Below are 144179 nucleotides of genomic sequence, written 5' to 3'. Positions count from 1 at the left end.
CACCAAAAAAATCCTTCCAGAAGAATCAACACCTACAAAGCTAGGCAACCTAGACAGTCATTTAGAGATTCGACATCCAGAAAGCACTTAATCAGTGACATAGGCATCAGGGTCATGATAGCTGCTGCTAATCCATAACTCATTCAGGATTGTCAACTGGAAAGCTCTCCATATCTGTTTTTGACCCTAGATAATCTCCCACCATATAATGAAGATGCTGCTGATGGGTTGTGGAAGCTGAGAGCCCTGGGCGCCCGAGGACTAACTAAAAAAATTTGGACTGACTGACTGACTGACTGACTGACTGAGGTGGCCCTCTATCAATGCAAATGGCCTTAACAGCCCATACAAAAGGTCTCAACTGTGGTGAGAAGTCATCACCCAAAAAATCAGATATACTATGCGTCCAAGAAATGCACTTTATGCAAGACAAAGCTCCCTCATGTCAGCACCACCTTTACCCCCACACTTATTTTGCACATGCTACCAAAAAAAAATTAGGGGTGTCATAATTGCTATATGTAAATCCCTGTCTTTCCAGCTCTGTCACTTGGAAGCTGACCCATGTGACAGATACCTAATCCTAGACGCCCTCTTTGACAACATGCCATATGTTATAACTAACATATACAAAATCATACTCCAGAATTGACCTTTTCCTGATAAACAAAAGTACCCTGCAAGCCATTTCCCAAGCAGATATAGGCCTAATAACATTGCGTTTTGTGCAGAACCATCTGCTTTACCACGCAAGCATTGTGTGGCCCCTGAGGTACCACCAAAACATCTACAGGTGCAATGTTAGATGTGCAGTGCCTGAGTTAGAACCCTGTCACAAATGTCCTACATGGGACTATAAGCAAATCAAAACAAACATTTTTATTGCACTGATCGCTGTATTAAATGTCAATGGTCCCAAAAATGTGTCAAAATTGTCCACTGTGTCTGCCATAATGTCGCAGTCACAATAAAAATCGCAGATCGCCGCAATTACTAGTAAAAAAATAATAAAAATGCTATAAATCTATCCCCTATTTTGTAGACGCTACAACTTTTGCACAAACCAATCAATATACGCTTATTGCATTTTTTTTTTAACAAAAATATGTAGAAGAATACATATCGGTCTAAACTGAGAAAAAATTAGTTTTTTTTTTTTTAAATGGGGATATTTATTATACCAAAAAGTACAAAATATTATGTTTTTTTCAACATTGTCGCTTATTTTGTTTACAGCGCAAAAAATAGAAAAATGCAGAGATGATCAAATACCACCAAAAGAAAGCTCTATTTGTGGGAAAAAAGGACGTCAATTTCGCTTGGGTACAACGTCGCACGACCTCACAATTGTCAGTTAAAGCGACGCAGTGCCGAATCGCAAAAAGTGCTCTGGTCAGGAAGGGGGTGAACACTTCCGGGGCTGAAGTAGTTAATGACAATATGGAAAGTTGTTTTTGAGATAGAACTCTGGAAGGAAATAACTATATAAGAAAATAGGCAGTATCTATGGTAGTAATGTGGTGGATTTTTTATTTATTTTTTTATTACATGGGATTGGGATTTCAATGTGCACATTTTACAATTTTTTATGTGTTTTTTTGTGTTGTATAAAATAAAAACTTAATTAAAACTATTTGATTGAAAGAAAAAAAAAATTCAACAATACACACTATACTAGCAACCAGACGGTTGCAGGTGCTAATTATTACAATGTGTATTGCACTCACACAACCACACGGACTCCTGTCATTGTTGCACAATAACCATAACAATATGGTACAATAATACAAAAGCACTTGCATTTAAGTTCAGACAACAAGGAGTCATGGCAAAGTTTGAATGCCTGTAATGTACAGTCTTTTGACTGGTGTACAGAAGTAGCATTTAGTTATAAAACAACATTTCTATTCACCCTATAACGTCTTCTATATAACCCACAAGCTGTTAACTTTTCTTTTCAATCTACCATTTTTCTATAACCTCAAAATAAGCTGGCCATCCATGGATCGAAATTCCTTGACCCGGCCGCAATTCACTCTATGGACAAGCAGATTGTACCAAAGTCGATCCATTGATTGACTTGGGTACAACCTGACTGTTGACTTTTTTTACATGTGATTACTGCAGGTGGCTATAGCCGCTAGCAGTAATCATTGGGATTGATTTACTAAAACTGTAGAGTGCAAAATCTGGTGCAGCTGTGGATGGTATCCAATTAGCTTCTAACTTCAGCTTGTTCAACTTAGCTCTGCCAAAAAACCTGGATGCCGATTTGTTTGGTATGCAGTCCTGCACCAGCTTTTGCACTCTCCGGTTTTAGTAAATCAACCCCATTGTGTTTTAACGGCCAGGAGGGCCACACAGGAGCGTGATGGGAGGCATACCCCATCAACAACACTGTCACCTGTGGTGAAAGGAATGAAAATCAAATCATCTATGTGCTGTAATAATAATGCTTCAATTTCTTGTCATTAGTTACAAGTTCTGTGGGTGTTCTTCACAATACACAACAGTTATTTTTATACTTTCTTTTTATGATTATTCTCTAACTGAATTCACACACCCTTCAAAATTAATTCAAATGAGAATATTTTTCCAACCACCTTCTTCAAATTTGTGACCAGCTTTGATTAACAATTTATTGGTTGCCAGCATCAACAAAAATTGAACAAATGTTCTGAAATTGATCACCCAAACCATTGTATACCAGCCATTACCAGTAGAGAGGAGCTTGGTTGTCCTCTGAATTCATACCTATCGGAGCCTAGGCTTTACACTATTTTCTAATCCAACGAGCTGCAGACATGGTCATTTCTGGCCCTGAAGCAAACATATAACAAATGCATGGGAAACTGGTGATGGACATGTGCCTGACGATGGGGTGTGTCTATATAAGGGCACTGATGTCAACAAAATCCAGCCCTTTGTTACCGTATATACTCGTGTATAAGTCAAATTTTTCAGCCCCTTTTTTGGGGTTGAAAGTGCCTCCTTCGACTTATACACGAGTCACCGCCGTCTGCCTACATGATCAGCGTGTCATGCAGGCAGACGGTGGCCAGCGTGTGCTGCATAGACTCGGCAGCGGCTCTCACTGTTCAAAAGCCGCGCCTCCTCGTCTGTGATAGGCAGTCAGTGTACAGCCTATCACAGACATTCTCTCATCCTTGTCCGTGGTATGAGGATGAGAGAATGTCCATGATAGGCTGACTGCTGGGAAATGGAGTTTTTTGGACGAAGAGGAGGCGCGGCTTTTGAACAGTGAATGGCCGCCGAATACTACACGATGATCAGTGCAGAGCGGCGCACGGAGGATGCACAGGACACAGGTAGGATTCACACACACACACACACACACACACACACACACACAGACACATGCACACAGGTACATATACACATATACAGGACACAGGTACATATACACATGCACATATACACAGGTACATGACATAGGTACATATACACATGACACATGCACATATACACAGGACACATGACACATATGGACAGGACACATGATACATGTACAAGACACAGGGAGGGATACAGCTGCAGATGGGCATTGTTGACCCTCTTTTTCCACTTGCAGTAGCTGCTGCATTTCTCACCCTCGTCTTATACTCGGGTCAATAAGTTTTTCCCATTTTTTTGTTGTAAATTAGGGCCTCGACTTACACTCGAGTATATACGGTAAGTATGTTATGGGAAATAGAGATTGAAGGACAACCAAGATCATCTCTACTGGTAATAGCTGGTATATACTGTATGTGTAGATTTTTAATAAAAAAACGATCAGTTGTGGAACGTTCCTTCCATTCTCAATTACTTGATGTTGGCAACCAACTTGGATGTGTAGTTAGTGTGTATCCCAGGGTTTCGTCATCCTCATCCAGTCAAGAATTGAGAAAATGCAAGCGAATAAATGCTAAAAATAAAAGGTATTTGCTACGCAATGAAATTACTTGTGTCACTGGTTGAGCAGAGTCTGATAGGGAACTGAGACACTAGTTCCCCATTAGGTACAACATTGACAGTGCATGGCATTGGGCTGATTTGAAAGGCACTATAGGACAGAATAGAGGCTGTGGATCTGCCCACTGCAGTATGAAAAAGATCAATAAACATAAACAAAACAAAGTTCAATAAAGCAAAAATACATAGCCAAAAAAATCCCTGCTGGTAAGTATTATAACCCCCATACGTGAAAACAAAAACGGTAAATATACAAAGCAAGATAAATATATATGCTTATGTGTCTTACCCCAGATATGGCTGGAATCAAAATCAAATACAGTAAAAATAAAAATAATTGCTGTCGATTTAACATGGGAGAAACTAGGATGACCGGAAGATCAAGGAGTGCTTAGGATGGTAACTGGGAGCATTGGAGCAACATAAGCCCGAAAAGAAAAAGGGGAAAAACAATTACCTAAATATGTCCCTTTAAAATACTGCATATATGCACATAGAGAAGCCATTATCTTACTGTGCATAAATATATATATCCGGGACTTACCAATATGGTATAGTATTAGTAAGGTAGCATAGGAAAATGTGTGTCTTTTCAATGTTTATGCCACTTTTAGTAGTAAATGTCAAAATTAAAAATGATGTAATGACTGTAATTGTTGATAGGTTTAAGATTAAGAAATCGTTTAATAATTTTAGTCCTTGAGATGATAGTCGTCGTAAGTAGAATGGCATGAATTGATAAATCGCAGTGTATGGGTGAAATTATGCCTCAAAGATGGTTTAGGCATGGACTATGTGCAAAATTTGTGTTGAATAATCATTCAAACAAGACTTTGTCTTTTGCCTTTTCGATCGTCGTCGTCGCCGCCGCTCGCTCGGAAAAGAGAATAATTGGGTTATCGCTTCTCGGCCTTTTGGCTAAGATCAAGTGTAGTATCTGTTCTTATCAGTTTAATATCTGATACGTCCCCTATCTGGGGACCATATATTAAATGGATTTTTAGAACAGGGAGATGGAAGAAGAGCTTGCTCTGTCCACTCCACGCATCGACCTGGTATTGCAGTACCTCCAGGACCGGTGCACCCCTCTCTTATGCAGTTTCAAAAAACAGATTGAACAACAACACAAATCTTCCTTTTGCTTGCTCAATGGCAATGTTGCTTTTTTTTGGAGGGCTCACCACAAGCTGTTAATTCTTGCAATAATAAACTTGCATTTAACCCCTGTGTGTATTGGTGTTTTTGCTTCGTGTCAGTTTCTTGGCCTATTTCTCTCTCCCCCCTCCCTCCTTGCGCTCCATATTTTTGGGGTCAGGAAGAAGCAGCAGGTAAAGTGGCAGTTGCAAGAAGCCAAACCTAGCAAGTCAGTAAGTAGACACATTTCGACAAGACAGCTACAGTGTGCTTTATTACACTCCATATTTTTGGTCAGGAAGCAGCAGGTTCAATGGCAGCTGCAAGCTTACTCGATTTCTGGCCACTCGCCTTATAGTCAAATCAAAATCAGCATTCAGATTGTTACCACATCCTCATCCTCACTCTGTACCTTGTTTTGCTCTCTCTCTATATATATTTTATATATATATATATATATATATATACATACATACATACATATATATATATATATATATATATATATATATGTATTTTGTTTAAACACTTGCTTACTGGGCACTTAAACCCCCCTCTTGCACAGACAAATTTTCTCACACTTTGAATGACAATGGCATGGTCCTGCAGAGCTGTAACCAAATGACATTTTTATCATTTCTTTTCACACGTAGAGCTTTCTTTTTATAGTATTTAATCACTGCTGGGTTTTTTATTTTTTGCTGAAAAAAAAAAAATAAAAAATTACAGTTTCAAAGTTTGTTATAAAATTTTGAAAACAGGTAATTTTTCTCCTTCATTCGTGGGCATTGATAGGCTGCACTGATGTCCAATGATATGCTGCACTGATAGGCTGCACTTATGGGCACTGATAAGGTGACACTGATGGGCACAGAGGTGGCTCTAATAGGCAGCACTGATCGGTGGCACTGATTGGTGGGCATTCATAGGTGGCACTGTTGGGCAAAGTTAGGTGGAACTGTGGGCACTAGCAGGTGGCACTGGTGGGCAAAGTTAGGTGGAACTGTGGGCACTAGCAGGTGGCACTGGTGGGCACAGATAAAGCAGACGCGGCTCTCTATGTGAAGGACCAATGTCCCTCTGACAGAAGCCAGTGATTGGCTTTTTTTCTCTCGCGCTAACAGCGTGAGGGAAAAAAAAAAGATTACCAATCTTCTGTTTACATCACGTGATCAGCTGTCATTGGCTGACATCTGATCATGCGTTAGGGGCTGGGATCGGCTCCTTACTCCAATCTTTGATAAGCCGAGTCTCAGACACGGTGATCACAGAGCGCACCGCGTGTGCCCCACAGGGGGCGTGCAGGCAGCTCATGCATGGGAGGACGTCATATGACAGCCTCCCAGCAATTAAGGCCCACGCTGTAGCCGTCATTTGACTATAGCGTGTCTGGGAGGAGGTTAAGATTTATGAATATTCACTTTAGGTCACCTAGAATATGCATGCTAAAAAGTTCATATATAATATGGTGTGTAAATTTTCCTCCTACGTGATATATAAATAAAACATGTTTACTGATTTTTTATTTTTTGGCCATTATGTTATTCATGAATCATGATATTATATTAGCTGTCCCCTCTTTTTCACACTTCTGGTCCATGTCCCTCCTTTGTGTGTATGTGGAAACCACCCTCTTGGTGTTCTGTCTGGACGTATCAGTGGACACCGTGCCATGATGGGCGGCCCTAGGAGAACTTGCCTTAATATAAAACTGCATCCTTGTCTGTTTGACATGTGGTGGCGGTTTTCCCACCAGACGGATACACGGAGGCCATCCTGAGATTTAGTCCATAGAAGTGAGTAAATCTTTTTTTTCTTTTTTCCATCTTTCCAATGAGAGTACTACGATTTAAATTATTTCTTAGTACATATTTTTACATCCACACTATTATATATTTATCAGATATTTTGCCATGTTTGGCATGTCATTTTTTTTGGGGGGCTGGTACCTAGTTTTCACAGGTACCCAGCTCCCACTTCCTCTCCTGGCACCACGGCGCTGGAAGGAAGTACACCTCTCCTACACTTTTTGTAGCTGCTGACTTTTAAATGGGTGGAACTCAGCTTTAAGCTTTGATCCTTCTCCCTGATATCCGATTGTGCCCCTATCTTCCTACAGTCCTTCACTCTTGTATTCCTCCATCGTCTGATCTTTCCCGTCAGCCCAGTCTATATATCTTCCCTGTTCTCTGCCTCACAGACACAGCCACACTCAGAGCTGATCAAATATATTCAGTTCCTACAGCTGTCTTATCTTCTCCCATATGGGCATATAGTGGGCGCAGCTGTGGGCAGCCAAAAGCAGCATAGCCAGCTGCCCACAGTTAGGGTGCCAACACCAGGAACCTGAAAACTAGTGAAGAACTAGCCTGGGTGAGGACAGCCCTGGATTCCTGGACAGGTAATTGTTCGGTTATCAAAAGTCAGCAGCTACAGAATTTGTTGCTGCGGACTTCGAATAATTTTTTTTCAGAGTGGAGAATGGCTTTAATGTGTCCCATCACCTACAGTTCAGATCTAGAAATACTATAAGAAAGGGAAAACCCCCACTGTGCCAACATCCGAAGTTAGTATAGAAGGATTGAATAAGTTTGTAAAAAACTAATCAAAAAAAGGTGGACTTTGTAGGCATATCATGAGGCGGTAAGTTCTAAAAATAATATACTCTTTTTTACAAAATCATTAAAAACTTATGACAAAACAGACTATACCCTATAGCTTGACAAGGTCAACAGATACCCAAACAGTCATGGAGGTATAGATCTTTGGAAATGTATATGAAACAGGGTCCGTAACAAATAAAACAATGTATGTATGTATTAGATGGTTAGGTCCATGAACTCCTCCATGCTTCAACGCGTTTTGCAATTTAATAGCTTACTCAGGACATATTGGGTAGGTGCTGATACAAACTTAAAAATATACAGAAAAAAGGAAAAATGAGTATCCATAGTATTGTGTTTTTAAGTATGCAGCATTAAACAATATTACTTCTAGATTTGCATCTTTGGAAAAACAGACTATGTAAAGGTAATCCAGTAAGAAGGGAGTTGCAGTAGTCGAGGCGAGATATGACCATGACCAGGGAGTGAATTAAGAGCTTTGTTGTGTCATTGGTTAGAAAACAATGAGACTGAAAACAACATACAAAAGCACCACATATATGCTTGCCTGATGGGCAATGCAGCCAGGTATAGAGTCAAATCACATATAACACAATAGGAATCAAGATTAATCCTTCCAGCAGATCGACTTTTGAATTTAAAGATGTATATGTTTTTAATTTTGTATCAGCACCTACCCAGCATGTCCTGAGGAAGCTATCAAATTGCGAAACGCGTTGACAAGCAAGCATGTAGGAGTTCATGGACCTAACCGTCTAATACATACATACATTGTTTTCTTTGTTATGGATCCTGTTTCATATACATTTCCAAAGATCCGTCTCCAAAATACACCCCTTTCTAACCAATGACACAACAAAGCTCTTAATTCACTCCCTGGTCATCTCTCGACTCGACTACTACAATTCCCTTCTTACTGGATTAGCTTCACATAGTCTATCACCCCTGTTTTTAACGCAAACTGTTAGGCAGGTTAATTTGGTTGGTCACAGGCTGGTTGGCAAGTTGAGTTTGGAAATTCTTTGGTTTTATTTTACATGTGTTTGTCCTTCCAGTGCTCCTTGCTGTGAAGACCAGTTATAGGTGGGGCAGTGACTTTTTTTGTATTGTTGACATATTGGTCAGGCAACGCACTGACACCTTTGCTGCCATTGTGCTGGGTGTTCAGTGTGCTCCTGCGCCTTTAAGGAGGGTTGGGCTCCCTCCAGTCATCTGCCCTTCATCTATCCATTAGAATACATGTGCTCCCACTGTGGAGACTCTTCAAAGTTAGAGTTAGGGTCTGCAGGATACAGGGTGCCTTGCCGTGGCCTGCAGCTTATGCATGTATTTGCAAATGTGTGCAACTAAACCCTTGTTTTTAACGCAAACTGTTATGCAGGTTAATTTGGTTGGTCACAGGCTGGTTGGCAAGTTGAGCTTGGAAATTCTTTGGTTTTATTTTACATGCGTTTGCCCTTCCAGTGCTCCTTGCTGTGAAGACCAGTTATAGGTGGGGGCAGTGACCTTTTTTTGTAACATAGTCTATCACCCCTTCAATCCATCATGAATGCTGTTGCCAGACTCATCCACCCTACCAATCGCTCTGTCTCTGCTACTCCTCACTGTCAATCCCTCCACTGGCTTCAGCTCACCTAACAAATTAAAAAAATACTAACTACTTACAAAGCCATCCACAACTTAGCCCCCAGCTACATTACTAGCCTAGTCTCTAAACACCGACCTACTCATTCTCTTCGTTCCTCTCAAGACCTTCTGCTCTCTAGCTCCCTCATCACCTCCTCCCATGCTTGCCTCTAGGACTTTTCCAGTGCCTCTCAAATCCTATGGAACACCTTACCCCAATCTGTCCGATTATCTCCTACTCTATTAGCTTTTAGATGATCCCTGAAAACCCTTCTCTTCAGAGAAGCCTACCCTACTCACACCTAACAACTGTATTGTCATTTTCTCCATCAGCTCATCCCCCACAGTTATTACCTTTTGTTCCACTTGACCCTCCCTTCTAGATTATATGCTCTAGCGAGCAGGGCCCTCTGATCCCTCTCTATTGATTTTTATTGTACGTGTACTGTCTGCCCTCATGTTGTAAAGCGCTGCACAAACTGTTGACGCTATATAAATCCTGTATAATAATAATCCATACCTCCATGACTGTTTTATAGGGTATCTGTTGACCTTGTCAAGCTATACGGTGTTGTCTTTTTTGTCATAGGTTTTTAATGATTTTGTAATAAAGAGTATATATTTTTTTAGAACTTACCGCTTCATGATATGCCTACAAAGTCTGCCCTTTTTTTTATATCCTTTTTCTACATACTTATTCAATCCACATATAGCAATATTATAAGATTCCTAATTGAATGCCACTGCTAGCCCAAATGCTTTTACTCTTCCAGGTCTGTCCCATTCCCTTACCTAGAAAAACCTTTAGGGTTTGTTCACACCACTCGTGGTGCAGAAATACATGCAAACGCATGCATTTTCCTTGCACTGCAAGGAAACACACTACCCTCTGCAGATGTGCCCAGCTGCCACAATACCATGTGGTTAGGTGCAACAAAATTAAAAAAAATAATGCACTCCCACGTGTTAGGCAGCCCGTTGAAATTAATGGACTGTCAAAAAAATATGTTGTAAAAAATGCCACATTCACACAGGTGCTCTGGCCCTTACAGCAACATGAAAGAGTGGGTTCTTCCTGTGGCTGGATCCATCTATTACACTATGGGGACACAGCAGCTGTATGAACACAGCCACAGGATTTAATCTAATAGGTGTGCAGGTGTGGGTGAGTGGTCATAAATGCACACTGTCTGTGTTCAGGGCAGTACACCTGCACCCACATGCTTGTCAAATTAGGACCTATGGCTGTGTGCCCATAGCATAACATGGGCTGCCTGCACACAGCTCCAGGTGGCTCAAGCCACATAAACCACCAATTGACACTGTACAAGCCACAGCACCCATGTGAATGAGCCCCAATACCTCATTCACATAGTGCTTTATTCACTCAATACTGTTTTATCTGTTAGATTTAGCAGGAATTCTGTATGTTGTGTTGTGTCCGCTAATAATGATTTTAGTGTATTATTAGCAAAAATATCATTTTGAGGTTTTCGGGGGGGGGGGGGGGGGGCAGGGTGGCACGGGGGGGCCCTGTCAGGTAGGCTGTATGGGGCCCCATGATATCTAACAATGGCCCTGGATACCATACTGTAATTATCGGGATGACTTAATATTTGTAACTGTACACAAGCTTAATGGATTCATTCACATATGAGATTATATCATGTGTATTGATTTTATCAAATATTTTAATGGAAATAAATGGTTTTGTAAATTTTAATTGTGTTAATATTTATGCACCTAAAAAATCCTATTCTACTTGTACAATGTTTACTATAGTAATTAGCCCTGTGTTAGACATTTTATTGCATGCAATGTATGCCTCTTGGTCTTAATTACCCTAAGGTCCAGAGTGTGACAAAACTTGGATGCTTTTACCACTTTACGATTTTCTAATCCACATTCCCTAAGTGGGAAGTGCTAATAACCTTTGTAGATGTTTATTGTTAACAGACATTGAGATAAGCAAACTATGACATACTGCATTGTTCCATTCCAGACCTCCTGTTGAGGCATTTAGTTAGAGATTTACAGCTTTAAAAGATTCCTGTTTACTAGAATATGTGGTCGAACCTAAACACTTTCAATTTGTATGCAATCAGGCAGGCTCCTGCACTACATAGTTGAATGTAAATCTAAAGGAAATGGTATAATAAAATTGTATAATGTATGGCAAGCTTTAGTTATCTGCTAAATAATGATATTGCTGTTAAATAGAACAGGGTTTCCATACCCTTATAGGAATGTTCACTCAAGTTAATGGGCTAGGGAGATGTACAGTATCTCACAAACACACCTCGCATTTTTGAAAATATTTTATTATATCTTTTCATGTGACAACACTGAAGAAATTACACTTTGCTACAATGTAGAAGTAATGAGTGTACAGCTTGTATAACAGTGTACATTTGCTGTCCCCTCAAAATAACTCAACACACAGCCATTAATGTCTAAACTGCTTCCAACAAAAGTGAGTACACCCCTAATTGAAAATGTCCAAACTGGGCCCAAAGTGTCAATATTTAGTGTAGCTACCACTATTTTCCAGCACTGCCTTAACCCTCTCGGGCATGGAGTTCAACAGAGCTTCACAGGTTTCCACTGGAGTCTTTTTCCACTCCTCCATGACGACATCAAGGAGCTGGTGGATGTTAGAGACCTTCCGCTCCTCCACCTTCCATTTGAGGATGCCCCACAGATGCTACATAGGGATTAAGTCTGGAGACATGTATGGCCAGTCCATCCCCTTTACCCTCAGCTTCTTTAGCAAGGCAGTGTTCATCTTGGGTGTGTTTGGGGTCATGTTTGAATACTGCCCTGCTGCCCAGTCTCCAAAGGGAGGGGATCATGCTCTGCTCCAGTATGTCACAGTACATGTTGGCATTCATGTTTCCCTGAATGAACTGTAGCTCCCCAGTGTCGGCAGCACTCATGCAGCCCCAGACCATGACACTCCCACCACCATGCTTGACTGTAAGCAAGACACACTTGTCTTTGTACTCCTCAGCTGGTTACCACCACACATGCTTGACACCATCTGAACCAAATAAGTTTATCTTGGTCATATCAGATCACAGGACATGGTTCCAGTAAACCATGTCCTTAGTCTGCTTGTCTTCAGCAAACTGTTTGCGGGCTTTCTTGTGCATCATCTTTAGAAGAGGCTTCCTTCTGTGATGACAGCCATGCAGACCAATTTGATGCAGTGTGCAGCGTATGGTCTGAGCACTGACAGGCTGACCCCCCATCCCTTCAACCTCTGCAGCAATGCTGGCAGCACTCATATGTCTATTTCCAAAGACAATGTCTGGATATAACTCTGAGCACGTGCACTCAACTTCTTTGGTCAACCATGGCGAGGCCTGTTCTGAGTGGAACCTGTCCTGTTAAATTGCTGTATGGTCTTGGTCACCGTGCTGCAGCTCAGTTTCAGAGTCTTGGAAATCTTCTTATAGCCTAGGGCATCTTTATGTAGAGCAACAATTCTTTTTTTTTTCAGATCCTCAGAGAGTTCTTTGCCATGAGGTACCATGTTAAACTTCCAGTGACCAGTATGAGAGCGATATCAAATTTAACGCACCTGCTCCCCATTTAAGCCCATTGTTTTGCACATTACTGGTTATCATTGGACTATATAGGCACAATCAGGGCCGCTGATAGAAATCATGGGGCCCCGTACAGCCTACCTGACGGGGCCCCCTTCAGCCCCACCCCTGGTCCCTCCCCTATACACAGAGGCTAGGGTATACAAAGAGGCTAGGGCATACATAAAGGCTAAATTGTGGGCGTGGCCAATTTAAAAAATATGCGCCACACGGAGGTGGAAAATGGACGTTGTTTAAATTCCGCTTAATTATTGGGCATGGCTTAAATGGGTATGGTTAGAGTTTAAGATAACTGTGTGTAGGATGCAGATGATACGGTGTTCAAAACTGCACTGTCCAATTTGTCACAGTCAAACAGTTCTACATGAAGAAGAAGATGCCATTTATGTCAGCTAAGCCCACTTTAAAAAAAAAAAAAACATTTTTTCTAAACTTTTAATGAGAAGTAATATTATGTCTAAGGGCCGGTTCACACTATGCCTGCTTCTGAATTGCGAAGGAATCTGCTGTGGATTCCTCTACAATTCAACCTGCATGCAAAACACACTGCTTTTGTGATCTGCAATAAAAGTGGACACCTCAAACGCAGGTCGCAAATGTAGTGTGTTTGCCCCTCACCTACCAGCCTTGGATCACCATGTGATCTGGTTGCAGTGCATGTTTAAAAGTAGTGCATACACTCATTATGTGCATTGCAATATTAGCCTATTCAAAATGAATGAGCTTGAAATTGCACTGCACAGACCCGCATGTGAATTGCACAGGAACGCACAGTGCGTTCCTGTGTGATTCAGCTCCAGGCATGGTGTGATCCAGTGATCTAAAAATTTAGATAGAAGTAATAAAAAGTGAGGTTTGCTGACATTGATGGCATCTCCTTTTTCACGTAGCACTTCTGTGAGAAATTGGGCAGTGCAGTTTAAAACCCAATTTCTCACAGTCAGGACAGCTCTGCTACATGAAAAAGCAGACATTAGACTTTACATTGCAGTTAATGTGACTGGGCTAACCTGCAGTCCCCCGAGAATCAAGATCCACTGCCACCATAATGCAGCTCATGTGGCACACCAGAAGATTCTGTGAGCGATCATCCTTAAAGACGGCCACACCCCCTCCCGCCCACTCAAACAACAGTATCTCACAGTCAGGCTCTGCCTCTCTGCCTCTGAGACTTTAGCCCGGAATGAGTGCTCATTGAGAGCAGCTGAACAGCTGCTGAGGGAGGAGCGGAGGAGGGGGAGTTGGAGAAAGTCTTTTTTTTTTTTTTATGCTTATTGCTCGGGCCCCCCTGGTGGCCGGGCCCGGTACAACAGGGCCGGTTGTACTGGCTTATCAGCAGCCCTGGGCACAATACCCATTTATCAGTTATTGGTGACTTGGTTTCATTTTGTAGTTTATATTAGGCAGGCTGGTGTGCAGTAGTTTTCCACTTTTTTATCTATATAATTTTTTTACCATTTATTGTAATTTAATTAATTTTCAATATTTGTATAGTAGTATTATATTATTAGCGCTCCCCACCAATCTTTCTCTCTAAGGGAGGGGTCAAGACTGATACAAAAAAAAATGTCATTACCGACTTATGAATTTCACACACAAGTTTTTGGGGTGTTTAGTTTGCTTTATCATCACAGGTGGAACGGTTTACTTATTGACCCTGGAGACTGGATGACATTGTCCCAGCATTGCTCATTCTTCCTCTTCAAAATCTTGGTTAAATAAAATAACCTTAATTTGAAACTTCCATTGGACATCCTGGTTGGAGGTACCTGTATAAGACATTCTTAAACCTCTAGTTAGATCTATCAAAAGTATTAGTTGACCAAACTGTACAAATAAATGCTTCTGTCCCAGAAAATAAATACATACATACCTACTTACCCAATATTACTGTTTTGTCAGAAGATGTCAAGTGGTAACATCTCAGAGGTATGAAGATCTGAAGAGTCATCCAGTAGTAAACTCATCATAATGGTGGTTTTGCTGTTCATGATTCCTCTCCAAGTTCCTTTTTACATTCACACTAGCAGACAAGCAAAGAGCCAGTGAAGCTCCATCTGTGAACAAACAAAAATGGAAACGTCTGAGAGCACAGATTACCCCATCAATAAACAATTGATAATGCCCTTTGTTAATTGGTTATGCCCTATTTGGACTAACACCTCATTAGTCTGGACACTGCCCCCCTTAATCCTCTTGTATTTTATTGCATTATAACTGTATTTTCTCCCTTTTGTATTGTAAAGAGCTGCGTAAACTGTTGGTGCTATATAAATCCTGTATAATAATAATAACCACTCCTGACATTTCCAAAACTGCCTCCAATTCCTAACTACATCTCCTAACGTCCCAGGCCTAACACAGCCCTGCCTCAAAAGGATAACATTCTATTCTATAGAATTTTTATGGTGCTGTATTGATAAAACCAAGCACAACTACAATTTGTATTATGTAATCTGTATAATGCTTGATTTTTTTTTACTCTGTTTTCTCCTTTTCAGATTCTAACTGTATGTTGGAACAAATTATTATTTTCTAATGAACAAGTACATTCTATTATATTTGGGCTAAGCAAATAGCTTATGTTAATCATATCTTATATAATCATTATTTATCCTGAGCTAACTGTTTAAATGAGCCATATTTATGCTCCATATAGTCAACTTTTAACCCCTTACGTTTAGGAACGCTAATCTGCAAGAGATTGTTTCTTGCTAAATTTTCATAAACAAAACAATTTGCAACAGGAAGGATAGACACCATAGCACAGCTAATTATTAAAGATCAACTATAGTGCAATACTTATACTCACTCCTTCTCAGCTTCTGGTCTCATTACAGCATCCTGGTTTTGGTTGTGATACATTCTCTCTGTCCACCTGCAAGGCCAAAGCGGATTTAAGCCAGCCAAGCCTGGAGCCTCATGCTTGCGATATTGAGCTTGTTATACATGCTTCAAGCTCCCTTTTTGTCTGCCATGCTCTGCTAGATTGGATACCCTTGTTGACGACCTTGGAACAGATATCGCCTATTCTCTAAACTCTGCTTGCCCTTTGACTTCAGGTTTTGACCCTGACTATGCAGAACCTTGCCTGCCTGCCAACCGCATGTACCTGTTTGATTTGCTCAGTGCGCACATGCCCTGGCATGGTAGCCGGGCACAAAAGGTGTATATGCCCTGGGGCAACCAAGTACCGGTAAGCCTGCTTGCCTTATGTAAAAGGGGGCTGATATAGATGACGAACACAGAAGCCAGCTATAGTGTCTGACCACCTGCATTAGGGGTAAGCATGACATTATCACAAGCCTTTAAACAAGAAATGTTTTTCTATAAAGATGGACTTTATTGTAGACCTCCCTCCTTCAAATGGGCACATGGCCATCTGGGTGGTAGTGGACCACTTTGGCATGTGGAATGAAATGAGGCATTTTACTAAACTCCCCTCCTCGAAACCCCTGGCTTCCTTGTTTGTCCAAGAAATACCTAGGCTCCATGGGGTGCCCCAGAACATAGTCTCTGACAGGGGTACAAGATTTGTTTCCATGTTCTGTGACCCCTTGGGAACCAGCCTCTCTTTTTTGTCTGCCTATCATCCTCCAATGAATGGGCTAACAGAGAGGACAAGCCAATCCCTGGAAACCTATGTTTACTGTTTTGTCTTTGATAAGCAAGTGGAAAAGATTTATAAATGAACACGGATGAAAAAGATTGTCCCATAGTTTCAAAGTAAAAATTCTATAAAAGAGAAAAAGGAACAGGGCAAAATTATAGCATACATATATAAACGCATATAACACCCAAAAAAAGGCATACCCAGCAGCACACACATACTGGAGTCAAGCCTGCTGGTGTCATACACATGGCCATTGGTTTAAAAATGTTCACAACAAATTACATAAACAGATGTTAAAGGATGGCTTACCATAGGCTAAGTGCAGGCGTGTAGCCAAAACCAAGTATGGCTAATAAGTGTCACCACCAGAGAGAGGTGATAGACACACAACAGTAGATGCTTATCTACATAGGCGAAATGAGTGAACTGATGTCAATATAAATTGTTGTAACAATAACCAGCAAGGTCCAATGGTAGAAAAAAGAGTGTTTGACTCAAATAGCCAATCATCTAAAAGCCAGGGGAAGATAAAAAGGGAGCAACAGAGTACTGATAATAACACCAGCATGGTAAAAAAAAATAATATATATATATATATATATATATATATATATATATATATATATATATATATATATATAAATAATTCTACTCCAAAATAGATGAACTCAGCATTGGCCATTACTCTTACCTTTAAGGACAAAAGCTGTGGTGAATAATACAAGACGAGCAACCGCCGTGTGTGGTCAAGTGAAGGTATACTAGCCCGACTGACTGAGCCAAAAAGCAGCCCCATATATATGGGCACCAAACCGGAAGTGCGTCACCGGAAACCGGAGTGCGCAACCACAAACCAGAAATACGCATCCACAAATCTTTAACTGGAAGTGCAGAGCCGGAAACCGGAAGTGCATAACCGAAAATGCACCACCCGGTCAGGCCACAGGCTATAGTGCATGTGCCAAAAAACGGTGCAAACGCGGCGATAGATGGACAATGCAACGGCAGCAGAAGCGGATCAAAAAGGGTGAATGGACACCCGAGAGACTGGCTAGTCACCACGCACCTGGTCAAAAAAGAGAGACAAGGTGCGCGGCACTGGGTGGCCACACAAGGGAGGGAGGGCAAAAAGGCCTCAATGCCTCCCCAGGTCACAAGAATGGGAGAAAAACATGTTGAACCAAAACAAAGCGACAATCATAAAAAATACAGTATAAAAGGGGAAAGTAACACGAGCGTCCCCTAAAACAATTAATGTACATAACAAATTCACATAAATTCATAACCCTAAGTTCGGAACAAAGACATACATTGCAATGGGTTGCAATAAATTGTTAATATTAGATCTTTTTGAATGTAGGTTTTTTTAAAGAGATTATTACTGGACCAACAAGATGGTAGAAAGTAGTCAAAGAAGTGGCTTCCGCATTGTGGATGATGGCGTGCTCAAAATAGTTTGGTAAAAACTGTAGTTAAATGATTGAATAAATCAAATACTGTAAAATACTGTAGAAGTAAACAATAATAAAAATAATAAAGTAAGATGAAATATGAGCAAACCAGCATAACCCCAAAACGGGAGCCAACAAACATCAATTAGAACACGGCATACATCTATAGGAAGGGTTTGTAGGATTGGGTCTCATTCAATCCTGGAGGGTAAATAGCAGAGAGGCGTTCAATTCAGAGGTTTCCTGCTGGAGAATGAATGAATTTATCCCACTTTCCCCCTCTTGTATTTTTGGGGACGACGGCCAGAACAAAGAACAAGACAAGGGATGTGTCGAACCTATGGTAAAGGTCCAAATGTTGACTAACTGCCATTACCCGAGTAGTACACATGGTCATTTATCCTCTGCCTCAATTGTCTGGCCGTCTTCCCCACATAGAAGGCCCCGCATCTACAGTCCACGAGATAAACCAAGACCTGTGTAGCACACGTTGTGGTAAATTTAGTGTTGAAAGTTTCACCATTCGGAAGTATGAATCTCCTGCCCGGTAATACCAAGGGCAAAACGTATATCTACCACATTTTGAAACACCTTGAAGTAGTTGTGAGGGGCACGCATTGCCCCCAGTGTAATGTCTAGAGACAAGTCTATCACAAAATGATTTGGCTCTCCTGAAAGTTATTTCAGGGTATTGGACGATATATTTGTTCAAAATTGGGTCTTTTTGAAGAAGATGCCAGTGGGTGGCCATAACATTTCTAAGTTCAGCATGGTGAGATGAAAAACTTGTGTTAAACTTAACTGTAGGTTTAACAGTGGGAATTTTAGATTTGAATAAAAGCTCATTGCACGTAACATGTAGAGCAATTCTCTGAACACAACTTAACCTCTCCACGTATACAAACCACCATTGGATCTATATCACTCTACGTACTTCAAAACTTTGTGCTTGTTACATGTGATATATATGTGTATTAGAGGTGGTATGAGTCCTTGAGGTCACTCAATTATGTTTTTTTTAATGTGTTTGTATACAATGGTTTTATCTTTATCCTATTAAAAACTTTCAATTTGTTACCTAATATACACGTGAGCCTATAAAGTCCATGTTTCTACTCTAATTCTTTCCAAACATACACTGACCTACTTGACAGCACATCAGCACACGTCAGGCATCAGGTGGCCTCTGATCTCTGAATGAATGAATGAATGAGTAACTTGTATAGTGCTACATATGCAAACTAAATCGCCTCAAGGCGCTTTGCCACCAGTGTCCATCTGGGTCTTCAGAAGAGATGGGTCTTGAGCTTCTTCCTGAAGGCCAGATTTTTTTTTTCCAAGTGGATGTCCAGAGCTTTCCATAGTCAAGGTCCTTGGACTGCGAACCTTTGTTCGCCTTTTGATTTATAAAGGATCTCTCTTGACACTCCTGCAGCTCAGCCTTACCTGTAGTGTGCGAGTGCGCCCATCCCATTCATGACCACTCAGACAGCCCTGCAGGCACCAGGCAGCCAGAGCCAGGTTAGGAGAGCCGCTCATCCATTTACACAGAGTGAGCAGGGATCTCCCAGTGCCTGGCACGGCCGCAGTGTCATTTACGTCTCCCTGGACCCGGTGGTGCCTATGATTAAAGTCACACGTCCCGCGGTCCCGGCATTCGACCAGTGTGACATCCACCATAGGAGCCGGGTCCAGGAAGCGTGACTTTTGTACGTCATTTGTCTGCGCTGGGTCGATCCCCACTCTCTGTGTAAACGGCTCGGGGCTAATAATTATTTTACAGATTTAGAGACCCGGGGCTTTCGGGGGCCCACTTGGGGCAATAGCCCCATCAGCCCCCCCCATCCTGACACCACTGATTGCGTATAAGTCCTGGGGCAACAGAGTACCAGTATATGCTTTATATGAAAGGGGACTGCTATAGGTGAAGAACACAGAAGCCAGCTAGTAGTGTCTGACCACCTGCTTTAGGGGTAAGCATGACAACTATACACTATAGTCAAATATAATGTGTTGAGTTTTTGGCAAATAAATTTGTTAAATGATAATATCCTTAGACTGGTATATTTTAAACTCTGAGAATATATATATATATTTTAGTTAAAAATGTCATTAAGTTGAATACACAACTGAATGCCAATGTCATCTCAACGACAATTCTTGGGAGAGCATCTGGACATAACAGGGATAAGGTTGCATCTTGCTTGTGTATGAAGAGGCAAGGTTTTCACACCAGACCTCCATTATTGACTTTGACATTTATGAGTCATGCTGTCAGCAGTCCTCTAATCTTTTGTCAATAGAGATTCCTCAATGAAGAAATTAACAGTACAATCGCCTCCCCCTTCCCTGGGTGAAAAATGTGCATTTATTTTTCTTTTCAATGGAAACCTGCAAAGCTTTAAATCTGCGATCAATGGATTGCAGGTGCAACATCAGACTCCTGATAACTCTTTATCCATCTCTCTGCCTGTACCTCTGTAGCTGCCGAAAGTGTTAGGCAGGCCATACATATCTCATTTTTTCCCCCATCCAGCCATCAGGATGAATGAATGAAAGAAAGAAAAAAAAAAAAAAAAAAAAGGATGCAATTCCCCATCCACACATTTGGTGTGGATGGGGGAACATTCCCCCTGTGCTATTGTATATTGCAGGTGGTAAGCCTTCCTCACTGGCAGAATACAATATTCAGTGTTGCTGGCTACAACTGATGGCAATGATCATATAGGAAAAACATAACAGGCTGGCTGTACAAAAGTTGGTGAATAGATTGACTTGTGTACAACCAGCTAGCCCTTACATGGATCAAAATTTGGTCAGTTCAGCAAGGAACGTAGATCCATGTATGGCAGGCTTTAAAGGGCTCTTTATTAAAAAAAAAATGTAAAAAAATGTCCCCTATATAGATCCATCATCAATAATGATGCCTTCCACAATGCAGGACCCGGAAAAACAAAAAACAAAACATTCCGCACTCGAAGGCAGACCGCCGAATGTCTCCTCCTGACAGTTTTTAAATAGGTAAGGGGCGGGACCACCTGGTCATGTCACCTAGTGGCCCCACCCCCTTGTGACATCATTGAACGGTGCATGCTGGGTCGGGAACATCACCAGGTGGCCCCGCCCCTTACCTATTTAATAAATGTCAGACCAGACGGCGGAGGAGGCATACGGCAGTCTGCCTTGGACGAGTGCAGAGCGTTTATTTTTTTTTTCGGGTCCAGCGGGCGTCATGATTGATGATGGATCTACATTGGGGGACATTGTTTTTTATTTTTTTAATAAAGCACTTGTCAAAATCCAGTGTAGTATTTTTATTTATTTTTACAGTTTTTTTGATGAATGAGTAGGGGTACAATACTAGGGGTACCCCATGCTCAGTCACATGGAGGCAGGATCTGGGGGTCCCCTTGTTGTCCAATAAGCCCACTGCCCACGCACCCCCACAACCCCCACCCAGGGTTGTCCGGAAGAGGCCCTTGTCCCAATCAATATGGGGACAAGGTGCTTTGGGTGGGGGGGTATACCCCCTTGCCTGAAAAAACCCACCCCTCATGTTAAGGGCATGTGGCCTGGTATGGTTCAGGAGGAGGGACGCTTGCTTGTTCCCTCCTTTCCTGGCCTGCCAGGCTGAATGCTCGGATAAGGGTCTGGTATGCATTTTGGGGGCAACCCTATGACTTAAATGTTGGTGTTAGCTACTCCTTAAAATCCATACCAGACCCAAAAAGCCTAGTATTGACTGGGGGGGGGTCTCCACGCAGTTCTTTTTGTTGTATTGCCAGGAAGATATTTTTTGCTTTCAGCTGGGAAAGCCCGCTGACAGCTGATGAATCATTTGTTGTTAAGGTCGCGGTGACCGGCTGCTTGGCCGGCTCCTTAACAACATATTGACTGTGCGCTCGACAGGCGAACATCCCGACAAACGCACAGGAAATTCGGGTGAACTTTTGCTCGGCCCAAACAGTTCGGCCAACACTATTTAAAAATATGTTTTATAGAAGCGGCTGATTTCAATTTAACATATGATAATATATGTCACAACACCTTTTAAAGTAATTTTAGGTGACCCAATTGCTGGTCTATTTAAATTAATTCAATCCATGCATCCAATCAGATGCAGCAGTCATACAGGTAATCTGAAAGCTGGCAGGGTTGGCTGTAAAAATACAATAGTGTAGTGAGAGATTCATCCATCAGCACTGTATAGCATAGATGGAGGAACAATCAATTTACCTATTCCCAAGGCTGAATGGGAAAACATCAGTGTTGAGCTAGCTTATGCTGGTCATTGATTAAAGTGTAAATTCACCTGTTCAGAAAAAAAATTAAAAAAGGGTACACTTTACAGTCGCCAAATCTGACAGGCGATCTCACCTTTCATCGCAACATGCTGCAATATATAGCATTATGGTTTATGAACAGCCTCCTCCGGGTGTATTGTAAACTTTAGGCAGGCAGTTTGGGCAATGTAAAGCTGCGATCAGTCGATTGAATGAGCATGAACATATAAACATTTGTCTCTTACGCTAGGTTCATCATACCTATACGTTTTTTAGTGCATTTTGCAGAACACACTACAGTCCATTTAACATGGTTTCCTATAGTACACATTCAAATCTATGCATTTTTCAGCTGCTGTATTATTGGAAAGGGCAATGGATTTTTTTTCTGCATCAGATTGTGTGTTGCCTGTAATAGTCTTCAATGGACCCGGACCAAAAATGCAAGTGTTGCGTTTTTTATGCATTTTGCATTTTTTTTAGTTTTTGTCACCATAACAAACTGTGAATTGCCAGTTGTTAAAGTAGAGGTAAGCTGAAAAAAAAATATTAAAAGCCAGCAGCTCCAAATACTGCAGCTGCTGACTTTTAATATATGGACACTTACCTGTCCAGGGAGCCCGCGATGTCGGCAGCCAAAGCCGATCCGTCCGTCGGCTCTCGGCTGCTGCCGCCGCCATCCTCGGTAAGGAAATAAGGAAGCGAAGTCCTGCGGCTTCACTTCCTGGTTCCCTACTGCGCATGCGCGAGTCGCGATGCGCATCCTCTCAGGTCCCTGCTGTGTTCTGTGTCTCACAGAATACAGCGGGGGTGGACGGGGTAGGCGCCGGAAGTGGCATAGGTCACCGCAAGTGCCGTGGTGATCTATGCCAGGAAGTGGGAGCAAATACCTGTATTAGACAGGTATCTGCTCCCTCCTCCCCCCTGAAAGGTGCCAAATGTGACACCAGAGGGGGGAGGAATCCAAAAAGTGGAAGTTCAATTTTTGGGTGGAACTCCACTTTAAGGAGCGGGCAAAAACGGATGAGTCAGTCAAAAATAAGAAAGAATTGCTGGCAGAAAAAAAGAAAAAAGATTGGTGTGGGGTTCCCCCAAAATCCATACCAGACCCTTATCTGAGCATGCAGCCTGGCAGGCCAGGAAAGGGGGGGGGCAAGTGAGCACCCCACCTCCTGAGCTATACCAGGCCACATACCCTCAACATGAGGGGGTGCTTTGGGGCAGGGGGGCTTTGCCCCCCATAGCACTTTGTCCCTATGTTAATGGGGACAAGGGCCCCTTCCCCACAACCCTGGTTGGTGGTTGTGGTGGTCTGAGAGCAGGGGGCTTATCAGAGTCTGGAACCCCCCTTTAATAAGGGGGTCCCCAGATCTTGCCCTCCCCCCATGAGAATGAGTATGGGGTACATAATCATACCACTTTTAAAAAATTTACGAGTAAACAAAATAACAAAAAACTAAAAAAACTATCAATTTCTAAATTAGTTTTTAGTGCTGTGTATTGCTTCTCAGATTAGATTTCCCCCATTGTTACATTTTAGATGTCGTTCTAAAATATAACAATGGGGGAAAACGTAGACCCAATTTGAAAAGTATTAAACAGCACTGAAAACTACTTTAGAAATGGATAAGTTTCCAAAATGTTGTTCTAAGAACAAATCTGTTTCACTTTTTGGCCGCATTCACTGCACGACATGGCTTTTATTAACACGTGTTTGTCAAGCAAAAGCATAGGGAAGCCCATTCACTTTAATGGGCTCCCCTACGGTTAAAAGCGGCAAAGTAGCCCAAGTACCTTTTTTGCTACTGAGCCAAGTGCATTTTACATTCTGCATTTTCCCACAACACAGGACTGCTACTCGCGTTTGGGGTGGCACCACAAATGCATCATACGTTTTAAGTTTGTTTTCAGGACGCCCAGTTGTGAATGCTGCCTTAGATAACTACATGTTAAATCTCGGACCAGTAAATGTTATATGTTACAGACAGATTAGACACAATGACAGAGTCAATGATCAAGCGAAACTGTTGCATGACTCTGAATTCTCAGCCTAAGCGACTATTTTTGGATCTTCCTCTTACTTCAGCACAACAACCAATGACAATATGCAGCGCAGCCACCAGCATACTAGCAAGGAACTCAATAAAGTGGCTTTAAACCTGAGACATGAAATATAAACAAAACATATGCCTCTATAGTGTGCACGTGTCGCAATCCAAATCACTAAAGCTGGATACGCACTATACAATGTCCTGTAGATTTTTTCCTTCAGGATTTACCAAACCATATAATACGAGGTCAGACCTTAAGAGTTTCAATTTGTAGGCAATCAGGCAGGCCCTTGCACTACATGGTTTTGGTAAATCTAAAGGAAATCAGACAACAAAAGTTGTTTAGTGTGTATAGGGTCTTAAGCCTCAAACACACGATCAGATTGTTGGCCAACTAAACCGTGGACTTTTGTCCGAAGGGCATTGGCCCAAACTTGTCTTGCATACACACGGCCACACAATTGTTGGCCAACAAATACAAACGTAGTGACGTACTACGTTGTTTTTCAGCTCTTTAGCGCCACCCTTTGGGCTCCTTCTGCTAATTTTATGTTAGTAGAAGTTTGGTGAGTGTTGATTCGCACTTTTCATTTTGTGCTTTTCAGTTTGTTTCTGAACGGCCGTTCGTAACCAGACATGTTGCGGAATCGGAGTAGAAAACGTGTTATTTACTATTGGACTTGGTGTTATTGCTTTGACATTATTTTTTGGTTGAATGATGATTTGATTTTGTATATTTTCTATATTTTTGGATGCAAAGAATGCACTTTTTGGTTAAGTTCTATTGGCAGATAGCATGTCTAATTTTATTTGTTTTCTTTTTTTAATGCACAATAAAAAAATTGTGGAGAATAATACTTTTACTATGTGTTTTACTTCAAATGATAGTTTGGGAGTAGGCAGTTACATTTAAAAAAAAATGCAATGTAAAATTGACAAGGGACACCAACATAGTTGTATCATTGATATTAAAAACTATGGGATAATGGTGTTGTGGTAACTTGCCCAAAAAAAAAAAAAAAAAAAAAAAAAGCATAATAATATTATTCTTGATATCACTAGAAAAAAAAAAGCCTCTGAAAATTTGTTTGAAATAACTCCATCAGTATCACCAGCAAAGCAGCTTCATTATTATCCCATGAAAGAAGAGAATGTGCGCTACATTTCGAGATTTCATAATTTGCCACGTCACAAATGTTAATTCTCCATTACGAACGCTAGTTTACAAGACCGACCGCTTCTGGCTCAACCTTGCTCCCGAGCATGTGTGTTTGTACTTTGGACTTTTGTCCGACGGACTTGTGTACACACGCTCAGAAAATCTGACAACACACATTTGTCCGCGGAAAATTTTAAAACCTGCTAGCCAACATTTGTCCGCGGGAAGTCTGACAACAATTGTCCGATGGAGCATACACACGGTCAGATTTTCTGCCAACAGCCTGTCATCGAACATTTCCCGTCGGAAAGTTCAATCGTGTGTGGCTTTAGTGTCATTTCTGTCTGGTACTTCATTCCTCTGCTATCAGCTGGAATCACTGACAAATTTTTCTGACACCAGGAGAAATAAGGCATCAGGGGAGGGACCTCCAGCTGACTGACAGACTCAGCTTTGTTCCTGTAAGTTGTGTGAAAGGGGGGGGGGGGTGTGCATCTATTCTCTCCAATCAGCTCTCAGAGCCCTCCTCACAGAGCTCTGCGGTGTGCAATTTCAGCTCTCTGTACCCTTTTTTCTGAGCTTCAAAACAACTGGACTTTGAAGGGATGTAGAGAAGCCAGCAGGTAGAGAGGTACAACTTATGTAGGAGGATATGTTTAATCTCTGTTTATCACATGAGGCCAGCCACTTCACTGGGTATATGTGAAGGTTTACAACCACTTTAGGGCTGCCCTGCATACACGTGGTGTGTGCTTACATGCATTGCGTCATGCTCAAAAAAGTAGGGTTTTTTTTTAGAATTGTCAGAATTGTTCCAGCTCTCTCTGTGAACTACAGAACATCTATGTATGCTTTGCAGGTATTCTGTAGTTTTACAATGCAATCTGTCTTAGGCCTCTTTCACACTGACGATCCGTTCAGATCCACCTGTCAGTTTTTTAGGCGGACCTGAACGGACCCTCCATAGATCTCTATGGAGCGTCGGATGTCAGCGGTGACATGTCCGCTGACATCCGACCCGGTCCGATCCGAAAAAGTGTAACAGAGGAAAAACCTACTTTTCCATCCGTTTTCAGATCGGATTGGGTGACAACGGACTCTACGGTCCGTCATCATCCGATCCCCCATAGGGGAGAGCGGCACTCTGACAGGTCTGTCGCTGCACAGTGTGCAGCGACGGACCTGTCATCTTCCTGCTCCGTTCACGGGGTGGATCATCATGGATCTGTCCCGTGTGAAAGAGCCCTTAGGGTGATAATGCAGCTTCTCCATAGATTTAGCAGAGTGAATACACATTGTCACTAGGGATGAGCTTCGAGATCGAGTCAAACTCATGTTCGACTCGAACATGGGCTGTTCGCAAGTTTGCAGAGCAGCGAACAATTTGGGGTGTTCGCGGCAAATTCAAATGCCGTGGAACACCCTTTAAAAGTCTATGGGAGAAATCAAAAGTGCTAATTTTAAAGGCTTATATGCATAGTATTGTCATAAAAAGTGTTTGGGGACCTGGGTCCTGCCCCAGGGGACATGGTTCAATGCAAAAAAAAGTTTTAAAAACGGCCGTTTTTTCGGGAGCAGTGATTTTAATAATGCTTAAAGTGAAACAATAAAAGTGTAATATCCCTTTAAATTTCGTACCTGGGGGGTGTCTATAGTATGCCTGTAAAGGGGCACGTTTCCCGTGTTTAGAACAGTCTGACAGCAAAATGACATTTAAAATTACTTGCGGCTATTAATGCATTGCCGGTCCGACAATACACATAGAAGTTCATTGATAAAAACGGCATGGGAATTCCCCACCGGGGAACCCCGAACCAAAATTAAAAAAAGAAATGACGAGGGGGTCCCCCTAAATTCCATACCAGGCCCTTCAGGTCTGGTATGGATATTAAGGGGAACCCCGGACAAAAAAAAAAAAAGACGTGGGGGGTCCCCCTAAATTCCATACCAGGCCCTTCAGGTCTGGTATGGATATTAAGGGGAACCCCGCGCCAAAATTAAAAAAAAAAAAAAAGGCGTGGGGTCCCCCCAAAAATCCATACCAGACCCTTATCCGAGCACGCAACCTGGCAAGCCGCAGGAGAAGAGGGGGGGACGAGAGAGCGCCCCCCCTCCTGAACTGTACCAGGCCACATGCCCTCAACATTGGGAGGGTGCTTTGGGGTAGCCCCCCAAAACACCTTGTCCCCATGTTGATGAGGACAAGGGCCTCATCCCACAACCCTGGCCAGTGGTTGTGGGGGTCTGCGGGCGGGGGGCTTATCGGAATCTGGAAGCCCCATTTAACAAGGGGACCCCCAGATCCCGGCCCTCCCCCCTGTGTGAAATGGTAAGGCCTACCATTTCACTAAAAAACTGTCAAAAATGTTAAAAATGACAAGAGACAGTTTTTGACAATTCCTTTATTTAAATGCTTCTTTCTTCTATCTTCCTTCATCTTCTTCTTCTTCTGGTTCTTCCTCCGGTGTTCTCGTCCCCGTGACGCCACAGGGAAGTCCCGTCAAATCACCGTGCGTCGGAGGGGGCGGGGTCACCGGGTTGCCCGCTCCCCCGTTATTTAAGAACTGTCAGAAGAGGAGAAGCGTCACACAGCGGGAGCCTCCCTCCATGCCAGCATGGATGCGGAGCGGCCCGAGAAGAAGATGAAGAGAAGAAGATGAAGAGAAGAGCGGGAGCCTCCCTCCATGCCATGGATGCGAAGCGGCCCGAGGAGAAGAAGGGAAGAAGACGCTGCGGAGGAGATGCCGGACGAGAACACCGGAGGAAGAACCAGAAGAAGAAGTAAATGAAGGAAGAAAGAAGAAGCAATAAAGAAATTGTCAAAAACTGTCTCTTGTCATTTTTAACATTTTAGACAGTTTTTTAGTGAAATGGTAGGGCCCTTACCATTTCACACAGGGGGGAGGGCCGGGATCTGGAAACGCATGGACTGGCAATGCATTAATAGCCGCAAGTAGTTTTAAATGACTTTTTTTCCTTTGAAATGTCATTTTGCTGTCAGACTGTTCTAAACACGGGAAACATGCGCCCCTTTACAGGCATACTATAGACACCCCCCAGGTATGAAATTTAAAGGGATATTACACTTTTAATGTTTCACTTTAAGCATTATTAAAATCACTGCTCCCCAAAAAAACACTGTTTTTAAAACTTTTTTTTGCATTGATCCATGTCCCCTGGGGTAGGACCCAGGTCCCCTAACACTTAACTTGCATATAAGCCTTTAAAATTAGCACTTTTGATTATTCATGTTCGTGTCCCATAGACTTTAACGGTGTTTGCGTGTTCGAACAAATTTTTTGGCTGTTCGCATGTTCTGGTGCGAACCGAACAGGGGGGTGTTCGGCTCATCCCTAGTTGTCACCCAATGGTTTGAGATGATAGAAAGGCAACAGTAACTCAAATAACCACTCGTTCCAACCAAGGTATGCAGAATACCATCTCTGAATGCACAACACATCGAACCTTGAAGCAGATGGTCTACAGCAGCAGAAGACCACACCGGGTTCCACTTCTGTCAGCTAAGAACAGGAAACGGAGACTACAATTGCAATTCGCACAGGCTCACCAAAATTGGACAATAGTATATTGGAAAAACGTTCCCTGGTCTGATGAGTCTTGATTTCAGCTATGACAATCAGATGGTAGGGTCAGAATTTGGCATAAACAACATAAAAGCGTGGATCCACCCTGCCTTGTATCAGTGGTTCAGGCTGGTGGTGTAATGGTGTGAGGAATATTTTCTTGGCACACTTTGGACCTCTTAGTACCAATTGAGCATCGTTCAAATGTCACAGCCTATCTGAGTATTGTTGCTGACCATGTCCATCCCTTTATGACTACAGTGTACCCATCTTCTGATGGCTCCTTCCAGCAAAATATTGCACCAGATCACAAAGCTCAAATCATCTCCCCACTGGTTTCTTGAACATGACAATGAGATCACTGTACTCCAATGGCCTCCAGTCACCAGATCTCAAGCCAATAGAGCACCTTTGGGATGTGGTGGAATGGGAGATTTGCATAATGGATGTGCAGCCGACAAATCTGCAGCAACTGCATGATGCTATCATGTCAAAAAATCTTATGAATGTTTCCAACCCCTTGTTGATTCCATGCCACGAAGAATTAAGGCAGTTCTGAATGCAAAAGGGGTCCAACCCGGTACGGGCAAGGTGTACCTAATAAAGTGGCCGGTGAGTGTATAAGCAATATATTTTAATAGGAACAGTTCAAACCTATGTGGTGAGCTGATGTGCACTGCCCTGTGCGTTAAAAAATAAATAAATGGAATTCTGAGCTAATCTTACAACTTTGCCATCCTAACACCTATACTATCTAACCTGTGGAATAAAAATGCATATACTAAACTATTTTCAGGCTGCTCTGGTCCTGGTCACACAGTGGATAACAGTGGCAGTGCATCCATTAAGGGCGCATGGGCGCCACCCCCTCTATGTAAAATGGATAATGTTGTATTAATCTATCCATGGCCGCTGTAGCCACCCCCTATTCAGGCATCCGGCGCCTGAATTACAGCAGCGGGGTGTTTTTTTTAAAGCACCTGATTAGAGCCATAGGCTCTAATATGCTTCAAAAAGGTGAACTGCGAGCACAGAGCATTGCGCTCGCAGTCCAGCCAGGTGTGTTAGCAAAGCAAATGGGGGGGGGCACAGTGGCTGCATATTATGGGCACAGTTGGCTGCATATGATAGGCACAGTTGGCTGCATTTGATGTTTTTGTTCAGTATTTTTTAGATTGTTTGTGCCCCCCCCAAAATTTTGAGCACCAGCAGCCACTGGGGTATAAGCACTGTCATGTGGTGATAAAAGCATGCCAGCACACCTGGTGTGTGTTGTGTGCACCCTAAAGTGTATCTACAATTAAATTCTTCAACTTAATGTTAAATGTGGTGGCTTAGTTCTTTTTTTTTATTCAACCCTGGGGTGACAACCTTTACCCACTCTACTAAATCTATGGTGGGACTGCATTGTCACTCTAGTACAGAAAGTATTGTAGAACTATAGAACACCTCCCTCTCTCTATACCTTCAAAGTATAGGGAAAAGATGTTCTCTAGTTCAGTGGTCATCAACCCTGTCCTCAGGACCCACTAACAGGCCAGGTTTTATGTATTACCTTAAGGAGATGCAGACTAGAATATTGCAATCACTGAGCAGCAAATGATATCCCCTGTGATGTATTTCAGTTATCTTGCAAACCTGGCCTGTTAGTGGGCCCTGAGGACAGGGTTGATGACCACTGCTCTAGTTCACAGAGAGAGCTGGAAACAATGCTTCGCATGTGAAAAACATAATTTTTTTCAGCTCTGTGCTGCTTATCTGCTCCAGCCTCTTTCAGCAACTTCCTATCTATATGCACTTGTTCCATTGGCTACACATCATTGCCATGGACTGGTTCCCTGACAGTAAGGATGCACCCAGGCAACAATAATTTTCTGAAGGCTGATAATAGCTGCCCATGTGTTTCTTTAATGGCCACACAGACTTCATTCTGAAAATGCTAGTTGCCTGGCTGCCAGTGTTTTCATACATGCCATACTCTTGGTATCAGAACAAGCATGCACATTAGAAAGTGAATCTTATTATTAATATAATCTTTATTATCATTCATTATAATGATTTATATTAATAACCATTTAAGGTTTTATGTGATTCTTTAAATTTTGCATGATAAATGTACAGTTGTTTGAATTTTCCATATTCACATATATTATTTTATACTTCTGTATACTGTGTATCATCTCACATGTAACCGCAACAGTTATTTTTAATATCAATAAAAAAAATAAATAGAATAAAGTGAATCTGAATTTCTGATCCGTATACACCTTCCAGTATGTTGTCTTAGACTGGCCATACATTATACAATTTTCTTATTAAATTTTCCTTTAGATTTACAAAAAACATAAATTGTGAGGTCAAACCTAAACACTTTCAATGTGTATGCAGTCAGGCAGGCTCTTTCACGACATAGTTGAAGGTAAATCTAAAGGAAGTTGAACAAGAAATTTGCATAGTGTATGGCCAGGCTTAGACCCCATACACACTATTAGATTTTCTGCAGATTTTTGTCTTCAGATTTACCAAAACCATATAATATGAGATCAAACCTTAAGAGTTTCAATGTGTATGCAATCAGTCAGGCCCTTGTACTACATGGTTTTGGTAAATCTGAAGACAAAAATCTGCAGAAAATCTAATAGTGTGTATGGGGTCTTAGAAAGCATTGCAGACTTTGGATCAGCATGACATGCAGGTAATTAGCATTTCCAGGAGAGGTGTACAGTTATCATGCTCTGAAAATACAGATTTCTATTGGAGGGCTCAACAAAACTGACAGCTTTGCAAAGATAGAAAAAAAACCTTTTTGTGCACCCATCTCCTATACAATCTGAAGCCATATAGAGGGTAACTATGTGCCTGCAGGCTGCCAATCACAGGCATGTTTTTCTAAAAAAAAAAACAAAAAAAAAACAAAAAAAAAACTTTTATATAAAAATAGTGTCTTATACTGTTCACAGGATAATGCTATTTCCTTACATAGCAAACCTTTAATTACCAAGTGTATCAATAAGAGATACATACCAAACTCAAGTAAAAACTTTGCTTCCTCTCTGGCTGGGAAACCTTTTGTGAAAGCCTGCACAACCCCAATCAGAGCTCATCAGTGACAGCTGTGTGAACACAGTACAGCCAGACGCCTGTGCATTAACCCCTCATTGTCTGAACACATTGCATACATACTAAACTGGAGAGAGAAGCTTCTGCAGGTAAATTGAGGGCTGCGTCAAACGTTTTTAGGACCTTTTCACACTAGCTGCATTATAAATGCTTTGCTTAGCATATGCGCTAATTTCCATTGTGACAGATGAAAGGGGCAGTATAATGAATTGGTTATTTTTTTTTTTGTATATTGAAGTGTGACAAATTTAACTTTTTTCGTGGTCTTTGCACAGCAGTGCATTGCATTGCACTGTAGTTCCTGCCAGGAACTGTGGAAAAATGCAGTAGGTCTGCATTTTTCCACAGTGCACAACGCACTCGCATTGTGGTGTGAATAAGTCATATATGCCCTGGCATTGATTTGGTGCAGACAAATGCCAGTCATCGCACACAGTGTTGATTAACACTTGGGCTAGGTTCACATCTATGCATATGCGGTTGATGCATTTTTGTAGCACATTTTCTGGTATATTTTGCAATTTTTCATATGCATTTTGATATGTTTTTACCACTTGCCTACTGGGCACTTTTACACTCTTCCTGCCCAGACCAATTTTCAGCTTTCAACACTGTCACACTTTGAATGACAATTGCGCGGTCATGCAACACTGTACCTATATGACATTTTTATAACTTTTATTCACACAAATAGAGTTTTCTTTTGGTGGTATTCAATCACCACTGGATTTTTTTATTTTTTTGCTAAACAAAAACAAACATTTTTCATAGTTTGTTATAAAATTTAGCAAACAGGTAATTTTTCTCCTTCACTTATGTGCACTAATGAGGTTGCACTGAGTGGCACTGATGAGGCAGCACTGATAGGTGACACTGATGGGCACTGCTAGGCAGCACTGAGAGGTGACACTGATGAGGAAGCACTGAGGGGCACTGATTGGCAGCACTGGTGGGCACTGTTGGGACTGCACTGATAATGAGGACACTGAGAATCAGTTCCCTCATTAACAGTGTAGATGTCCATTAAGGCTGGATTCACACATATGCATTTTTAGTGCTTTTTGCATTTTGCAGATTTGCACTACAGAACGTATTCCATAGGAAATCATGTTACATGGACTGTAGTGCAAATCTGCAAAATGCAAAAAGCACTAAAAATGCATAGCTGTGAATCCAGCCTTAGGCCTGGTTCCCACTAAGGATGAGCTTGGGCGTGTTCACACAGCCCACATGCAGAGCCCGCCAGGAAGTCGGCTCTGCGCTATGCTAATCACAGGCAGTGAGACATTGTCCCGATGCACGGCTGCAGAGATCGGGAAATGTCTCACTGCCTGTGATTAGCGCAGCGCAGTGCCAACTTGCTGGCGGGGCTCTGCACGTGGGCTATGCGAACACGCCGGAGCTCATCCTTAGTTCACACCTATGCAGGTTGCAGTTTGCACATTCCAGGTGCATTTTGTGTTTTTCAATGCACTTTTTTAATGCATTAAAGTCTATTGAACCAAAAAACTGAAAAAAGTCACTGCCACTTTCCATAAAATGCACAGATGTGAACGTGATCCATAGGAAACCGTGTTATAAGGAGTGTAGTTTTCACGTACCTTACAGCAGACCCAGAAATGATGAGGGTGGCCTCTTGCACAGTTCTGGTCCAAGCATCCCTGGTGGTGGGTACAGGGAGTGCGAGGGCAACGAAAAGGTGCAGGTGCCTGCAGGCAGGAGGCTGGAACTTGGAGATACAGGAACGTCTGACAGAATCAGAAGGCAAAACTGTAGTCAGGAACAGGCAGCAGTTGGCAACAGACTGGCAGCGGGGTACAGAATCAGAAGGCAGAGCCGTAATCATAAGTCCAAGCCAAGGTCAGTATTGCAGGTAGAGGCAGGTTCAGCAGGCAGGGGAAATCCAAGAGAATGGTCAGAAGATAGCCAGGTTTTCAGGAACAAGGTCAATCAGGCAGAGTAACAACAGGAACATAGGGACAAGCTGAAGACGATCCAGCACTGATGCTAGGCAGACTCTCTGTTTATATAAGGTGGCGTGTGCTAGGATTTGCAGCAGCGTACGTGCGTGCGCATGCACGTTAGCGCACACGCGCACGTTTGCATGGAGGTGCCATTGTGCGTGCCCACTCTGGATCTCATTTGTCTCTGGCTAAGGTTCCGTGCATGCACATTGGCATTAGCGGAACGAGGGTTGGCAGCTGCTGCACAGAGACGGGTGCTTGCTGTGTGAGTTCTCTGACAGTAGTGTGTTTCTGCAAAACTTAACACGCACTAAAAAATGCATAGGTGTGAACCAGGTCTTAACAGAAGCTGGTTATCGGCTCTCCTCTCCTCACACTGACAAAATGAGGAAAGGAGTGCCGGTAACCAGCTTCTTTTTACATCGTTATCAGCTGTCATTGGACACAGCTGATCACGTGGTAAAGGGCCTCTGTGAAAAATGAAAAACTCAAAGATAACAGAGCATGCCGAAGTGGGTGTATGGGCAGCTCGATCACAGGAGAACATCATATCATGGCCTCCCGGCAAAATAAGCCCACACCGTAGCCACCATTTGGCTATAGCGCGGGCACCGGGCAGGAAGTACTTAATGCCTCTTGCATTTTTTGGGAAGTGGTGTCTGCTCTCATGCAAGAAATTAAACCAAAAAAAAGCATGTACATGCATTTTTCATACAATTTGATTTGAATTCTATGCAGCCAAAAACTCACCATGCTGTATATAAAAAAATCCCTGCACCTTTCCAAAAACGGCATTGCAGGAAACCACATACTGTAGATGTGTACGGGACCCATAGGAAAAAAGGGTAAATGGATTGTAGTGCATTTCTGTGGATCTACAAACACAACAAACTGAACCTAGGGTCCAGTGCCACAGGGAAGTCCCTGTCAAGTCCCTGTGCGTCAGAGGGGGCGGGGTCACCGGGTGGCCCCGCCCCCCCTTATTTAAGAACCGTCAGAAGAGGAGAAGCATCACACAGCGGGAGCCTCCCTCCATGCCATCATGGATGCGGAGTGGCCCGAGGAGAAGAAGGGAAGAAGACGCTGACGCCGCGGAGGAAGTTGCCGGACGAGAACACCGGAGGAAGAACCAGAATAACCAGAAGAGCCAGAAGAAGAAGATGGAGGAAGAAACCAAAGGAAGATAGAAGATAGAAGAAAGAAGATAGAAGAAAGAAGATAGAAGATAGAAGAAAGAAGAATCATTTCAATAAAGGAATTGTCAAAAACTGTCTCTTGTCATTTTTAACATTTTTGACAGTTTTTTTGTGAAATGGTAGGGGTACTTTTGTACCCCCTTACCATTTCACACAGGGGGTAGGACCGGGATCTGGGGGTCCCCTTGTTAAAGGGGGCTTCCAGATTCCGATAAGCCCCCCGCCCGCAGACCCCCACAACCACTGGGCAAGGGTTGTGGGGATGAGGCCCTTGTCCCCATTAACATGGGGACAAGGTGTTTTGGGGGCTATCCCAAAGCACCCTCCCAATGTTCAGGGCATGTGGCCTGGTATGGTTCAGGAGGGGGGGCCGCTCTCTCACCCCCCCTCTTTTCCTGCGGCCTGCCAGGTTGCGTGCTCGGATAAGGGTCTGGTACGGATTTTTTGGGGGACCCTCACGCCATTTTTTTTAAAAATGTTGGCACGGGGTTCCCTTTAAAATCCATACCAGACCTTAAGGGTCTGGTATAGATTTTGAGGGGGACCCCATGCCATTTTTTAAAAAAATTTTGGCCGGGGTTCCCCCGTGGGGAATTCTTATGCCATTTTTATCAATGAACTTTTATGTGTATTGTCGGACCGGCAATTCAATAATAGCCGTGAGTAGTTTTAAATGACTTTTTTTCCTTTGAAATGTCATTTTGCTGTCAAACTGTTCTAAACACGGGAAACATGCGCCCCTTTACAGGCATACTATAGACACCCCCCAGGTATGAAATTTAAAGGAATATTACACTTTTATTGTTTCACTTTAAGCATTATTAAAATCACTGCTCCCGAAAAAATGGCCCTTTTTAAAACTTTTTTTTTGCATTGATCCTTGTCCTCTGGGGCAGGACCCAAGTCCCCAAACACTTTTTATGACAATACCATGCATATAAGCCTTTAAAATTAGCACTTTTGATTTCTCCCATGGACTTTTAAAGGGTGTTCTGTGGCTTTCGAATTTGCCACGAACACCCCAAATTGTTCGCTGTTCGGGGGAACTGGCGAACAACCGATGTTCGAGTCAAACATGAGTTCAACTTGAACTCGAAGCTCATCCCTAGTGGTCAGTGTAAATCGCTCTTTACATTGGTGGTTACTATGAATGCTCCTATTACATTGGTGGCCAGTGAAGAAACTCCTCTTTATATTGGCAATTGTTAAAAAAATACAAATCCCCCTTTCATTGGTGGCCAGTGTAGAAATCCCCCTTTACTGGCTGTTGATGTAAAATCCCCCATTACATTGGTTGTCAGTGTAAATTCTTCATAACATTGGTGATCAGTGTACATTTCCCTTTACATTGGTGGTAAGTTCAGAATTGCCCTTACACTGGTGGTCAGTGTAAATCCCCCTTTATATTGGTGGTCAGTGTAAATTCCCCCTAACATTGGTGGTCGGTGTGGAAATGTCACCTTACATTGGTTTTCAGTACAAATCTCCTCAACAATGTTTGTCAGTGCAAATTCCCCCTTACATGGAGGTCATTGTATATTCCCCCTTACACTGGTGGTTGGTGTAAATGCTCTAATTACATTGGTGTCAGTGTAGAAATCCCTCTTTTCTATTGGTGGGTGTAAAAAAATCCCCCATTACATGGTGGTCAGTGCAAATTCCCAATCACATTGATGGTCAGTGTAAATCCCCCCTCACATTGGCGATCATTGTAAACTCTGAATTACAGTGGTAGAATCACCCACTATATACATGCCAAAGATTTCCAGCTTTGCTCTACATGATTCAGAATTTGCCACAGTGTACTGCTTCCTAACAAATCCCATCCCCCCACCACTGTTACTGATCCCATCAACCCCCTAGCATTGCCACTAATCACACCCCCCAGCATTGTCACTGATCCCAGGAGTCCTAGGATATCTAGGAGTTTTCTGTCTATTGATGGTGTGCTGTAACCTTTAGCAACCAATTAGTGAGCAGTAATGCTGTGCACTAACCTCTTGCAACCAATCATTGAGTGGTAAGGATATGCAGTAACCTCTAGGAACCAATCCGTGAGCAGTAATAATGTGCAATGACCTCTAGCAATCAATTAGTGAGTGGTATAGATGTCCAGTAACCTCTTGCAATCAATCAGTGAACAGTATTGATGTACAGTAATCTCTAGCAACCAATCAACAAGCAGAAGTCATGTGCTGTAACCTCTAGAAAATAAACAGTGAGTCATAATGTGTGCTGTAACCTCTAGCAGCCAGTCAGTGAGTGGTAATGATACTCTGTAACCTCTGGCAACTAATAGCAATCGCTGCCTGATCTGATTCAGTAAACTGACTTTGAGTCTAGCTGCTATTTATTTTATGTTTCAAAGCATGTGGAGAGCGAAACTGGAAGAGGGGGCCCAAGAAAATGTTTGCCCAGGGTTCAGTCAATATTAAAGATGGTCCTGCATACACAGTTCGAATCTCGGCCTTTTCAAGAGGAATCGGCTGAGATTTGAACCGTTAAAGAGCAGGCTGAATGTACAATCAACTTGGATACAACCAGCCTGCTGGATTCTCTTGCAATTATTGCCAGTGGCTGCTATGCTTTCCCCGACCTTGTATGACCTGCCTTAATCTTGAAATTGAAAGGCTAGCAACATTGCTTTTTAGACTAATGCACATTTAACATATTAATGGATTCAAATAGCAGTGACCCAAAACATGCCACAACATGCCCTTGTTGATAGAAAGAACTTATTAACTACTTACCACCTGCGCTATAGCCGAAAGACGTCTACAGCGCGGGCCTTAATTGCCGGGAGGGCATCCATGGACGTCCTCCTGTGCATGAGCTTTCTGCCTGTCCCTGCGGGTTGTGCTTGGCGTGCTGTGTGATCAATAGACTCAGCTGATCGGAGTAAGGGGTCGATCCTGGCCCCTTACCACATGATCAGCTGTCAGCCAATGACAGCTGATTACGTGATGTAAACAGAAGATCGGTAATCAGTATTTTTTTCCCTCACTCTTTCGGCTTCTGTCAGAGGGACATTGGTCATTCACACAGAGCTGTGGCATGCCTCATCAGTGCCCACAGTGCCACCTACCAGTACCCACCATGCCTTCTACCAGTGCCCACAGTGCCACTTACCTTTACCCACCAGTGTCACCCATCAATGCCCAGTAGTGCTGCCAATCAATGCCCATCAGTTCCTCATAATCGGTGCCACCGATCAGTGCTGCTGTCAGTGTCACCTACCTGTGCCTACCAGTGCCCATCAGTGCCACCCATCAGTGCTCATCAGTTCCACCTATCAGTGCCCTTCAGTGCAACCTATCAGTGCTCTTCAGTGCCGCCCATTAGTGCCACCCATCAGCGCCACCTCTCAGGGCCACCTATTAGTGCCACTGCCGCCTCATCATTGCTTATCAGTGCCACGTATCAGTGCCCATTAGTGCCGCCTTATCAGTGCCTATCAGTGCTCATTAGGGCCACCTATCAGTGCCGCCTATCAGTGCCCATCAGTGTAGCCACAAAAATTATGGTACCTGTTTTAAAAATGTTATAACGAACTATGAAACTGTTTTTATTTTCAAAATTTTCGGTCTTTTTTTTCGTTTTTTTTTTAGCAATGAATAAAAAACCCAGCAGTGATTAAATGCCACCAAAAGAAAGCTCTATTTATGTGAAAAAAATGATAAAAATTTAATTTGGGTACAGTGTTGCATGACCGTGATCGTCATTTAAAGTGCGACAGCGTTGAAAGCTGAAAATTGGTTTAGGCAGGAAGAGGGTTTAAGTGCCCAGTAAGCAAGTGGTTAAACAAAAAGTATGGATGGGATTTTTTAGGCACTGTAACGATCTGGGGTGATTATGCTCAAGTGGTGTATGCGTTTTCAGGAACACCGGTCAGACCAGACTGTATTTTTTAAGGGCAAGGCAGCCCAGTTTTATTTAAACAGAACAAACTTCACAGAAAGTCTTCCCTCGCAGGGGGTTCCACCATCATAGTATAACAAAAAACTTCAGCCTCCCGGCTCACTCACTCTTACTAAGTCAAACTCCCTCCTGGAGCTTACTTGCTCAGCTGCGTGCTGCTTGGTCGCAGGCCACATCTGCCTCCTGCAGACATACACGCTCAGACTCCTAGAGACCGCCTGTCTCTCTTTCGTGGAGCCGTCTCCACCTGAAAGCCCTCCCGACTCCTACACCAGGCCACCTGCCTGTAGGGTGGAGCTGTTCCCAAGTGTGAGCCCTGAGCTCTCTTCTTGAGGGGAATATAAACCCAGCCCACAGGTGTGCAATCATCATGCCTGTCTTTGCAAATACCAGGCTGAAGATATTAATACACACTGTAATACACACCTGGGGTCGCCTCTCCACAGCACTCAGATGTAACACCAAAGATAAAATGACATTGGCTAATATTACAAATGTTAAAATCAAGGACAATAGTAACAAAACATGATCTGATAAAAAAGTTAAGTAGTGGGTGTGGCGCTGCTCTTTGGGATAATATGCATATATATAGAAATAAAAATAAACTCAATATATTCCTGTGTATTTGAAATTCATACTATATAAGTGTCAGGTGCTGTAAATCATATGTTAGTGTTAGGCTTCATACACACGGTACGAAAATCAGAAGGGAAAAGTCTGAAGACGAGCTGTCTGCGGATTTTCAAATCGTTAGTACGGTGTATTCGACAGATGATTTGGCTTTTACATCAAAAAAAAGCTGGATGTGCAGGCTATAACATTTTTTTCTGGTGTGAACTGAACATCTGATTTTCGGATGGTCAGTAGAGAAATCCCTCACACAAAAGTTGAAAATACAAACACGCGTGCTTGGAATCAAGGAACGACTGGGAAGAGTTTCTTCTTGTAAACTACTGTTTGTAAGCTAGAATTAACATTCAAGACGCGGAAATTGATGAAATGTCAAAATTCTTATCTTCTTTAATGGGATAATAATGAAGCTGTTTTGCATGTAGTTATGCCAAACGTATTGTAAAAGGCATTTGTTTTGTATGATCTGAAAATCGCGAATCAACGCTCACCAAAATTCTACTAGCATGAAATTAGCAAAAGGGGCCCAAAGGGTGTCGCTTGAGAAATGAACTTCCTCTTTATACTCTCATAGTACGTCACTACGTTCGTGTTTGTGAAACAACAATTTGCGGATAGTTAGTATGCTAGACAAAATCCTGCACACGCCCTTTTGACAAAAATCAGACGCTCAGTCATCCAACAATCAGACCGTGTATGAGGCTTTAGAAACACATTTTTCATTTGTATATATGCAACCGCTAAATATTACTAAAAAACAATCCATATAATAGAAGTTCATAACCATGTGCAAAAATATCCCCAAAATTGACAAATAAAAATATCCATTGATGTTTGATTAAAAAATAAAAAATAAAGTGACCAGTTCTCTTTAAAAAGTTAGCAATTCAGATACAAGTTCATAAACGTGTAGAAAAAATATACAATATATATCCTCATTATTGAAAAAATAAAAAGTCTATCAGTAACTGATAAAGTGACAGGTCCTCCTTAAAAGTGCTTCAGTAGCCATATATACTAAATTCATGCTATACTAAATTCATGCATTGTGCTGGTGCTCCAACTCATGCTCCCCCTCTCTTACCGCACTCACTAGAGAGATTTCCCCTCTGGGGGGGTAGAGAGCTTTCACAGCACACACTGGCAAAAACAGCAGACCTCAGATCCACAGTTGGTTTATTGCTCCTCTTTCTTTTAGCTTTTCTGAATCGGTTCACGTCAAAGCCCTCAGGTTGGTGCGTGACTCAAGACTTGCTGGGCATTTTGTGGTTTCTTAGGCGGAAGAACTGTTATCAAGTTTGTTTTGGTGGCTCCATCTCTTTACACAAAGCTTCTCTACTGCAATCCACTATTGCTGGTCGCCATTGATCTGATAAAAGCAAATTAACCACCAATATATATGAACTGTAAATAGCCAAAACTGCATATAGATTACAGAGTAAATCTGCATTTTGTTTCACAAAAGCAATCTTCATCAGGGTTAAGGAAAGGTGGTACATTCTGAAATATAAATAAATATACACCGGGTTTAACACAGGCTATTACACCAACATTATAGTGTACACTATTGGTAAATAATTACATAATCAATATTAGAGTAGGCATAGCCAACCAGCATGAGTTGCAATATCTCCAACAGTGGGAAGCACAAAGGATGCCAAACAAGCTCTTGGAGGTCTTGTTTGACATCATTTGTGCTTCCCATGGTTGGAGATGTTGTAGCTCATGCTGGTTGATGACACTGTAATGGACTCACCTGGGATAGAGGCTTTTGGAGGGGACTGAATGCTGGCCTCTTGCCTACTGATTATGGGCCCTGGATTTTAGGGAAATGGTGTTCTTTGTGAGCTGTATGCCTGGGGACCCTTGAGGTGGTGTTACTTTGGATTCAGGTCCATGTCCCCCCAAGACACACAGACTCTGGGAACCCTGTATATGTCATATTAGAAATAGTGACTGATTCATACTGTTGGGACACATACTGTTAGAAGATGCTGATGTCATCAACTCCAGCCACCTGTCTGTCTGTTGTCTGCTATAATGTAAATAAGTATAGAAGGGCTTATAATGCCCCATACACACGGCCGGACTTTGTTCGGACATTCCGACAACAAAATCCTAGGATTTTTTCCGACGGATGTTGGCTCAAACTTGTCTTGCATACACACGGTCACACAAAGTTGTCGGAAAATCCGATCCTTCTAAACGCGGTGACGTAAAACACGTACGTCGGGACTATAAACGGGGCAGTGGCCAATAGCTTTCATCTCTTTATTTATTCTGAGCATGCGTGGCACTTTGTCCGTCGGATTTGTGTACACACGATCGGAATTTCCGACAACGGATTTTGTTGTCGGAAAATTTTATATCCTGCTCTCAAACTTTGTGTGTCGGAAAATCCGATGGAAAATGTGTGATGGAGCCTACACACGGTCGGAATTTCCGACAACAAGGTCCTATCACACATTTTCCATCGGAAAATCCGACCGTGTGTACGGGGCATAAGAGTCTTTCACCCATTGTTGTTTGTGCTAATTAACCCTGCATTTGTATGAAGGAGTTCTGTGTTGATATTTATGATTTTGTGTATTGTATAGTCGGTGAGCTAGGAAACGTCAAGGCTGCCCTAAAAGGTCATATCTCTGAGTCACCTGTCTGGTTAAAGGATTTGTTAATTAGCTCATGTTAATTAGGTTTCTAGTTACAGTTCGTATTGTCATCCTGGTGTATATATTTATGTGAGAGCTCAAATAAAGGAGGCTATTCCTGATGTACTCCAAGACTGGTGTTGTCTGGTTCTTGGGTTATTATAGCCAGATCCATTGATCTCGTGTTCCAGGACTTAGGAAGCGATATACTGATGGAAGCACTCAAGCGGAGTGTGGGACGTTCCGTCACAGACACCTACTCTAATTTTGAATATTATTATTATTATTATACAGGATTTAGCGCCAACAGTTTGCACAGAATTTTACAACATGAGGGCAAACAGTTACAATATCACTCAATACAGGAGGAATCAGAGAATTTGTAATATATTTACCAATAGTGTATACTATAATGTTACTGTATTATCCAGTGTTAAATCTGATGTATATTGCTTGAGTGGTGGAAATGGGTAAAAGAGAAGACAAAGTCGTTCTTTATTAGGAAAGGGTGAAGAAAGCAAGAGAGGAGAATGAATGGTAGCAAAGGAGTTTGGATTACTTGGATGAATTGAAAAAAATAGGGAGAAAATGTGTATTACAAGATTGTGGAAGCAAAATAGAAAGTGAAGTTGTTTTTGGAGCAGAAAGATAGGACAATTTTAGCTTAAGCAAGAGTAGTTGTTAAAGAGTAGGGATGAGCCGAACACCCCCCCCGGTTCGTTTTGCACCAGAACATGTGAACAGGCAAAAAATTGTACGAACAAGTGAACACCATTAAAGTCTATGGGACACGAACATGAAGAATCAAAAGGGCTCATTTCAAAGGCTTATATGCAAGTTATTGCCATAAAAAGTGTATGGGGACCCAGGTCCTGCCCCAGGGGACATTATCAATGCAAAAAAAGTTTTAAAAACTGATGTTTTTTCAGGAGCAGTGATTTTAATAATGCTTAAAGTGAAACAATAAAAATGAAATATTCCTTTAAATATCATGCCTGGGGGGTGTCCTTAGTATGCCTGTAAAGTAGCGCATTTTTCCAGTGTTTAGAACAATACCACAGCAAAATGACATTTCTAAAGGAAAAAAAGGGAATTTAAAACTGATCGCGGCTGTATTGTATTGTCAGGTCCCGGCAATACAGATAAAAATCATTGAAAAAAACGGCATGAGTTCCCCCCAGTCCATTACCAGGCCCTTTGGGTCTGGTATGAATATTAAGGGGAACCCCTCACCAAAATGTAAAAAAAAATGCGTGGGGCCCCCCCAAAATCCATACCAGGCCATTCAGTTCTGATATGGATATTAAGGGGAACCCTGCGCCAAATTAAAAAAAATGGGGTAGGGTTCCCCCCAAAATCCATACCAGGTCCTTCAGGTCTGGTATGGATTTTAAGGGGAACCCTGCGCCAAAATAAAAAAAATGGCATAGGGGCCCCCCAAAATCCATACCAGACCTTTATCCGAGCATGCAACCTGGCAGGCCGCAAGAAAAGGGGGGTGAGAGAGTGCCTCCACTCCTGAACTGTACCAGGCTGCATGCCCTCAACATGAGGAGGATGCTTTGGGGTCACCCCCAAAGCACCCTTTTCCCATGTTGATGGGGACAAGGACCTCATCCCCACAACCCTTGCTCGGTGGTTGTGGGGGGTCTGCAGGTGGGGGGCTTATCGGAATCTGGAAGCCCCCTTCAATAAGGGGACCCCCAGACCCCTCTATGTGAATGTGTATCGCTTATATTGTACCCCTACTCATTTACCAAAAAAAGTACCAAAATGTTAAAAATGAAAAAAACCTGTTCTGCGATGTTCATTCATCTTCGATCACAGCGCCGACAAGCCAAGAAAAAAACAAAAATGCAACAACTCCGCCTCAATGGGAGGCTCCTGCTGACTGAATCCTCTTTGTGATGACAGCTGTTATATAGCTGAGGGCCGGGCCACCCGGTGACATAAACAGGTGACCCCGCCCCCTTCTGACTTCACGTAACATCAGAGGTCACTTTTACCATTTTGACACTTTTTTTGGTGAATGAGTAGGGGTACAATGTACCCGATACCCATTCACATGGGGGTTGGGATCTGGGGGTCGGGATCTGGGGGTCCCGTTCTTAAGGGGGCTTCCAGATTCCAATAAGCCCCCTGCCCACAGACCCCCACAACCAACAGTCAAGGGTTGTGGGGATGAGGCCCTTGTCCCCATGTTGAGGGTATGTGCCCTGGCACGGTTCAGGGGGGGCACTCTCTTGTCCCCTCCCCTTTTCCTGCGGCCTGCCAGGTTGCATGCTTGGATAAGGATCTGGTATGGATTTTGGGGGGACCCCTACACCCCATTTTTTTTCAATTTTGGCGCAGGGTTCCCCTTAAAATCCATACCAGACCTGAAGGGCTTGGCATGGATTTTGGGGGGACCCCACGCATTTTTTTTATTCCCCTTAATATTCTTACCAGACCCAAAGGGCCTGGTAATGGACTAGGGGAACCCATGCCGTTTTTTTCAATGATTTATATCTGTATTGCTGGGATCCGACAATACATTATAGCCATGAGCAGTTTCTTTTTTTCTTCTTTTTTCTTTTGTCACTTCAGCGAACTCTTGTGGGAAACTTAAGTCATCATTACAGTTCATTATTGTCCCAACTCTTTGTCACATCATAGTAGCTTTATCCAATGCACGTAAAAAGATTCATATGACAATTCTTGCTCAAAAAAAATATAATCTGTTAATACAAACTCTAGCATCAAGTCAACAACCTCCCGCCCCCCTCCTTCCCACCCCCCCACCTCTGCGTGCTCGCCCTTACTATGAGTCATCAAACTCGGTTATAGACCTATATTCTTAATTCCTCAGCATAGCTCCATGATCTTTTAAACTCTTTCCAACACTCCCACTTCGCTCTAAACCCCTCATTATTGTCTTCTAAGTTTACTCTCAGACATTCCATATTAAAGGTTTCCTCTACAGAGTCAATCCATTCCCATATTAATGGACTTTCCTCTTCTTGCCAATTATTGGGGATTAGTCTTTTAGCTGCATTTATCAAGTGCGGTGCCAGCGAGTCCTTATACTGCTTCACATCTCCCTCCACTCCGTGGAGCAGCACCACCCATGGATCTTCCACTATTTCTTTTTTGGTGAATTCTTTTATATAATATATAATCTTTTTCCAAAATGTTTTGATCTTGGGGCAATTCCACCATAAGTGAGCCATTGTCTCTACTTCCTTACATCCTCGCCAGCATTCCACGGATTTATGCTTTTGGTATTTACTGATTTTGTCAGGAGTTGAGTACCATCTAGTTAGACATTTATAGTTCATTTCAGCAGTTTTAGTATCAACTGATGAACTGTGAGTCAAGTTCAGTATTTTTCCTATAGTGGTCTTATCCCTTTGTGACCCCAAATCCTGTTTCCATTTTTTTATAAATGGCGGGATCTCCACCTCGCCCACCGTCAGCAAGAGTTTGTAAAGCCTAGATATCGTATTTCTTGTGTTGTTCGCGGTACACAACCGTTCCAACGGAGTCAACTCATCCCCTGATATAATTGGGTGAGGAAGACTCTTGATAAAATGATATAACTGGAGATACCACCACTCATCAATTGACCAAAGGTCCTTATTGTGTTTTAACTCTTGAAGTCGTATAATTTTTCCTTTTTTAATCTTGTCTCTTAACTGTGTCGTGTCTTTCTTTATCCAGTTTCCCCCTAATGTCTTTTCCCCTGGTGCAAAAAATTCATTATCTTTTAACGCAATTAGCGGGGAATTATAATTCCCATTAATGTGCTTATACATCGTGTCCCAAATTTTTAAAACATTCCGTGTGTGTGTGTTTACATCCAACGTTCTACAATGTGGTGGATTCCATATTATATTTCCCAATTGTGCCTTACTAAGTGTTTTTTCTAACTTAAGTCATCTTTTTTCATTTTTATCCCTAACCCATTCGACCATCCTTGACAACACAATCGCTTTGTAATAGTTTTGAATATCTGGTACAGCTAGCCCTCCTCTTTTATTTTCTTGTCTTAAAGTTGCAAAGGATACTCTCGGTTTTCTGTGTTTCCATATTGCGTTCATTATAATCCATTTTAACTTTCTTAGGTATGGTTGAGGTAGGGCCAATGGCAACATCTGGAACTTATAAGTAATCTTTGGTAATAGGGCCATCTTTATAATATTGATACGTCCTATCCATGATATAGGCCTGCCTATTATTCTATTACACTCGGTTCTTATTTCATCTAGTAATGGTATATAGTTTATTTTGTATACCTTCTTCAAAGTATTCACTAACTTTATTCCCAGGTATTTAAGTTCCTTCCTTCAGGAAAACCTGAATTCATTTTTCAGCAGTTGTTTTTCTGTCTTACATAAATTTATGTTAAGGATTTCTGACTTAGCTAGATTTGTTTTAAAGTTAGATATTTCTCCGAGCCGTGAGCAGTTTTAACCACTTCAGCCCTGGAAAGTTTTACCCCCTTCCTGACCAGAGCACTTTTTACAATTTACCCAAGTGTCGCTTTAACTGCTAATTGCGTGGTCATGCAATGCTGTACCCAAACTAAATTTGCGTCCTTTTTTTCCACAATTAGAGCTTTCTTTTGATGGTATTTAATCACCTCTACGGTTTTTATTTTTTTTAAATGGAAAAAGACCAAATAATTCGAAAAAATTATATTTTCTACTTTTTGTTATAAAAAATTTCCAATAAACTCAATTTTAGTCATACATTTAGGCCAAAATGTATTCAGCCACATGTCTTTGGTAAAAAAAGTCAATAAGCGTATATTTATTGGTTTGCGCAAAAGTTATAGCATCTACCAACTAGGGTACATTTTCTGGAATTTACACAGCTTTTAGTCTATGACTACCTATCTCATTTCTTGAGGTGCTAAAATGGCAGGGCAGTACAACCCCCCCCAAATGACCCCATTTTGGAAAGTAGACACCCCAAGCAAATTGCTGAGAGGCATGTTGAGCCCATTGAATATTTAATTTTTTTGTCCCAAGTGATTGAATAATGACAAAAAAAAAAATTTTACAAAAAGTTGTCACTAAATGATATATTGCTCACACATGCCATGGTTATATGTGGAATTGCACTCCAAAATACATTTTGCTGCTTCTCCTGAGTACGGGGATACCACATGTGTGGGACTTTTTGGGAGCCTAGCCGCGTACGAATCACCCGAAAACCAATCACCGCCTTAAGGATTTCTAAGGTCGTAAATTTTTGATTCCACTCCTCACTACCTATCACAGTTTTGAAGGCCATAAAATGCCAAGATGGCACAAACCCCCCCAAAAGACCCCATTTTGGAAAGTAGACACCCCAAGCTATTTGCTGAGAGGCATGTTGAGTCCATGGAATATTTTATATTTTGCAACAAGTTGTAGGAAAATGACAAACTTTTTTTTTTTTTTTTTTGCACAAAGTTGTCATTAAATGATATATTGCTCACACAGGCAATGGGCATATGTGGAATTGCACTCCAAAATACATTCTGCTGCTTTTCCTGAGTACAGGGATACCACATGTGTGGGACTTTTTGGGAGCCTAACCGCGTACAGGGCCCCGAAAACCAAGCACCGCCTTCAGGATTTCTAAGGTCGTAAATTTTTGATTTCACTCCTCACTACCGATCACAGTTTTGAAGGCTATGAACTGCCCAGATGGCTTAAACCCCCCCAAATGACCCCATTTTGGAAAGTAGACACCCCAAGCTATTTTCTGAGAGGCATGTTAAGTCCATGAAATATTTTATATTTTGCCACAAGTTGCGGGAAAATGACAAACATTTTTTTTTTTTTTGCACAAAGTTGTCACTAAATGATATATTGCTCAAACATGCCATGGGCATATGTGGAATTGCACTCCAAAATACATTCTGCTGCTTCTCCTGAGTATGGGGATACCACATGTGTGGGACTTTTTGGGAGCCTAGCCACGTACAGGGCCCCGAAAACCAATCACCGCCTTAAGGATTTCTAAGGGCGTAAATTTTTGATTTCACTCCTCACTACCTATCACAGTTTCGAAGGCCATAAAATGCCAAGATGGCACAAAACCCCCCAAATGACCCCATTTTGGAAAGTAGACACCCCAAGCTATTTGCTGAGAGGCATGGTGAGTATTTTGCAGCACTCATTTGTTTTTGAAAATGAAGAAATAAAAGAAAAATGTATTTTTTTTTCTTTTTTCAATTTTTAAAACTTTGTGACAAAAAGCGAGGTCTGCAAAATACTCACTGTACCTCTCAGCAAATAGCTTGGGGTATCTACTTTCCAAAATGGGGTCATTTGGGGGGGGGGGGTTGTGCCATAGTGAGGAGTGAAATCAAAAATTTACACCCTTAAAAACCCTAAAGGTGGTGCTTGGTTTTCGGGGTCCCAAACGCGGCTAGGCTCCCAAAAAGTCTCACACATGTGGTATCCCTGTATTCAGGAGAAGCAACAGAATGTATTTTGGGGTGTAAATTTCACATATGCCCATAGCATGTTTGAGCAATATATCATTTAGTGACAACCTTTTGTAAAATATTTTTTTTTTGTCATTATTCAATCACTTGGGACAAAAAAATAAATATTTAATGGGCTCAACATGCCTCTCAGCAATTTCCTTTGGGTGTCTACTTTCCAAAATGTGGTCATTTGGGGGGGGTTTGTAATGCATTGCCATTTTAGCACCTCAAGAAACGAGATAGGCAGTCATAGACTAAAAGCTGTGTAAATTCCAGAAAATGTACCCTAGTTTGTAGAAGCTATAACTTTTGCGCAAACCAATAAATTAATGCTTATTGACTTTTTTTACCAAAGACATGTGGCTGAATACATTTTGGCCTAAATGTATGACTAAAATTGAGTTTATTGGATTTTTTTATAACAAAAAGTAGAAAATATCATTTTTTTCAAAATTTTCGGTCTTTTTCTGTTTATAGTGCGAAAAATGAAAACCACAGACCCAAACAGTATATATTTTTTAAAAGCAAAGGACCTACAGATTAAAATGGTGGGTGTTTCTTTTTTTTTCACACAGTATTTGCAAAGCGATTTTTCAAACGCTTTTTTGGGAAAAAACACACTTTTTTAATTTTAATGCACTAAAACACACTATATTGCCCAAATGTTTGATGACATAAAAAAGATGATCTTAGGCTGAGTACATGGATACCAAACATGACATGCTTTAAAATTTCGCACAAACGTGCAGTGGCGACAAACTACATATATTTTTAAAAGCCTTTACAGGTTACCACTTTAGATTTACAGAGGTCTACTGCTAAAATTATTGCCCTCGATCTGACCTTCACGGTGATACCTCACATGCATGGTGCAATTCCTGTTTACATTTGACGCCAGACCGGCGCTTGCATTCGCCTTTGCGCGAGAGCGCGGGGGGGGGGCAGGGGTGCTTTTTTTTTTTTCTTTATTTTTTTTTTTGCTTTTTTATCTTATTTTTAAACTGTTCCTTTCATTTTTTTTTATCATTTTTATTGTTATCTCAGGGAATGTAAATATCCCCTATGATAGCAATTGGTAGTGACAGGTACTCTTTTTTGAAAAAGTTGGGGTCTATTAGACCCTAGATCTCTCCTCTGCCCTCAAAGCACCTGACCACACCAAGATCGGTGTGATAAAATGCTTTCCCAATTTCCCAATGGCGCTGTTTACATCCGGCGGAATCTAAGTCATGAAATGCTCGTAGCTTCCGGTTTCTTAGGCCATAGAGATGATTGGAGTCATTCTGGTCTCTGATCAGCTCTATGGTCATCTGACTGAATCACCGGCTGCATTCTCGGGTTCCCTGTTGGGACATGAGAGCCAGAGAAAAACATGGAAGACGGTGGTGGGGGGGACATTTCCTCCCACTGCTTGAAAAAGCAGTCTAGAGACTAATTAGCTGCTAGGATTGCTTTTACATGAAAGTTGACCATTGGCTGAAAAGAATCATACCAAGATGATACCTGAACCTGCAGACATCATTCTGATATAACCACTCAAAGTCCAGCAACATACCAGTACGTTGCTGGTCCTTGTTGGGCATATATTGTAATCTTTTTTTTTCATGCAGCCTGAGGGCTGAACAAAAAAAAGAGATTGATCGGTGGGTATGCCCACCATTAGAATGCCTCACTTCATCCACCCACTTCTAATGATGGGCATACATGCACCATTTATATATGCCAAAGCATGGGGGCAACCGCCCCAAAAGTTAGGAGCAAATTTGGCATATATGCTCTTTTTTAACTGTGGTGGTGAAATCATCTCCTACAGTACTGGAGTCACGGCTTTATGTATCATGGGAGCAAACGCTGTTGCTGTCAAGATAAATAAATCCGCGCCGCAACTGAATGGCGTACCTGCTAAGCAAATGATAGTTAACAATAAAACAAAATAACATTACAGTATAACAGTAAGACATACCATACCTGCAAAGCAAATACAAAAAAAATTGTAAAAAATAAAACATTTTTTAACGCAACCTGTGCCTAAAATATATATATGCCGAAGCATGGGGGCATCCACCCGCAAAAGGTAGGAGAAAATCGCTCCTCCGCCCCTGCTGCCTCCATGCTTCGTCATATATGCTCTTTTTTTAACTGTGGTGTTGAAATCACCTCCGACAGCGCTGGAGTCACGGCTTTATGTATCGTGGGAGCAAACTCTGTTGCTGTCAAGGTAAATAAATCCGCGCTGCAGCTGAATGGCGTACCTGAAAACAAAAAAATGGTTAACAATAAAACACAGTAACCAGTAAAGTATAAAAAAATGACATACCCGAAAAGCAAACATAATAAAACATAATAACAATAAAACATTGCAGAATAGAATACAGTAAAAAATAGCAGAACAATAGAGAGAGAATAGAGAGAGAGAAAGAACAATAAAACGACAACTATTTTTTTTTATTTTATATTTTTATTTTTGTGTATTTTTTATTTTTTACTTTTTTTTTACACTTTTATTTGTAACTGTAACTGTAACAGTTCGGTTCCAGATTCGGGTTTCTCAAAATGCGATGGCATCTTGGGAGACCCTGTGAAAGTGTGCCTAGTCTGTGCAATGCTGTACCCTACGCTAAAACTCAACTAGTGTATGGTAGCGCTCAAAACATTCACCAATGCAAAGACCAGGATTGTCAGAACAGGAGGGACAATAATAGCGGGTGTCCATGCTTTCTACAGACATAACATTTTCTTTGGGGGGGCTTGTTGGGTAGGGGTACTCGGGAGGACATAAGGAAAATGCCTTTCATGCAGCCAGCTTACTGCATTTGGATTGGGAAGGTAAGGTGGAGCACCATCTGGAAACAGAAGGGCTCTGACTATCTCTTCCTGGAATTTAATGAAGGATCCAGTCTGTCCTGAAGCTCTGTATAGCACATGAGTGTTCAGCAAAGCCAATTGAAATAAATATACAGACACATTTTTATACCAGCGTCTGGCCTTACAGGCAACCAGGTACGGCGCCAACAACTGGTCGTTGAAGTCCACTCCTCCCATATTTTGGTTATATTTGTGGACGCAGAGGGGTTTCTCCACAACACTAGTCGCCGTAGTAATTTGGACAGTTGTGTCTGCATGAAGGGAGGTAAGAACGAAAACATTATTAGTATCCCTCCACTTCATAGCGAGCAAGTTATTACACTTCAAGCAGGCTCTCTCCCCCAGTCTAAGACAGGAATCTACAAGCCGCTGGGGAAAGCTCCAGCGATTAGATCGCACAGTGCCACATGCTCCAATCTGATGATTAAACAAGTGACTAAAAAGTGTCACGCTCGTGTAATAATTGTCCACGTACAAGTGGTATCCCTTTCCGAATTAGGGTGACACCAAGTCCCACACAATCTTGCCAGAGCTTCCTATGTAGTCAGGGCAGTTTGTTGGCTCTACGTGACTATCTCTTCCCTCATAAACCATAAAACTACATGTATAGCCTGTGGCCCTGTCACAGAGCTTATACATCATGACCCTGTATCTGGCACGCTTGCTGGGAAAATACTGTTTGAATGACAAGCGGCGAGAAAACTTAATCAGGGACTCATCAACGCAGACAACTTGATGGGGAGTAAACAAGTCTGCAAAACGTTGGTTGAAGTGGTTTACAAGGGGCCAAATTTTGTAGAGCTGATCGTATCCAGGTTCTCCACGAAGACGACAGAGTTCATTGTTGTTGAAGTGCATGAACCGCAAAATCTGCTCATATCGTGCCCTGGCCATGGAAGCAGAGAACACGGGCATATGGTGAATTGGGTCAGTGGACCAATATGACCGCCACTCACTCTTTTTGGTTATGCCCATGAGGAGGGATAGGCCCAGAAAGATCTTAAATTCGGAAACCGTAATTGGTTTCCAATCTCTGGCAAGGGAGGACTGGGGATTAGTTGCGATGTATTGACCAGCATACAAATTGCTTTGGTCCACAATAGATCTATAGAGATCTTCGGTGAAAAACAGCGAATAAAAATCAAGTGACGTAAAATCAACTGTTTCCACCTGAATGCCGGGTTGGCCAGTGAATGGGGGAAGCACAGGTGCTGCAGAAGTGGTGGGTTCCCAATTAGGATTGGCGAATGCAGCAGGAAGGGCACTATGGGCTCGATGGGCCTGTCTTTGTCTTCTTGGTGGCAGCGGGACACTACTTGTGCTTGCCACCTCGCCAGCTTGAACTGCACTTATGGGACTCGCCACGTCACCAAGTGTTACTGCAGTGCTGGATGTATGACCATGGGGTACTAGGCCACTGGTGCTTGCCAGTTCACCAGGAGGAATAGAGGTGCTAGTACTTCTCTGCTCCATATGAGAGCCCTGCGGTTCTTGCACCTCAACAGCAGAAGAAGATTGGGGTCTGGTATGCATGACCTTGGCAGGGACCACAACTCCGTCGTCAGAGCTATCTGTCATGGAGCCACTGCTGTCTACAGGTTCGTATTCTGAGCCTGAATCTGACAGATGAGTGACTTCCTCTTCACTATCTGTCATGCTCAGAAACGTGTAGGCCTCTTCACTACTGTACCTTCGATTTGCCATTTTGGGTTCTAAATTTAGTGGTACAGTAGTGAGACCCACAGGTAAAAAAGCTCCTGACTGTTAGTGACTGTATCAAAACGCTACCAAAAAAACTGTTAGCGATCGCAGGAATCAGGCCTGACTCTGTGGATACTGCAGTTATGTGTTTAGTGTTTTGTAAGTGACAGTGATCGAGCGATACTGCACTTGGCTGGGCAGAGGGGCAAAATGCAGGTGCTAGCAGGTATCTGGGCTGATCCCGCTAACACTGCGGTTTTGGGAACCCTAAACTGCTGGGGACGCTAGTATAGATCTGATCAGATACTATACCACTAAGGGAGGTATATGCTGCGTGCGTGGGTGTTAGCGGTACTGGCACTAACCTGACACTGCCTGGGGTGACGCAGACCCTATCTGACCCTAAAACCTAAGTTATATCACCCACCGGGCGATCAGGGGGTTAAACCTTTATTAGGTAATAAACGACGGGTGCCCTGACACCCGTCGTTTATAAAAAAACAAACTAACTAACCAGCATCATCCGTAACAGTTATACGGTGATCACTGGTGAAAGGGTTAACTAGGGGGCAATCAGGGGGTTAAAACCTTTACTAGGTAGTATATGGGGGTACCTGACGCTAAAAGAACCTGATGCTGAACCTAAATACTTACCTGGCTAACTAGGGTCACCTGTGACACTAATACGGCGATCAGAAAAAAGATCGCTTAGCGACACTGGTGACAGGTGTTAACTGGGGGGTGATTAAGGGGTTAAACCTTTATTAGGGGGGTTAGGGGGTAACCCTAGACCTAAAGGGGCCTACCACTAACTGCCCTACCACTTATAACAGTCACAAATGACACCAATGCAGTAATCAGTAAAAAAAAATACTTCTATTGGTGTCACTGTGAGAGGGGGTGCAGGGGGGGCGATTGGGGGGTGATTGGGGGGTGAATAGTGTGCCTGCGTGTTCTACTGTAATGTGTAGTGTTGGTGCAATTACTTGATGTCTTCTCTCCTCGGAAGCCGGAACAAAAAGGCTTCACGAGGAGCGATGACATCACTTCCTCCACTTCTGTTTACAGTTCAGAAGCAGAGGAAGCTCCTCATTTGCCAGGAGCTATCGTGAGGGGGTGGCCATGGATCATTGACCTCCCCCTCAGCACGGATCGCTCCTGGAGCTAATCCGACTGCCTGAGGCACTGGGGGAGGGGCCGATCGGACCCCCCGCCCACGGGCAGGCAGGGATCGTACAGGTAAGCCCTTATGCCTGCCCGTGACATTTTGCCGACATACATCGGCGTGTGGCAGTCGTCGGTCAGCAACTGGTTAAATTACTTTTTTTCCTTTAGAAATTTTGCTGTGGTGCTTTTCTAAATACAGGAAAAATGCGCTACTTTACAGGCATACAAAGGACACCCCCCAAGGCACGATATTTAAAGGAATATTTCATTTTTATTGTTTCACTTTAAGCATTATTAAAATCACTGCTGCTGAAAAAACAGTTGTTTTTAAAACTTTTTTTTGCATTGATAATGTCCCCTGGGGCAGGACCCGGTTCCCCATACACTTTTATGACAATAACTTTTTCATGCTAGTGTCCCATAGACTTTAGTGGTGTTCCGTGGCTTTCGAATTGGCTGCGAACACCACATAATGTTCAACTCGAACATCGGGCTCATCCCTATTAAAGAGTTGGATGACAAATGTACCAAGTTTTTTTTCAAGAGTGTGTATGGTGGGAAGAGTGAATTGATAAGTGTGTTGGATGAGAATGATTGTGAGGTGAGTGGAAATGGTAAGGTAAAAAAGGGAAAGTGTTGAAGTTTTATACTAATTTATTTTCAGAGAAAGCGAGGGATGTGAGTGTGAAGAAGGATGTTGCCTGGGAGAATGATTTCTGAAAGTTTTGTGTGTTTGAGGGATGTATTGTGGGACTGCAAAGACAGAAAGCAAATGGCAGCTGTGTTGACTATTAATTTAGAAAAAACGTATCATCGGGTTCTGCATGGTTTTATGTTTAAGGTTTTGGAGAGAATGGGTGTGCCTGAGAAGATGATTGGATGTATACAGAGATTGTGAGCAAGGTGCAGATAAATGGTTGGTTGCCTGAGGGAGTGGATGTGAGGGGAGTTTGAGTCAAAAGGCGAAAACACAAAATAAATGTAATTTCTGGTCTTTAAGGACTTTATCTTTTCAGGGGAAGATTCTGATTATTAAGACAGTGATATTGACCATTTTGCTATTTTTGTATTACATTTTCCCTGCACAGGACAGGATATTGAGGAGGATCATTAGAATATGTTTCCAGTTCTTTTGGTCATTCAAAGCAGAAAAACTTAAAAGTGAGAAAGTAATGAAAGGAAAGTTGAATAGTGGTAAGGGAATGGTGTGTGTGGAGAGATTTTTGTCTCTAAAATATGTGAGCATGTGTGTCAAGTTATGTAAGAAAGAGAGTTTGACTGGCTGTATGGTAAGCTATGTTAGTGGTAAAGTGTTTTGCGAAAGTTGAAATGGTGTGATGTGGATCTAAGGAAGCCTGTTTGTTTTAGGGCACGTGTTTCTACACGAGGATAGAGAGGGGGTGGAAAAGTTTAATTTGAGTGGTGCAACGAGAGAGATGTGTTATGAGTGTAAAAAATGACTATGTGGATGGATGGGAAGGAGGAGATGGAAGGGATAGGGGGTTTGAATGTGGCTGAATGTGAGAAAGTGTGGAGGATGAAAGAACTGAATAATAAGCAGAAGGATATCACGTTGATGGGAGTACATAGATGTTTGCCAGTGAGCGTCTTTCAGAGGAGGCATGGAATGTGATAATACTGAGATGTGCCCAAGAGAGGGGTGTATGGGTTTGGAGAGTGTGGAGCATATTTTCTGGGGGTGCAGATTTGTGCAGATTTGCTAGGGTGGTATGGGAGAATTTAGTGATACTAAGTGAGGATTTGACTGGTTTGAAAAATTTGCGGTACTAGATGGTAATGTATTGGTTGTGGAAGTTGGGAAAGAAGGAGACAAGAGTTTTATGGATGTTAGTGAACTTTACGAAGGAGTGTTTGTGGGACGTGATGAACATTTTTTTTTCAAAAAGGAATGTTTGTGTGAGAGCGTGTGTGACCATGACCTGTGGGCGGTTGTATGGCTATGGGTACCATGATTGTTTAAAGATGGGGGTGGAAGAGGCTAATAAGATCTGGCTTTTTAAGTCCTGGAAGAGATGGACTTTATACGTTTTCTTCTGAATTTCTGTATTTTTTAGGATTTTTTGTTTATTCTTTGGCTTTATTATGTTTACTAAGATCATCATTTTTGATATGTCTTGTGTTTTTTGACACTATGGGGTAAATTTACTAAGACTAGTGAACTCAGTATCTGTTGCAGCTGTGCATGTTAGCCAATCAACTTCTAACTTCAGCAATTAAGCTTTGGCAATAAAACCTGAAAGCTGATTGGTCTACAGAGCTGCACCAGATTTTGCACTCACATTTTAGCAAATAACCCCCAATGTGAGTGTTTTCTTTGCTTTGCAATATGCAATTTTTCTTCTGTTTAACTGTATAATGAGAATTTTCTTCATTGCATTATGAAAACTAATGATGTTTTGATGATTCTTTTATTGTTGCTGACTCCTGCTTTTTTTTTCTTTTTAAGGTAGGACATTGGGATGTGGAGGGACAGGGGGAAATGGAAAATAGATAAAATAAAACAAAGTTTATTATGTGAGAGTAAAAGGCCAGAAATATTTTTCGGACATGCAGCACACATGTAAATGTTACTAGGCTACAATGATGAGAGAGTCTAGGAAGGTTTCATCATCCCAAAATATAAGAGTGTGGTTTTCCAGAGCAGCAATCCAGAAAAACTGAACTGTTTAGATGGAGAGTATTTACTATTTATTAGCTAAAATAAACTAAGATATTTTTGCTTTACTTTTGTTAATATGTATCAATTAGAAATTAGGTTACAACTGTTTTGCGTTGCCTTTTTATTGATTATACTGGTTACCACCTATATGTATACCTATCATAGCGATTTCATTATTTTCTGGTTCTTGTCTGTATTTATACACGTTCTTTTTTACTTATTACTAGTTATATTTATTTTCCTGAAGAAGTGCTGACACAAGCCCCAAACTATCTATCTATCTATCTATCTATCTATCTATCTATCTATCTATCTATCTATCTATCTATCTATCTATCTATCTATCTATCTATCTCTCCATCTCTCTATCTCTCTATCTCCAACAAAATAAATAGTCAAAAAATTGACAATCAATATTTGCAGAACTTTTATTTTTTTCCTTTTTTTTGGAAAGCAAAGGCACTTATACAATTCAAATTAAATCATGAATAAAATAAACACAATTATGAATGATCTTAGCCTAAATAGGTTTCTGTAGAAAAATACTGTATATACAATTATTAAACTCAATGATGCACTGAATCCAGTATTAAATTATGGTCACCACTAAAGGCTACTAAAAAAAAAAAACAAAAAAAAACTTACAATTGTACTCATGTAGTTTTATTGGATTTCATTAGCTGGTGGATTTGGTTCAGATACATTATTAATGCACATGGGAATTTTTCTGGCATTAGCCTCAAAGAATCCAATTGTGCTGCTGTTCTCACTGACATTGTCAGTTTGTTTGAATATTACAATGTAACACACCGGTAAAAGGTGGCATCCTATGATGCCAGAGATAGAAGAAAGAATGGCGACTATTTGTACCGCAGAGAGGTACATGCCCTTTGAGTTCTTATAGACGGGAATAAAAAGAATCCACACAAACATATAGACAAGCATGCTGAAGGTGATACTTCGGGCCTCGTTGTATTTCTCCGGTAGTTTCCTTCCCTTATAAGCAAGAAGGAAGCAAGTTAAGGCAAGCATCCCAATGTACCCTAACATGATACCAAAGGCCACGTAAGATCCTTCATCACAATACTTGATGATGAGCTGAGGTATGCTGTTATCAGTCATAGGAGAGGGGCTATTCAAAATGAGCCACACTAAACAAATAACAACCTGACTACCGGTTAATACAGCCATGACAATGATTGAGCGCTGGCGAGTAAAGTTACCTATTAGCTTGCCCTTTTTGGCTGACTCAAAAGCTATGAGGATCATGATAGATTTAATTAGAATGCAGCTGACAGCAAAGGTGAAGCTAATTCCATACAGGGGCTGTCTAATCTGGCAGACTACAGCATTTGGCTCTCCAATGAAAAGCCAAATGCTTGCTGAGCTAAATATTAAGGACACTATCAGAAGGTAGGCGTAATGACCGCCTGCTGCCTTAACAGAGGAATTGTTAGCATTTTTCACAAAGAGGATTCCTATCAATAGTAGGACTGCAATTCCAAATGAAGCAAAAGTAAGCAAAGTTACAGCAAATGGGTCCTTCCACTCCAGATATTGAACCTTCTTATTTTCACACCATGAGCTTCCATTTGATGACCACTGATGGGAGGGACACACAAAGCATTCAACCATGTCTGGAAAAATTGGTTATAAAAAATATATTTTTGTTATTATTTGCATGCATTTTGCAAATGAACATTCAGTGCATCAATTGGAACCTAAAGCAAAGATGACCATACTGTGCCTCCCCTTCCTGCTGGAGCTGAGATGGGTGGTGCTGGTGTGTTGGAATGTACAATAGCCGGACGATTGTAAATAGCAAACATTACAACTATTGTTCACCAGCCCTTAGGTTTACCAAGGTATGGTCAATGGAAAACTTTAAAACAGAAACACATGGGGGGCTAACTTAATCACTTGACCTCCTGAAGATGCATCCCCTTTATGACCAGGCCATTTTATGCGATACGGTACTGCATTACTTTAACTGACAATTGCACGGTAATGCAACACTGTATCCAAATATAATTGATGTCCTTTTTTCCCCACAAATAGAGCTTTCTTTTTGTGGTATTTAAACAAAAAAAGAGCGACAAATTTGAAAAAAAAAAACAATATTATTTACTTTCTGCTAAAAACATATCCAATTAAAAAAAAAATAGGCCAATATGCATTCTGCTACATATTTCTTGTAAAAAAAAAATCCCAATTAGAGTATATTGATTGGTTTACGCAAAAGTTATAGCGTCTACAAACCATGGGCTATTTTTATTTATTTATAATTGATTTATTTATTTTTTACTATTAATGGTGATGATCAGCGATTTATAGCCAGACTGCAATATTGTGGTACACATTCTGGCACTAACTGACACTTTAGACATTTTTTGGGGACCAGTGACACTAATACAGTGATCAGCGCTAAAAATAGGCACTGTCACTGTACTAATGACACTGGCTGGGAAGGGGTTAAACATCAGGGGCGATCAAAGGGTTAACTGTGTTCCTAGCCAGTGTTTTAGTGCACTGTGGTTTTTGCTTTTACTAGGGGAATAGATTAAATTTGCAGGGACACAAATTCCATCCCTTTCCTCCTGTCAGAATGACTGTATCTCATGATCTCATGATCGGCAGGTGCCGGCGGACCTCAAGTCTGTCATTTCCTGTTTGTGTGATTGGAAAACTGATATTCCCAGAAGTCTGCACTAAGATGCCTAAGTCATATTTTAGGCATCTCTGCAATAGAAATGTAAATTTTGATGAGATACTCCCCAAAGGTTAATCACATCTGCAGGGATGCCGACACTGCAGCTTTCCTCATTAGAACCCAGAAAGTGCATCAGCTGATTAATAATGAACCAGTCTGGTGAAATATAGAGCTATTTCTTCACAGAAACAAAAAGTGGTAATCTGCAACCTTTTAAATTCTTGCAGTGTACAGAGAGGTTTGTTTCTTTCTGTGTATGTATGTATGTATGTATGTGTGTATATATATATATATATATATATATATATACACAATATTACCAAAAGTATTGAGATGCCTGCCTTCAAACGCACATTAACTTTAATGGCATCTCAGTCCAGTCTTAGTCCATAGGGTTCGGTATTGTGTTTGCCCACCCTTTGCAGCTATAACAGCTTCAACTCCTCGGGAAGGCTGTCCACAAGGTTTAGGAGTGCGTCTATGGGAATGTTTGACCATTCTTCCGGAAGCACATTTGTGAGGTCAGGCACTGATGTGGACAAGAAGGCCTGGCTTGCAGTCTCCACTTTAATTCATCCCAAAGATGTTCTATCAGGCTGAGGTCTGGACTCTGTGCAGGCCAGTCAAGTTCCTCCATCCCAAACTGGATCATCCATGTCTTTATGGACCTTGCTTTGTGCAGTGGTGCACAGTCATGTTGGAACAGGAAGGGGCCATCGCCAAACTGTTCCCACAAAGTTGGGAGCATGAAATTGTCCAAAATGTCTTGGTGTACCGATGTCTTAAGATTTCCCTTTACTGGAACTAAGGGGTCAAGCCCACCCCCTGAAAAACAACCCCACTCCATAATCCCCTCTCCACCAAATGGTTTGGACCAGTGAAGTGAATCAAGTGAATCAAATACAAACCTCTATATTTAATATAATAAAAAATTTGGAAAATCAAGCACATAAGCAAGGTCAGCTAACACAATTTAACCACTTACTGACCAGCCGCCATCATTATACGGCGGCAGGTCGGCTCTCCTGCGCAAATCTCTATAGCTGTATGGCGGCTCGTGCAGGTGCAGTTGTGGGCGGGGTTGTGCTGGCGGCGGCACGCACTCGCACCCGCTGCACACTGCGTAGGCGTGCCTGCGGGTTGGTGGACTTGATGTTGCCTAGTACAGAGGCAGAACGGGAATCTGCCTTTGTAAACAAGGCGATGCCCCCTTCTGACAGGGGACAGTGATCTCTGTCATGTCTCAGTGAGCCCATCCCCCCCGTAGTGTTAGAACACACCTAGGGAACCCCTTGATCGCCCCCTAGTGTTAACCCCTTCCCTGCCAGTGTCATATAAAAATGTACTGATCAAGGTAATAATCTCACTGGTCCCCAAAAAGTGTAATTTGGGGTCAGATTTGTCTACCGCAATGTTGCAGTCCCGCTAAAAATTGCAGACCACCGCCATTACTAGTAAAAACAATCAAACAAATAAAAGTCCCTAAATCCTTCCCATAGTTTGTAGACGCGATGACTTTTGCACAAACCAACCAATATACGCCTATTGCGATTTAATTTATTTTTTTTACCAAAAAATATAGACGAATATATTTTGGCCTAAACTGATGAATACATTTGTTTGTTTTTTTATATATTTTTTTGGATATGAATTATAGCAAAAAGTAAAAAAAAAAGTTTTTTCTTCAAAATTGTTGCTCTTTGTTTGTTTATAGTGCAAAAAATAAAAACCGCAGAAGTGGTCAAATATCACCAAAAGAAAGCTCTGTTTGTGGGAAAAAAAAGACATCAATTTTATTTGGGCGCAATCGTCAGGTAAATCGACACAGTGCAGTATTGCAAAAAATGGCCTAGTCATTAAGGGGGCAAATCTTTCCGGTCTTTAAGTGGTTAAAGAGGAACACTGCAGTAAGTAATCATATACAGCTATTCATATTCCTGATTAACCTTAACTATGACATAATGATGTAAGTTACAACAATATGGGCCCTCTGATTCTTCTTGTATTGAATTGCATTGCAACGGTTTTATCTCCTTCCATTTTGTAAAGTGCTGTGCAAGCTGCTGCATAGTAAAATAGTAGGTAAGGCTGAAAAAAGACACTAGTCCATCCAGTTCAACCTGTGTGGGTGCATGTGTATCAGTGTCTATAATGTGTTCCCATATCCCTGTATGTTGTGTCCTTTAAGATGTACATCTAAAAGTCTTTTAACCACTTCAGCCCCGGAAGGATTTACCCCCTTCCTGACCAGAGCACTTTTTACAATTTGGCACTGCGTCGCTTTAACTGCTAATTGCGCGGTCATGCAATGCTGTAACCAAACGAAATTTGCGTCCTTTTCTTCCCACAAATAGAGCTTTCTTTTGGTGGTATTTGATCACCTCTGCCGTTTTTATTTTTTGCGCTATACACGGAAAAAGACCGAAAATTTTGAAAAAAAATGATATTTTCTACTTTTTGTTCTAAAAAAAATCCAATAAACTCAATTTTAGTCATACATTTAGGCCAAAATGTATTTGGCCACATGTCTTTGGTAAAAAAAATGTCAATAAGTGTATATTTATTGGTTTGCCAAAAGTTATAGCGCCTACAAACTAGGGTACATTTTCTGGAATTTACACAGCCTTTAATTTATGACTGCCTATGTCGTTTCTTGAGGTGCTAAAATGGCAGGGCAGTACAAAACCCCCACAAATGACCCCATTTTGGAAAGTAGACACCCCAAGGAAATTGCTGAGAGGCATGTTGAGCCCATTGAATATTCATTTTTTTTGTCCCAAGTGATTGAATAATGACAAAAAAAAAAAAATTACAAAAAGTTGTCACTAAATGATATATTGCTCACACAGGCCATGGGCATATGTGGAATTGCACCCCAAAATACATTTAGCTGCTTCTCCTGAGTATGGGGATACCACATGTGTGGGACTTTTTGGGAGCCTAGCCGCATACGGGGCCCCGAAAACCAATCACTGCCTTCAGGATTTCTAAGGGCGTACATTTTTGATTTTACTCCTCACTACCTATCACAGTTTTGAAGGCCATAAAATGCCCAGATGGCACAAACCCCCCCCAAATGACCCCATTTTGGAAAGTAGACACCCCAAGCTATTTGCTGAGAGGCATGTTGAGTCCATGGAATATTTTATATTTTAACACAAGTTGCGGGAAAGTGACAATTTATTTATTTATTTATTTTTTTTTTGCACAAAGTTGTCACTAAATGATATATTGCTCACACAGGTCATGGGCATATGTGGAATTGCACCCCAAAATACATTCTGCTGCTTCTCTTGAGTATGGGGATACCACATGTGTGAGACTTTTTAGGAGCCTAGCCGCGTACGGGACCCCGAAAACCAATCACCGCCTTCAGGATTTCTAAGGGTGTACATTTTTGATTTCACTCTTCACTGCCTATCACAGTTTTGGAGGTCATGGAATGCCCAGGTGGCACAACCCCCCCCAAATGACACCATTTTGGAAAGTAGACACCCCAAGCTATTTGCATGATGAGTATTTTGCAGCTCTCATTTGTTTTTGAAAATGAAGAAAGACAAAAAAAAAAATTTTTTTTTTTCTTTTTTTAATTTTCAAAACTTTGTGACAAAAAGTGAGGTCTGCAAAATACTCACTATACCGCTCAGCAAATAGCTTTGGGTGTCTACTTTTCAAAATGGGGTCATTTGGGGGGGTTTTGTGCCACCTGGGCATTCCATGGCCTCCGAGACTGTGATAGTCAGTGAAGAGTGAAATCAAAAATTTACGCCCTTAGAAAGCCTGAAGGCGGTGCTTGGTTTTCGGGGTCCCATACGCGGCTAGGCTCCCAAAAAGTCTCACACATGTGGTATCCCCGTACTCAGGAGAAGCAACAGAATGTATTTTGGGGTGTAATTTCACATATTCCCATGGCATGTTTGAGCAATATATCATTTAGTGACAACTTTGTGCAAAAAAAAAAAAAAAAAATTTGTCTCTTTCCCGCAACTTGTGTCACAATATAAAATATTCCATGGACTCGACATGCCTCTCAGCAAATAGCTTGGGGTGTCTACTTTCCAAAATGGGGTCATTTGGGGGGGGGGTTGAACTGTCCTGGCATTTTATGCACAACATTTAGAAGCTTATGTCACACATCACCCACTCTTCTAACCACTTGAAGACAAAGCCCTTTCTGACACTTTTTGATTACATGAAAAAATTATTTTTTTTTGCAAGAAAATTACTTTGAACCCCCACACATTATATATTTTTTTAAAGCAAATGCCCTACAGATTAAAATGGTGGGTGTTTAATTTTTTTTTTTCACACAGTATTTGAGCAGCGATTTTTCAAACGCATTTTTTGGGGAAAAAACACACTTTTTTACATTTTAATGCACTAAAACACACTATATTGCCCAAATGTTTGATGAAATAAAAAAGATGATCTTAGGCCGAGTACATGGATACCAAACATGACATGCTTTACAATTGCGCACAAACGTGCAGTGGCAACAAAATAAATACATTTTTAAAAGCCTTTAAAAGCCTTTACAGGTTACCACTTTAGATTTACAGAGGAGGTCTACTGCTAAAATTACTGCCCTCGATCTGACCGTCGTGGTGATACCTCACATGCATGGTGCAATTGCTGTTTACATTTGACGCCAGACCGACACTTGCGTTCGCCTTAGCGCGAGAGCAGGGGGGACAGGGGTGCTTTTTTTTTTTTTTTTTTTTTCTTTTTTTATTATTTTTTTGCTTTTTTATCTTATTTTAAAACTGTTCCTTTCATTTTTTTTTTTAATCATTTTTATTGTTATCTCAGGGAATGTAAATATTCCCTATGATAGCAATAGGTAGTGACAGGTACTCTTTTTTTGAAAAAATTGGGGTCTATTAGACCCTAGATTTCCCCTCTGCCCTCAAAGCATCTGACCACACCAAGATCGGTGTGATAAAATGCTTCCCCAATTTCCCAATGGCGCTGTTTACATCCGGCGAAATCTAAGTCATAAAATGCTTGTAGCTTCCGGTTTCTTAGGCCATAGAGATGTTTGGAGCCACTCTGGTCTCTGATCAGCTCTATGGTCAGCTGGCTGAATCACCGGCTGCATTCTCAGGTTCCCTGTTGAGACAGGAGAGCCAGAGAAAAACACGGAAGACGGTGGGGGGGGGCATTCTCTCCCACTGCTTGTAAAAGCAGTCTAGAGGCTAATTAGCTGCTAGGATTGCTTTTACATGAAAGCCGACCGCTGGCTGAAAAGAATGATACCAAGATGATACCTAAACCTGCAAGCATCATTTTGGTATAACCACTCAAAGTCGTGAATGGTGTACCTGAAGACAAAAAAATGGTTAACAATAAAGCACAGTAAACGGTAAAGTATAAAAAATTGCATACCTGAAAAGCAAACATGATAAAACATAATAACAATAAAACATTGCAGAATAGAATACAGTAAAAAAGAGCAGAACAATAGAGAGAATAGAGAGAGAACAATAAAACGACAACTATTATTTTTTATTTTATATTTTTGTTTGTGTTTTTTTTTTTTTTTTTACACTTTTTTTGTAACTGTAACTTTTATAACTGTAACCGGTTCCAGGTTCGGGTCTCTCAAAATGCGATGGCATCTTGGGAGACCCTGTGAAAGTGTGTCCTAGTCTGTGCAATGCTGTACCCTACGCTAATACTCAACTAGTGAATGGTAGCGTTCAAAACATTCACCAATGCAAAGACCAGGATTGACAGGAGGGACAATAATAGCGGGTGTCACGCCCATATCCGCGTTTGCTGCAGACACAACATCTTTTTTGGGGGGGTTCGTTGGGTAGGGGTACTCGGGAGGACATAAAAATGCCTCTCATGCAGCCGACTGCATTTGGTTGGGGATGTGAATGGGGGAAGTACGGGCGCTGCAGAAGTGGTGGGTTCCCAATTAGGATTGGCGAATGCAGCAGGAAGGGCATTATGGGCACGACGGGCCTGTGTTTGTCTTTTTGGTGGCAGCGGGACACTATTTGTGCTTGCCACCTCACCAGCTTGAACTGCACTTATGGGACTCGCCACGTCACCAAGTGTTACTGCAGTGCTGGTTTGATTACGACCGGGGTGTACTAGGCCGCTGGCGTTTGCCAGTTCACCAAAACGCTACCAAAAAAACTGTTAACGATCGCAGGGATCAGGCCTGACTCTGCGAACGCTGCAGTTATGTGTTTAGTGTTTTGTAAGTGACAGTGATCGATCGATACTGCACTTGGGTGGGCTGGGCTGGGCCGGGCGGAGGGGCAAAACGCAGGTGCTAGCAGGTGTCTGGGCTGATCCCACTAACACTGCGTTTTTGGGAACCCTAAACTGCTGGGGACGCCAGTATAGATCTGATCGGATCAGATATTGATCCTATCAGATACTATACCACTAAGGGAGGCGTATGCTGCGTGCGTGGGTGTTAGCGGTACTGGCGCTAATCTGACGCTGCCTGGGGCGACGCATATCACCGCCGGGCGATCAGGGGGCTAAACCTTTATTCGGTAATAAACGGCGGGTGCCCTGACACTATAAAAAATAAACGAACTAACCAGCGTCACCCGTAACGGTTATACGGTGATCAGTGGTGAAAGGGTTAACTAGGGGGCAATCAAGGAGTTAAAACATTTATTAGATAGTATATGGGGGTCCCTGTCGCTATAAAACTCTGACGGCGAACCTAAATATTTACGTCCCTAACTAGCGTCACCAGCGACACTAATACAGCGATCAGAAAAATTATCGCTTAGCGACACTGGTGACGGGGGGTGATCAAGGGGTTAAAACTTTATTAGGGGGGGTTAGGGGGGTATCCTAGACCTAAAGGGGGCCTAACACTCACTGCCCTAACACTGTAACTGTCACAAACTGACACCAATACAGTAATCAGAAAAAAAAAAAAAAACCTGCTTGGTGTCAGTTTGTGACGGGGGGGGGGTGATTGGGGAGGGATCGGGAGGCGATTGGGGGGGGGGATCGGGGTGTTTTGTGTGCCTGGCATGTTCTACTGTGTGTGTAGTGTGTTGGTGCACTCACATTACAGTCTTCTCTCCTCGGCCCGGAACGGAAAATACCGAGCCGAGGAGAGATGACATCATTTCCTCTGCCTCTGTGTACAATACAGAGGCAGGGAAATGATCCCATTGGCTGGGAGCGATCGCGAGGGGGGGGCCACGAATGGATGGCCTCCCCCTCACCACCGATCGCCAGGGGAGATTTGCCGACCGCCGCAGGCACCGGGGGGGGGTCCGATCGGACCCCCCACCCGCGGGCAGGCAAGGACGTACCTGTAAGTCCTTTTGCCTGCCCGTGCCATTCTGCCGACGTATATAGTCGTGCGGCGGTCGGCAAGTGGTTAAAGATATCCATACTCCCCGCAGCCACCACCAATTGTGGGAGAGAGTTCCATATCCTTATTGCCCTAACAATGAAGGACCCCCTACGCAGTTTAAAGTGGAGTTCCACAGAGAAAATAATTTTTACATTTTCACAGTCCTTTATGTGTATTAAAAAAGATTTGGAGTAAAACATTTTTTTTAACTCACCAGAAATGCCCTGTTGCTATGTGGTGGCTCCTAATCTTCCACTTCCGGGTCCACGGCGCTCGGCATCACGTCCTCCCTTGCCTGTGCTCCTGGGAAATGTGAGTCATCATTTCCCAGAAGTCAGTGGGCAGTACTGTGAAAAAAAATTGCGTTATTTCCCGACAGGAAATGATGCGATTTAAGGCGGATCTTCTTGGTTGCCATCACAAAGGGGTGGCACTTCCGACAAAGCCGCCTGTTGAGATGGCAACATGAGAAGTTTCCTGCGCCACTTACTGCACATGCGTGAGAACGGGTGGTGCATGCTGGTAATACAGCAGCACCATATCCCGGAAGTATATACTTGTGAGCTTCACCTGCCCACAACTAAGATGGGAATGCCCTAGCAGGAAATTTATAAGGTAACTTTTAGAATAAAATAGTAATAAAAGTGGCGCTTTTTTTCAAGACTAAACAATGTTAATTAAACATTTATATGATAGAAAGACATAGATTTAAAAAAAACAAAACATATATGTGGCTGGAACTCCGCTTCAAGGTTAAGCCGCTTCTTCTCCAGTCTCATTGTGTGGCCCCGTGTCCTTTTACAATCCCTAGTTTATTTCCAATGCTGGGATCCCCATTGAGATATTTGTAGATCGCTATCAAACCTCCTCTCAAGCGTCTTTTCTCCAGCGAGATTAAATGTAGTATTTGCAGCCGTTCCTCGTAATTGAGGTCCTCCAGTCCCCTTATTAGTTTTGTTGCCCTTCTTTAGACTCTCTCCAGCTCTAGCACATCTCTTTAGAGGACTGGTGATCAGAACTGGACTCAAAACTCCAGATGAGGCCTAACCAGAGTTTTATAAAGTGGCAGAATTATGGTTTTGTCCCTGGAGTTTATCCCCTTTTTTATGCATGCTAATATTCTGCCAGCTTTGGCAGATGCAGCTTGGCACTGCATGCTCTTGCGCAACCTGTCATCTATTAGCACCCCTAGATCCTTCTCCATCCTTGACTCCCCCAGCTGTATCCACCTAGTCAATATTTTACATTTATGTTTTTTGACCCCCAAGTGCATTACTTTACATTTCTCCACATTAAACCTCATTTGTCTGCCCACTCCTTTATTTTATTCAGGTCATTCTCCAAAATTTCCATGTCCCGATGAGAGTTTATTACTCTGCTTAACTTTGTGTCATTCGCAAAGAATGAGACTGAACTATTTATCCCATCCTCTATATCGTTTATGAATATGTTAAACAGAATTGGTCCCAAGACAGAACCTTGGGGTACCCCACTCACTACTCCAGACCAGTCTGAGTACATGTTATTTATCACTACCCTTTGGACCCGCCCCTGTAACCAGTTTTTTACCCAAGCACAAACCCTATGGTCTAAGCCTGCAGACCTTAGCTTGCAAATTAAGTGTTTATGGGGAACTGTATCAAATGTTTTTTCAAAGTCCAGATACACCACATCCACAGCCCTCCCCATATCTAGATAGTTGCTCACTTCCTCATAGAATGTTAGCAGATTCTGGGTGGTTAGCAGAATGTTAGCAGATTCTGGCAGACTCGTGGGTGTAAGCTATCTGGTCCCAATGATTTATTTGTGTTGAGCTTACTAAGTCTATCTTTGACTCCGGCCTCTGTTAGCCACGTCTTGTGTTGTGCCACTAACACTACAGTCGCTGTCAGTAAACCCTTCTTTTTCTTGCATAAAAACTGTGGAGAAGAAGGCATTTAGTACAGTTGCCTTCTTTGTGTTATCTGTAACCATCCTCCCATCCTCATCTTTTAAGTGTGCAATGTGCTCCGTTTTTGTCTTTTTACTGTTTACCACTTGCCAACCAGGCCAATTCTGACATTTCTCTCCTACATGTAAAAAATCATCAATATCATCAAAATCAATACAATGGCGGTCGTTGCATCTTTTTATCTTGCACAGTATTTGCGCAGCAATTTTTCAAACGCGTTTCTTTTGGAAAAAAAAAAACAGATTTGTGCTTAAAAAAAAAAACAGAACAGTAAAGTTAGCCCAATTTTTTTGCATAATGTGGAAGATGAAGTTACGCTGAGTAAATAGATACCCAACATGTCACGCTTCAAAATTGCACACCCTCGTGGAATGGCGCCAAACTTCAGGACTTAAAAATCCCCAAAGGCGATGCTTTACATTTTTTTACTGGGTACATGTTTTGAGTTACAGAGGAGGTATAGGGCTAGAATTATTGTTCTTGCTCTAACGTTTGTGGCGATACCTCACATGTGTGGTTTAAATGCCGGTTTCATATGTGGGCGGGACTTACGTATGCGTTCACTTCTGCGTGCGAGCACACGGGGACAGGGGCACTTTAATAAGATGATAAGACCCCACATCTCATCTCTAGGCTGGGAAGCCTAAAATAAAAAAATTTGTATGCAGAGGCCAGGCGTGATGTCATAACATCGCGCCCGGCCTCCGAACGATCATAGAGACCCCGGCATCCACCTGGTCCACCGGAAATCTCTATGGTCACCATTCAGGGCCGGCGGATCCTGTCTCCAACTCACCAATGGAAGCAGTGAGTCGGTAGAAGCACTGGAGGGCGGCGGGAGGGGGGAGTCCCCTCTCACCGCCCGTAAGAATGATCAAGTGGCAGAATAGCCACTATGATCATTCTTATGGTGTAGGGAATCGCCCGCTGAAAAAGCCAATATCTAAATGATGCCTTTAGCTGCAGGCATCATTCAGATATACCCCTGCCAAGTCAAGGACGTCATATGACGGCCGGTGGTGGGTAAGTGGTTAATATATCTAAAAAAAATTTTTGAGTTATTTTTACTTTCTTCTACTTTGTGTCTCTCGTAATCTTTTTTAGCCACATTGATTGTGATTTTACATTTTTTGTTGCATTCCTTGTAGTGATGGAATGCTGGTGTTGACCCATTCCCTTTTATATTTTTTAAAGCCCATACTTTTCTCCTTGATGAGGCTACTCACATTACAGTTTAACCACCCAGGTTTAATTTTTGCTCTTCTATATGTATTGCCCATTGGAATGCACTGCTTGATACTTTTATTTAATATGCTTTTAAAGCATTAGTCCCAATTAATGTCATGTAGCAATGACCGTAGTTCAGGAAAATTTGCTTCTTTTGAAATTTAGTGTTTTTGTACCAGCCATATGCCTTCTTTTCCAAGTCTTTTTCAAGTCCTTTATTAAAAAAAAAAAGTCCCGTGATGTCCATTCATCTTCGATCACAGTGTCCGACGGACCAAGAAAAAAAACCCCTCCGCCTCCATGGGAGGATCCCGCTGACTGCAGGCTTTCTGCATTGACAGCTGTTATATAGTTGAGGGCGGGGCCACCTAGTGATGTAAATGGGTAACCTCGCCCCCCTCTGACATTACGTAACACCACATGATGTCAGAAGGGGGGCGGGGTCACCCATTTAAATCATCGGGTGGCCCTGCCCTCAGCTATATTACAGCTGTCAATGCAGAAATCCTGCAGTCAGCGGGAGCCTCCCATGGAGGCTGTGATTTTTTTTCTCTCGTCCCGTCGGACGCTGAGATTGAAGATGAATGGACTTTTTTTTTTTAATAAAGGACTTGTCCCAAATTGTCTATTGTAATTTTTACATTTTTTTACACTTTTTTTGGTGAATGTGTAGAGGTACAATGTACCCGATACCAATTCACATGGGGGGCGGGATCTGGGGGTCCCCTTGTTAAAGGGGCTTCCAGATTCTGATAAGCCCCCTTCCCGCAGACCCCCACAATTACCAGTCAAGGGTTGTGGGGATGAGGCCCTTGTCCCCATCAACATGGGGACAAGGTGCTTTGGGGGACCCCAGATCACCCTCCCCATGTTGAAGGCATGTGGCCTGCCAGGTTGCATGCTCGGATAAGGGTATGTATTTATGGGGGACCCCCACGCCATTTTTTTAAAATTTTGGCATGGGGTTCCCCTTAAAATCATGGGGACCCCCATGCCATTAAAAAAAAAAAATTGGTGCAGGGTTCCCCTTAATATCTATTCCAGACCTGTGGGGCCTGGTATGGATTTTGGGGGGACCCCCACGCAATTTTTTTTTGCTGCAGGGTTCCCCTTAATATTCATATCAGACCCAAAGGGCCTGGTAATGGACTGGGGGGAACCCATGCTGTTTTTTTTAATGATTTTTATGTATATTGCCTGACAATATATTACAGCCGCGAGCAGTTTTAAATGACTTTTTTCCTTTAGAAATGTAATTTTCCTGTGGTACTGTTCTAAACACGGGAAAGATGCGCTACTTTACAGGCAGACTAAGGGAACCCCCCAAGGAATATTTCATTTTTACTGTTTTACTTTAAGCATTATTAAAATCACTGCTCCTGAAAAAAACGTCAGTTTTTAAAACTTTTTTTTGCATTGATACATGTCCCCTGGGACAGCACCCGGGTTACCAAACATGTTTTTAGGCAATAACTTGCATAAAAGCCTTATCCTAAATTAGCACTTTTGGTTCTTCATGTTAGTGTCCCATAGACTTTAACGAAATTCCGCGGCTTTCAAATTTGCTGCGAATGCCTTATTTTGTTCGCTGTATGGCGAACGGGCAAACACCCGACATCGGGCTCATCCCTACTCACAATACACAGGTACTCACAATACATAGGTACTCAAAACACATAGGTACTCACAACACACAGGTACTCACAATACTCAGTTACTCAGTTGGAGCTATATAAATCTTGTATAATAATAATAATAATAATAATAATAATAGTTGCATGCAGGCTCAAAGCTTCACTCATAAAATAACTCTTCAACCTGCAGATGCCACTATAGCCTGAAGGTGGAAAACGTGTCTCTTACTTAAAACTATAATTGTCAGATACAATTACAGTATTAAAACATTTAGAAAACAAAAATTATATATTTTTTTACATTTTGTGGATTTTCTGCTTCTCTCATTGTTAAAATAAACCGACCATTAAAATTATAGACTGATCATTTCTTTGTCAGTGGGCAAATGTACAAAATCAGAAGGGGATCAAATACTTTTTTCCCTCACTGTACATTTATATCCAGTGGTTATAGCCGATGCTGCAAAACTGGGCCTGTGCTTTAAGGCTTACCTGACCTATGATCGCAAAATGTCAAAAGGAATAGAAATGCATGTTTAAAACCTTGTTTTTTTGACTGAACATAATACATTTCTTTAAATATCTGCCCACAAGATGGCAAACGTATAAGTTCAGTGTGCCAGTGAGATCCCATTATACCTACCAGGCATGGGGGAGTAGGTGTTTTCTGCACATGCAATACATTCATAGCAGCAGCTGATAAATGAATGCTTCTTGAAAAACCCAGGCTTGCATGTTGCCGTACAGTTAGAAAAAGGGACCTGTAAATAAAATTCCATAATTAGAACCAAACAAATATAAAACCTGCAAATAAATTTCAGGTTTGCAGTTGCAGTTTGGCTTACTGTGACATATGTGTGAAAACTTAGCAGAGTGATGCAGGGTGATGGACTGTGTTAGCCAATGGCCAGAGCCAGAAAATATAGAAGTAACTTGGACTGGAATTATTTAATTGATAAGATTGCAACCCAAGGCAGCTCAGCTCTCACTACCAGGCAGGATGTAACAAGAAAAAAATCATTTCCTAATTTATACACATTAGGACAGGAAAATAAAGTTATTATCATTTTCGGTACAAACTCAGCAGGTGGACACACCCAGGAACTCAGCAAAAATACTCAACAATCTATTTTGGTTGGAATGAACTTTTTAAAACCTGACTCCAGCCAAAGCATAATTTTTACATTTGTACAGAACAGGGAAGGCTTACAACGTCTTTCAGGTTTTTACTTGTCATGTACCTGGGTGTATTGGAACCGGGATGTTCCTGGTCCCACAGCTGTAGTCTTACTTGTTGTGCCACAGAGAAGCTCTGAAGTAGTAGCTATGTTCTCTAAGTTTGATGCATTACCTTGGACTCACTAGCCCCACCTGCTGCCAGCTGTGGACAATCTACAATCAAAGCAGCCCATAAATAGCAGCACTTTCTATCTCTCAGTGCAGTTTGTTTGGACTAGCTTCCTGGGTGTTTTGACTGCTTTTTGACTCTGTATACCGTATTTGAACTTCTGCCTGAATCCCTGACTACTCTCTAGCCTGCTGATTTTGTACTTCACCGCCAGCTCGTGTATGACCTTTGCTTGCCTGACCAATCTCTGGATTTTGATCGTGTACTGCTTTGCCTGATCTGTTGCCATCCTGATCTGCCTGACTAAGTTTTTGCCTGAATCCTCAGCACACAAGCTCCACTTCGGACACTACCTATTACAGGTACCTTACATTACAAACAGGCCACAATGGCAGTGGACCCTGCTGAGATTGTTAAGGCAATTTCACGTCAGGGACAATTGATTGGAACTCATGAACAGCATCTTTCTTCCCTGGACACCAAGTTTGATGAACTTTGTACTATGTTTAAATCTTGCTTGTCTGGTCCTTCTGCAACGGTCCAGACTTCTGCTCCAATCCAACCCACCTCTTCTGTACCACCCAAGCTTCCCCTGCCTGAAAAATTTGGTGGTGATACTGAGGACTGCAGAGGCTTTTTAAATGTTTGCCGTATGCATTTCCGCAACAACCCTGGGACTTTTAAAACTTCGGCTGCAAAGTGACTTTTGTAATTTCCTTGTTAAAGGGGAAGGCCCTGGCCTGGGTCTCTCCTTACCTGGAAAGCAATGATCCTGTGCTGCTAGACGCTGACAAATTTCTGGCTTCTCTCCAGACTGTATTTGGCAAGCCAGATAGAGCTTCTGCAGCTGAGTACTGCACTTTTGGACATACAACAAGGTACCAGGTCTGTGGCACAATATGCTACTGAGTTCCGTACCCTGGCTGCTGAGACTAATTGGGACTCTAGGGCATTACGTGCAACCTTCCGAAAAGGTCTTACAGATCACATCAAGGATGAATTAGTCTATAAGGATTCCCCAGAAGACCTTGAGAAATTCATAGAGCTGTGTGTTCGACTGGATGTCCGGCATCATGAAAGGTGCCAACAGAGACTTAGAACTCGCAAGTTTCCTAGGCCAGTTTACCGTTTGGCCCCTAACTTCCAAGCACCACCTCAGCCAGAACTTGAAATCTCAGTTGAATTCCAGGCACCTGTGGAACCCTTCTCCACCTAACTGAGTCGGAGAAACAAAGGAGGCGTGCATTGGGCCTATGCCTGTACTGTGGACTTAAAGGACATTTGTTATCTGTCTGCCCTTCCCATCCAGTAAAAGGCAGGGTCTAACCAGTGTTGGAGGAGCTGGGTTAGACCTTACAGGTATATCCTCCAAGACCAAGATTACCATTCCCGCAATTATCCATTTACCCTCTAAACTTGTCTCCTGTGAGGCTTTTGTGGATTCTGGAGCCGCTGGCATATTCTTGGACTACACTTTTGCTAAAGAAAATAAAATTCCATTTGTTCCAAAGTCTAGACCTCTGAACATCACCACCCTAAAAAGACAACCTTTGGGAGATGGCATTGTAAAATTTGAGAAAATGGAGAACTAACCTCTTGGGGGTCGTTCTGTCATCTAAACTGTTTGTCTCAACCCAAAAGACTTTCTGGTTGTCTGTTGGCTTCCGTGGCCATCCCACCTACCTTGCCTCATGAATACCATGAGTTTGCAGATGTATTTTGCAAGCAAAAGGCAGAGGTTTTACCTCCACATCATTCTTTTGATTGCGCAATTTGATTCCTGGAGCACCTCTTCCCAAAGGAAGGACCTATCCCCTGTCTTTGCCTGAAGAAAAATCCATGGAGGAATACGTGAAAGACAACTTGGAAAGAGGTTTTATCCGACCCTCTTCTTCTCCAGTAAGGTCAGTTTTTTTCTTTGTTAAAAAAAAGATGGGGGTCTTCCACCATGCATTGATTATCGAGGGTTAAATCAAATCACTGTAAAAGACTCCTACCCTTTGCCTCTCATTCTTAAACTGTTTGGTGTACTTAAGGGAGCTATTATCTTCTCTAAGCTGGACCTATGAGGGGCTTATAATCTGATTCGAATTAAAGACAGGGATGAGTGGAAGACATGGCATTCAACAATCGTAATGGACATTTTGAATATCTGGTTATGCCATTTGGGTTGTGTAACGCCCCTGCTATCTTCCAACTTTTCATGAATGACATTCTTCACGCTTTCTGAAACAGTTTTGTGATTATATCTTTGGACGACATTTTAATCTTTTCCAAGACTCATCTCACATGTAAAGCAGGTATTACAACGACTGAGAGAAAATCATCTTTACGCGAAGATTGAGAAATGCAGTTTCCATCAAAGCCGTATTCCTTTCCTTGGATACATTATAAGTGCTGTTGGTTTCCAAATGAACCCTCAAAAACTTTCCGCTGTCTTATAGGGCGTACACACGGTCGGACTTTGTTCGGACATTCCGACAACAAAATCCTAGGATTTTTTCCGACGGATGTTGGCTCAAACTTGTTTTGCCTACACACGGTCGCACAAAGTTGTCGGAATTTCCGATCGCCAACAACGCGGTGACGTACACCACGTACGACGAGACTAGAAAAGGCCAGTTCAGAACCAAGCGCGGCACCCTTTGGGCTCCTTTTGCTAATCTCGTGTTAGTAAAAGTTTGGTGAGAGACGATTCGCGCTTTTTCAGACTCGTGGCTTTCAGATCGTTTTCTGCTGTTCAGTTTGTGCTTGTGGGTTTGTATCTGCTCTTCAGTGCGTGCAGTCAGTTCGTATCGGAGTTTTCTGTGTGATCTTGCCTGCTCGTTGCTGTTTTTCAGGTCGCTCTTCACAGGCCTTGCTGTTCTTCAGTGCGTTCTGTTACTTCGTTCTGAGCAGCCGACCGTTTTCTAGCCATGTTTCGTATGCGTACTCCCCGTAGAGTTCGTGCTGTGCGGGGGCTTGGTGTTGGGGTCCTGACCTTGACACAAGTCCAGTCCATGAACAGGGTGGGGAGGAGTTCATGGACCAAGAATTGGTTGCTTCAGCGTGACCAGTTCTCTCATATGCCTTTGCTCCGTGATATCCGTGAGAATAATCCTGATGATTTCAGGAACTTTCTCAGGATGACGGACCCCGTGTTTCACCGTTTGTTGGCTTTGCTGACCCCTTATATTAGCAGGCAGGATACCTGCATGAGGCAAGACATCACTCCGGAGCAGAGGTTGGTCGCTACCTTGCGGTATTTGGCCACAGGGAGAAGCCTGCAGGACCTCAAGTTCTCGACAGGCATCTCCCCCCAGGCTCTTCTTTGTGGACATTTACTGCTTGTGTTTGTTTTAGCTGACCCTGACAGAAATGTGTGGAGTGCAGAAAATGTCGTGATTGTGTAACCTTATACAAAGCACTGTTGGCTGTTATTTACTAAATGCAAAGACACTTTTCACTACAAGTGCACTTGCAACTACACTGAAACTGCACTTGTAGTGCAAAGTGGATTTCCCCTTAGGAAATAACCCCCATTTTCTCATAAAACAACAATTACATCACCCCAAAAGTGTTGTAGCGTTGAGACAATAATCCACACATTCTTGATGAACAATCTTTTTAATACCTGCACAATCACATGTGCATTTACCAAAGGTTTTTCTGACAAACCAACATGTTTGTTGTATAACAATTTTTGTGGTGTCATTATCCAAAATCAAAATGTGCATTTTATTGAAAACAGGCCTGTGTAAAACCCACAAGAAAGACACAAATCTTGATCTTACAAAGTTCACATTTGGTAGAACTGGAAGGCAATATCAGACATGAGTATTTAGGAACTGTGTTTGATATTGCGTTCAGATGGGGGGAAATCACCCCTGGAAAAGCCAAATTTGGAAGATGCACACAAATTTCACAATGTCAACATGTGCTATCTGCCATCAGGGGGGATCAAGGGACGTGTTTTGGGGGAGAAAGCCCTTCCTCACCGCTACTTTATTATTGAGGAAGGTGTTGCACCCCCAAAACGCGTCCATTGATCTCCCGTGATGGCAGATAGCACATGTTGGCACACTGTGTGCATCCTCCAAATTTGGCTTTGGGAAAAATCACAAAAACATTTAGCACATTGTAGCACACAAAAGAAGAAAGTGATTTGGAGGGGTTTTAAACTCGCCCCAAAACATCAATGATGTTTTTATATTTTGGAATAACATCATTGATGTTTTGCTTGATGTTTTCCAATTGTAAATTACACCCCATGATCTCCCCGATCACGATCTGGGCACTTTCGGATGTGAAAGGATCTGGATCCACAACCTCACGATCACCTAAAAAGAGAGGAAACCCAAAATAAATTAGGTTTCAAAAAAATGCCGCCATCCATCTCTTATCGGAGCCTGTGGTTGCAGACACTCACCTGTTGTGGTGACTACTTCCACCACGTCTTCTTCCTTCTGCTCATCTTGTGTTGGGGGGATTTCCCCTTCTTCCAGAGGGGGGGGGCTCTGGTCTCCTCGGATGAGGGGTGTCCTCCGAGTCTTTTCTCCCCTATGTAAAACAAAAATGGTATAATTAGCACACAGATATTTAATGTCAGAACTATAAAGATGAAACATTGCTTGGAAGTGGGGCACAATTGTCTATTTTAGCAGAGTTCCAAGATGTAGCTTTTTTAGTGCCCTTTGTCAAGCTGCAATACTTTACCTGTTTGGTAAAAGCTTCACAGATGTAGCCCCCCCTATAGTATACACTGGGGCACCTGTGTGGCCCCCCTAATAAAAATGGTGTTCTTGTGTCCCACACTAGTGCTCCAGTGTCCAGATGTGAAAGCAGCTGCTCAGTGTCCTCTCCTTACACACAATCTAGTTTGCATTTCATTCTAGTAACAAAGCCATCTACACAACCCAATTCTTTGAAGACAAGTATAGGGCGTCAAAATGGTGGCCAAATGCATATGGCCTAAACAATGTTATTTTATCGTCCGAAATAACAATGTGTGATCCGAACGAATAATGTGCCCATGAACATGAAAGTTGCCATTTTAAACTGTACAACAGTTCCTAAAAGCACATGGAGCAGCACGAACGTCATAAACATAAAGAATAGGAACACAGCACAACTACTTACTTTTTTGCAGCACTCTCCGGATCTTTCTGTACTGCTCATGTTCTCGTAATTTCAGGTCCGACCACCGCTTCCTGAGCTGATCTTTTGATAGTCGTACCCCGAATTTCCGGTGCAGACTCCTGACCACTTCCGCCATGATCTTGGCCTTTCGGACATTGGGGTTGGGGTAAGGCCCATACTTTCCATCATAGTCGGCCTTCTTCAGGATGTCCACCATCTCCAACATCTCCCCAAAGGACATATTTGAGTCCTTTAATCTCCTTCTGGATCGGGACGTTTCAGGCTCCAGCCTTTCCTCCTCCTCCTCCTCCTCGTTGCTACAATTAGCACGATCCTGCTGTCTATCCGCCATGTGCTCTTCCCCCACTGCGCCGAACGAAAAGGGGCGGGGAATAGACTAGAAAGAACGTCAGGGGCGGGCGGAGTTATACGCATGCGCAGTGTGTATAAATCGTAATGCGCGCGTCTTACGTACGATCTGTGAGCGGAGGAAGGAGCATCGGAGACGCCGATCGTGCTAACGAAGGTAGGATCTAAACTTGGGCCTATACTGCTTCGAAATGGAAGCCTATATTGTAACAAGATTAGGGGAGTTTGGCCTGACATTAGGCTTTGTCTTGTGTTGTGTCTTATAGAGAAAATGGATGGGTTCAACGACCACAATTTCCTGCCCCTGTTCATAGACAAGTACAGGGAGCTGCCCTGTCTGTGGCAAGTGAGACACCCCCACTATAATCACAAACAGAAGAGGCAGGCAGCGCTGGAGAAACTGCTGGAGTTGGTGAAGCCGGTGGTCCCCACAGCAACCATCCCTTATTTGAAAGCTAAAATTGGTGGCCTGAGGAGCACATATCTGAGGGAGCGCAAGAAGGTCACAGATTCCCAGAGGTCCAGAGCTGCAGCAGATGACGTTTATGTCCCCAGGCTGTGGTACTACGAGAGACTGCGATTTCTGTCAGACCACACTGAAGTTAGGGAATCCCTCTCCACTCTTCCTTCCACTCTTCCTTCCACCCCAGCTGAGGCTTCCGATGTCCAACCTGGGCCTTCCAGCCAGGAAGAAGTGGAGGAGCCCAGCTGGAGTCAGGTATAGCATTCTTCTACAGATTTCTGGGCAATAAAGAAATTATGTTTACTAGATGTCATTATTGATCACTAATTGCTGATTGAAAGTGCTTTACATATCAATACACAGTAGTAGGCACCCAAAATTGGGAAAAGAATGAAAACTGCTGGGCTCAGAAGGATAGTCTGTTATATTTGTTAACATTCAATTTGCAGCAGTCAGGAGGTGAAAATTGTGTGTGATTGATGAATAAAAAACTAAAACTATGTCCCTTTTTCATACACAGGAAGACCTCAGCCAGGAGGAGGTTGTGGAATGTGGCAGCCAGGAGGAGGCGGGGATTAGTGGCAGCCAGGAGGAGGCGGGGCTAAGTTGTAGCCAGGAGAAGCCTGGGACCAGTCGCAGCCTGACTGAGTCTCAGGTTCCTCCCCTCCGCCTTCCATACAAAAGGGCCAGGAAGGCCACTCCGAGTCCCGTGCAGGATTCAGCGTACAGGCTGATCCAGGAGGCTTCGGCGTCCCTCAGAGCCTTCCCCAGTCCTGAAGAGGCCTTTGCCTGCATGGCTGCCACAAAATTGCAGGGCATGCAGGAGGGCCAATGCAAGATCTCTGAGGACCTGATTTATAAAGTCCTACGTAAGGGGTTGAGTGGGGAACTGACACACAAGACGGATGTCATGGAGAGGGACAATCCTCCTCCTCCTCCTCCTGCTGCCACAACTAGACCACCACAGCCAAAGCCTGGAAGGAAGCGTGGAGGGAAGACCAAAGAGTGATGACCCTGGGTTCAGTCTGGTCTGACAGAATCTGCAGTCTCTCGTATGACCACAGCCTGGGGACACAGATGTCATCTGCTGCTTTCCGGATCTCTGGGACTTCTGGACCAGACTGCCCTCCCTTAGATAAGGACTCCTCAGGCCACAAATTTTGCTTTTAAATAATTGATGTGTGCCCTGGGGGTCCAAGGCTTCACCCACTTCTGCAGTTTCTCCAGCGTTGCCTCCCTCTTTGTTTAGTTGTGAGCCCTTAATAAAATTTTTTTAGGGAAATTCTACTCTCCTGTGTGTGTTTTCATCCAAAAAGGATAGTTTGTTGGTGAGGATTCAGGTACATTTCTAAAGTACAATGTGAAATTAACAAGGGACAACAACACCAAACAATCTCCTACAGATTAAATAGAACAACATATTGTTGTGGGAACTTGTCACCAAAAACACACACAAACATTTTCGGGAGTACAAATCAAAATCACAAAAAAAAAAAAAAAAAAAAGAGAAACACAAAAAAAGAATCTACATTAAAGTCCAAAAATAACAAAAAATTTTGTTGTCAGATGTGAGAAATCTAAATATATTGAGGGAATCCCGATAAATATAACGAAAGAAGTTTGTGAGAAGTGTGTGTGAATATGAGCATCAAAACGACTTAATTCTTGTCACATTATAAAGAAGAAGAGAGTGCGCTGTATTAAACCATTTTGAACATTGCAGCGTGACGAAAGTGCTGTATCCATTCCGAACGCTACGTTTACCAGAACGAGCTGTCCCGTGTCGGATTTTCTTCTGAGCATGCGTGGCACTTTGTGTGTCGGAACAGGCCACACACGGTCGGAATTGACGCGATCGGATTTTGTTGTCGGAAAATTTTATCTCCTGCTGTCCAACTTTGTGTGTTGGAAAATCCGATGGAAAATGTCCAATGGAGCCCACACACGGTCGGAATTTCCGACAACACGCTCCGATCGGACATTGTCCATCGGAAAATCCAACCGTGTGTACGGGGCATTACAATGGCCCAAACCGACCACTTTAACAGGGCTCCAAAGCTTTCCAGGATTCGCAAATTACTACAGACGCTTCATCAAAGGTTTTGCCTCCGTTGCGGCCCCCCTTACTGCTATGACTAAGAAAGGTACACATTGCAAGGTGTGGTAATCAGAAGCAGAATCGGCTTTCCAGCAATTAAAAGACATGTTCAGCAAGGCTCCAATTCTTCTGCATCCAAATCCGATCTCCAGTATATAGTTGAGGTTGATGCCTCTGAAATAGGAACAGGTGTGTGTTGTCCCAGAGACAGCCTAAGTCCGGTAGAATCCATCCAGTAGCGTTTTTTTCTAGAAAGTTTTCTCCAGCGGAGATGAATTATGACGTTGGGAATCGAGAACTACTGGCCATCAAATTGGCATTGTCTGAATGGCAATCTTCTGGAAGGGGCTCCCAAGCCTTTTTCTATCCTCACTGACCATAAAAACCTGCTATATCTTCAGACTGCAAGACGTTTGAACTCACGTCAGGCTCGATGGGCTCTGTTTTTCTCCCGTTTTAATTTTGTTCTTTCTTATGTTCCTGGGCATAAAAACAAGAAAGCCAATGCTCTTTCCAGACAGTTTGCTACCTCTGAAGAAGATCAACCTACCGAGCAGTATATAATCCCACCTCACAAATTTGTTGCACAGATCTCTACGGCTCTTTCCCAACAGTTATAAGAAACCCAGAATCGTGTTCCCCAAGGCTTGAAGATACCACCAGGTTGCCTGTTCAGAACCCCTAGCCTCAGAAAACCTGTACTCCTCTGGGCTCATGATGGTGTTTTATCCAGTCATCCTGGTGTCAGCATCACTCTTAAGACCTTGTAACGTCATGTCTGGTGGCTTCATATGAAAAGGGATGTTACTGACTATGTGGCTGCCTGTCCAACTTGTGCTGCTAATAAAGTACCTTGCACATTGCTTACTGGACTGTTACAAGCACTTGCAGCACCTCGCCATCCTTGGACCAATTTGACTATAGAATTTACTACAGACTTACCCAAGTCCTAGGGCATGACTGCTATATGGGTCATAGTGGATCGCTTTTCCAAAATGTCTCATTTTGTGCCGCTCTCGGGATTACCTACAGTGGAAGCACTGTCTAGCGTTCTTCCTTTCCCATATTGTGAGATATCATGGCATACCTACCAATGTCGTCTCAGACCGTGGATCCCAGTTTGTTTCCTGGAGAGCATTCTGCAAGAAACTGGGAGTAACGCTCTCCCTCTCTACCTCACATCACCCTCAAACAGATGGTCAAACCGAACGCATGAGCCAGACCCTAGAAACTTATCTTCGACATTATGTCAATGCCTTACACTCCAACTGGTCTGAGTATTTGCCTTTGGCTGAGTTTGCCATTAATTCCCATTGGCACAGTGTTCTTCATACCACATCATTCTACGCAGCCCTAGGCTATCACCCTCAGTCTTTTCCCCTACTTCAGCCTTCTTCTGGTGTACCAGCAGCAGATCTGCAGGTGAAAAATATTCTGCTACATTGGAAAAAGATTTGCTTATTACTACGGAAGTCAGCAGGCAAGTATGCGCTTTTCTCCAACTATCAAAGACGCCATATACCTCTATATGTGGTGGGGGACAGAGTTTGGCTACCAACCAAATACGTTAGACTGAAACAACCTTCTACCAAACTGGGCCCTCGATTCATCAGTCCTTACAGAATTATTGCTTGAGTCGGGCCATTCTTCTATCGGTTGAAATTGCCCTCCTCTCTCAGGATTCACCCTGTATTCCACGTTTCCCTCCTCAAAAACGCAATTTTCAATTGCTACTCCAGAACGCAACAGCTACCTCCTCCTGTTCTTGTTGATGGACAAAATGAGTTTGAAGTCTCTAAGATTCTTGAAGACAGGGTCGTGGCCTACGGTATCTGGTTCATTGGAAGGGATATCCCGTCACACACCGTTCCTGGGTCCCAGCCAAAGATTTGCATGCTCCTGCTCTTATTCGAGACTTTCATGCCTCCTTTCCCACTAAACCCCGCTAGGCCCCCAGAGGGGTTCACTGGGGAGGGGGCCCTGTCATGTTCCTGGGTGTATTTGAACCGGGATGTTCCTGGTCCCACAGCTGCATTCTCACTTGTTGTGCCACAGAGGAGCTTTGGAGTTATAGCTATGTTCTCTTAGTTTGATGCATTACCTTGGACCCACTAGCCCCACCTGCTGCCAGCTGTGGACAATCTACAATCAAAGCAGCCCATAAATAGCAGCACTTCCCATCTCTCATTGCCCATTTGTTTGCACTAGCTTCCTGGGTGTTTTGACTGCTTTTTGACTCTGTATACCGTATTTGAACTTCTGCCTGAATCCCTGACTACTCACTAGCCTGCTGATTTTGTACTTCACCGCCAACTCATGTATGACCTTTGCCTGTCTGACCAATCTCTGGATTTCGATTGTGTACCGCTTTGCCTGATCTGTTGCCGTCTTGATCTGCCTGACTAAGTTTTCGCCTGAATCCTCAGCACACAAGCTCCACTTCGGACACTACCTATCACAGGTACTTTACATTACTGTCACATGTGATTTTCCTACACTTGCTGTCTTGGTATTGAGCCATCCTAAAACATTTGTGTGCCCAGGGTGAACCTTTCATGGGTGAGCCATGAAAAGATGAAAACAAAAAATAATAATTTTAAGTAGTAACACAAAACTCAAACCAGTTTTAGGCTAGATTTGCACCTATGTGTTCTAGTAGTGCTATTCTTCTTTTAAAGCAGTAGTAAGGCCCGCTTGGTAATTTTTACCTAGAGGTAAGCCTGTCATAAGGCTTACCTCTAGGTAAAATGAATATCTCCTAAACAGTGCACTTTTAGGAGATATTCAATCTGCATTTATCTGCCAGTGACATCATTGCATTCATGCATTCCGCATGTGCCAGTGACATCACTGGTGCATGCATTTTGAAGGTACGGCATACCTTGCCGGAACTGAGGGCTCCCGTGCGAATGTGTGGAAGTAATGTCATTGTGGCTCCAGCCAATCACAAAGCTGGAGCATGTGAACCAGGAAGAAAGGCCGGGAAACATGTGAGCCCTCTCAGCGGTGACAGTACAGCACTGGAGGGGTTCATTCCAAGGTCAGTATTTCATAATGTGCTAGTATGCTATGCACATGCTATGCATACTAGTACACTATGCCATTGCCTTGCAGGGTTTTTTTTTTTTTCTTTTTACAACATCCGCGGTTTACAACCGCTTTAATGGAATCCCAACCTGCATGACAGCACACCACAACACATGGTAACACACTACCATGTGTTGTGGTGTGCTGTGCTGCAAAAATGGTACATGTACATGCATTTTGTTGTATTTGGCAGCTAAAGCAAAGAAAAGCATTGCTCAAATATCAAGCCAAGTGTCTTTTCATTGTTTACGATATGGTGCCAATCAGGTGAGCTGTCTCGTGAGTGGCCACCGTGCCCATGGTCCAGGTGAATTCTGGAAGTGCCAGCATCTGCACAATAGTGAGAAGACTCAGCACTGGGTCCCAGAAGAGTTAAGTGTGATAATGAACACCAAAGCATTCATATTGTACAGATCAGTAGTATGTAAGTTACAGCACAGTGTACAGCCTGGGGTGGTCCAATGTTTGTAATTAGGGATGAGCTTCGAGTTCGAGTCGAACTCATGTTCGACTCGAACATTGGCTGTTCGCAAGTTCACCGAACAGCGAACAATTTGGGGTGTTCGCGGCAAATTCGAATGCCGCGGAACACCCTTTAAAAGTCTATGGGAGAAATCAAAAGTGCTAATTTTAAAGGCTAATATGCAAGTTATTGTCATAAAAAGTGTTTGGGGACCTGGGTCCTGCCCCAGGGGACATGGATCAATGCAAAAAAAAGTTTTAAAAACGGCCGTTTTTTCAGGAGCAGTGATTTTAATAATGCTTAAAGTCAATCAATAAAAGTGTAATATCCCTTTAAATTTCGTACCTGGGGGGTGTCTATAGTGTGTCTGTAAAGGGGCGCATGTTTCCTGTGTTTAGAACAGTCTGACAGCAAAATGACATTTTGAAGGAAAAAACTCATTTAAAACTACCCGCGGCTATTGCATTGCCGACAATACACATAGAAGTTCATTTATAAAAACGGCATGGGAATTCCCCAAAGGGGAACCCCGAACCAAAATTAAAAAAAAAAAATGACGTGGGAGTCCCCCTAAATTCCATACCAGGCCCTTCAGGTCTGGTATGGATATTAAGGGGAACCCCGGCCAAAATTAAAAAAAAAAAATGACGTGGGGTTCCCCCTAAATTCCATACCAGACCCTTCAAAAAAAAACGGCGTGGGGTCCCCCCAAAAATCCATACCAGACCCTTATCCGAGCACGCAACCTGGCAGGCCGCAGGAAAAGAGGGGGGGACGAGAGTGCGGCCCCCCCTCCCTCCTGAACCGTACCAGGCCACATGCCCTCAACATTGGGAGGGTGCTTTGGGGTAGCCCCCCAAAACACCTTGTCCCCATGTTGATGAGGACAAGGGCCTCATCCCCACAACCCTGGCCGGTGGTTGTGGGGGTCTGCGGGCGGGGGGCTTATCGGAATCTGGAAGCCCCCTTTAACAAGGTGACCCCCAGATCTTCTTTTCTTCTCTTCTGTTCTTCTTCATTTTCTTCTCCGGGCCGCTCCGCAATCCATGCTGGCATGGAGGGAGGCTCCCGCTGTGTGACGGCGCTCCTCGTCTGACAGTTCTTAAATAACGGGGGGCGGGGCCACCCGGTGACCCCGCCCCCCTCTGACGCACGGTGACTTGACGGGACTTCCCTGTGGCATTCCCCGTGACGTCACAGGGAAGTCCCGTCAAGTCACCGTGCGTCAGAGGGGGGCGGGGTTCACCGGGTGGCCCCGCCCACCCGGTTATTTAAGAACTGTCAGACGAGGAGCGCCGTCACACAGCGGGAGCCTCCCTCCATGCCAGCATGGATTGCGGAGCGGCCCGGAGAAGAAAATGAAGAAGAACAGAAGAGAAGAAAAGAAGAAGAGAAGAGCGGGAGCCTCCCCCCTATGCCATGGGTGCGGAGCGGCCCGAGGAGAAGAAGATAGAAGACGCCGCGGAGGAGATGCTGAACGAGAACGCCGGAGGAAGAACCAGAAGAGCCAGAAGAACCAGAAGAACCAGAAGATGAAGGAAGATAGAAGAAAGAAGAAGCATTTAAATAAAGGAATTGTCAAAAACTGTCTCTTGTCATTTTTAACATTTTTGACACTTTTTTCGTGAAATGGTAGGGGTACTTATGTACCCCCTTACCATTTCACACAGGGGGGGGGCCGGGATCTGGGGGTCACCTTGTTAAAGGGGGCTTCCAGATTCCGATAAGCCCCCCGCCCGCAGACCCCCACAACCACCGGCCAGGGTTGTGGGGATGAGGCCCTTGTCCTCATCAACATGGGGACAAGGTGTTTTAAGGGGCTACCCCAAAGCACCCTCCCAATGTTGAGGGCATGTGGCCTGGTACGGTTCAGGAGGGAGGGGGGGCCGCACTCTCGTCCCCCCCTCTTTTCCTGCGGCCTGCCAGGTTGCGTGCTCGGATAAGGGTCTGGTATGGATTTTTGGGGGGACCCCACGCCGTTTTTTTTTTTTTTTTTGGCGCGGGGTTCCCCTTAAAATCCATACCAGACCTGAAGGGTCTGGTATGGAATTTAGGGGGAACCCCACGTCATTTTTTTTTTTAAATTTTGGCCGGGGTTCCCCTTAATATCCATACCAGACCTGAAGGGCCTGGTATGGAATTTAGGAGGACTCCCACGTCATATTTTTTTTTTAATTTTGGTTCGGGGTTCCCCTTTGGGGAATTCCCATGCCGTTTTTATCAATGAACTTCTATGTGTATTGTCGGCAATGCAATAGCCGCGGGTAGTTTTAAATGAGTTTTTTCCTTCAAAATGTAATTTTGCTGTCAGACTGTTCTAAACACAGGAAACATGCGCCCCTTTACAGGCATACTATAGACACCCCCCAGGTACGAAATTTAAAGGGATATTACACTTTTATTGTTTGACTTTAAGCATTATTAAAATCACTGCTCCTGAAAAAACGGCCGTTTTTAAAACTTTTTTTTGCATTGATCCATGTCCCCTGGGGCAGGACCCAGGTCCCCAAACACTTTTTATGACAATAACTTGCATATAAGCCTTTAAAATTAGCACTTTTGATTATTCATGTTCGTGTCCCATAGACTTTAACGGTGTTCGCATGTTCGAACGAACTTTTTTCCTGTTCGCATGTTCTGGTGCGAACCGAACAGGGGGGTGTTCGGCTCATCCCTATTTGTAATGTATATTGGACTGTACAGAATGAAGAATATATTATTCACAGTAGAGTGTAAAATGTGGGGGTTTCAGGAATATTTAATGTACAGCACAGAGGACAGATTGAGGAAGTGGGGAAACTATAATGCAAAACACATGTATAAAGAGGGTAATTCATAAATATGTAACATGCTGATTAATGTACAGAGTAGGGTAATGACAAGTATATAGCATAAAGCACAACATACAGAGCAGGACAGTCAGGAATTTATCGTTCACAGAACAGTGTACACAGTGGGTTGGTCAGGAGCATAGAACGTACTGCACAAAATACAGAGTTGAGTACTCAGGAGTATATAACATACAACAAATCATATAGCTCAGGGTGTTCAGTAGCATATAATGTACAACACAATGTGCAGATTGGGGTGAACAGAAGTACTGGATGTACTATACAGTTCAGTATAGAGTTTGAGTGTTATAAAAGATTGTTATTCTTTATTATACTTTATATGTAAACAGCTGGCACATGAACTTACATAGTTACATTACATAGTTACATAGTTAGTAAGGTTGAATAAAGACACCAGTCCATCGAGTTCAACCTGAGCGAGTGTGGGTGCGTGTCTACAATTATCCCAATTTTTTTATTTTTATTTTTTTATTTTAAGGTACCCATATAGCGCTGTGTCAGTTTTTACGCAGCGCTAAACACATATATCGCACACTCACATTTGTCCCTACCCTCAAGGAGCCCACAATCCAAGGTCCCTAACATTCATATACTGGGGCCAATTTTGGACAGAAGCCAATTAACCTCCCAGCATATCTTTGGAGTGTGGGAGGAAACCCACGCAGGTACAGGGAGAACATGCAAACTCCAGGGAGGTAGTGTCGTGGTTGGGATTTGAACCAGCGACCCTTACTGCTAGGCGAGAGTGCTACCCACTACACCACTGTGCTGCTTCCTTTAGGGCAAGCAGGATATTATTATCTATGCATTATGCACATGAACTACATCACATGCACAAAGATACATACCAGACTCTCATCAAAGATCTTTTAGATCTGTTATGCTGTGTACACACGAGCGGAATGTCCGACAGAAAAAGTCAGACGGAAGCTTTTCATCGTATATTCCGATCATGTGTAGGCCTTATCAGACTTTTTTTTTCAAAAATTCTGACAGACCTAGAAATGGAACATGTTCTAAATATTTCCGACGGAACCATTTCCTATCAGGAAAACCACTCGTCTGTATGCTGTTCCGATGGACCAAAAACGACGCATGCTCTGAAGCAAGTACGAGACGGAAGCTATTGGCTTCTGGCTATTGAACTTTCTTTTTCTACTCCCATTGTACGTGTTTTACGTCACGTCATTCTGGACGGTCGGACTTTGGTGTGATCGTGTGTATGCAAGACTGCTTGAGCGGAGTTCCGTCAGAGTTCCGTCAGAGACACCTTCAGAGTTTATTCTGATGGCAAAACCAGTCGTGTGTATAGGGCATTACAGAACACAGTGCAAAGAAATAAAAAATGGCTTGGTCCCTGTTACCCAAGTTCACATGTCAGGTCACCTGAGTCCAGGTAACAGATGCACACCGTTGGAGCCAGGAGTGCACCATTAAGGTAGTGGACCCTACGGCTGACTGCTGCGGATGGAACTCTGGGTGGTTCCCACTGGGAGCTAGAGCATAAGATTCCCCAGGGCGCGGAGTCTAAGTTCACCAGAGCCTCTAGTGGTGAGGATGGACTGCGCTGCAACTGACTCCAGGTTGCGCCCCCCCCAGGGTGTCCCAGCACATGCTCACGGTAGGCTACAGGAGGATAGAGAGGAAGCAGCAGCCCAGGACAACAAGGTATAGTAAGGAGATAAGCCAAAGGTCAGGGTGACTAGCAGGCAGGTATAGTCAAGAACACGCCAAGATCGGTAACAGAGACAGACGTAGAGCACACGGCAGACAGGAAACCAAACACACAATATTGCTCGGCAAGGCAGGCTTGGAGAACACGATGTTAAATAGTGGTTCCTGTTGAGGCTAGGGTGGAGCCACACTGAGGGAAGATTACTTAACCATGCAGGTGTGAGAGTGCAAGCCCTAACGCTGATACACAGACCAGGTAAGAGACAGACAGGGCATGAAAGTATTACTGCAGAGTCATGGCAGCATACCAGACCCTTAATCCAAACATACAGCCTAGCTGCTGCTTGTTCCTCCCACCTTCATTCCCCTCAACTCTCTAAATGCTCACCTTCAATCCATTCTACTCTCTCCATCCTCACCTCACCTTCTGTCCCCACACCACTCTCCATGCTCACCCCACCTTCAGTCACCATACAGCTCTCCATGCTCACTTCATCTTCAGTCCTCACACACCACTCTCCATGCTCGTAGTCACATTCAGTCTTACTTCTCTCTATGTTTACCCCACCCTCAGTCCACTCACCTCTCTTCGTGCTCATCCCACTTTCAGTCCTCTCACTTCTCTCCATGCTCACCCCACCTTCAGTCCGCTCAACTCTCTCCATTCTCTTCCCACCTTTAGTCCATTCACCTCTTTCCATCCTTGTTCCCACCTTTAATTACATCACCTCTCTTCATATTAACACCACCTTCAGTCCCCTCACATATCTCCATACTCACCGCACCTTCCACCTTCCACCTTCAGTACCCTTTCTCCATGGTCACCTCACCTTCAATCCCCTCACCTCTCTTCATGCTCCCACTACCTTCAGTCCTCTCTCCATGCTCACCATGTTAGATTGGATGGCAGATCTCTACTCTATTTAGACAGCAGGAGGAAGCAGCACATTGTGTATTCATAGAAGCCAGCACTCACAATGATACCCAGCCCCCTGGCCCCCATGTTGAACAGTGTATGAGATGTGCTGTGATTTCACACTAATGCCCCGTACACATGGTCGGATTTTCCCACGGAAAATGTTTGATGGGAGCTTGTTGTCAGAAAATCCGACCATGTGTAGGTTCCATAGGACATTTTCCATCGGAATTTCCGTCACACAAAATTTGAGATCTGGATCTCAAATTTTCTGACAAAATCCGTTGTCGTAAATCCCGATCGTGTGTACACAATTCCGACGCACAAAGTTCCACGCATGCTCGGAATCAAGCAGAAGAGCCGTACTGGCTATTAAACCTCATTTTTCTTGGCTCATCATACATGTTGGACGTCACCGCGTTCTTGACATTCAAAATTTCCGACAAGATTTGTGTGACCGTGTGTATGCAAGACAAGTTTGAGCCAACATCCGTCGGAAAAAATCCATGGATTTTGTTGTCGGAATGTCCGATCGTGTGTACGGGGCATAAGATGGGCTAAAACCGTCCATAGATGAAAATTGCTCGATTCCCCCATCAACACAGTGTTGATGGTGTGTCAGTGTCAGTGTTGATGGGGGAATCCCTCCCGTGGAGCCATTGTGTTCTCCTGGTGGGGGGCTGGGGGGAGCCGTCCCTGTCAGGAGAACACAGTGATTATTGCTAGTGGCTATATTAGCCGCTAGCAATAATCACATGTAACATTCGATAGGCTTGTTGTACCAAAGTTGATTGATCGATCTCTTTGGGTACATTCAGCCTGCCCATACATGGTTTAAATCTCGGCCAGTCCCTGCTGAACAGGCCGAGATCCGAACCATCTATGGTCTGGTTAAGTTGTGGAATATTTTACAGGGACTTAAGGATCTACTAGAGTAATTGGTTTGGGTCAGCTGTCCCTTTTGCCTATATTTTTAAAGGACAATTCATACAATATCTCTCTGACAATGGCAAAATGATTTATTAGCATGGGGTGGGATTAGGTTTTTATTGTTTCCTTTGTCTAGTTGTACCTGTGACACCTGCATTCTCTCATTTCTTTTCATGATGTCACCAGGGCAACAAGATTGAAAAAATCTCCCCAGTGAGGACCTCAACAGCAATAAAAACTTGAAATAGATTCTGACTTTTACCCATTCTTTCAAAAATTAAAATACAAGTTTTTGGTTGGAATTTAGCTTCAGGATAAACTTTCAGCCCAACTAAGAGGATTGTGATGACATCCCCTTAAGGGGCAGGTTCACGATGCTTTGCACTCACTTGATGTAATGTTGCTTAAAAGGAATTAAGCAGGAGAGAAATGGAAAGTTGGTTGGGATTGCAGCCAGAGATGCTTTTGTCACCTTCAGGGACATTATTATTTTTAATTTGCCCAAAGATGAACTCTACCTTGAATATTTTATCTCCTATCTTATATCATAACCATAGCCCTTGTCTAAAATTTTAAATCAGAAAAATGAATCTATTGCACAATACAACAGAGCTGGGATTAAATGAAACATGTATTATTTGTCATTTGTTTGTTAGCCTGTGTTACATACCGAGCCGTTGACATTGTTCCAGACAAGAATACTTTGGTTTATGCTTAGATTTTCATTGACTGTGTTGTACTGCCCGACAATAATCAATTTAACAGATTTATCCTTCAATTGCCAGTTATACAAAGTATAGCTGCGTAACACTTCCCCAAATGAATTAAAGTGGAATGAATCGCCATTGTAGGTAAAGTTGGTTTTCTTTAATTCTGCGAGGAGCTGTAAAATAAAAATGACAATGACCAGCCTTTTTTTTCAATAACATTGACAATAATTGTCTACTGCATTAGGTACACCTGATTTTTACTACAAATGGGAGAATCTGCCTTGATTTGCCAAGGGCTTAGTCAATCCTGTTTGAAATTCAGTAAACCTAAACTTATTGGTGAATCCCGTCATTAAAGTAAAACTAATGGCTAAACATATTTTTTTAAATTTTAGATAAAGTAAAGCCCCATACACACATAGGACAAATGTAGGCAGACATCGGCCGGTTAAAAAAAAAATCATCCTACATTCGCCTCGTGTGTTTGTTGGTCTTACTGACAGAAGCCAGCCATTTTGGCGGAGAATGCTGATCGGAGTGTTCTGGCGGAGGGTGTCCCACTGTCAGAACAGCTCAGCAAGGGAGATAGCTGCACTAACTTTGCATAGTTAGTACAGAGGTTTCAACCAGAGCTGTCAGATTTTTTTAAATGCAACCTGCTGAACCTGCTGGGTTGAATGAAAAAAAAAACTGATGGTGTGTACCGGGCTTAATGGAGGGTTTAACTTTATTTTCTGTATCACAATAGGAAGTGAGAAGAAATTCCCTGAAAGTGATTCACGGTTGTTTACAGGGTCACCAGGATAAGCTCCCCGTTTCCCCTCTGCTTCTGTTCTGGTCATAATTCAACATTTAGGATTTTCTTTCTCATTTTAGTCTCAGTGATAATTGTAAACAGGACAAATAGAGAGTATGACTGTCGCTAATGGGAGCCAAGATATGTGTGTGAGCCACTCAGGCTGTATAAGGAATCAGATCCTGTGCCCACCACTGTGAATGCTGGCCGGCTTCTGACGGATGTGCATGCTGGATAAACCAGCAGCCAACCGATTCCCAATCAGAGCTTTCAGTCAATGGCGGAGATCGCTGATCGGAGTGTTCTGGCGGGTGGGGCCAACCACCTGTCAGAACACAACAGCTCAACGGAGGAGATAGCTGGACTACCCTCGCATGGTAATATAGTGTCTGGAGCTGTCAGTTTTTTTTTCATGGCAACCCAAAAAACTGTTATGCCCCTTACACACGGTCTGTATTTCCATCAACAAATGTTCGATGTGAGCTTGTTTTTGGAAATTCCGACCATGTGTATGCTCCATCTGACATTTTCTGTCGGAATTTCCGACAACAAATGTTTGAGAGCTGGTTCTCAAATTTTCCGACAACAAAACTTGTTGTCGGAAATTCTGAGCTTGTGTACACAATTCCGATGCACAAAAGTCCACGCATGCTCGGAATCAAGCAGAAGAGCCGCACTGGCTATTGAACTTCATTTTTCTCGGCTCGTCGTACATGTTATACGTCGGCGCGTTCTTGACGTTCGGAATTTCCGACAAGATTTGTGTGACCGTGTGTATGCAAGACAAGTTTGATCCAACATCCGTCGCAAAAAAATCCACGGTTTTGTTGTCTGAATGTCCAATCGTCTGTACGCGGCATTAGTGTGTACCTGGCTTAGCTATTATTTAATAGGGATGGGGGGGGGTGTGCAATGAATGTGAGTGATATAATGAGATGGTTTGGGCACGCTCTTTGTCTTGTAGTTTTTAATTCTTTCAAACAATGCAGGGTTGCAAACAAAAGGCAAATGCAGAAAAGGATGTCAAGTAACACGTGAATGCTTTGCTTCAAGTATCTTAAACCTAAAAAAAATCTATCAACAAAAAATAAAAATAAAAATCAAACATTTCTAAAAGAAATGAAAACCCCAAAGTGCCACACCCAAAACAAGTGTCTGCGTGTTTTAAAGGTGCCTAACATGTGAGTGTGTACTCACTCAGGTTGAACTGGATGGACTGGTGTCTTTATTCAACCTTACTAACTATGTAACTATGTTACTAAACCCACAACAGTAAAATCAGTCTGTATATGCAGTAAAACATGCTTGATGTACTCACTGTGGAACCTAAGAGGTTAATCATCTGCATTGTGTAAAAAGGCTGTTTGATCCTGTATGCACAGATCCTCTCCTCCTTGCATTGTCTCCAAAACATGTCCGGATAAGACAGAGTAAATGGAGTCAGGCTGCACATGCACAATTTGGTGTGTATTGCTAGTCAACTCGAACATCGGCTGTTCGCCAGTTCGCTGAACAGCGAACAATTTGGGGTGTTTGCGGCAAATTCGAAAGCCGCAGAACACCCTTTAAAAGTCTATGGGAGAAATCAAAAGTGCTAATTTTAAAGGCTTATATGCAAGTTATTGTCATAAAAAGTGTTTTGGGACCTGGGACCTGCCCCAGGGCACATGGATCAATGCAAAAAAAGTTTTAAAAACGGCCGTTTTTTCAGGAGCAGTGATTTTAATAATGCTTAAAGTGAAACAATAAAAGTGTAAAATTCAAATTAAATTAAATATTAAATTTCGTACCTGGGGGATGTCTATAGTATGCCTGTAAAGTGGCGCATGTTTCCCATGTTTAGAACAGTCTGACAGCAAAATGACATTTCAAAGGAAAAAAAGTAATTTAAAACTACTCGCGGCTATTAATGAATTGCCGGTCCGACAATACACATAAAAGTTCATTGATAAAAACGATATGGGAATTCCCCACAGGGGAACACCGAGCCAAAATAAAAAAAAAAAATGGGGGCCCTTCAGGTCTGGTATGGATATTAAGGGGAACCCCGGCCAAAATTAAAAAAAAAAACGGCGTGGGGTCCCCCTCAAAATCTATACCAGACCCAACAATTCATTAATAGCCGCGAATAGTTTTAAATGACTTTTTTTCCTTTGACATGTCATTTTGCTGTCAGACTGTTCTAAACACGGGAAACATGCGCCCCTTTACAGGCATATTATAGACCCCCTCAGGTATGAAATTTAAAGGAATATCACACTTTTATTGTTTCACTTTAAGCATTATTAAAATCACTGCTCCCGAAAAAACGGCCATTTTTAAAACTTTATTTTGCATTGATCCATGTCCCCTGGGGCAGGACCCAGGTCCCCAAACACTTTTTATGACAATAACTTGCATATAAGCCTTTAAAATTAGCACTTTTGATTATTCATGTTGGTGTCCCATAGACTTTAACGGTGTTAGCGCGTTCAAACAAATTTTTTGCCTGTTCGCATGTTCTGGTACGAACCGAACAGGGGGGTGTTCGGCTCATCCCTAATTGCTAGAGAGTTTTTTTATTTTTTTGGGGAGAGTGCATGTGATCAGCAGAGGGCCAATCAGCACTGTCCAGACAGAGGATTAGGGGTCCAGCATGCTGATATGACAGCCAGTGCAGTATGAAAACTCCTCCTACAAGCTTTAACCAGGCACTGATAGAAGTCACAAGACTGCTATATACTGCTGATGAGAACATGTATTTAGCAGTTTATAGTTACTAAAATAATTGCCTTTCCATGTTCTGTGTACTAGGGGAGATCAGATACAGTGAATGCAGGGTCCTGGGTTTAGTAACACTTTAAGGTCACTGTAGCTATATTGTAGCACTTGCAACAACACAGTTGAATACTGTCTTTGATTCTTTTTTTTTGTACCTTTCTCCCCCTCTTTCACATTCCACAGGTCTATTATTTGCTCTTTATCTTATCAATGTTTTGCCTTTGTCTGCTTGTGTCCTTTCCTTCCCTTCTCAGAGATTGTTGCCTTGCTGATTTGTCTTCTTGGTGGATCTTTTGTAAGTCAGTACTGTTTGGACCTTAGAAGAAGCCCCCGGAGGAGCGGCTTAAGTTTGTTCAGTCCGTTATTCTGCCTCTCAACCCCAGTAACAGTCTCAGCTCCCTCTGGCACACCAGGCAATAGTGTAAGCGCCCATAACCAATGAGAAACACGCACATTATGATACAACATAGAAATTGTCTTTACTGCAATATTTCTGTGGAAATATAACAGACAGTAACAGACAGTAACAGTATATTTTCAAGTAATCAACTGGAGAGCAATAACTGAGATTAAAGCGGAGTTCCACCCAAAAATCTCTGGAACGACAGCCATGCAGACCAATTTGATGCAGTGTGCGGTGTATGGTCTGAGTACTGACAGGCTGACCCCCCTACCCCTTCAACCTCTGCAGCAATGCTGGCAGCACACATACGTCTATTTCCCAAACACAACCTCTGGATATGACGCTGAGCATGTTCACTCTTTGGTCGACCATGGTGAGGCCTGTTCTGAGTGGAACCTCTCCCGTTAAACTGCTGTATGGTCTTGGCCACCGTGCTGCAGCTCAGTTTCAGGGTCTTGGCAATATTCTTATAGCCTAGGCCATAATTATTTTTTTCCAATCCTGAGAGAGTTATTTGCCATGAGGTGCCATGTTGGGGGAGGGAAAATGGCTAATTGCGCCCAATTTGGAAATTTTCACTTAGGGGTGTACTCACTTTTGTTGTCAGTGGTTTAGATATTAATGGCTGTGTGTTGAGTTATTTTGAGGGGAAAGCAAATTTACACTGTTATACAAGCTGTACACTCACTACTTTACATTGTAGCAAAGTGTCATTTCTTCACATGAAAAGATATAATAAAATATTTACAAAAATGTAAGGCGTGTACTTACTTTTGTGAGATACTGTACAGAGCCCTGAGTATGTGTGTGCGGGCCCATATGGCACTAGTAGCTTCAGTCCTTTTGGAGAAAGATGAGGCTTTATATCTTCAGCTAAAGGCTATATCTTTAAATACAGGACCTGTCTCCTGTCATTTTAACTTTTTGACACTTTTTTGGGTGAATGGGTAAGGGGTACAATGATTTTTATCTGTATTGCCGGGATCCAGAAATATATTACAGCCGCGAGCAGTTTTAAATGACAATTTCTTCTTTAGAAATGTAATTTTGTAATTCATTACACTATGTATGTCCGCTATGTAAGCAGCCTTACATAGTGTGGGGCGTGGACTCAGCCTCAGAGTGCGCTGCGATTGGCTAAAGCATGCAGGTCAGGTGCATGCTTTGGCCAATCAGCTGCCGTCAATGCACTGCGATCTCGCAGTGCATTGACGGTCTCGCAGTTCATTACGGGGCGTTCCGCGGGCACTCAAATTTCCTGCGAATGCCCAATAATGTTCGAATTTCGGCAAACGGGCGAACCCTGGATGTTCGAGTCGAACCCACGTTCGACTCGAACATCGGGCTCATCCCTAATACAGTGTCTCTGTGAATGAATGGCCTTATCCTTTGGCCCTGTGGCACTACAAGTGTCAGCAAGATGACTGTATTCAGTGTCCATTCAACTCTGTTTGTGTGCAGTGTCCTTGTTTCCTGCAAATGGGCAAAAGCCCTCTCACCCAATCCTGCAGCCAAAGCCCAAACGAACGTCCTGGAACAGGCAGAATCTTCTAGTGACCCGACTGGTCACCTCACACTGGAACGCTTCACACCGTCGGTGCAGGTGCGTCTGGATATGCACCTGAGATCCCCCTCTCTCAGGCTGGATGTCCCGACTGGCAGTGAATGCCTGAAATCACGTGGTGGACTGACCTGGGAGGCAGACCCTCTCCCCTAGGTCTAATCTCTTCCCTTGCCTTGTGTTGTCTGAAAATCCCTCAGCAAAGCAAGATGGAGCCTTTAATTTCTCTTCTCCAAAGCACGCACAGTTCAATCTGAATGTGAAACTTATGACCTGGAACTACAATTCCCTTTATGCTTTGCTCCCTGGTGGTAATCACTCTGCTGACAGGTTGTGATGACAGAGTCTTAGTTGGCACTAGAGGGCCAGCTACAATGTTGCAGAGTGTCTTCTAAAACTGCAGGTAAGATAGCCAGCTCCCTGCTACAAAAGTATCAGACAGAATTATTTATTTTTTTAAGAAAAGGTTAGAAACAAACAAAAAAATGAAAATAATTTTAACCTAAAAAGAGGCCCTATTAACATAGTATAAAAACAAACTCTATGAACAGATGTTTAGTACCAAGTGAATTCTGCTCTTTTAGCATACTCCCTCCCCCCAAACTTTAAAAAAAAGGAAAAGAATATGGGTTTTTTTCAGTCATCAAAACCCATCAGAACGCCTCAACATAAAATAATAAACATTATACCGCAAAACTAAATAAATGCCAAAGTACAGCCCCCATGAAACAAAAGATATATATATATCTTTTGTTTCATGGGGGCTGTACTTTGGCATTTATTTAGTTTTGCGGTATAATGTTTATATATATATATATATATATATATATATATATATATATATATATATATATATATATATATATATTATATTTATGAAAGCCTTGCTGAAAAAATGCCTTGCTATGGACAGGATAAAATAAAACAGAAATGACCGTTGATCTGAAATTAACCACAAAAAACCCTGAAAAAAGCAGCAAAGGGGTAGACTGCCAAACACGAATTAAAGTACAGTTTCCTTATGCAGTTTGTCAGTTTTCTCTATCCTTTCCTTACAGCAGCTTTCATTACACTTACACAGCTTTCCTGTACAGCTTAATAGTAAGGGAGATTAATACCCTTATTGGCTTTCCTTTTTTTCTGGAAATTTCTTTTTATTGTTTTTTAGGCTCTTCTAAGCTGGTCATAGTTCAAAGGCCAGGCAACACGTTATGGTTTAAAAAAATTCTTACAGGCAAATTTGCACATTTATTGACTAGGACTGTGAATCTTGAACCTGCAGGATTCACCTTGAACCAATGATATCAAAAAGCCTAAATTTCTCTCCTAACTACAAATATACAAATAGCTAACCATGTGGCTAGAAGTGAAAGCATACAAACATTGTAAAACAGTTGAGTTTTTTTTTTTTTGGCCAAACAATTAAATGGTGTAGATCTGTGTTTTAAGCAGTTCTGAACAGCTCTGGTCTTTTGCAGTATCTAAAAATTAGGGATCAAAATAGTGAATCAGAATGTTTAAGTTTGCAAAAAGATTTGTGGATAGTAAGCAATTTGCAGTTCATACCTTACTATGGTAAATTAGAGTTGTATCAAATTTGGGGGTATGATTGTTAGTGACAGGCCTACAAGGGATTTAATTTTGGTATTATGGTCCTTAAAAAAAACTGAATAAAAAGGTAAGTACTGGCAATCCTAACAGTACATAGCGAACAACTGTTTAGCTGTGGCACTACATAAATAACAAACTGGCAATTGTTTCAGTGCATGACCAATAAAGAGGCGTTTTTTAGGCCTCATGCACACTGGATGTTTTTGGATGTTTTTACAGCTGCTGTTTTTTGGTTCAGACTTTTTTTTTCTACAGTCAATAAACTCTCCAGCATGTTATCCTATGTGTCCATGCACACTTATGCCCCGTACACACAGTCGGATTTTCCGACAGAAAATGTGTGATAGGACCTTGTTGTCGGAAATTCCGACCGTGTGTAGGCTCCATCACACATTTTCCATCGGATTTTCCGACACACAAAGTTTGAGAGCAGGATATAAAATTTTCCGACAACAAAATCCGTTGTCGAAAATTCCGATCGTGTGTACACAAATCCGATGCACAAAGTGCCACGCATGCTCAGAATAAATAAAGAGATGAAAGCTATTGGCCACTGCCCCGTTTATAGTCCCGACGTACGTGTTTTACGTCACCGCGTTTAGAACGATCGGATTTTCCAACAACTTTGTGTGACCGTGTGTATGCAAGACAAGTTTGAGCCAACATCCGTAGGAAAAAATCCATGGATTTTGTTGTCGGAATGTCCGAACAAAGTCCGACCGTGTTTACGGGGCAATAGGCTGTTATCAACTGTTTTTGGCTGGGGCCTTTTTTGGCTGTAAAAAAACCCAACACTAGTGGGTTCTGAGTGTAGTTTTTCAGCTGTAAAAACGCTCTAACGTCAAAAAACGTGGTAAAACGCTGTTAAACTCTCAAAAACGTTTTCAACATTTTTGATCCCATTGAAATAAAATGCTAAAAACGCTATTGCAAAAATGTTGAAAAACATTGGAAAAACTCACTGCAAAGCTACTGGCATTTTTATAACATTATTATAACATCCAGTGAGCATGAGGCCTTACAATGTGCAGGCAACAAACTTAGAATTTATACAATATGTGGGCAACAAATTGGTTATAATTTCAATTTGGAGCCAATAAATGGTCAATTTTTACAATATATGGCCAAGAAACAGGCATAATTACAATATGTGGGCAGTAAATGGGAAACTGTTACAAATTGTAGGCAACAAACAGGCAACCGATATATATGTGGGCAGCAAATGGGCAATTTTTACTATCTGTGGGCAAGAAAGGGGGCTTTAGTTTAAACTTCCTTCTGGCCACACATGTCCTATGTGGCCAAATAAGGGACATGGAGGAGGAGACAGCATCTCCTCCTGGAACCCTTTTCTTCTATAGTGTTGGCTTGCTGCTCCATATGCTGTGTTCTTGGGGTATCAAGACTGATATCACAATTCCTGTCAGCCAGTTGTGCAAAAGCCAAAGGGCTAGCTAACCCAAAGACCAAGTATATTTTAACTGGCTGCACTGGTCTGGTGTTTCAAGAACACTGCTTCTAACTTCTCTTGTCTGATGACACTGTCACTGGTGTGGTGGTGATTGGAGACACTGTGACTGAACACTCTATTAGGGCCTGTTAACATGTGAGGTTGGAAGGCAGTAAAACCTTAAGGTTAAACTGCCCTTCAACTGCGACCTTTAGGTGTAGAGGCATTGGCCAAAGGTGCACAAATACCGTGGCTATGATGCTTGGCTTTGCAGTTGTGGATGGAATCATACCCCTTGTCACTTTTAATGGGTATAGTGCCCACAGATTGATCCTACTAAAGAGAATGGGACACTTGTGAGGGGGTCCAAGAGGTTAAAGGAGGCAGTGAGGAGGTGATACGACACCTCCTCACCACCTGTCAAATGCTCTCTGAAGAGTGATCTGAACACAAATCGCTCTTCAGAGAGCACCAAACATGTGAGCATGGGCTTATAGTGACACTGGGACTGGTGTGAAGGTGACTGGGGACACTGTATCTGGTTGCACTGGTCTGGTGACATTGTACTGCTGTGGCAGTGATCAGAGACAATGGCTGGCTGCACTGGCATACAGTGTCCTCAGAGAAGCCAGCCATCATACAGGAGATATATATATATATATATATAGTCTCAGTCTCTGCTTCTTTAGAAGACCTATAGACTTGAACTTCTGAGTTTAGTTTAGGACCTTTTTGATTTACTAACCTTGCGTGGTGAGACTTGGAGATCCTTGTTACAAGTTCCATCTTTGCATATTATATTTTTCAGTGCTTGGGCAGTGGCTGTAACAGACAAGGCTGTAGAATATGCTACTTCTATAAACTTTACCAAATAATCATCATTTTGCCAAGAGACATCGTCCACAATGCAGGCTAATGGAGATTTGTGCATCGCTGAAGCAGGAACAGTACAATTGTCAGCCGTTGAGTTCAAACACCTTAGATATTCTCTATAGTCTTCTGAGCATCCAAATCTCCACATTTTGTATTCATCAAGAATTTCATTTGTAGCTATGTCATTAGAGGGAAAAAGGTTTTTAAGATAATCTTCTATTCCGGGAATAAAACCACTTGCAAATGTGAATCCAAATATTGTGCCCACCTTTTCAATACCTTCTATACTAGCTACTAACTTGGAATTGATCCAATTGTCACTTGCAATCCAAGTTCTGGATATATTCTCATCAATGGCTATTCTAAATAGCTCGGCCATGATAGAATCCTTTGCGAAGCTGATTATCACCTTGGTTGTACTAGTTTTGAGATCACTTATAACATTATATAGGCTATTAGGCAGGGATGGATGTCTCGCATAGGATGGGACAGTCTTCACAAAGGCTGTACATACTCCATTGTCTATAAAGAGGGAGCTCAGTAAGTTAAGAGCGGAGCGTCCATATTCATCATCACTGGCAATGATTCCGATCCAGTTCCACTTAAATGCTTTGATCAGATCCATGATTGCTTTGGTTTGGTAAAAGTCTCTAGGAATGGTACGGAGAAAGGATGGATATCTCATTTGATTACTTAGAATATCAGCAGTTGATGCTCTACTTATCTGTAATGACGAAAGGAAATAAACTTTATTTAATGAAACATTAAACAACATGTTAAAGATGTAATTTTTAGGCTCGAAGAAAAAAAGTGAAGCAACACTTCTTTTTATAGAATGAAGACTGTTATATCCACATGAAAAGGGACTGAAGTGAACTTGCTGCTTTAGTATAATAGAGTGGCTTTCACATACAGATCCTTTTACACACTCCAACCAGCTAACCACAGAACTAACCCTAATTCCAAACACTTTAGTTTGTGCACCCAATCAGTCTGCCTGGGCACTCCCAGGAGACAATCCAAAATACCCTCATCTGGGACAACAGCAGGTTTTACACTATGGAGTGTTTTATATCCTTTATGTACCACGGTATCCATGGCATAATTTGATTGGCCGTGAAAGGGCTGTCCAGTGCCCGTGACTGTGTCTGCTGTTCCTTGGAGCTAAGCAGCGATCCCTTGCATGCATTCCCTGATCCTCTGTTGTGGGGGATCATGGAAATTTGGTAAGAGTTTATTTCAGCTGATTGGTGGTGGATTTAACACAGCTCTTTACTCACACAGCTTGAGGATGGCTTGTTCACAATTTATGGATTTTTATTTCACAACGCACTGGTGATTTAAAATTTTTTTTTTCACCAGGTTTTGGAATTCAACTAATTTATTTCCACATACATTTATGGACTTATATTTTAATATTATTAGTGTTCACCTTTTTATTAATTAAACACTTATGGACTTATTTATTTTGGTCTTTATTGATTGAATTGTTTGTGCACTAGATATATTTTTATATTGCAATTTTTTGACCCTTATCACATGTATATTTATTTTCACGTTATACACATGATTTTTCACAATATTTGGCTTATCCATGATATTGTTTTGATTCTTGGTCAGAAATTTATGGGTAGCGCGATTCTAATTTTTCCAATGTCTTTTTTGTATTGATGTTATACATGAGAATTGCAGCTCCCGAGTGATTGAATGGTTGGAGGTAATTTCTTCCAGCCAATTCAGTTTCATCTTAGCGCAGTTTTTTTACTCTTTTTTTCAATCCAAAATACTGTCCAAGTTACACAAAGTCCAAATTATTTTCATCCAACATTCAGCCACATTTAGCAACCCTTGTTCTTTCTGGGACATCATGTGGTTGTTTTAAGAAAAGTATATCTCCTTTAGCTCAATTTCTTTTATACCATTTTATTGATTATTTTCCATGTGTGCCTGACAGTTTTGTCTTTTGTTTGTATACACATCTAGGCCACAGTCCTCCTGTCCTCCTGTATTGAGCACACTGTTTCTCATAAATATTCATTAAGAGGTCTGCCCATGTCCCTCCCCTATAGATTCCTGAGATTCTTCCACATCTCTAGGTTTGAGAAAGGGAATGCGTAGCCATGCCCTAACGTTTGACTTCATCCTGCTTCCGGCTTCCAGCTCAGTAAGCTGGTTTTCTTGGTACTCACACACCTAGCCACTTCCTACAACACACTCTGCATTGCCTGGCAATGCTTCCCTGGTGAACTCTGTATATGTTACACAGCTGCTTTCAGGTGCTTCTCTGCTAGACTCCATTTCCTTGGCAAATTTCCTTGGCAAATTCTGTATATGGCCACTGGAGCTCTTGGAGGTGTTACAAATACATTGCAGGATGATGTGTTTGCTTTCTACCTATTGCATGTGAGTGCATACTGGTTTTAATTTTATGGTATAATATATTTCTACACTTAGGCCTCATGCACACGAGATGCTGTTAAACGCGTGTTCAGAGGTAGTTGGACACTTTTTTCAACTGCCCCTGAACTCATTTAATGTTATCCTATGGGTCCATGTTCACAGTCTCATTTTTTTGGCATTTTTAGGCAGTTGCGTTTACCCTCATTTTTCCAGAAGCAAAAAAATGGGTTCAGACGCAAACGTTTTCCACGTTTCAGACGCCAAACATGGCTAAATGCAGCTAAACACTAGTACCGCGTTTAGCCGCGTTTCCGTTTATAAGTGTTTTAAACGAATCCTTTTTTTTGGACCAGAAAACACAGAAATATGATGGTAAACTGCAGCAGAGAATTACATTTTGCGACCCGAATTTGGGGCCCCGTATCTCGGGGCCACTTGGTGCTAGGAACCCCAAATTTGTTGTGCAAACACAGTGGAACTAGCACTACAACATATATAGCACTACAACTTTGGATATGTTGTAGTGCTAGTTCCACTGTGTTTGCACACCAAATTTGGGGTTCCTAGCACCAAGTGGCCCCGAGATTCAGGCCCCAAAGTCGGATTGCAAAATGTCATTCTCTGCTCTGCAATATGTTTAATATGGGATCCATTTCCAAAAAAAAAAAACACAGAAAGAGAGGCAAATGCAAGTATACAACTGCTCTCTCTGCTGCTACTGCTGCTCACTCTGGTCAAAATGGCAGAAATAGTTAAAATTTGTCATGCTTTCTGAGCTTGGGGAGGGTCTTTGTTATCGTAACTAAATGCTTCTAGATGCAAACGCGGTTAAACGCGGCATGCAAACGCGGTAAAATGGGTATTTCTGAACGCCGGTTTCAGCTTTTAAAAACATGTGTTCAGCAGAGTTTGCACCAGTGTCTCGTGTGCATGAAGCCTTAGATGGTGGCGCCCTCTGCCCTTTATTCTTTTTTTAGTACATGAGCACAGAGGACTTATCCAATACTCTGATTCAGAAGAGCTGTAGCCATTTCAGGAGTGACTGTATAATCTTGGATTTTTATTGTTGAACTTGTCTAGTGGGCTATTTTACTGCACCATCGTTAAAGGATACCCCTTTCCTCCCACTCCCATTTCTCTCCCCATCATTACTCAGTTTGTTTGCACCATAATTGTTGCACTTTTCTCTTCGTAGTGTGGTAGAAATGCAAGGAAACCATACAGGCGGTGCAAAAGAAATCTCCTAAGAAAGTGTTTGATAAAGGGTCTCTGTACTTAGCTTAGCAAGGGGAGCAGAACAGCTCATCTGGTAGACTGAGGATCTTCCGAGAACATTATCTACTTGATTTGGGATGAATGCTAGATTGAACAAACCAATCCACTCATCTCTAGCAATCACCTTTATGACAATCATGATATTCACCTTTATCCCATCAATAACATTATCTTTTTCATTGTCATAATTTCAGCCATATTTATCATCAAAACTATTAACATCATCATCATTCATGTATTTATGTCATCTGGGTACCTATTATGTACACCTAATAGAGAGGAACTACAGCATTACCTGAGGTATGAAGTAACTGCTTAATATCCTTCCTATGCTGATGGAGTTTTCAGAAGACACTTCTCCTAGAACAACTTTAATGGCAGGTATGACCTCTGTGCTGTTACACTGTGTAGAGTTGTTTATTGCAAAGATTTCCGGCAGTAACTTCAATGTTGCCTGAACAGCTTTAAGAGGATCAGAACACGAGTCATAGATCTCATAGCCCAGCTTGATTCCTTGCAAAAAAGTGGAATTGTTAATCTTCTCAATTGTATAGATCATTGACAACGCATCAACCATTATTCGCAACTGTAACCTGAAGCAGACAAAGAGAGACAGGTGAAAGGAACAAAAGAGTTGGTTACTTAGTCCTGGATGTTAGTAGTGAGATTACAACAATGGCAACTAAACTACAGCTGTTAAGGCTACAGTGATTAACTTGTGAAAAACAAATTAACATCATACAAAATGAAACTGGTCAGAACCAAGGAGATCAATGCATTAACCTTTTTTCTGCCAGAGCTGTTTTTGCATTTTTTTTGCAAACAGTAAAAAACACAAGTAGATACCAAATATGTCCATCCCTAAAACTGCGCTTGCCCATGAAATGGGGACAAACCTGGAGAACCAAAATTGTGCAAAGGAGACACTTTTAAAGTCTTTACAGCTTATTACTTTAGAATTAACAGTGAACAATGGCCTTTAGGGGATGTCTGTAACAGGGATATGGACAGAGAAAAGCATTTTATTTCTATAATTGTTGCTCCTGGTGGTTTACTCTCGCATTCTTTCTGGTGAAATTGTCACCAGGGCAGAAACGGAGGGGGACTTTCTCTAATGAAGAGATTTTTTACCACTGCTAAATGTGACTTCTTACTCCTGGATGTTAGGGATTTGATACCTGCTGGCATTTCAACGACCAGTGACTCATTCTCACCCAACACATGGAATCAGTCCAGGATTCCCGACTGACAGGGGAATGTAAACAAACAGCAGGGATAGTGTAAAAAAACAATGTGAGGTTCCCCCAAAATCTGTGCCAGGTCCTTTAGGTCCAAGATTAATTTTAAGAGAGATTCAATAGAAAGAAGAAAAGGCATAGGGTCCCCCAATATTTATACCATACATGGTCTATGACCCAGAGACCCCGTCCCTTTGCTTATATTGATTGGCAGCAGGGATCGGGAGATGATATTCAGTGGGAATCAAATGGGGTTCAGGACATGTTGGTGGCCGGCAGGTTTCTTGTTCTTTTGGCGGGCTGGCAGGTGTCACTGTGGATCTACATTGCTGGATGACTTGATTAATGGTAAATTTACATGGTAGTATTTTTTTTTTTTTTAATTAAAGGACTTTTCAAAAATGTGTGTGTTTATTTACCCAACCCTCATGTGAATGTCAGTTGTATCTGGGGGCCACCATATTTTTAAAGGGGGCTTCCAGATTCTGATAAGGCCCCTTCCTACAGACCCCCACAACCACTGGGCCAGCACTGTGGCAAAGAGGCTACTGTTCTCATCACCATATGGAATGATGGTGTCCTATACTAGTGAGAATATATTTTGTAATAGTGTTCATCTGTTGTTATGTTCAAAGAGCCTTTATGTATAGTAGTGCAGATTGTTTCCCAATCCTTGTTCTGGCAAGGAAATGTGTATTGTAAGAGAGTTTTCAGTGAAGTATCAAGAATAATGAAATAAATACTCAAAATTAATCTTCGTGGTGACTTAGAAGTACAGAGCAGCTAAAAAAGGCGAGAGTGATCTGCTGTATACCTATCTGATCCTGGGATGATTTATGAAATGCAGTATTTGAAAATAAGACCACATGAGGAATTGTGTTTGGGTGTTTGGGTGAGCAAGTTCCGATTATGAACAAAAAGATCCACCTCGAAAGAAATGATTAGATTAGCATAGCAACAAATTTACAGTATGATTTAAAATTGATCAGGGGCATGATTAAGCCTGGGGGAAGGGCAAAACATGTTGGAGGCATGGCTTGGATGTATTGAGCTGAGGCTGCTTTTACCTGCTAACCATTTGGCCTGGGCGAGGTGTGCGGCGGCCAGGCTATCTCTTCCTATTTCTACAGCATGTTTTAAAAGCTGGTTACAAACCCATGTAAAGTCTGGGTTGGCTAGAAGGGGAGTCATGGGCCCTGGCCCAGAGGATATGGCAGTAGCTTTGCATATTTTATGAAAACAGTGTAAAGTCAGTCCTATTAATGGCTGTGTGTTCAACTGTTGTGAGTTACTATTCTGCTTGTTCAAGCGAGGCACAGTCTTTGCCCGCTCATTGAATGTGCCAGTCCACTATCCTGGTCAGATGACAGGCTCTGTAGTAGAGTGAGCCACATTCTTTTAACCAGTTCTGGACCAGCATATTATACCTTCTTGTCCAGGCAATTTTTTTAGTTTTTAGTGCTGTAATAGCTTGACAATTAATTGGTCGTGCAACACTGTACCCAAATAAATTTTATTTAAAAATGTGTCAAAAAGACAGATAGAGCTTTCTTTATGTGGTATTTAAAAACCACTGGGGTTTTTATTTTTAGGCTCCATGCACACTAGCATTTTTATAAGTTCATAGAAGCTGTTATTAGCATTTTTTCTGTTCCTAGAAGCTAAATCTTGTTATCCTATGAGTCCATGCACACTACTTTATGTCATTAGCATTTTATGAGCTTTAGCATCTAGGAGCATAAAAAAATTGTTTTTGTAGAGGTTTTTTGGAGCGTTTTTCCAGTAGGAAAAATGCTGAATGCTCTTAAATGCTTCTAAATGCTCCTAACTGCTTCAAAATGCTACTAACAGCTTTTTTTAGCTTTTTTTTCTTCATGTACTGCAAAAACGCTAATAAAATGCTAATGCTCCTAAATGCTATTAAAAGCTTCCAAATACATCTAAAAGCATTTTTCATCCAGAGTTTTTTTTCTAGCTTTTTTTGAGCTTATGAAAAATGCTAGAGTGCATGGAGCCCTACTCTATAAAGGGAAAGGTGCAACATTTAAAAAAAATGCATTTCTTTAGAGAATAAAACACCTAATTAAAATGCCATGGCAGTTAAAATGACTCCTTGTTGGACAGTAGACATACCAAGGACCACATAGTTACATAGTTAATCAGGTTGAAAAAAAGACACAAGTCCATCCAGTTCAACCAAAAAAATAAAAAATAAATTATACAATCCCATTTACAGAATCCTATGCCCGCAGTTGATCCAGAGGAAGGCAAAAAAATGCAAAGCATGATCCAAAGAAAGCATAATCCAATTTACTACAGCAAGGGAAAAATACCTTCCTGATCCCCCGAGAGGCAATCGGTTATTCCCTGAATCAACTTTACCTATAAATGTTAGTACCCAGTTATATTTTGTACATTTAGGAAAGAATCCAGGCCTTTTTTAAAGCAATCTAAAGCAATCTACTGAGCTGGCCAGAACCAGCTCTTGAGGGAGTCTATTACACATTTTCACAGCTCTTACTGTGAAGAAACCTTTCCGTATTTGGAGATTAAATCTCTTTTCCTCTAGACGTAAAGAGTGCCCCCTTGTCCCCCGTGATGACCTTAAAGTGAATAACTCAACACCAAGTTCACTATATGGACCCCTTTTGTATTTAGTATGTATATAGTGATTATACCCCCCCAATCTCCTCTTGTCAGGAGAATAAATTCAATTCCTCTAATCTTTCCTCATAGCTGGCGATTCAAAGGCGATTTTATCTTTTGCCACATTTTTGATAATGAAGAAACATGCTGATATTGAGGTGGTCAATGTGCATTTAGCCTTCAAAGTCACCCATTGAAATCAAGTGTAGGTCTTTTATTATTAATAGAAGTCCCCTGTAGGCGGAAAATGGATTGTGTACCTTTTTTTTTTTTTTTTTAAAGTGTTTTTATTGTGCACATAAGAATTATACATACAATACATCAGATATGTATTACATCAACATTCATATCACCGGAAACACAACAGTAATAGTACAATTATCTCTTTAACCAGAGTATGGTGTTCCAGTCCCTGAGCCTTCCCTATGTTGCATTATATATGTGCATTTTTTATTTTTTAACTTTATTTTTATATATTACTCAAACCAAACAAGGAATTCAGGACAAAGGTAAGGGAAAACAAGGAAAAGAAACCCCCCTCTCTGGGATGTCAACATTTGGTGTTCTATTTAATCAGGTTATAATAATACCTGGCCTGTCTGTAAGAAAAGGAGCAGACCAGTCATTACCCATCCGCCATATATTGGCAATAGCAATATGTCCTACTTGTCCAATGGGCTAGGGCCCCTCCTCATCCAATGTACTCTCAGAGTCCACCCACCGGAACCAGACCTTCATAAACTTCTTGGGAGCCCCCCTAGCTTCATAAGTCATTTTATACATCATCACATCTGCATTTATTGTTTTAATCCACATCCCCAGCATCAGTTGTTCAGCATGTATCCATCGTCTAGCAATGAGCTTTTTCACTCCAAAGTACAGAATCCTAAGGAACAGTTTAGTGTGTGCATTCATCTCCTCCTGATCGAAAATCCCAAGTAAACAACGTATGGGAGAGCAAATATTTGGTAGAGCAAACTTATCCGATATAATTTCAGTAACCTGAGACCATAACGGTCTTACATTCATGCACTCCCACACCATATGTACAAAGGTGCCCTCCTCCTTCCCACATTTATGGCAAGTAGCAGAATCCCTCCTATGCATTTGATGTAATCTAGCCGGTGTATAATACTGTTGGTGCAGATATTGATACTGGATCATTCTATCCATAGAGGAGATAACGGACACCAAGTATGTGTCCAATACCTCCTGCCACAGTTCCTCCGACAACTCCGGGACATCATCTCCCATCTCGCCCTGGCTCTTGAAGTTAAGGACACTATCCCTGGGCCCACCGCCCTATAGTATCTAGAAACCCGCTTGGACGTATCCGGGTCAATCAAAACCTTTTCTAGATCAGTATTCTGTACCCGAATCTCAGGCCCACCAAACTGGGTATTACTCCAAACTGCTCCCTTAGCTGGGCAAATGTGCACAGACGGCCATCCCTACAAATGTGATGTAAATATTTAATGCCATATTTTGCCCAGGTTACTGGACTGTCAGAGAGTTTCATAAACTCCCCCAATAAACGGTTGCACCATAGAGGACTGTTTGGAGATAGCCACAAGGGTCCATCCCCCCCGCCGTTGAGAGCACAAATGAAACACCTTCCCAGGTAACAACCGAACCCACCTTTCTCCCGGAATCCCTTTCCTATAGAGTATGTTCTTGAGGGTTTCCTGTGAAGTGGAAATTGCTGCCTCCAGCAAGTTAGTGGCATTAGGTGTCTGTGGAGACATCTGCCAGTGCAGAAAAGAGAGCTATGAGGCCAAAAAATAGGAGCGCAAATCCGGACAGCCATCCCTCCCATTGTAACTGGTAATTTCAGTATCGCTAAAGACACCCTTGGAGCATTGGAGCCCCACAAAAAAAACCTACAATAATGGAATCAATATGCCTGAAGACCCGTAATGTCACAAAAACTGGGGAGTTTGAGAGGATATAGAGAAACTTAGGGAGGAAAATCATCTTAAACAGATTTATCCGTCCCATTAAGGTGATCGGTAAATTCTGCCATCTTTGAACCTTCTCCCGAAACTTTCCCACAATCGGTGACAACTTGGTCTCCAGGAACTTAGAAATGGGAAGCTGAATCTCAATTCCCAAATACCTGAAAGATGTGGATACCGGAATGAGGCACTCCGGCGGGACTCTCACCTCTTCGTCAATGGGGAAAAGGGAGGAATTTTTCCAATTTATACGGAATCCAGAGTAATCTCCAAACTCCTGAATCAATCGGAAAGCTTCCAAGAGCGAGGGCCCTAGATCCTGCAGATATAACAACATGTCATCTGCATAGAGTGACACTCGCTCCTCAAATTCCCCTATCCTCAAACCAGTCAACTTTTGACTGGACCTTAGTTGGACTGCTAAGGGCTCTATGGCCAGGGCAAACAGGAGGGGTGAAAGTGGACACCCCTGCCTGGTGCCCCTAAATATAGGGAAGGGGTCTGAGATAATACCATTGACCCTTATTCTGATCTGTGGATCTGTATACAACAGCCGTACCCAGGAATTGAAAGCAGGGCCAAATCCATAAGACTCCAATAAGTGAAACAGATATGGCCACTCTACTGAGTCAAAGGCCTTTTTTGAATCCAAGGAGGCCACTATTCTAGTCCCGGAGTTGTTGTGAACAGTCTGGAGATTCACAAAAAGCCTCCTGATATTCATTTGAGTGCATCTACCCTGGATAAATCCTGTTTGATCCGCATCTACCAGTTTGGGGATAACTGACTCCAGCCTACCTGCAATTATTTTGGCCAATATTTTTGTATCGACGTTTATCAAGATCAGACGGTAAGAGCCACACTCTGGGAGATGGTCAGACACTGGGGACATGGCACAGGAGATGGTCACAGACTGCGGACATGGCACAGGAGAACATCAGACACTGGGGACATGGCACAGGAGATGGTCAGACACTGGGACATGGCACAGGAGATGGTCAGACACTGGGGACATGGCACAGGAGATGGTCAGACACTGGGGACATGGCACAGGAGATGGTCACAGACTGCGGACATGGCACAGGAGATGGTCACAGACTGGGGACATGGCACAGGAGATGGTCAGACACTGCGGACATGGCACAGGAGATGGTCACAGACTGCAGACATGGCACAGGAGATGGTCAGACACTGGGGACATGGCACAGGAGATGGTCAGACACTGCGGACATGGCACAGGAGATGGTCACAGACTGCGGACATGGCACAGGAGATGGTCAGACACTGGGACATGGCACAGGAGATGGTCAGACACTGGGGACATGGCACAGGAGATGGTCAGACACTGGGGACATGGCACAGGAGATGGTCAGACACTGGGGACATGGCACAGGAGATGGTCAGACACTGGGGACATGGCACAGGAGATGGTCAGACACTGGGGACATGGCACAGGAGATGGTCACAGACTGCGGACATGGCACAGGAGATGGTCAGACACTGGGGACATGGCACAGGAGATGGTCAGACACTGCGGACATGGCACAGGAGATGGTCACAGACTGCGGACATGGCACAGGAGATGGTCAGACACTGGGACATGGCACAGGAGATGGTCAGACACTGGGGACATGGCACAGGAGATGGTCAGACACTGGGGACATGGCACAGGAGATGGTCAGACACTGGGGACATGGCACAGGAGATGGTCAGACACTGTGGACGTGGCACAGGAGATGGTCACAGACTGCGGACATGGCACAGGAGATGGTCAGACACTGGGACATGGCACAGGAGATGGTCAGACACTGGGACATGGCACAGGAGATGGTCACAGACTGTGGACAATAATGCAGAGTTGTGGTGTGATGAAGGCACATAGACAATTCTATGATATGGACTTGTGTCACAGCGCCCCCCCCTCTGTACTTACATGCTGCTCTGCCAGTGGCAGCCTGTAATGAGCAGGGCGATCTGCCTGCTCACTATCTCCCCCCGATCTCCATTCGTGCGGCCGGTGTTCCGCGGGTTGTCACATCTCAGGTCAGCAGTGAATTCTCCCAGGAGAGCGCTCCGTGCATAAAGTTGTTATTAGTGTGTGTATATTCCGGTCTATTCCGGTATATTCCGGTCATGTGACTCTCAGCCGCGCCTCCCTCCTCTCACGTCTCTCCTGATGTCAGCCCCGCCCGCCTCTCTTCTGACCTGATAGCTCCATTTAGTGGGCAGAGCTGACACCAGGAGAGACTGAGAGGAGGGAGGCGCGGCTGAGAATCACACGACCGGAATATACACACACTAAAAACAGCTTTATGCACGGAGCGCTCTCCCGGGAGGGGGCGGGGCCAGACATCGATTTTTCGGGTCGCATGCATCGATGCCGCATCGGGGACACCCGAATCGCGATGCATCGATGCTGCGATTAATTTCAGCAGCCCTAATAAACACCCCCCTCAGTGTGGCTTTAAAGGCCTCCCATTGAAGAAGAGAAGACCCAGAGCCGCCATTGTCAACCCAGTAATGTTTAATAGCCTCATTACACTTGATTTTTACATACTCCTCCTGAAGCCAGCTAGCCTCCATCCGCCAGAGGCACAGCCTAGGTTTCGGTCCCAGATTAAGCTCCAACAGCATAGGCGAGTGGTCAGACAGTGCTCTGGGCAGGTAAGACACCTTCTTAACCAATGTCATCCCCTCCCCCTCAGTCAGGATAGTGTCTATTCTGGAGAGTGTCTTGTGCGTTTCCGAATAGCAGGAATATTCCCTAACATCAGGATGATGAAAACGCCAGACATCTCTAAAGCCATAAGTAGACTTCCACCCCTCCAGGGGGGCTGGAGCGCCAATTGTCCCCCCCAACCTGTCCAAAATCCTCCCCTCCGCTGGATAGTAAATAATAAATGTAGCGCTATGTGTAAAATTATAAATATAAAGTGCAAATCTCTAAAATAAATAAATCCTACATATAAATAAATAGTCCATAAAATGAAAAAATTAAGAAATAAAACATGAAAAACTCTTCTTGTGATCAGTGTATCCACACAATTCCACCACAGCGATTGTTTGTCCTCAAAAGGAGTGCACACCACCACCAGTAAAAATGCGCGCTCACCTCCCAGATGAGTCAAAACCCATATGCGGATCTCCCCACGAGCTCTTTGCTCTCACTTCCTCTTCCCAATCAATGGTGGGTAATCCAGATGGCTCTTTTCTTAATGGTAACTCAGCTCGTTAATATCCAAAGAAGCAGATCATCTCCCAGCTTGGCTCAAGATTCCATGAGTTCAGGACATGTAAATAATAAGTATAGAGACCATAGTTTTCTCCGTATACAAATTTATTCAAAGCCCCCAAATAGACAAGTTGCACTTACAAAATAAAAACTTTAAAATCACATAAAAACCTCCAGAGTAGCACCACCTTGTCCACATACACAGTGCCTGGCTGGACGTGACTATCAGCTCCTCCCTTCTAGACGCGTATCGGTTAATCACAGGCCTTCCTCAGTAGATACCTCATATGTGTCCATCATATCATCCGGATGAGTTAGCGCAAAGGGAGGAGGAACGTACAAATTCACAAATGTCAGTAACTTATTCATCACCTTTAAAACCAGTATAACATACTTCCCTTTAATGTCAGTTCGCACCACTTGAATGGATATGGGCATGGCCTTGGTGACCACAGTGGAGACCCCCCTCGCATATGAGGAGTAACTGGCATGGTGAGCCCCAGCAATGTGAGCCTGTTTTAAGGAAAGAAGCCTGGAGCCCTGGAGATGGGTCTCCTGGAACAGTATTAGGTGGGGTTTGTACTTTTTAATATAATCAAATATCAGAGAGCGTTTAAATTTAGCATTTAGGCCTCTGACATTCCAGGCCAAAACCTTAAAATTTACCTCCATGACAGATATACAGAAAACAAAAAGGGGGGGGGGGTGTTCTCTCCTCCCTTGGGTATGGCTAGCTATAGAATTAAGTCTCCAGGCTCCTTCCTCCACACACAAAACATAGCACGCTTGTCCTTGGACAAGACCTAATGTAAAAGCACCGAATGAAAACAATCCCAGCATTATGCAAACATATAACCCCTGCCCCAAAAAACACCCCAACTTTCCCCACCCCCCTCCCCGCACCCAGCCCCAACTTGCCAGGCACTTTGTTCCCATAACCTGAGTTCAAATAGGTAACAAAGGTGCGACTTAGAACTGTCACATGAGACCGGTCACCAAAAGGCGGCCGTCTCTTACCGTATATTTAACAACTGTTCTCCTGTTAATAAATAGAAATGGAAGAAAAGAAAACCGGGAGAAAAAACTATTTGCCTTTCTCACCTTTTTCTTTCCCCTTCCTGTCAATGTCAAAAAATAATAAAAAAGGGTTCAACACTAAGTAAATTGTAGTGCCTAGAGCATTCTGCAGACTTAGCATATAATACTGGCAAATGACTATCAGCAAAAAAAAAAATTTTAATAAAATGAGGGAAAAAAAGGAAAAATTGTTTTCCCCTCTGGTTGTTTGTCCCATAGAAGGATCGTCACGTTTGTATGGCCATGTGGGTTTGGGTACATAATCCAGAACCACACTCTGCCAGAGGACGTCTCTAATTTCCAGCACAGAAACGCAAGGAAGAAAAAACAAAACAAATCACCCTCCTCCGGGTATAAGGAAAGTGTCCTGTATGTGGAACCAGTATATCACCGAGAAACCAGCAAAATAAAACAATCAAAAAAAAAAACTTTGCTGACATCTCTCTTTCCCCCACACTGTGCTTTCTCCATACTACAGAATCATGGCGGGTGGGGAGAAGCCCTGTTTCCTTGGCGGCCACGAGTATCCAACCACACCGAGGCTACAGTAGGGTTGGTGAAAAAATATTACACTATAACTATATCCACTACCCGCAGCTTGGCAGGATAAAGCATACTGTAAATCAGGCTGAGGTCTCTCAATCTCTTCTTTATAGGCTGAAAGGAGGCCCTCTGCTTCTGGGTAGCTGCAGAGAAGTCGGGGTATATTGATATGCGACATCCTTTGATCGTTAGTTCAGGGCCCGTCTGGGCTCCTCTCAGGATATTTTCTCGATCTCGGAAGTGCAGTACTTTTGCTATCATGGATCTGGGGGGAGCTCCCTTTGGAGGTGCCTGTCCTGGGATGCGGTGTGCCCTTTCAATGGCAAACATGCTTGTAAAGGTGTTAGGAGGCATATGTTCCATCAGCCATTTCTCAAGGAACTCTTCAGGGTGCCTACTCTCAACCCCCTCCAGGAACCCCACCAGCCTAATATTGTTCCTTCTCATACGATCTTCCATGTCGGCCATCTGTGTCTAAAGGCCTGATTGTATCTTCCAGGGAAGTAAGACGACGATCGGTGAGCTGTGCTTTCTCCCTCATTTTCTGCATGTCATGTTTCATGAAGGAAAATTCCACCTTCAGCTCCTCAAAGTGATCAATCAACTTATTTTGGCAGCCCTGTATGGCAGCCATGATTTGGGTCAGGGATGGCTCATCTTCCCCCTCCACTGTCTTGTTAGCTCTGGCCCTGCAGTCTCTCAGCCTGTCCAGGGATCTCCCCCTCCTCAGCACATCAGCCCTCTGTGGTTTAGGACTCACCCTGTCCAGTGGAGGTGACGCCTGCTGCGGGATATCCTCTGATCTGTGTAGCGGCGGCCATTCGTCCTCCTCCCCCTCCTGTGTTCCGGCACCATTTTGGGAGCCCCAGGCATACAGGGGGGCCGTATTTCACCATCCCCGGAGGTTCCCGGGGGGTCTCTGTAGACATCCCCAACAATCCTGTGAAGAAAGTGGATGTCTATTGCCCAGGATTACTGCAGGATCTAGTGTCTGCATACGGAGCTCCATTCCTGAGCTCCTCATATGCCGCTCGCTGGCTCCGCACCTGGATTGTGTACCTTAGCGGGATGTCATGGATAAACTCAGAACACTTTAAACATCTTACAAAATAATTTCACATTTATTGGTGGCCAGTGGCCCTGTAAAACCATCCCCCACCCCCATCATTCATTGTTAACCTATCAATCTACAAAAACAATGCCACAACATTGGTGGTCAGTGACATTTAAAAACTTTCCAATCCTCACCCTTCAATCGTTTGTTCGCTGCAGCCTTAAATTCTCCTTCTCCCCTGTGCTCTTGTTCTGAGAGGAAGGAGTGGGCTTATCAATATAAACAGTACCACACTGTTTACATTAGGGATCTCTGTGATCAGTCTTCACAGCTATCACACCTCACAGAGCCTCTCCATTTGATCCTGTGCCTTTAGCCAAAGCTCTCCATTAACAAATGACAGTGGAAGCGTCAGCATTGTGAAAATAAAAAGATGTACATCCAACTGCCCTACAAAGAGCCCTACAACAGCAAGAAATAAGGTTAAAGATACTACCTGAGAAACTAAGATAGAGAGGTGAGACCTGATGGCACCTGCAGCTAGAGTTGGGCCGAATGGCCCCCTGTTCGGTACGCGGCAGAATGTTCGAACATCGCAAATGTTTGGAACCCAATAACGAACCCCATTGAAGTCTATGGGACCCAAACTGAAATCATTAGAAGTGCCCATTTTGAAGGCTTATATGCAAGTAATTGGGCATAAAATAGTTACGGGGGTCCAGGTACTGCCCTGAGGGACATGTATCAATGAAAAACAAGTTTGTAAAAACATGATTTTTAAATGAGCAGTGATTTACTGATGCTGAAAGTGAAACCATAAAAATGAGAAATGACAACCAAAATTAAAAATTGCTTTAAATATAGTACCTGGGGATCCCCCTAGTCTGCCCGGAAAGTGGCACATTTGTACCATGTATAGAACCTGCTGCAGCAATAATGACATTTATAAAGCCAAAAAATGACATTTCCCCTGCAAGCTTTATTTTATTTTGTAAACAATGGCTTGGGGAGCCAGTCTGTATGATGAGGCCACAATTTAGTGCACTAAAACAAGATTAGAGATTTTTTTGGCAAATTCTGGTGTCTCTTTTGCAGACTTTAGATAGAAGTAACAGGTGCGGAAAAATTGGGCTTTGGGTGTTGGTGGTGCCTTCACACCATAACCCTATAGAGGTACTCTTGATGAAAGCAAGAATTGGCCTTGCTGTCAAAAATTCAAATGATATGCACCTGTCAAAGAGGTACCGAAAAATTGTGTTGGTGGTTCCTTCACACAGTAATCCTCTAGAGCAGGGGTGTCCTAACTTTTTTCAAAAAAGGCCAGATTTGATGATGTGAACATGTGTGAGGGCCAACCATTTTGCCTGACATTCTTTGAACCATTCAAATTAAATGCAAATTAACGAATACACTGCCCAACAAGCATTCTCTTGCCTTTGTGGCTGTGTGTGGTGAAGAGTCTAAGGATGAGCTTGGGCGTGTTATTTGGATATACCGTATTTATCGGCGTATAACACGCACAGGCGTATAACATGCACCTTCACTTTAAGAGGGAAGTTCCAGGAAAAAACTTACATTTTAAATAAAGAACTATGAAGCAAAATAAGCATCATTGCAGCCTAGTCAGTGCCCATCTGCAACCTCACCATTGCCATGAATGCAGCCTCACAAGTGCCATGAATGCAGCCTCACCATTGCCATGAATGCAGCCTCTGAATTTAGACTCACCCATGACATGAATGCAGCCTCACCACTGACATTAATGCAGCCTCACCATTGACATGAATGCAACCTTACCATTGCCATCAGTGCAGACTGATCCATGCCCATCAGCAGCCTCGGGGGAGGGGGGCAGGACAAGCACCAACAGATTACATACAGGAGAATCTCCTGTTTACTCGGTGGCCTCTTTAACACAAAGTCCCGCCTCCTATGATAGACAGAACAGTCGTCCAATACCAGCCCAGGAGACCGGACTTCCTATTACAGAGGTTGCCGAGTAAACAGGCGATTCTCCTGTATGTAATCTGATGGTACTCATCCTGCCCCCTCCCTGTCCCCTCTAAGGCTGCCAGAACTGAATGATAAATACAGTATATATCTGTTGTGGCCCCCCAACGAATCCCGGAGCGCCAAGCTCTGGGATTTGTTGGGGGGCCACAAAAGAGATTATTTATATATATATATATATATATATATATATATACAAATTACCAGTGGGGCTGTATTAAACCGGAACACGGGCCGCAATTGGCCGCAGGTCGGACTTTAGACATGCCTGTTATAGAGGTACTCTTGATGAAAGCAAGAATTGGCCTTGCTGCCCAAAATTGCAATGATATGTGGGTGGAGTTTTGGGCGTGTGGCGTCGCTGTGCATGAGGACCGTTGCCATATTGTCAGTTTGAAACCATGATGAACTTTTCATATGACATGCCTGTTTATAGCTACTACTGTGTAAGTATACAGATGTGGTTTTAATACATTAAAATAGTTTTTATATACTACACCATGAAGTGTTTTTTTTACACTCTTTAACATGAGGAGTGATGCCTGGGTCCATGCTGGAGCAGTCCATGGTGGAAAGATGTTTGGGCGTTTTTGACCACCTGTAATCTAGTGGTCCGGTTGTAAGGGTAAGAGGCTTGGCTTACTGTGGTGTTGATGAAAGATCACTGTTCATCGTTTTAGTCAAGGTTCATTAACCTATCAGGTGCCTCTCGGGATTGATGGACGTTTGCTTTTCTTTTACGGAGATTTAAGCGCTGCATTTCTTTACTTTAAATTTGTATATTGTTGCCCACAATTTATGCTAGCTGCTGTCCGCTTATTGTCTTTGAAACCTAAGCACAGTATCTTTTATTTTTATAATGATATGCACCTGTCAAGCAGAAAAAATGGTCTTTGGGTGTTAATTGTCCCCATAAAAACCTACACCAAAAAATTTCTGAAATCAACACACACAAAGCTAGGCAGCCAAGACAGTCCTTCAGAGATTCACGTCCCAGAAAGCACTTAATCAGCGACATCGGCATCAGGGGCATTATATCTGCTGCTAATCCAGGACTGATTCATTTTGATAAATGTCAGCCGGTCCACCGAGTCTGTGGACAGGCGTGCTCTCTTATCTGTCACAGAACCTCCAGCAGCACTGAATGTCCATTCAGAAAGCACGCTGGATGCGGGGCAGCCCAGCAGCTTAATTGCATACTGGGCAAGTTTTGGCCAGTGGGCTATTTGTCAGAAACCATGAAATCAGACCGAGACAGAAGTACAGTTAAATCACACTTGTTTAATAATAAAAGTAAATAGAACAAATGTAGTCAAAACATAGCCAGAGTTCAGGAACTGGAACGGATAGTCAGACAAGCCAAACGTCAGGTAGCCGGAGATGAGCATATTAGCTGACAGCTGAGCGGCCAGCTCAGAGAAGGAAGGGTTGAGCCCAGCCCTGACAGTACCCCCTCCTCAATGAACCCTTCCCCTCGGAGGACCACCAGGCTTGAGAGGAAATCATCTATGGAAATCATGGAGGAGGACAGGGGCATGTATGTACGAGGATGAGACCCAAAAGCGCTCCTCTGGACCGTACCATTTCCAATGCACTAGGTACTGTATGCACCCACGGAACCTACGGGAGTCAACAATGGACTGTACTTCATACTCCTCTTGGTTCTCAACCTGTACAGGGTGAGAAGGGGGGAGAGCAAGGGGGCGGGACTTTGAGTGAAGCATGTGGTAGCAAAAGCATCATTTGGTTGAACATAAAAGGAGTTTATTGGTTGCCATCAGATAAAAAGCAAGGTACATTGATAAATATGCATATACATGGTGGTAATGCATGGGTAATACAATACATCTCAATCATGACTTGAATATCACAAGAATTAGCAAGCAATATTATACATCACAAGAAATGGCAAGCAACAACTTTGCAAAGTGCACCAAAAATATCATAAGGGTAAGATTATAAAATATAATAATGCCTGCAGAGGCTCGGGCCTCTTGGATCCTTAGGTAGGGTATGTGGTTTAGCTGACAAGCCTATATGGATATAGGGTAGCAAGGTGTATGGCAGCTCTATGCATTTCGTGGCTGAAGGGCCACTCGTCAGGAGCCAGCACTTGATGTTTCTAAAAGTAGAAATAGTGACATTAACTTAAATAATGATTAATAAAATGAATGCATAGGTACGCGGGGGTGAAACCAGAAAGCCCCCCAAACCCAATGCATTCTAACTTACTCAAATTCAGAAAAGATGGAGGTGTGGTGTCGGGCAGCACGAGCCATCCAGGCGCACTCCCCACCAGGAGCTGCAGCGAGCAGACCAGCAGCGGCGCCCCAAAGGTGCCAACCAGGGCGGGCATGGAACCAGGCAACCTAGGTGTGGGGTGAAAAGTAAGGTAAGCTAAGGTGTTAACAGGGGGAAATTAAGAAGCATGAATGGGTGCCGAGCACCATCCGGAAGGCGCCAATGTAAGCGGCGCAACAGGACCGCCCACTGACGTCACGCCGCATAGCGCTACAGAGGGAGGGGCAGGAAGTGCCGGGCGTGATGTCCGGCCAGCCCGTACCAACAATCCCTCAGTATGCTAGCTCCCACGTGTCATGGCGTGACGGCACACGAGGCTTCTCTTCACACCTGTAAACACACAACTCAGGTTCTCTTTCTTCCTAACCACTCCAATCTTATTACAGGTATCCATTCATCACCATATCTGTTTTCCACACACTACTGTTCTTTTCTACCTATGGTGGCACTTCCTGCATCCTTTCACCTTTCCTTCCATCACCTTGCAGTGTTACCTTTCACCTTCACCTCCTCCCCCCTCCCCCCACTTTCCCTTTTTTTCACCCATTCATGCTTCTTAATTTCCCCCTGTTAACACCTTAGCTTACCTTGCTTTTCACCCCACACCTAGGTTGCCTGGTTCCGTGCCCGCCCTGGTTGGCGCCTTTGGGGCGCCGCTGCTGGTCTGCCCACTGCGGCTCCCGGTGGGGAGTGCGCCTGGATGGCTCGTGCTGCCCGACACCACACCTCCATCTTTTCTGAATTCGAGTAAGTTAGAATGCATTGGGTTTGGGGGCCTTTCTAAGTTCACCCCGCGTACCTATGCATTCATTTTATTAATCATTATTTAAGTTAATGTCAATATTTCTATCTTTAGAAACATCAAGTGCTGGCTCCTGACGAGTGGCCCTTCAGCCATGAAACGCATAGAGCTGCCATACGCCTTGCTACCCTATATCCATATAGCCTTGTCAGCTAAACCACATACCCTACCTAAGGATCCAAGAGGCCTGAGTCTCTGCAGGCATTATTATATTTTATAATCTTACCCTTATGATATTTTTGGTGCACTTTGGAAAGTTGTTGCTTGCCATTTCTTGTGATATATAATATTGCTTGCTAATTCTTGTGATATTCAAGTCATGATTGAGATGTATTGTATTACCCATGCATTACCACCATGTATATGCATATTTATCAATGTACCTTGCTTTTTATCTGATGGCAACCAATAAACTTTTATGTTCCACCAAATGATGCTTTTGCTACCACATGCTTCACTCAAAGTCCTGCCCCCTTGCTCTCCCCCCTTTGAACATGACAGGGATGGAAATATGTGACCCTACCGGGCCACAATTTCATTTAAAGTCCCGAGGGATGGAAGAACTGGCCTTACCAGGTCACGCCTTCATTTAAAGTCCCTAAAACCAGTTTCGCTATTTAACTGTACAGGGTGAGGATGTGGCACCGAGGTGGTAAAGCGGTTGCAGACCAAAGGTTTTATTAAGGAGACATGAAATACATTCGAAATACGCATATTAGAAGGAAGGTCTAATGTGTAATCCTGCAAAGAATATGGAAAGGCCCAATAAACCGAGGTGCGAACTTCAGTGAGAGAACACAAAGTCGGAGATTGTGAAATGACAGCCAGACCCTGTCCCTAACCTGGTAGGAAGGTGCAGGCAGGCATCTGCAGTCATAAGAGAAAAAACCCAAATTGGGTAAAAGCTGCGCTTAGATTAAAAAATAATTAGAAAAGCTGCCAGCACCCTAAAAAAGTCCTGTATCTGACCTCCAAAAGTATAATAAACAGCAAAGTGTAGCGCTAATAACATATGTGAAAAGTTACAATTGAGTTCCACCAAGTGACATATAAAACAATTAGTGAAAAAACATATTGCAAATAACAAATGAAACTAAAATCACAAATGTATGTGAAAAAAAATCCAAAAGTTCTTGATAAGTCCACAAATAAAGTAAATAAATGAAGAACACCCATCCAAGAGAGGTTTGTGACAAAAGGTGCCTAGATATGATCCACCAAAACGTGTGTGAGTAGAGTCTGCTTACCAGACGGTGATGACTGCTATTATGGCAGTCTCGCTCAGCATAGGGATTATGGTCTCCCAAAACCCAAGGTACAATACGGGATCGGTAGTTCTAACACTCCATCAGACCGAAAATAAGTATTCCCCCTAAAGCTGTCCAGGAGTAAACAGGTTGCTGCAGGGGAAGACTTCCCTGACTTCCAGTTCTATCTTTTGGCCATCTAATGGACTATAGGTGAGGAGAAATCACCCAGCTGGGAACACCAATTTTTAAGTTCTCTAAGGGGTGATGGCTATAGATAGAGAAATACATGTGTTGTTTCCTGAATGTCTTCTCAAGGCATCTGCAGTCAGCATGGAGTCTGTACCTATCATTAGCATGTCGCAAAGCCTCCTGGACATGTGCCCAAGTGGAACGAAGACCACCGTGATGCTCCTCTAACGCAGGAATACACTGTGGAACAAATGAGTCAGGCAACATGGAAGGTTGAAAACCATAATTCACTATAAACGGGACAATCGGGAAGCAGAATTCAAGGCACTGTTGTGAGCAAACTCTTCCCACGGTAATAGGTCTGACCAGCTGTTATGATGGTCAGAAATATAGCAATGTAGGAATTGCTCCAAGGACTGGTTGGCTCGTTCTGCGGCCCCATTAGACTGCGGGTGATACGCAGAGGAGAAAGCAAGCTGGACTCCCAACTGTGCACAAAAGGTTCGCCATAACCGGGACACAAACTGGCTACCCCTGTCCGAGACAATCACCTTGGGTAACTCATGTAAGCAAAAGATCTCCAGAGCAAAAACGGTAGCCAGATCCTTAGAACTGGGCAACTTCTTTAGCGGAATACAATGAAACATCTTTGAGAACCGGTCAACCACCATAAGGATAACTGTGTTGACCTGAGAGTTGGGTAACTCCACAATGAAATCCATAGACAGGTGGGTCCAGGGCCTCTCCCCATTGGGTATGGGTTTTAGGAGGCCCACTGGAAGGTGTCGTTGAGTCTTTCTCTGAGCACACATGGAACAGGCAGCTACGAAGGCGATTATATCAGCACGTAGACTAGGCCACCAGAATTGTTGGGAAATGGCCCAAAAGAGTTAATTCTTCCCAAGGTGGCCAGCAGCCTTGGGAGAATGGTAAGTCTGGAGCACGGAAGTACAGAGACTCTCTGGGACAAAGCAGCGGTCACAAGGTTTCTCAAGAGGAGCATGGACCTGAGCAGCAAGAATTTTGTCACCCAAAGAAGAAGTTAGACTGGTGCGAACCGTAGCCACAATATAATCAGGAGGAATCACAGGAACCAGAACCGACTCCAACTTGAAAGTGGAGGAAAATTGTCGTGACAAGGCATCAGCCCTTACATTCGTAGTACCAGGTAAGAATGAGACAATGTAATTGAAACTTGACAAGAAAAGAGACCATCGTGCCCTTTTGGGAGAAAAGCATTTTGCCTCAGACAAGAATGTGAGATTCTTATGGTCAGTAAGAATAAGAACCGGCACAATGGTACCTTTGAGGAGATGTCTCCATTCTTTCAATGCTAAAATGATTTCCAACAGCTCTCTGTCACCAATCTCGTAATTGCACTCTGCAGGTGACAATTTCTTGGAAAATTAGCCACAAGGATGCAAGGCGCTCTCAGAAGTAGGACGTTGAGACATAAGGGCACCAACACCAGTCTCAAAAGCATCAACCTCAAGAATAAAAGGTAATGTAGGATCAGAATGTGCCAACACAGGAGCAGAAACAAAGGCAGCCTTGAGACTCTCAAAGGCCCTTAACAGACTTCAGAGACCAACTCTGTGGGTTACCGTCCTTTCTAGTCATATCAGTCAGGGGCTTGATCAGAGATAAGAAGTTATGAATAGGGATGAGCCGAACACCCCCCTGTTCGGTTCGCACCAGAACATGCGAACAGGAAAAAAATTCGTTCGAACACGCGAACACCGTTAAAGTCTATGGGACACGAACATGAATAATCAAAAGTGCTAATTTTAAAGGCTAATATGCAAGTTATTGTCAATAAAAGTGTTTGGGGACCTGGGTCCTGCCCCAGGGGACATGGATCAATGCAAAAAAAAGTTTTAAAAACGGCCGTTTTTTCAGGAGCAGTGATTTTAAAAATGCTTAAAGTCAAACAATAAAAGTGTAATATCCCTTTAAATTTCATACCTGGGGGGTGTCTATAGTATGCCTGTAAAGGGGCGCATGTTTCCCGTGTTTAGAACAGTCTGACAGCAAAATGACATTTTGAAGGAAAAAACTCATTTAAAACTACCGCGGCTATTGCATTGCCGACAATACACATAGAAGTTCATTGATAAAAACGGCATGGGAATTCCCCACAGGGCAACCCCGAACCAAAATTAAAAAAAAAAAATGATGTGGGGGTCCCCCTAAATTCCATACAAGGCCCTTCAGGTCTGGTATGGATATTAAGGGGAACCCCAGCCAAAATTTAAAAAAAAAATTGACGTGGGGTTCCCCCTAAATTCCATACCAGACCCTTCAGGTCTGGTATGGATTTTAAGGGGAACCCCGCGCCAAAAAAAAAAAAAAAAAACGGCGTGGGGTCCCCCTAAAAATCCATACCAGACCCTTATCCGAGCACGCAACCTGGCAGGCCGCAGGAAAAGAGGGGGGGACGAGAGTGCGGCCCCCCCCCCCTCCTGAACCGTACCAGGCCACATGCCCTCAACATTGGGAGGGTGCTTTGGGGTAGCCCCCCAAAGCACCTTGTCCCCATGTTGATGAAGACAAGGGCCTCATCCTCACAACCGTGGCCGGTGGTTGTGGGGGTCTGCGGGCGGGGGGCTTATCGGAATCTGGAAGCCCCCTTTACCAAGGGGACCCCCAGATCCCGGCCCCCCCCCTGTGTGAAATGGTAAGGGGTTACTTACCCCTACCATTTCACTAAAAAACTGTCAAAAATGTTAAAAATGACAAGAGACAGTTTTTGACAATTCCTTTATTTAAATGCTTCTTCTTTCTTCCTTCATCTTCTTCTTCTTCTGGTTCTTCTGGCTCTTCTGGTTCTTCCTCCGGCGTTCTCGTCCAGCATCTCCTCCGCGGCGTCTTCTATCTTCTTCTCCTCGGGCCGCTCCGCACCCATGGCATGAGGGGGGAGGCTCCCGCTCTTCTCTTCATCTTCTTCTTCATCTTCATCTTCTTCTTCATCTTCTTCTTCTTCTTCTTCTTCTCTTCTTCATCTCTTCTTCCTTCTTCATTTCTTCTGCGGGCCGCTCCGCATCCATGCATGGAGGGAGGCTCCCGCTGTGTGACGGCGTCTCTTCGTCTGACGGTTCTTAAATAACGGGGGGCGGGGCCACCCGGTGACCCCGCCCCCCTCTGACGCACGGGACATGACGGGACTTCCCTGTGGCATTCCCCGTGACGTCACAGGGAAGTCCCGTCAATTCACCGTGCGTCAGAGGGGGGGCGGGGTCACCGGATGGCCCCGCCCCCCGTTATTTAAGAACCGTCAGACGAAGAGACGCCGTCACACAGCGGGAGCCTCCCTCCATGCATGGATGCGGAGCGGCCCGCAGAAGAAATGAAGAAGGAAGAAGAGATGAAGAAGAGAAGAAGAAGAAGAAGAAGAAGATGAAGAAGAAGATGAAGATGAAGAAGAAGATGAAGAGAAGAGCGGGAGCCTCCCCCCTCATGCCATGGGTGCGGAGCGGCCCGAGGAGAAGAAGATAGAAGACGCCGCGGAGGAGATGCTGGACGAGAACGCCGGAGGAAGAACCAGAAGAGCCAGAAGAACCAGAAGAAGAAGAAGATGAAGGAAGAAAGAAGAAGCATTTAAATAAAGGAATTGTCAAAAACTGTCTCTTGTCATTTTTAACATTTTTGACAGTTTTTTAGTGAAATGGTAGGGGTAAGTAACCCCTTACCATTTCACACAGGGGGGGGGCCGGGATCTGGGGGTCCCCTTGGTAAAGGGGGCTTCCAGATTCCGATAAGCCCCCCGCCCGCAGACCCCCACAACCACCGGCCACGGTTGTGGGGATGAGGCCCTTGTCTTCATCAACATGGGGACAAGGTGCTTTGGGGGGCTACCCCAAAGCACCCTCCCAATGTTGAGGGCATGTGGCCTGGTACGGTTCAGGAGGGGGGGGGGGCCGCACTCTCGTCCCCCCCTCTTTTCCTGCGGCCTGCCAGGTTGCGTGCTCGGATAAGGGTCTGGTATGGATTTTTAGGGGGACCCCACGCCGTTTTTTTTTTTTTTTTTTTGGCGCGGGGTTCCCCTTAAAATCCATACCAGACCTGAAGGGTCTGGTATGGAATTTAGGGGGAACCCCACGTCAATTTTTTTTTTAAATTTTGGCTGGGGTTCCCCTTAATATCCATACCAGACCCGAAGGGCCTTGTATGGAATTTAGGGGGACCCCCACATCATTTTTTTTTTTTAATTTTGGTTCGGGGTTGCCCTGTGGGGAATTCCCATGCCGTTTTTATCAATGAACTTCTATGTGTATTGTCGGCAATGCAATAGCCGCGGTAGTTTTAAATGAGTTTTTTCCTTCAAAATGTCATTTTGCTGTCAGACTGTTCTAAACACGGGAAACATGCGCCCCTTTACAGGCATACTATAGACACCCCCCAGGTACGAAATTTAAAGGGATATTACACTTTTATTGTTTGACTTTAAGCATTAATAAAATCACTGCTCCTGAAAAAACGTCCGTTTTTAAAACTTTTTTTTGCATTGATCCATGTCCCCTGGGGCAGGACCCAGGTCCCCAAACACTTTTTATGACAATAACTTGCATATAAGCCTTTAAAATTAGCACTTTTGATTTCTCCCATAGACTTTTAAAGGGTGTTCCGCGGCATTCGAATTTGCCGCGAACACCCCAAATTGTTCGCTGTTCGGCGAACTTGCGAACAGCCAATGTTCGAGTAGAACATGAGTTCGACTCGAACTCGAAGCTCATCCCTAGTTATGAATAAACTTCCGATAATAGTTGGCAAAGCCCAAGAAACTCTGCAGAGGATGTAAACCCATGGGTTGGGGCCACTGTAGGACTGCTGAAAGTTTCTCTGGGTCCATCAAAAAACCAGCAGTGGAAATGACATAACCCAGAAATTTAACCTGTTCACGATGAAAGTCACACTTCTCCAATTTACAATAGGGATTGTTCTCTCTTAGTTTCTGAAGCACACGACAGACATCTGTGTGGTGGCTCTCCAGGGACTTGGAAAATATGAGGATATCATCGAGATAAACCACCACACATAACTGCAACAAATCTCGGACATCGTTAATGAATTCCTGGAAAACTGCCAGGGCACTACAAAGGCCAAAAGGCATTACGAGGTACTCATAATGGCCTGTTCTGGTATTAAACGCAGTTTTCCACTCATTGTCCTCTTTAATCCTCACGAGATTGTATGCCCCTCTAAAATCAAGCTTTGTGCAAACCGTTGCCTTGAGGCGGTCAAATAACTCCGTAATCAAGGGAATCGGATAGGCATTCTTAATCATGGAACAATTGAGACCCCTATAATCAATACAAGGTCTCAGTTCACCACTCTTCTTCTTCGTGAAGAATAAAACAGCACCAGCAGGGAACAAGGATTTGCGGATGAAACCTCGAGAAATTGTGTCTGCAACATACTCCTCCATGGCCTTATCCTCCAAGACCGACAAAGGGTAAACCAGCCACGAGGGGGTATGGCACCAGGTTGAAGGTCAATTGTACAATCATACGGTCAGTGTGGAGGCAAACTACCGGCTTGACCTTTGTCAAAGACATCGCTAAAATCACGGTACTCCTCCAGCAGGGAGGAGAGTGAAGAGGTGCACAGGACCTTGGCTACCTTCTGGAAGCATGTCTCACTGCATTGTGGTGACCAGGAGAGAACCTCAGCATGGAGCCAATCAAAAGAGGGGTTGTGCCTCTGTAACCAAAGATAACCAATAACCAGCAGAAACTTAGGTGAGGAAATAACTTGAAATTGGATTATCTCATGGTGAAGTGCCCCTACAGTCATTAACAATGGAACCGTATCATGAGTCACATGGGCAGGCTGTAGAGGTCTCCCGTCAAGAGCCTCAATGGCAAGTGGAGTGTAACGCAGCTGCAGTGGAATCGAGTGCTTCAATACAAAGGCAGCATCAATGAACAGGCCTGCAGCCCCAGAGTCAATTAGAGTCTGTATCTCGACAGACAACTCAGCCCAAGAAAGAGTGACCAAAAGCAGGGGCTTATCCTTCTGGATAACTGGGGATGAAACAACGCCACCTAAGGTCTGTCTGTGACAGGACCTCAAGGTTCGGGCGTTCCCTGGATGGGTAGGACAAGACTTCAAAAAGTGACCTGCCTGGCCACAATAAAGGCACAATCTCACCCTCCTCCTAAAGGTTCTCTCATCTGCAGAGAGACGCGTGAAACCCAAGTGCATGGGTTCACCTTCACTTCCCGACTCGGTACCAGGAGGCATGGGAGGTGAGAGAGGCATGGTTGGGACTGCAAAGCTCGGAGACAAACGTACAGGAGGCTTCCCCAAGCGCTTAAAGGAGAGTCTTTCTCTGAGTCTGGAGTCAATGAGGATGGCAAACGTGATCAACTTCTCCAGCTCAGTGGGTTGCTATCTCATCCTTGATGGTATCCGAGAGACCGTGAGAAAAAGCAGCCATGAGGGCCTCATTGTTCCATGCAACCTCTGCTGCCAGAGTACGGAATTCAATGGCATAGTCAGCAACAGTTCTCGTACTCTGTTCGATGGACATGAGGCACTTGGCAGCAGACGCGAGCAGAGTATGCGGGATTATCAAATACCCTTTTAAACGAAGCCACAAACTCAGGGTAACTCAAAACAACAGGTTTTTGCATCTCCCATAGAGGGTTAGCCCAGGCCAAGGCTCTCTCAGAAAGCAAAGATATCATGAAACCTACTTTGCTTCTGTCCATGGGAAATGCCTGGGGCAGCATCTCAAAGTATATCTCAACCTGTTTGAGAAACCCTCTGCATTTGACCGGTTTGCCCCCAAATCGCTGGGGAAGTGGAGCAGAACCAGGCATACCTCTTATAGGTAATACTCGAGGCGGGTGCCTGCACAGAGACTGGAGCAGCAGCAGGATCGGCCTGCAATATAGGTTGTATCAGGTGGCCAAAGTGGGAGATTCTAGGTGAGCTGTGCGACTCAGGAGCATTTGTAACGCCATGCCGAACTGATCCATGCGGTGATCCAGTTCATCCAATCTGGAAAAAATATTACCAATAAGTGGATTGATTGCATCTTCTGAATTCTTGGCCTTCGCCTACTGTCAGAAACCATGAAATCAGACCGAGACAGTAGTACAGTTAAATCACACTTGTTTAATATTAAAAGTAAAAAACACAAACATAGTCAAAAAATAGCCAAAGTTCAGTAACCAGAATGGATAGTCAGTCAAGCCAGAAGTCAGGGATCAATGTATTGTAACAGCAAGCAGGATCTGGAGCCAGTAGGGATGTCAGCAAAGCCAGTCTTTAAACAGGAAACAGGAGATGTTTCTTCTGATGCTGACCAAGGCAAAGGCAGAGCTCCTCTGGACTAGACGGCTTAAGTAGGCAGGACTGACGAGCAGGATATCAACAACAGCTGAGTAATTGTGGAGAGAGATGGGAGCTGGCAATTAGTCGACAGCTGAGCAGCCAGCTCAGAAGGAAGGGCTGAGCCCAGCCCTGACAGCTGTTTAAAGCTTCGACATCGATGACTGCAAGAATTCCATCAGCTGGAGCTTGCAGTCCATCAATGTTTTAAAGTAGGTGAATTGTGTTCCTTATGTAGCTTGGAATGCTTAAGGCAAGGGGACACAAAGTGAGTTTGCTCAGGTTCTCTGTCAAAGAGCCATTACCAGATATAATATGTCTACCCGATGGATGTAACAAACTCTTGTGCAGTTTAGGGAGTGAGTAGAATGTGGGTGTGCACGGAAAAGGGGTGTGGAACCTATCAATTTTGGTTGTGGTGACACGTGAGTACCACAATTTATTACTAAGAATTTTAGTGCACATCTGTATATATTATCCATGATCATTATATTACCCCCCTTATCGGAGGGTTTTAAATCGATAATGGAATTGGTGGAAAGATTATGTAATGTGTGTTGTTCCTCAACTGAGAGATTGCAAACTGTGTCATGTTTTGATTTTTATATTTTTGATATAGTGGTAAGTTTAACAAATGCCAAAACATTGGGATTTAAACCCAATGTCGGGAATTTGTCTGACTTCTTTCTGTTTATAAGAACAGTTGAACAGTTGATGCTCAAGAGCAATACAATCAATGAGGTCTGGATGAGGGTTGTTTTCCTCCAATAATGAGATGAGATTATCTATGGCCTGTATTTCCTGTGGTTTAAGCTGTGTTCCCTTTTTTCTGTTTTTGGAGTACAGTTGTTTAAGGATAACTTTTCTCGCAAACAGTTGGATGTCCTTAATAGCCTCAAACTTATCAATGTCCTCATTGGAAAGAAACTGAGACACCTAATAAGTATGTTTTTTTCAATATCGTTAAGTGGGTATTGGGACAAATTCACAACATTGAGCGAATCTCCCTGCTCAGGTAGTGACATTGATGTATTTATATTGGAACATTGATGCTCATGGAGATGGAAGACTCCCCTTGTCCTTGCACTAAAACAATCCCTTGAGTGGGATTGGATGGTAAAGATAACTTACGTGAGACACTGGGAATACCAGTTGGAACAGTTAAGGGAGGTGGTGGAGATAGAGGGAAAAGTACCAGCACCCAAGGGGTTACCTAACACCACGTAAGCACTAAGATAACCATTTCATCCTGGATCTGTGAGTTTCTTTTTAGATGATTTTTCCTGGGAACCGCCACCTTGGGAGTTCCTTCTGGTTTTGTTGGATTTTTTAAACCTGGAGGAATTGTAAGAAGAAGCGGATAATGATTAAATAGAAGAAGCATCTGACAGATGGGAGTTTCTTGAATCTTGTAGAGTGGCTAGATTGAAAAGCTTTTTTAGGATAGATTGGACTCCAACTAAAAGCCTTATCCCCCTGAAAGGCCATTTTATCTCTTTGCATTTTTTTCTCTTTTTTCATCAGAATTTGATGGTTAAAGTTTTCCAAGTGTTCACTTAACTCTTTATCTGATTGTGCATATGCTGAGTGGTCCTTATATTGAGAAAACAAGTTATAAAAGGAGTCCACATCCTTGTCTAACTCTCTTAACCTTTTGGCATATTCCTCCTTTAAAAGTAACATCATGCCCTTAGAGCATAACAATAGATTCTCCTCCCATGTCCTCTTAAAAGAGGACTTGTGTTCTCCACAGTGGGGAAAATCTGAGGACATAGTCCAAAAGGAGCAATGTTATTATCAATGTATTGTTTAAAGGAGTGAACATGCCAATGAAGAGAGATTTTTTTCTCTAGTAGTTCCCTAAGACTGAGAAAGGTAGATGACAGCTCAGTATCCTTCCTTTCCTTGAGAGAAAAATCTTTGAGAAACCCAGTCATAAGGGTTTCCCAGTATTGACTGGCATAATTTGGCAATGTCACTATCAATAAAAAGTTTTAATTTTCTTAAATTTAAAGTATACATGGTTATTGGACCAGGTAGTTATCCTCTGAGTTATGATCTCTCTCAGTCGAATCATTAACACATGTGGTCAGTATATTCAGCTTATCTTATTTTCTGTTTTTATTTGTTAATGTGTCTCATATATATATATATATATATATATATATATATATATATATATATATATATATATATATATATATATATATATATATATATATATATATATATATATATATATATATAATATGATTGTGTGAATTTTTATTGTATTCTGTTCATGTTCATAATTATGTGCATTTTACAACTATAGATTAAGGCTACATATCTGGAATCCTCTAGCCTAATGTCCCTGAAGAAGACTCTCACTCTGTATGTTGAAACATGGTGGACTCTTCCTGTCTCATTGAAAGTGGATTTGGGCCATTCCAGTAGCTGGTTTCATGCTGTTCTTATCATAATGTGTTTGATTTTACTATTTCTTTTCATTATGCATTTATTGTTTCAATAAATTTGTACTTTTATGATTTAACCGCTATTTATGGGGCCGTTCAAAATTCCACCCTTTGAGGAACCCTTTTCACTTTATGTACCAGGGATGTGGACCCCAACCTGTACATCCAGCTATTTGCCACAAATCTCCTTACAGATTTTATTATATGATCATCAGCTCCGTAGTACAGACATAAGCCGAGTCTCAGGCGACGTGACCGCTCTTGTGAAGTAAGGCGTGTCTGGCCTAATTGCATATGTTCTTCAGAAGCTGACACAGCTGGAGAGATGGGTTGTTCTGGAGCTTTCTGGACAAAAGGGGACCCACTGGGGAGCGGCATGGAGCAGTCATTCCAGATCTCTCTCCTGGAAACAGACATTGATTTGGATGCTAAGGGCGATCAAGCCATCCAGGGTGGTGGGTTTAGTTCTGCCAGCTAATTCATCCTTAATATGATCCGCTAGACCTTGCCAAAAAGTTGCAGTAAGGGGCTCATTATTCTATGCAAGTTCTGAAGCCAAGGTGCGAAACTGAACTGCATATTGACCAACAGTCATGTTTCCTTGACAAAGTGGAAGAAGAGCTCCAGAAGCTGATGAGGCCCTCCCAGGAACATCAAAGGTGTTACAGAAATCTTGTAGGAAGGCAAAGAGACTGGAACCAGTAGGATCTTGACGTTCCCATAATGGTGAAGCCCAAGCCAGAGCCTCTCCCAAAAGTAGTGAAATCATATACGCCACCTTGGAATGATCAGTAGGAAAATAATGGCCCGCTAGCACAAAGTGGATCAAGCACTGATTGATGAAGCCCCAACAAGCTTTAGGATCACCAGAGAAGTGAGGCAGCGGAAGCAGCTGGAGTTTTGAAATACTGCCTCTGCTGGAGGGACTGTGAGAGCTGGAGCAGTAGGGGCTGAAACAGAAGCCGGAACAGAGGGTGAGGAAGTGGGCACAACCTGCAGCTGATCAAAACGAGAGGAAGGTTGCTGCAGACACTGCATAATCCATTCTTGTTAGGCCTGCTGGACGTCAACTCTCTGCGCCAAACACTGAAGTTGATCCAGAAGAGGCTGCGGTGTCTCTGAGGAGCTCATGGCCTGAGCAAACTGTCAGGAGTCTGTGGTAGTGAGCTCTTGAATATTGCCAACTCAGGGTTCCCTAAGGCATGGCGTCTAAGCCCCAGCCTGCTTCTTCACCAGAGCCCCTGATGGTAGGGATGGGCTGGGCAGCAAGCTGGAACCAGGTTGCGGCCCCCAGGTATGCCTAGCCAAGGATGTAGAGACCACTCGCGTGTGCAGAGTACAAGCAGCAGGCAAAAGGGAATCCAGAAGACAAGCCGAGATCAGGGCGGGCAGCGAACAAGCACAGATGGTAAACGAAGCTGAGGTCAGTATACAGGTAGTCAGACACAGTATGGACAAGAGGCATGCAAACGGGAGCTCAGAGAACTATGAAGTTGCTCAGGCAATGTGGGTTACACTAAGCATATCTTATATAGACAAGCAAACTAGGAGGCAGGCCAGGGAGTGATGGAAGGAAAGGAAATAAAGGTCCACAGAATAGCAGACAATGCCCATAGGTGAGCACAGCTAAGCTACACATGTGAAAGGAATCAGGTAGAGAAACACTGCAGCAAGGAGGTAAGAACACACAAGCAGGAAACTGCAGGCTAACTTGTGACATACCCGCAGCCAAAGCTTGGCATAGATGGTTTAAAATTTGGCCAGTTCAGCAGGGACCATCTGAACTTCAATTTGTGTATGACCATCCCTGTTTAACAAAAGCCAATTTTAAGATTGACTGCTATTAAACAAGTTGGAAACCCTTTCTTGATCAGGAGCTGCAGCCAATTGTTCATGTGGGTGGAGGTATCTGTAACTGAATTATTTGCATTTCATTTTCAATTTATTCAACACTTACCCTGTACAGGGGAACTCATCTACATAAGGATGTTCTAATAAATGATAAATTCTAACATGAATGGGATAGAAGATCCCTCCTAGCATTTGGGTTTTCGAGCCACAGCGTGTTCGTTGGAACGACAGGAAAATGCAAATCCAAAGAGAGAAGAAAGGGTGATTATGGGAAATATATAGCAAAACATGCTTGCAGTGTGTTCTTAGATCATATTCTCAGTGCTCTTAAGAATGAGGCCATGTTACCTGTCTGTTCACATTTTATAGGACAGTTCTGGAACTTTTCCATAAGGGAGTGTTCAGGATACAAAATCATTTCATAATTGCAAAGCATGAACAACAAACTTGTTCCATTAGTGATTTAAGTTAGTACATTTCCATCAAGTTCATTCATTTTTATACTCAATTTTTTTCAAGAGCAAAGTAAAACAAATCCCCTTGGGCATCTGGGGATAGCGTTGTCTCATTGAGTCAAAAATAATTCTTTGTGACCCTATAAAGAAATATACCAAATTTGGATCACAATATTCCCGGACTATAAATACTTAGCTAATACATTTAATGTAAGAAAGTTACCCAATTTTTTTTTTACATTTTTGATAATGAAGAAACATCCTGATATTGAGGTGGTTAATGTGCATTTAGCCTTTAAAGTCACCCACTGAAATCAAGTGTAGGTCTTTTATTATTAATAGAAGTTAATTGTAGGAGCATATAGCATTGTGTACACATTTATTGGTGGCCAGTGGCACTGTAAAACCTTCCCCCACCCCCCATCATTCGTTGTTAACCTCTCCCTCTGCAAAATAATCCCACAATAATCGGTGGTCAGTGGCATTTAAAAAAACTCTCAACTCTCACCCTTCAATCGTTCATTTGCCCTCTGCAGCCTTAAACTCTCCTTCTCCCCTGTGTCCTGTTGTCAGTGGAGGGAAGGGGGTTATCAATATAAACAGTACCACACTGTGTACGTTAGGGATCTCTGTAATCAGTCATTACAGCTATCACACATCACAGAGCTTCTCCATTTGGTCCTGTGCCTTTAGCCAATGCTCTCCATTAACAAATGACAGTGGAAGCATCAGCATCGTGAAAATAAAGAGATATACACCCAACTGCCCTACAAAGAGCCCTACAACAGCAAGAAATAAGGTTAAAAATGCTACCTGAGAAACTAAGATAGATAGGTGAGACCTGATGGAATAGGCAGCTAAGCTAAAGCTGGGCATAGATGGACTGAAATGTGTCCAGTTCAGCATGGATCCTCCGAACTTCAATCCTTGTGTGGCCATCCCTGTTTATCAAAAGCCAATTTTTAGATTGACTTCTATCAAACAAGTTATAAAACCTTTCTTGATCAGGAGCTTTAGCCAATTGGCTGCAACCACTGATTAGTGTATTCTGGCAACAGCAGGAGCAGCTATCAGAATACAATGTTCTGGCAGGGGGCGGTGCTCCATCCACCTTATTCATGAGGATGGAGGAATCTGTAAATTATTTTTTATTCAGCCTGCTGACTAAATAAAAAAAGATGGCTCATCAAAGGCCAGCAAAAGGGTGCTTAGGCAATAATAGAAGCAAATATACAGCAGAAACAGCCCTTGCAGTATCCTTAGTTCCCTTTCTCCCAGGAGTCTTTTAGGAAGTTCAACTGCAGAATATAAGATAAAAATTTTGACCCGCATTTAGTCATCTGAATCCGTCAATTGTGTTTCCAATTTAACATCATTGCATTGCATTAACATAAATTTGCAAGCAACTCTCGTCCAAACCTACATGCAAGTCACAATTCCTACAGTTGTTGGTAAACCTGGATTTAAACCAATTTCTGAATAATGTCAGAGTAAATAATTATGTTTTACTAATGTTAACGGCAAGTAAAAAAAAGGGCAAGTAAACAGTTTTCTGTGTTAAAAAGTAAAATTAAACTGAATTCTTTGCATTTCATTTTCAATTTTTTCAGCACTTACCCTGTACAGGTGAACTCATCTACATAAGGACGTTCTAATAAATTATAAACTCTATCATGAATGGGAAAGATCCCTCCAAGCATAATGTCTCCGGTTTTTCGAACCACAGCGTGTTCATTGGAACGACAGGAAAATGCAAATCCAAAGAGAGAAGTAAGGGTGATTACAGAAAATATATAGCAAAACATGCTCTTAGATGCTCTGCAGAATGAAGCCATGTTGCCTGTCTGCTCACATTTTATAGGAAAGTTCTGGAATTTATCCATGAGGGAGTGTCCAGGATATAAAATTATTTCTTAATTGCAAAGCATAAATAACAAACTTGTTCCATTAGTGATTTAGGTTAGTACATGTCCATCAAGTTCATTTGTTTTTAAACTCAATTTTTTTCTTGAGAAAGGTAAAACAAATCCCCTTGGGCATCTGGAGATAGTGTTGTCTCATTGAGTCCAAATAATTATTTGTGACCCTATAAAGAAATATACCAAAGTTGGATCACAATATTCCCAGACTATAAATACTTAGCTAATACATGTGCTGTAAAAAAAGTTACTCGGTCTTTTTTTTTTACATTTTCTTATTAAATTTGATACCACTAACTTGAAGAGTTAACAATTTTATGGCTTAACTATTTTTAGGGACATATTTATAAAGCAAATAAAGTCACTTTCACCAAATATTCACTGCAGATGAATCAATCACTGTAATTTAAAACACATTTGCAGTGTATACTTGTAATTAGTGAATGCTACATTCATTGTTTTAGGACTACACTCATTACTTAGCAGAGAATATTGTTCCGGGAAATATCTGATTGCCTCCTGGGGGATCAGGAAGAAATGCTTTTTCCCGCTGGAGCATGAATGAATGAATGAATGAATGATTTGTAAAGCGCTGCAAATGCGAACTGAATTGCCTCAAGGCGCTGGATGCATTCTCTGTTGTCAGCTTCTTAGAAAAGGAAGGTCTTTAGTTTTTTCCTGAAGGCCTGGTGGTTTGCTTCCATGCGGATGTTGGTTGGAAGAGCTTTCCATAGTCGAGGTCCTTGGACTGCGAATCTTCGTTCTCCCTTTGCTTTGTAGCGGTATTTGGGAATGATAAGGAGGTTTTGGTTAGCTGATCGAAGACTGCGATTCGGTGTGTAGTGTTTTATTTTCTCACGGAGATATAGTGGAGCGTTTCCTTGTATGCATTTGTGGGTGAGGCAGAGGGTCTTGAATGTGATCCGATTCTTCACGGTTAGCCAGTGTAGGCTCTTTAGGGATGGGGAAATAGATTTCCAGGGTTTTTTCCTGTTAACAGTCTTGCCGCCGTGTTTTGGATGAGTTGTAAGCGGGCAAGCTGATATTGGGGTAGTCCTACGTAGAGCGAATTTGCGTAGTCGAGTCGGGAATTGATGATTGTTCCCACAACTGCCGCTTTGTCCTCTTCTGGGATGAAGGGGATGAGTCTACGTAGCTGGCGGAGGAGATGGTGGGATCCGCTCACCACTGATCCTATTTGTGCATCCATTGTCATGCCTGAGTCAAAAATGACTCCGAGACTCTTGGCTTTGGTGCTTGGAGAGATGGTCTGTCCGAGGATGGTGGGAGGTGTCCACGGAGTCTTTATTTTGGAATTTTTGTTAGCTTGTAGGAGAAGAAGTTCTGTTTTTGATCCGTTGAGTTTGAGGGAGCTGGTGGTCATCCAGTCATCTATTAAAGTGAGGCAATTCTGTAATTGCTGATGATGGTCTTTTTGTCTGTTGATGCGAAGGTAGAGTTGGGTGTCGTCAGCGTATGAGTGGAAGCAGAGATCGGTTTTCCTGATGATATTGAGAAGTGGGCGGATGTATATGTTGAATAGTACTGGTGACAAGGGTGAGCCTTGAGGGACTCCACAGGAGACTGCCCGGGTTTCCGAGGTAAATGTTCCTAGTTTCACTGTCTGGGAGCGATTCTCTAAGAAGGATGTAAACCATTTTAGAACAGAATCTGTAGCTCCTGCAACTTCAGCGAGGTGGACAAGTAAAGTATTGTGGTCCACTGTATCGAATGCTGCGCTGAGGTCTAACAGTACCAGGAGACTCTGTTCTCCGTCGTCTGCTGCTTCAAGGGCGTCGTCCCATATTTTGAGAAGTGCTGTTTCTGTGCCATGGCCTGGGTGGAAGCCTGATTGAAGAGGGTCCAGGAGTTGGTGTGTGTCCAGGTGGTGTTGGAGCTGCTGTACTACTGCTTTCTCTATAATCTTGGAGATGGCATTGAGGCTAGTTATTGGTCTGTGGCAGTTAGGGTCCTTAGGGTCGAGATTGGGTTTCTTTAGCAGGGGTTTGACGATGCCTTGCTTGAGGGAGGTTGGCACAGTCCCTTCTTTGAATGATGGAGCAAACTGGACCATGCGTCATAGTGGGGAAGTTGCATTCCTCTGGTTCAACTGTGGGTATATGTATGTGCATATGGAGGTTTTCTATTTGTTGTATTATTCTGTTGGTTGAACATGATGGACTTGTGTCTTTTTAAACCTAACTATGTAACTATGTAACCATAAAGAATCATGTTCTATACTATAAAATCCTCTTTCATCCATACGCAACTAAACTAGAAGAAATCACCAGGTACATCTGCTATTCTGTTTTACAGTTATACTGTAAAATCCTCTTGCATCCATAAACAACTAAGTTCAAAGAAAATACCAGTTATATCTGCGCCAAATGTAAGTGATTCCAGCAGCTGTAATAAAAATACCTAATGGTATTGAAACTCAGTAATCAGGAATATACAGCGCTAGTCTGGTTCCTAAATCTATCAAGTGTCACCTCAAAGCATTTTCAAAGAATTCAGCTCCTATTGACTTTGGTGGAGTTTGGAATTACCATTTGAACTTAGGAGTGATTTGGCGACTGTCATGTGAAACAAATTTTAATAGATTTTTTATTGATAAAAGTGTACAAAGAACAACAAACTGGAATACCAGCTTGAACAAATTGAGCTTTACATAGAGATAGACAGGATGCCCTAAAGCCAAAGTAGTACATACATTAGTACATCAGGATGTCATTCCAGAACAGATGCCAAAAAAACACACAAAAGAAAAGGGGAAACCATGTGAAGTAGTGTCTGTTCTGTAGCCAATCTTCACGCCCAAAGAGATGTCAAATATTTGTGTAAATTCTGAGTTGGATATTCTTAGAAGAACAGCAGAGGCTGCTGAGAAGGCATGGTCCTAACAAAGAAACAACTGAAGACAAAAAAAGGGGAAGGGTAAAGCTAGAAAGGAAAAAGAAAAAGAGGGAAGGGAGTGAAAAAAAGTTTAGGCTTGGGAGCAATGGGGGCATGGGTTAGCTCTCAGCAGCCCTCCACCCACCCTCGTTGCAATTCAGGACCTTCCACAGCACAATCATGAATCGGCCCTTGTGCTCTAATAAAAGGATGGTGCAGCTGATTCTGCTACCAGGAATGATGTGCAATCATTTACTGGTAAGACTGTTAAGTTGTGGATTTTTTGAAATTAGACCATCAAGACCATGTGGTCATAAACATGGTTAGCCTGTCCTGTGAGATATGAATTAATTCCTCCATCTGTTCCATTTTGTTTATCCTGTGAAACCGTTCTTTCATAGTTGGTATCTGGCTCAAGCGGCAGTGGCAGGTGATGCATTGTTTATGCGTTAGCATTAACCATGAACATTGCTAGGGATTTATAATGTACTCTTTTAGGGAGTGATGAGGTAAATATTGTGCGGGGGTGTAATCCAGCACATCAGTTGTAACCACAACTATTTTGTCATGTACCTGTCTCCAGAAGGGGTAAAGCTTGGAGCATGACCACCATATGTGAAGCATTATTTCTGCCTTTTCTTTGCAACGCCAACATATACTGTGGACACAAGGGAAGAATTTGTGCAGTAAGGAGGGCGTTCGATACCAATGGGTGAAAATGTTGTAGCCATTTTCCTGGGTGGTAACATTCAGCAAGCCCTTATGGATATGAATGTAAATGTTCTCCCATTCCTCATGAGTAAAAGCCTGGTCCAATTCTATTCCCAAGTCCAGTATGGAGGAGAAAGCGGAAGACGCTTTTAATATCGATGCATATGGAGTAGAAATGACATGAGGTTGTAGGTGTTTTCTGGTACAGCGTGCTTAAAGCAAAGTAAGAGGTCTGGTTCAGGACAAGAGAGTGCCCTGTGTAGTTAGAAAGTGTTGATTTGGAGGTAAGCCCATGCCAGTATGGCGTGTGACGCAATCAATATGTTAAGCGCCTCCAGGGAGAGTAATATTCATTGTCGAAAGAAGTGTGTGGCGAGCAAATCCTTGTGTGGCCAGGATTGAGGCACAAGGGAGTCAAAAAGGCCTCACAACTGCTGTGTCAGGGGCAGACAAAAAGGTTTGGTAGAACGCTGCAAGTGAGGGGCCTATTAATGGGTGTGATTTGGTGATTTGGACCTGGTGAGGCGAAAGCCCTGGTAGTGAACACAATGGTATCAGAGATTGTTCATCCTTTCACTGTCTCATGAACATTACAATCCACCAGCAGGCATGCTCTCAGGCATGCTCACCTGTGGAAGTCTGGTAAGCCAATGCCTCCTTTTTGCTTTGGCAAGGTGAAGCAAGAATGCTTGATTCTTGGAGATTTGTTGCGCCAGAGGAAAATTGTGCAATCCCTTTTAAAAGTAGAGAAAAAGGATGGTAGGAGATGGATGGGGACTGTCTGCATGATATACTAGTCTGGGGAGGAGCTTTGTTTATATGAGGGCCCCCTGTTGAACCAAGACACTCTGAGAACAATCCAAATTTGTGTGATGATTCATCCTAAAGAGTTCATACAGGTGTACCATAATTTGTATGCCCAAGTAAGTCAAAGCTTCCGTGCACCAAGAAAAAAAGGGAAATTAGATTTACATATTGTAACTACTTCTCGCGGCAGTGACAAGTTGAGTGTTTTCGATTTAGAGTAGGTCATTTTCAAATTCGAGATTCTTTGAAAGTATTCAATGTGATGATCCCCGCCGTCCATCTTCCATTGGGGTGAGGTGGTGTTAGTTTGCTGCCCCCTCAAAATATTGAGCACCAGAAGCCATTGCCCTTGAACCAGATGTGAGAGCAGAGCCGGGAACAGCAGAGTAGTCACAGGGATAGCCGAAATCAGCAGCAGGCAGGCAGTGAGGTACCAAGACATAAGACTGAGACATGGTCAAAAACGGAGCTGGGGTCAGGAACTGGCAACAGAGCAGAAGAAGGATCCAAGTTCAGGTCAGAGGCAAGTGGAGTCAGCAACAGGGAAACAAGCAGAGTAATAGCAGGACACAGGGAACAGCTGAAACCCCTCAGCACTGGAGCACGAACAGGATCCCCATTAAATAGTCTGTCTGGCGCCAACATGCATTAAGTGCACGCCCCGTGTGCATTCCTGTGTGCATGCATGTCTAGTCACCATTCTGCTGAGAATTCTGCGCGTGCATATTTCTATTAGCCATTCTTCGTGCACGCACATTTCTATTAGCCAAACATCTGGTAGTCATTCTCTAACACAATCCCTCTACTGATCCATGCTGAAAGGCAAGTTTGCTGGTTATCGTTATGCTGTGCACCTGATGTTAAAACTGCATTGAAGGAAGCTGTGTGAAAGTTTGTGTTAATTGTGTTTAAAGAGGAGTTCCACCCAGGGGGTCGGGTAAAAAAAAAAATTAAAAGTCAGCAGCTACAAATACTGCAGCTGCTGACTTTTAATTGGACACTTACCTGTCCCTGGGTCCAGTAATGCGGGGGATCGAAGCCCCGCTCATCTCCCCCCGTTCAGCAGCGCCGGCATTGCAACTGTGGGTGCCGGGCTGTGGCTTCACAGCCTGGCACCCACTGCGCATGCGCGAGCGGCGCCGCACGCCGTGATTGGCTGCTCAGTCACCTGGGACCTGTAATGGGACCCAGATGATTGACAGCGGCGAGGGAGCAGAGCGGAGCCCTTCCTGTGCCGAGGGAGAAGTGATGTCACCAGCCCAGGCACTGGAAGGGGCAGACTACGAGGGACCCCCTAGCAACAGGCATTTAGAGGTAAGTTAAAAAAAAAATATCCAAATTTTTTTTTTTTTTTTTTTTTTTTTTTTTTAGGATTTTTAATGTATTTTTGTTTTTTTGGGTGGAACCCCACTTTAACCACTTCCTGCCCAGCCTATAACTGAATGTCAGCCGGGAAGTGGTTCTGTTATCCTGACTGGGCGTCATATGACATTCAGCAGGATAACATGCCGGCACGTGCCCGCGGGGGCGAGCAGCGCAGCAATAGGTCTGACACGCCGCATCTCTGATCATGATAAGAAGCCTCTGACAGAGGCTTCTTACCAAGTGATCAGCTGTGACCAATCACAGCTGATCATCGCGAGAACCATGAATTGCCGGTAAACGGCATTACTTGGTTCGCACTGACAGGGAGAGCTGATCGGCGGCTCTCCCTGTCAGGGGGGGGTCTGTGCTGATTAGGGATGAGCCGAACACCCCCCCTGGGAACGGCCCGAAAATTTGCATGAACTTTAGAACCCTATTAACCACTTCCGGACCGCAGCACGCCGATGTACGTCCAAACTTTGACGGTGGATATCGCTGTTATGGCAGCAGCTAAATGCCATAACCCCAGTATCCCCGTTTTCATGCGGCGGCTGGCTTTCTTATTAAAGTGGTCCTTGTGGAGGATTCACCACAAGATCACTTT

General features: G+C 42.9%; 1 protein-coding gene and 1 non-coding gene across 3 annotated transcripts; one reads left to right on the top strand and one right to left on the bottom strand.

Moving 5' to 3' along the window:
- The first annotated feature begins 4873 nt into the window (after window positions 1-4873).
- On the top strand, window positions 4874-5064 carry LOC141141749 (U2 spliceosomal RNA). Its single transcript, XR_012244199.1, has one exon. It is a non-coding gene; the product is annotated as a U2 spliceosomal RNA (small nuclear RNA).
- Window positions 5065-57851: 52787 nt separating this feature from the next.
- Window positions 57852-137741, bottom strand: LOC141139258 (G-protein coupled receptor family C group 6 member A-like). 2 transcript variants are annotated; one of them, XM_073625216.1, is made up of 6 exons: window positions 137496-137741; window positions 105777-106074; window positions 101679-102530; window positions 92313-92525; window positions 72968-73085; window positions 57853-59097 (listed from the first exon to the last, which is right to left on the bottom strand). In XM_073625216.1, the coding sequence occupies exons 1-6, from the start codon at window positions 137711-137713 to the stop codon at window positions 58124-58126; spliced, it is 2673 nt and encodes an 890-aa protein (XP_073481317.1). In that variant the 5' UTR covers window positions 137714-137741; the 3' UTR covers window positions 57853-58123. The 2 variants fall into 2 exon arrangements, with proteins under 2 accessions (XP_073481318.1, XP_073481317.1); XM_073625217.1 differs by lacking the exon at window positions 92313-92525 and having other exon boundaries at window positions 57852-59097.
- Between the last annotated feature and the right edge of the window lie 6438 nt (window positions 137742-144179).

Source organism: Aquarana catesbeiana, linkage group LG04 (genome assembly GCF_042186555.1).
Source record: "Aquarana catesbeiana isolate 2022-GZ linkage group LG04, ASM4218655v1, whole genome shotgun sequence".
Classification (NCBI taxonomy): Eukaryota; Metazoa; Chordata; class Amphibia; order Anura; family Ranidae; genus Aquarana; species Aquarana catesbeiana.
The sequence above is the reverse complement of the archived record's forward strand: the minus strand, read 5'-3'. Positions and strand labels throughout refer to the sequence as shown.

Bases quoted from the DNA above. Each gene is read 5' to 3' on its own strand.
- LOC141139258 (XM_073625216.1), bottom strand. From the start codon at position 137,713: ATGGCTTCATTCTGCAGAGCATCTAAGAGCATGTTTTGCTATATATTT. The intron at 92,526-101,678 runs GTTAGTAAATCA...TTTATTTTACAG, and splicing joins TCCAAGTCTCACCACGCAAG to CTCCTCGCAGAATTAAAGAA. The intron at 73,086-92,312 runs GTATGTAACACA...TTTTATTTACAG, and splicing joins GGAACAATGTCAACGGCTCG to GTCCCTTTTTCTAACTGTAC.